The sequence below is a fragment of the Streptopelia decaocto genome, assembly GCF_964273445.1.
Source record: "Streptopelia decaocto genome assembly, chromosome: 2".
NCBI classification, from domain to species: Eukaryota; Metazoa; Chordata; class Aves; order Columbiformes; family Columbidae; genus Streptopelia; species Streptopelia decaocto.
Window position 1 is genome coordinate 158,882,836 of NC_138655.1, and position 144,179 is coordinate 159,027,014.

Here is a 144,179-nt window from a genome sequence, read left to right on the forward strand (position 1 = left end):
TACATCCCCTTTCTCCTCTCCTAAACCAGCCTTCCCAGATGGATTATGCTTCCCAAAGGTGCCTCTAATGCTGCTTCACGGGTTGCTTTGCACCTCACGCCTCCTGGAAGCAAAGCAGCAGCAGATCAGCGTCCTTCCTGGTCACTGGGAACTTGGACAACATTTGCTTTTGAAGATAAGTCCAGATGCCTTCATGCCAGAAAATTCCAGCTGCAAATGTGTACCTATGGAAATGGACAATGCCCTGCGGTCCCAGAGATGCTGGGGTGGTCAAGGGAAAGCAGCATCACCTCCTGATGGTGGTGATGGTGGCAGAGTACATGTCATGTTTGTCCAGAGGAGGGGTGTCCCCACTTACACCAGGGAAATATGAAGTGTGAACGATCCTGAAGAGGCTACACAGCCTGTGCCCAGCCACGTTTGGAGCCTGCAGACTCATAGAATCACAGAATAGTTTTGTTGGAAGGGACCTCCAAAGCTCATCCAGTGCCACCCCTGCCATGAGCAGGGACATCTTCACCAGCTCAGGGTGCTCAGAGCCCCATCCAGCCTGGCCTGGGATGTCTCCAGGGATGGTTCATCCACCACCTCTCTGGGCAACCTGTTCCATGCTGACAGAGTCTGGTGGCTGGATTTGTTGTTCAAAACCTCCACTAAAGGGAGTTCACAGCTCCTCCAAGTATCCTGCCGCAGATTTCAATAGAATAGAATAGAATATTTCCATTGGAAGTGACCTACTACAATAATCCAGTCCAACTGCATCATACGCTCTTCTAGTCAGGATGTAGCTGCATGGTAGTCCTAAAAAATTGCTGATTTTTTAAAAAATTGAATATTAATCTGTATTCTAGACATGACACAAATCTGACATCCTGCTTAAAACCAGGCATTTATGCTGGCGTGTGACCTTCTCTCCCAGCTTGAAGAACCTCACTATGTGTTGCGTTCCTAGGGGTCCCTCTATGGCTCTGCCAACCCACTTTATCTGTAATTTCTGTCTTTCAGCGCACTGACACTGACCACAGCTACGATTGACGTCTCCCTGGCATCCAGTAGAGCAGCAGCAATTATTTCCCAGCTTTTACATAACTCTCCTTTTGTATATATTCCTCGAATTATACTCTTTTTTTCCTTTTCCTTGGCAATGGTTTGTTTGTTAAGCTTGTGGCTATTTTTCCTCCAGAAGGATGGCATCAGTGAGCCAGATATATCATCATATATAAAACTGGATATATCATCATCATCATATATCTCTGCTCAAATCCCTTATTTTAATCACCACCAGAAAACTCACTTCTCCTCTTGAAGGCTTTTGAATTGCAGATCACTCCTCCATGGCTTCAGAGACCCACGACCGCTTCCCTGGTTTGGCTGGGAGACCATCAATCAGGTGTGGTTGTATCCAAAGTCCTACTGACAGCAACGTAATTTGGCATGGAGCTTCCTTAAAATAACAGTGCTTTTTAAAACAGTGTCTCTCTTTTATCTTCCTCTAGCACAATAATTTGATTTGGCCAAGGCAGTAACCAAAACCATGTGGGAAAGGGTTCTCCCTGGGGGAAACTGCATTAAGAAATGATCTTTGAAAAGCCTCACCAAGCCCACCGAGCTTAAGCAGATGACTTTGAGACAGGGGGTTTAGTTCTTTCCACGGGGCTTTGGGCATGACTAAAGCAATTTCTGCTCAGATTTCCTGTAAGCAATGAGCTTCGGATCAGGCTTGGGGAGCTGGACGATGAGAAAGCTGCGTTATGTACCTCTGGACATGCAACTGATGGAGACAAACATGGCCTGGAGCAGAAAACAGCAGAGAAAACACCGACCTCAAGAGGATACGACTCTTTGGCCATTGCCACCCGATGATTCGGGCTGACCCGTGATGAGGGACACTTCGCCCACAACCACTTTTTTCCCAGCAAAAAGCATCTGATGTTATTTTTCCTGCTCTGGTGCGATCACTCAGTCTTGTCGAAGTGCTTTGAAGCTGCTGCCTCTGTTGTAGATCTGAAGGCAGCTCCGGTACCTGAGAGCTTACACTTCCCATCCTCCCACCCACCGCAGCCTGATCAAATCATTCCCTTCTCCCCTCCTACCTTGCAACTCTGCATTTTTAAACAGAGCATCGGGATAAGCTCTAAACAGACGTTTAGGAAATTCGGACTGTGCCTTCCCCCAATTTACAGACTTGGATTGGGACCATTTAGAAATCAGCATCTCTTTCCACTTCTTTTCCTTGAATAGTGTTTTAGCCCAGCTGTAACTTAAAATTGAATGTTCGGAGGCCAAACAGGGCTCACTGGTACTGTAGCTGCCTTTGTTTCCCCATATCTGTGTTTCTTTCATTACAGTAGTGCAGCTTATTTATAGCAACCCTCAGACCAGCTCTCGAGGCTGTTAGCAGATAAAAGTAATTAATTAGGTTATAGTTGCTGCTCATTTAAGGAAAAAAAAAAAGGGGAAATAATAATCACAGAACAGTTTTGAACTTGGAAAATGCTATTAAAAAAATTCGTCATGTTTTCATTGCTCTGCAGGCAGCCATAAACGGGAGAGGTGAGCAAAAAGTCTGTAGGAATTGATAAGTTCACGCTTTGTTTCGATAAAAGCGGCATTGTCACGGAGGTACCCCGAGGTTAGTTTAAGGGACAACAGGGTCCAAAACAACTTTTATTAAACTGGTGAGAAACAGGGTTTTAGCACTCCAAAGTGACTTAAATACAGGTTCGGATATCAGTTGAGGAAAAGTATTAAGGGGCAGCAACTAATACAACAGGCAATCCACAGAGTGAATGCACGTGGCTGCACCAAAACAATGCTGGAGCCGTCCCTGAGTCCCGGAGAAGTACACACTTGCCTGAACATGGTGTGGGATTATTTTAAAGGGATACACGTACTTGTAGTGAGTACGGGAAGTGTGCACTCGTGATTGTGCGAGGGTAAATTTATAATACACTCGCAATCCTGCGAGGGTTAATTTACTTACATGTGCAAATGTGCATGGAATATTACACGTGCTTATGTGCAAGCACGGGAGGAAAATACACTCGCGATTGTGCGAGGAAATAATTTATACACATGCTCGTATTGAGCACGGAAAGTTATACGTGCAAATGTGCACGGAAAGTATAAATACACTCGCAATCCTGCGCGAAGTTTTACTCACACCCGTGTCGGCACGGCAAGCGGAGTCTCCATCACAGTATCACACTATCACAGTATGTTTGGGATTGGAAGGGACCTCAAAAGATCATCCAGTCCAATCCCCCTGCTGGAGCAGGAACACCTAGGTGAGGTCGCACAGGAACATGTCCAGGCGGGTTTTGAATGTCTGCAGAGAAGGAGACTCCACCACTTCCCTGGGCAGCCTGTTCCAGTGCTCTGTCACCCTCACTGAGAAGAAGTTTCTTCTCAAATTTAAGTGGAACCTCTTGTGTTCCAGCTTGATCCCATTACCCCTTGTCCTATCATTGTTTGCCACCGAGAAGAGCCTGGCTCCATCCCCATGGCACTCACCCTTTATATATTTATAAACATTAATAAGGTCCCCCCTTAGTCTCCTCTTCTCCAAACTAAAGAGACCCAGCTCCCTCAGCCTTTCTTCATAAGGGAGGTGCTCCACTCCCTTAATCATCTTGGTTGCCCTATGCTGGACCCTCTCCAGCAGTTCCCTGTCCTTCTTGAACTGAGGGGCCCAGAACTGGACACAATATTCCAGGTGTGGTCTCACCAGGGTGGAGTAGAGGGGAAGGAGGACCTCTCTCGATCTACTAACCACCCCCCTTCTAATACACCCCAGGATGCCATTGGCCTTCCTGGCCACAAGGGCACAGTGCTGGCTCATGGTCATCCTGTTGTCCACCAGGACCCCCGGGGGGGCTCTCGGTGGCAGCATCTTGCTCGTGCTCTGAGAGACCCGCGACAATGGGCAGAGTATCAATGAGAATCCCGTTTTTATCTTGGCTGATCAGATCTGACTGTAGGCATTCCAGAAGCTTCTCTGCACCCCCACCCTGGCTGTGGGTGCCCCTGAAGCCTCCAAACATCCCCCACAGTGGCCGCAGGTGCCCAGCGGCTCAGTGGCGCCTCGGCACTCCTTTCTCCTAATGGCCCTGGCCAGGGGGCTCTGGGGCCAAACAAAAGAAGCTGTCAGCCTCAGACAGCAGAGAGAGAGGGAGATGTGCCTACTCCTTCCATACTGAAGGAGGGAGGGGGAGAGAGGGGGGTTTGCATTCTGCCACAGGCATTTAAAAAAGCAGCTTTCACCCAGCTCTAATTGCCGTCATTACAGTAGAAGGAGCTTTCCAGAGCACCCAGTATGGTGGTGGGAGGACACAGCACAGAAAATCCCGCTCCGTGCCACTCCTGCCCTGGCAGGATTCCCCAGCTGTGCCACGGCAGGAGGGATTTCTTCTCCTAAAGTGAAACATCTGGCGTTGCATGATGAAGTCAGAAGTCTCTGGGATGAAACACTCACCCCCCAAACCCCACCAAAGTCATAGAATCATTTTGGTTGGAAGACATCCTCAAGATCATCGAGTCCAACCATAAATGACTCTCTGTTGCTCACCACGCACTTGTTAATCCTTTTGCAGGAGAGACAGGGCAAGATTCACCTTAACTATTGTATTGCATAGAGATAACTTTACAAGCTACAGCTGAGGCTCATCCACACCCTGGGTTTACTCCAGTTTTACACCTTCTGCTGAAAATAATTCATGAAGAGCAAGCACCTACCATGAGGCAAGAGATGGGAGGTTTGTGAGGTCTGGTGGACAGGCCAGCTCGAGGTGATGTGCTGTGTCTGGAGTTGATACCTGTGGGGAAACAGAGACGGGAGATGGTTTGTGGTTTTATACCAGGAGGCAAAGAATTTATTTCAATCAGTGAACCCAAGTTCTTCTAGCGCCTGAGTGTTAGGTGAGCACCGCCTGGGTGGTTCAGATCCAAACCAAAGCTGATGCAATGGCGGGATATAGAGACACAAGCAAGATTAGGCTTTAAGAATCCTCTTGAGTCCTTCAGCTTTACCAAGGCACAGGTCACTGCCCTGGATGTGGTTTCTCGTAGCCAGTCTGGCCCCTCACTACAGCAAATATCACAGGGGCCGGAGGGGTGATCTGGAGAGCCAGGAGGGTGATGCTCTCCTATGGACATGGAGAAGTGTTGCCTACAGCTGGGGGTGTCCTTCCTCCCCAGCCAGGGCTAGGAGCTTTGGCCTGCCAGCCTGTATGGACCTGTAAATCAAATATAGAATAGTTTGGGTTGGAAGGGACCTTCAAATCTCATCTAGTCCTGCCACGAGCAGGGACATCTTTACCAGCTCAGGTTGCTCAGGGCCCCGTCCAGCCTGGCCTGGGATGTCTCCAGGGATGGTTCATCCACTACCTCTCTGGGCACTCCAGTGTGTGCCTCAGTCCAGTAGACTGACAATACTAAATTACCAACAGCCCATGCAGCTGAGAGTACCTGGGTGGTGAGCGTGTGGGCTCATACGATGCTTGAGGAGGCAACATTGTGGGCCATGGAGTGAGACACAGGGGACCCAGAGCCCATGTCCAAGCTCTGCCACAGGTCACCTACATGATCTGGGGTGGTGTCTCCCCTTCCCTCCTACAGCTCCACTTTCCACCTGCAAAATGGGTACATTGCCCCTTGATGGAGCTGAGGAACATGGAACAGTAACCACCTTCTGCTGCTCTGAAGGCAGAGACCCATAAACCACTTTGATTGCTTGTCCCACCAACCATCTCGGCAGCGAACCTGTGTTTCACTTGCCTCTGGGTTACGTTTCATCAGGTCCTGAACCGCTTCATTTGCTGCTTCTGTGCATTTATCAAACCGCTTGTCTCACCGGAGGATGAGCTGCCGTTCTCTTTCATTACGGCGCTTCATAATGATCCCATTTCTGCTTCACTAATATCATGCAATGGTTCTTGGGGGGTATCTGCTCTAAAGCTGAAAAAGATATTAGGGAAGGGAACCGGCTATTATGACTAATTAGTCGCTTTGCTTCAACACTTCTATCTCCAGGATGAAGTTGATACCGATTTTAGTGGTGAGATCCCTAAAAAGCGGTGAGAGCATACGAAACCTGAGCCTGTCAGAAAGCACATCAAATTCATTATTTTAAAAAACATAGTGAGGAAGATCTGACCACCCATTTACAAAGAAGAAGTTAAAATAAGAACTTGATTTTCTGTGAAGCTGAAATGTATAAAATCTAAAGCAGCAGCAAAACTGGTTCCTTTGCTGGTGGCAGCTGACTCACTGCAGGCAGAGGAAAAGCGTTTATCCCCAGCTCCCAGAGCCTGGATTCGCAGCAGAGCCATGGTGGTGGGGAATCAAACCAGACCAGGCTGCAGCCTTTACAGAACATATAAGAAAATATAGTATTTGTGGATTTTTTTCACCCCTCAGCTGATGGGAACTGAGATAATTTCCTGAGAAGCACCTCAACTGTGCCCCAACAGCATCTGAGAAGCTGAAATTATTCGAGGAGAAACAGGATCTTGGAGCGATCAGAGGCACATTTAACACGAGTCATTAACTGGAGCTTGACCTTTTCCCTGGCATACAGTGTTCACCGTAAAGCTTGGGAGACGCCTCGTGAGGGATTTTTCTCCTTTTAATTTAAATTCTCCATATTGGCTGGGTTATGTTACTCCAGTTGCACCTTTGCGTTGCATCTCCCGGTGAATATGTATTTGCAGATAATGTGATTTTCGGAGCACAGAGAACATGTTTTGCTCACAGACAAGCAGGGGTCCCCATGCTCCAGCACCCTATGCTGCTGGAAGCTGGTGTGACAGGCAAAGGTGTCACCCCCAAAAGCCGGGAATGTGGCCCAGGCATGGATCCCAACCTGGGGTTTAAGTCAGATGAATCCTCACTGGCAACAGGAGCTGCAGAACTCCCCTCCTTCACCAGGAGGGGGAAGAAGACATGTAGGAATCATTCCTAGGTTGGAAAGGACCTTAAAAGATCTTCTTTTCCAACCTTTGATGGGAAGAGGCACCTAGATGAGGTTACCTGGCACCCTGTCCAGCTGCATCTTGAAAACCTCCAGCGATGGAGGTTCCACCACGTCCCTGAGGGGGTTGTTTCCGTGACTCACCATAAAAGAATTCTTGCTTATGTCGAGATAAAACCTCTCCTGGTGTAACTTGCACTCATTGCCTCTTGTCTTCTCCATGATGCCTTGTGAAGAAAGAGCCTCTGTCCTCTTGGTAGGCAACTTTTAAGTACTGGAATGCTGTGATGAGGTCCCCCCTGCACCTTCTCCAGGCAGAAGAGACAGAACTCCTTCAGTCTCTCCTCAGAGGGCAGTTTCTTCCAGGTGGGAAGGAGTAGCAACTGGAAACTCAAAGAGAGAGTTGGGGTGTTCAGCTAGAGGAGACAACCTCCAGGAGACCTTATTGCGGCCTTTCAGTGCTTAAAAGGGGCCTGTAAGAAAGATGAGGACAGACTTTTTAGCAAGGCCTGATGTGATAGGACAAGGGGTGAAACTAAATGAGGGGAGATTCAGAGGAGATTCAGGTTGGACATGAGAAGGAATTTTGTACACTGAGGGTGGTGAAACCCTGTCCCAGGTTGCCCAGAGAGCTGGTGGATGAACCATCCCTGGAGACATCCCAGGCCAGGCTGGACGGGGCTCTGAGCAACCTGAGCTGGTGAAGATGTCCCTGCTCATGGCAGGGGTGGCACTGGATGAGCTTTGAAGATCCCTTCAACACAAACTATTCTATGATTCTATGAACAGAAAGCCAGGGAGATGGGCGGCAAGGGGGTGTGGATTATGGGTTGTAAAACCACCTTTGTTGCAGCAAACGAGGGTGTTGGGCGCATGAAACCAGATGATGCCCCAACCAACAGGAGGATGCAGCCTTGCAAGTGTGGTCCACCCTCCGGCAGATGCTGCATTTCTGGCCTGGCCACAACCCCCCGGGCCTGGCCGTGTCCCCATCGCCCCTGCAGTGGCTCGGGGTGTCACCCACACTCAGCACTTGTCGGTGGGAAGCGGACAAGGCGCAGGGAGCGATGCCGTGTTACGTGCTGGTTTCTTCTTTTTCTTCTCCCCCTCCCTCCTGGACACTCAACACTCGTCCACAGTTCTCCTGATGTCCTTCAGCCAAACGCCAAACTATGTAAAATGATGCTGCTTGAGAAAGAAAGAAGTAGGTTAGCAGCAAAGCTTTGGGAGGAAAAAGGGTTTACTACACTAGGGACGGTGTAAGGACATAATTTTGAACTTAACTACTTGAGAAGTACTGATTTCCCTCTTTATTTTTCACGTGTTGAACACGTTCCAGTATTTTAATGGAAGGAAAATAATAACCAGTAACTAAAACGATCACGAATACTTACCTGCTCCGTATTCAGTTGTGGAGACACCTGTTCCTTTGCAAAGGAAACTCAGCGTTCTTCAGGCAAATGAAGAAATTGCCTCTGAAATACTAAGAGAGATTCAGATACTGAAGTTGGGGTGATGCTTTTACCTGATATAACGTCTCTTAAACTCCCATTACGACGCCTTTAAAAGCCAACGCTGCACAGCTGCACCATCTCGTGGTGGGACCAAGCCCTGCGTGGCCCAAACCTTTCAAACCTTCATTTTCATAAGATTTTGGTCATTGTTGTATAAAAGCCAAGTGTATCCACCACCAGACCACGTCACAGCTCGGCCCATCACAATCCAGTGCCGCAAAATCACCCCAGAGCTCCCGTCCCTTCCGCCGCCTCCTCCTCCTCTCCAAGTCCAACCATTTTCCAACCACAACCATCAACATCCCAAATATTTGTTCACAGTTAGTATTTTAACAGCTATTCAGCAGCTCAGAGATCAGGAGGGTGAACTATTATTCTGCTGAACCTGCCCTTAACTGAATTATTAAGACGTGCCAGAGAGGATTCAGATGAAATCAAAGCCCTGCTCGTTATTTAAAGAAAATACTAAACAGGAGATGAAGGGTCCCAGCACTCACACTTATAGTGTGATTTTCCTAAGAAAAACACACATGAGAATGTCAAGACTTTTGTATTTCTGTGGGCTGATCTGCTACCTTGTTTCCCTGAAAATAAGACAGGGTCTTATATTAATTTTTGCTCCAAAAGATGCTTCCTTTTTTACATGAATAGCTGCCTGGACACTATTTAAATTGACTTTATGAACTGTAACTAGGGCTTATTTTTGGAGTAGGGCTTATATTCCGAGCACCCTCAAAAATCCTGAAAAATCATGGTAGGGCTTATTTTCAGAGTAGGGCTTATTTTCAGGGAAACAGGGTAGCACGTGCTTAATTTCTACCACGCTTCTTCAGCGCAGTATTTCCTTACACGCTGCTGTCTGCAGAACCAACTCGAGGATGTGTCAGACAAAAAGCAGCGTCACATGTTCACCTTGAGCCAATTTGAGTTCCCCAGTTCCCTCCAGTCTGCTCAGGGTATAAATGTGTGACCACAGACTGGTTGTCACTGGTGAAGCCAAGAGCAGCATCAGGGCACCTGCTCAGAAGCACCACGAATGGATGAGCTCACAAGAGGCATCTCCGAGTGCTGCGGATGCCTCTGTAGCCTGGAAGAACATGCAGTGATGTGCCCCCCAGTCCAAAAATCAGCCCCTCGTACCTGTGCAAACCCAGGGCAGCGAGTGAGGGATCAACCTTCTCCTTCACAGGGTGCCCTGGAACGCGATATGAAGGATGCTGCACAGAAACCAAAACAGGGTTGGATGGGAAGCCCCACCAGCCTGCATCGTGTTTTCTCCCAGCACCTCAATTCTACCCCAAATCCAGGATCTTTCTCCTAGAATCAAAATGTCCTGAGCTGGAAGGGACCCACAAGGACCATCGAGTGCAACTCCTGTCCCCGCACAGGACAACCCCAAAATTCACACCATGTCCTTTCTCATCTCCAGCTTTGCTACAGGTTTCAGCGGCTTTGGAAGCTGCGCGATTGTTTAATTCATATCTCAGCAGGTTAACAAAACAAGGATGGGAACTGAACCTCCCTGCCAAATATGCTGTAGGGAAGAGCCCTTGATGCTGAGCAGCCAAGGCTTTAATCTTTAATAAAGCCCAGGAATGGAGCAAGCAGAACTTTCTGGCCTGATGCTATAAAGACTTTGGGTGAAATACTGTGGGGAAAAGCAAAGAGAACAGCATGTGGAGGGAGAGCAGGATTTCTGGGTCGGACCTCAACTGTACGCATTATCAGACATGGGTTCCACTTAAATTTGAGTAGAAACTTCTTCTCAGTGAGGGTGCCAGAGCCTGGCCCAGGCTGCCCAGGGAGGTTGTGGAGTCTCCTTCTCTGCAGACATTCCAACCCGCCTGGACACCTTCCTGTGTAACCTCATCTGGGTGTTCCTGCTCCATGGGGGGATTGCATTGGATGAGCTTTCCAGGTCCCTTCCAGCCCCTCACATTCTGGGATTCTGTGAGAGGATGAAAAAAAAACCAACACAGGTAATTGTCCAACTGAATCAAAGCATGAAAAAAAAAAAAAAATCCGTTACACCATAAAGAAATTTGGTTTTCATCACAAAAGCTCATTAAAATCTGACAAAGAAAACAACCCGTTGTTACTCCTCCAACAACCCTTTGACTGCAACATTTACCGAAACACTGGGAGCTCAGACGGGGTGTACGTTGCATTTGGATGGACAAACCCACCAGCACTCATTCCCGGGGAGGAAGGTGGTTCTCCAAGGGGGTGACACGGTTCTGGTTTCAGTGGTGACTCCTCTGGTCGCCTTCATGCGGCATCAGCCTCGTCCCATGTGACAGCTCAGGCTGGCGGGACCAGCTGCGTCTCGTTTCTTTGTCCAGTGTTTTCCTGCCATCTCCATCCCGACCAAATGCGTCCACATCGCTGAATTCAAAGGGTTGCAGAATTAAACGATGCCGGTCGCACAGAGCGGTGGGACGGACGGGGGCGGCACGGGGACACTGCTGAACCCACGCAGCCCTCACCGCCAAAATTCAGTTCGCTGCTGATTTAAATGATGACAAACTCCAACCTATTGAAATCGCTGTTTGGGAAGGTGCGTAACCGCAGATGCAGACCTACCGTAGCGAGTCAAATCAATCTCTAATAAGTCGGAGGTGCTTCAGAAACGCCGATTAACGAGGCACCGGGCAATTAACAGGACAAGCTGCTCCTCAGCACAGCTCGAGAAGCCTTGAAACAAAACACACCTGGAAGCTGTTCAAGTTGGGAGTGTGCCAACCTGTCCCAAGCAACCTATTACCCCAAAGATCGCTTGTTTTCCAGCAGAACCAGCCAGGAGAACTTTGCCGCGTCTCCTGTAGCACATCTGGATGGGGCGGACATCTGGATGGAGAAGGTCGCTCACCACATCTGCTGGAACAGCCCCGTCCCACCTCGCAGGGAATTCCAGAGCGGTTGCATTTCCTTCCGAGTCAGAACACAAGGAAAAAAGGGGGAAAAACAACTAGTGGAAGGCGCAGAGGTGCATTTATAGACTGTGGGTTTGCAAACGCTTTCAATCAGCTGGGATGGAACAACAGGGTCTTTCTCAGCGCTATAAATGAGCTGGTTTCGGAATTTCGAAACGCTTGTTTTACTGAAAGGCGTCTTTATGCTCAGGAGCTGCTAAGGAGATTGGTAAAATAATAATAATAATTTAAAAAAAATTAAAAAACCCCAAGCTACCAGTATAATATGAAGGCGGTCTGGTCATTCCAACATGTAACAGAAATAACTAACAATATTCTTCATTGCAACTAATGTGCTGTCTTGAGCCAGTTGCTTATTCTAGCAGGTTTTCTGCTCCTAATAATACACGGCTTTTGATAAAAAAGGAGGCTCTTCTTAAATCTTACTGAAAAAAGTCCTCCAAAATAGACTTTCTAAGCAAATAAAGTGTTTCATTCAGATATTCGTTGGGATACGGCAGTGACGTTAAGAACAGCCATTCAAGCCGCCCTTCGCAATGGAGTCACAGAGCTCTGAGACTCGAACAAACCATCGCATGATCTCATCGCAGGGATCTAAAGAGCCGGAACATCTGCCCCAGTCGCCGCCGATTTACGGAGCCGAGTTCAGCAGCAGTTCATCTGCTCTGTTTGCAAAGCAGGTGGGCAATAAGAACCCTATAAATGACTTGAACAAAGCGGAAAGTGCAAAAGAGATGGGTGGTTTTACTACATAACATCAACGGGAATAAAACCCCTGTCAAATTGTAACTAAAAGTGGAGAAGTGTGTAAATTAGTGGTTTTTTTTTTCCCAGAGAAGTATTACATGCACAAGTAACTATATTGTTAAAAGTTGGTTTTTATTTGTGACAGTAAAGAAACCATTCAATACCTGATTGACAACACTTCTCTCTCCTGAAAACACTCACATGGTATCGGCAGCGTTTCTCAAGTATCGCCGGATTGTTCATTGCATTAAAGTGTAAACAGCTCCATTAGAAAAAAGAAGAAGAAAAGACACATTTCCATTGCTTACTCCTCTGTAAAGTTCCCCATAGAGCTTTAACAAGAAAGAAAAAGTCAGCTGGAGTTTTACAATATAATGTGAAACAGCAAACGGACAGCTGCTCTTGCATAGTTAGCCCAGAGATTCTCAAGCAATTGCCCCCCCGGTCTCGCCTGCCCCCCCGCGCCCAAAATCATCACAGCACCTTGGAAATCAGAGGCACAAACTGGGTTCTGTTGTACAAATAGGGCTGTGCGGTACTGTGGTTTATTAGTTTAAAAAGAATCCGTCAAACATAGGATTACGTGTTTGTCAATTATAGAGCTACAAGTTATTATTTCTTCTCTTTTTTTTTTTTTTTTTTTACACTGAAATGTCAAAAGCTGCAACATCAGCACACGCCAGTGTCATTTCGATACTTTTATTGTCCCCAACCAGTCTAATCAAAATCACGCTGTGATCAAGTGATTGCACACACCGATAACCAAACCTCCTCAGGTGTCGAGTCGCTTCCATGTATAACTTTGCTGTCTAAAAAGGATTAAAAGGGCAAACCAAAGAGACAAATTCTTCTTTGCAAAGCTTCCTAAATTAACACAGCAACTACATTTGCTCCCGTCCTCCGTCCGGCCCCTGCCGCGATTCCTGGGGGTGAACAAATATTCTGCGCACAGCCCTAGTTTACAAATGGCAATTTAATCGGTAACACTTCAGTTGGATTTCAAAGAATCGGAGGCATTCTGCCTTACAGTTTAATTTAAAAATACCTATACAGGCAAAAAACCTTTGTTAACCCGACATATAAAGGACAACGGAACTTCAGGCCAGGCAGCGTTTCTGTAGCTGAACCCAATGACCAACTGGAAAAGACTTGTGTAATATGCAGAAATAGGACCCACAGGCATGAGCTGCACTTCAAAAGATGCAAGAGATTTAGGATAGAAGTAGTTTTTGTTTCCTCTGTTTTAATTCTTAAAAATCTCGTACTTAAAATACAATCTAATACCCGTATTGCGCATTTTCCAAACGTTCCGCTCGTTATCTGACGCCACGGACAGAGCTCTATTGCTTTGTTAAAATCCAGACACTCTATATATACAGCGTATGTATATCCACGCAAACCTAACACCTGAAATTTCAAGTACGATGGTAAGTATCAGAATAAACAACAGTTCGATCCCTTTGGCCAAATCTGAAGAGCCAGGGAAGGCCCAACCTGACTGGAGATCGTCCCAAGTTTGATATCAATGGGAATGAGTTAATAAAAAAAGAATCAGAAGTGATAAAAAAATACTCTTAAGACACTGGGAAAGATCAAAACTGTAAAGTTTCTCACCTTTGTATTGTCACCAAGTGTCATTTTAATGCTGTACTAAGTTAAAATAAGGGGTTTGGGTTGAAATCTGTGGAGTTCAGGAGTCAAAATAAATGGTCCAGGACAAGTTGTGCAGAACACCGTTCTTTCCAGAAGCTGGTGCAGAAGTTCAGTTGTCCATTCTATGTGGATTTTAGAACAATACAAGACACTTTAATAATCAACATTCATTCACAGACTTAAGGCAACTGGTTCATGAAATCGCTGCTTTCAGAAATGCAAACGAATGACACGGATCCTCTCACGTACAACGGGTCACAACCGGCAAATGACAACGTCTCGGCGGGGTTAATTATTGTCTAATTGGAAGATTGTTTGGTCTAACGCTAGCGAGAAAGTCTTTGAGTTTTCTTCAGCCATTCCCATCATACCTGCACGTCTAACTAGGACCTGAATTCTTCCCTGCAAACTGCGCTGGAGGCCTCGAAGCAACAACGCAGTTGAAAATACTGCTCAGAGAACAACTTTTTGGCAGCTTACAGTTTCATTACTCTCCAAGTCAAATACAAAATTAAACCATCTTCAGCTGAAAATAAACGTTAATGAACCCGAATCCATACGTCCTTTTTTTTTTTTACTTTTTTTTTTTTTTTTCATTTTTTTTGTTTTAAAGAACATAGGATTTTCTTCTTAATCTGACAGTTTTGTTGTGGCACAGAGTTATACAGTACTAAGGTTAATGCCAACCGGTAAGAAAACAGAGCGGCGATGCCACCGCCCCTGGGCGCCACAGCTGGCGCACAGCTGGGACACAGCTGGCCCGCCAGGGGACCAGCTTATACCGCACCCACGACAACCTACTCACTGCCTGCCCTTCTATGAACTGATTTGTTAAGCTGCTTCACCAAGGTTTTAGACGAGGTTGACGACCCAAGTCCATCGCAATGGTTTTTCTTTTCATTATTATTTCCGAGTCGTCGAGACTTTTCGAGAAAAATATAAAAGGCGAAGTGGATTTATTGGTTCGGAATTTGGCACCGGGGTAATTAGAAGCACCAACTACTCCATTTAGCCTTCTAATCGCATGGCTGTGATTTTTACGTTGGTAGATTTCTGGTGCGGGTAATAATTAAAAGGTGACACTGGAAAGGGAATGAAAAATAAATGTGCCTTGTGCTTTAAAGGCTTAAAAATTTAACAGTTATTACTTCACAAGGGTACCTGTGACACTACAGAAGATGCTAAGCAGGTTCTCAGATTGAGATGAGGCTTATTCAACTCCAAAGCCACAGGACCAATTTTAGGCCAGGCTTTTCACTTCTGCCCTTATAGCAAGACTTGATTAAGCTCCTGATCTGTACCTCATGCCTTGGGGAAGAAGAAATACGAATTAGAGAGGTGGGAAAAATACTTCTTGCATTGTTATATAGCAAAGAAAGGACTAATTTTCCTAATTAGAGAAACAAAATATTAACAAATCCTTTCCAGGTCACCTTTAACTGAGTTCTCTGCTCTATCAGATTCCATGGGGTTAATACCCAGGGGTGGGTTATGAAGCCTGCGTTTTATTTATTGCCCAAGTTTGCAGCTTACAGAGAATGTTTCATAGCACAGGCACAGTGGCAAAAACAGTATAACAGCCGATGGTCAACTCCATTTGGTGAGGATACAGTAGCAGCAATTAAAAGAAAGAAGTACTCCAAACAGCTCCATACAGATCCAGCTTACCCAGATGGGGTTTCTTTTTTTAAGAAAAGCATCTTAAACTAATAAATAGATCTCATTCTCCCAAGATAATGGTTTTCTGAAAACGAGAGGCATGGCAGTTGTGCGTAAGCGGAGACAATAGAACTTGATCTGTCTAGAAGAAAAGGTGCTTTAGATCTATTCGCCACCTGATTTTCTCAATTCCATCGTTCCCTAATACTCAACCAACTGCAGATATGTTCAAAACTGTGCCCAAAAAGAAAATCACATCAGTGAAACAACCGTGTAATTAACCCAAATCACCCCTCCCACAAACGCTTCAACCTTCTGAGCATGACAAAATGTAATTACAACTTAATGTCATTGTGGACACAGGAACCCAGCATCTTTGTTTTAACTTTTTCCTTTGTTATATATTACAGTGCTCTATAAAATTTTTTTTCCTTTTTCCTTTTAAAGCATTTAGACAATACAAGACTAAAAGATGTCTGGAAATACGTCTTATACAAAAATGAATTTTTATCTTAAAATAACATTCAAAAAGGCACTTCATTCGGTAAGAAAAAATTCAGAGTCAGGTCAACTGCTCTAAGCAGGGGGTAGAATTGTCTGCATAGTGGGAGGGGAAGAAAGGGAGAGAAATTCAACTGCTGAAATACAAGCTTCTTTTTTTTGGCATGTTTTAAGAAAAGCTGATCGAGTAAAAGATGTCCATTTATGAAATTCATTAAAAGAGTTCTGTTTAAAATAGCTTTTTTTTTTTTTGTTGGTTTTTTGTTTTCCTTTTAAAAAAGTAGTCTGAACACATGACCTTAGGAGTCAGGCTTCTGAAGGCTTAATAGCATCACTCGTGATTGTCCTTCGTGTCCAATGTAACGGGAAGATCAAGAGTAGCACTTCTGAGTGGGGTGACCTCCCCAAAGCTTAACATTTGAAAGGGCTGAAAAGGATGGAGATGCCTCGAGGAACTGTGAGCTGGCAGCAGACATCAGTCCAAGTTCAGGGCTACCTGTTGCAGAGTTTATGGAGCATACTGTAAACTTCTTCCTCTTTGCTTAGTCCTTCAAAGAAAGGAATAAGATCTAGCAGCTCTGTGTCTGTCATGTCATCAAACCAGGACTGCACAGGCACCTGAAACAAAGCAGCCAAGGGGTATTAAGGTGACTTTATGGAGGGAAGAACATGTGAGTTTTGCCTGTGTAGGTGGCCTGTAATTCTCACCGCCATCACAGTGAGGCAAATTACTGGTAATTAGCATTTTCTACAACTGCCCAAAAGGAGGTTGGAGCGTGGAGGGGGTTGGTGTCTTCTGAGTAACAAGCCATAGGACAAGAGGAAATGGCCTCAAGTCGCACCAGGGGAGGTTCAGATTGGATATTAGGAAAAAATTACTCATGGAACGGGCTGTCGGGCATTGGAACAGGCTGCCCAGGGCAGTGGTGGAGTCACCATCCCTGGAGGGGTTTAAAAGATGTACAGACAAGGGTCTTAGGGCCATGGTTTAGTGCTAGATTTAGGTTATGGTTGGTCGCGATGGACTTGAGGATCTCTTCCAACCAAAATGATTCTGTGGTTCATGTGGAGCAGGAGGTTCTAGTCCACATTTTCTAGTATGCAACACCAACCCCAAATCCAACTATAAAACAGCTGTCGTGACCTTCTACAAATCCACGTAACCTACACGGCCAACACTGGAGAGCTCAATTTGCTCTGCCTCGGTATTCAGAACAGACTGGAAGGAAGATACAAGTTATAGAATCACAGGATAGTTTGGGTTGGAAGGGACCTCCAAAGCTCATCCAGTGCCACCCCTGCCATGAGCAGGGACATCTTCACCAGCTCAGGTTGCTCAGAGCCCCGTCCAGCATGGCCTGGGATGTCTCCAGGGATGGTTCATCCACCACCTCTCTGGCCAACCTGGGACAGGGTTTCACCACCCTCAGTATCAAAAATTTCTTCATGTCCAGCCTGAATCTCCCCTCCTTTAGTTTAAAACATCACCCCTTGTCCTATAGCAACAGGCCCTGCTAAAAAGTCTGTCCCCATCTTTCCTACAGGCCCCTTTTAAGCACTGAAAGGCCACAACAAGGTCTCCCCGGAGCTTCTCTCCTCCAGCTGAACACCAACACTTTATTTACAGGCAGGTCTTTTTTTCCCCCGCTATTATCAGTGTGAGTCACTAAACACAGACATGCAGCAACAGCCCCTCCTGGCACGAGGCTGCGCAGGAAATATTTCAACAGTGAGTACAGCACAGTTCTCTGATTAGGGCGGGTTCAGAAAATAATGAATATATTAATGCTTCTTAAATATGTGGGCTGGATTTGGGGAAAGAGCTCTTGTATCTTCACTATGGAAGTACATTGAGGCCTTTTAAAGACCATCTTGGATCTTGTTACAAGCTCTGGTTTCTGCAGAGCCTCAAATATCAGTTCGCTAACAGCGCTTTTCTAGACATGATTAAACCGCTCTGACAAGGTTCCTAATTTCATCTCCCAAATTTCTACAGCTCATTATTTTCTTGGCACTGAATTCCGAGGTACCGAACGATGATCTGGATCAGGTTTTTAATTTTAACCGTGACCATAAATTAGTGCTGCAGATCCTGGTTATTACAAATAGCAACTTTAAACAATGTGCGGCACCAACCAGAAAAATGTTTTCACCAAACCATTGAAGGTATCAAAGTATTAGGATCTAAATTTAAAAGCTGATTGATGCAACATATGAAGCTCATGTTAAAAAAAACCCCACTATACAAACCAGTGTTTCTGATAAAAATTTCCTATGTTAATGTGAACAGTTCACAAAAAAGGCAGCCTAAAAACATCAAAGAAAGGGTTGCACAGCCTGGCTGGTTAAAAGTCGGTAGATCTAAGGCGAGTTCCAGCTTGCTGTGCTGGCAGCTACAGAACAGATGTGAACATCTGTACCGATGGCAGCAACGGATGGAGCACAGGCCGGAGCACTCACAGCTCTGGAGCTGATACGAGACACAGTCAAAATGCTCATTGCTCCTGATTGTTGTCCCTTGAGGTATCGTTGCCTGCCTTTTATTCTTAAAACGTGATGAACTTATTGACTAACATTTCTGAATATGAAGCAAGTTATCACAAAAATACATAAAAGCAGAAGTGTAACAACACAACAGGATCTTGATTTTTTTCTTCCCCTTCGCCACAACTACAGAACTCTAATAGTAACCAGTACAGCATTAATTATCTTGTCTAATAAAATATTTTCATTCAAACAACGAAAAAAGATGGAGTACCAAAAAAAGCAGTTTGAGTGAACATCCTTTTTGTAATTACCACGCCAAAGAAAATCTCTGATGGAGGGCAGCTTCACTTTTTAGAGCTCGGTTAGTTATTGGGGTTCTACACCACTTGGTGTTTCTCAAAACTGACGGAGCAGTGTAGGGAAAAGGGACCTGGGGGTCCTGGGGACAGCAGGATGACCATGAGCCAGCACTGGGCCCTTGTGGCCAGGAAGGCCAATGGTACCTGGGGTGGATTAGAAGGGGGTGGTCAGTAGGTCAGAGAGGTTCTCCTGCCCCTCTACTCTGCCCTGGGGAGACCACACCTGGAATTTTGTGTCCAGTTGTGGCCCCTCAGTTCCAGCAGGACAGGGAACTGCTGGAGAGAGTCCAGCGCAGGGCAACAAAGATGCTGAAGGGAGTGGAGCATCTCCCGTGTGAGGAAAGGCTGAGGGAGCTGGGGCTCTGGAGCTGGAGAAGAGGAGACTGAGGGGTGACCTCAGTAATGTTTACAGATATATAAAGGGTGAGTGTCAGGAGGATGGAGCCAGGCTCTTCTGACAACCAGTGATAGGACAAGGGGCAATGGGTTCAAACTGGAACACAAGAGGTTCCACTTAAATTTGAGAAGAAACTCCTTCCCAATGAGGGTGGCAGAGCCTGGCCCAGGCTGCCCAGGGGGGTTGTGGAGTCTCCTTCTCTGCAGACATTCAAACCCGCCTGGACACCTTCCTGTGTAACCTCATCTGGGTGTTCCTGCTCCATGGGGGGATTGCACTGGATGAGCTTTCGAGGTCCCTTCCAACTCCTGACATTCTGTGATTCTGTGACTTCACGCCAAACTCTAAAAGTAGATGAACAGTTATGCCTGTCAACATCAGTTTGCCCTTGTCCTTCACCATTCCACAGTGAATCTACCTGCAGTCTAAGAAAATGCATAAACTAACACAGTCACCACTCTGAAAAGCTATTTTCTGAATCAGAAAATCTGGTCAAGGACCAGAAAGATAAAGTTACGCTTGAGCACTAAGAATACTTACTGCATTTTCAGGATGGAAGATGTAAGATGCAGGAGAATTATCTACTATAATAACTTTACTCAGCTCACGTCCCAGTCGACTCAGATCCTTCACGTAATTTCCTCGGTGGAAAACACAGGATTCTCTAAAGAGTCTTGCCCTGAACACACCCCAGCGATCCAGCAAGTCGGCTACTGGGTCTGCATACTTAAAAATAGAAGTTAGGAACATGACGTTAGCAACGGGCAGATAAGGTGAATTCGCAGATCTATACACAGAAGGGACACAAAATAATTTCAGATCAAAATGCCCTTTCTTCGTTTTCTTCCCTGCTCCTTGTTAATTAACTCACACGCCTGCAAACCTGAGGTGATTAACAGACAGATAACTACGGAACGTTAACTTGCACTAATGTTTTCCGTGATTTGTCAATTAAGTTTTATGCTTAGGGCCAACTAATAATTACCCCAGGAGTTACCTAGAAGTTGATGGATCCAGAGATCTCACCTGACATTACCCTAAAACCAGCCAGCGCTAACAGAAAACCCATATGAAGCCACTTCCACAGCTGATTCATCTTCATATGCCTTTGAAGATAAACTGCACTGAGGGCACCTGCGGCTTTTTCAAACGATGCCCTTGGAGCGACTGGGTCAGGAAGAATCTTAAGGTTGCCAAATTGCATAATTGGGCCATAAAAGATCAAAGATGTACGTTATTAGGAAAAATACCAATGTGCAATACTGGGAGATTCTCATTTTATATAAGAAGATGATACTTTCAGTGAGACACAGCTTAGAATCCAGCAATTGAAATAAACTGTCCAAGGAAAAGTATCCAAATAAGCCATGAAATCACCATGAAAATGGTAGTTATAACTTATGTTTGAAGGATATATTTTATATATTTTTTAAACTGAAAAACAAAACTGATGTTGAAATCAATCATCTTTTGACTATGAAACCACTAGACATCGAACTACAGTCTGAAATTGCTCCATTATTTGGGATTTTCACACTGTGACTGAACAGAATATGGCCAACAGTGCATGGAAGAATCCTCTGAAGAGGCAGCTCTACAGATCTAAACATGGTCCTGTCCCCTTCCACCATCTCTACACTAGGTTGGAGTAAAAGTTGGCTACGCTAGAGCATTATTTAGAAATAATCAATACAGTTTTACAAACAAGACGCCACAAATACAAAACACTGATAAAAAACCCCAAAGAACTGAAGATGTCGACTACTGCAACGTCTACCACAAAACTACCTACGAGGTACTAGTGCTACTGGAGGGCACAAAATATTCCTGTTGATGTTTCAAGCTTTAGGAAACATCTGATTTTCTAACTTCAGATTCCACAAAAACCCACGTGTTCCAAATTTTGAGATGCAGTAAATTTCTGATAGGGATCAACGCAGGGTTATTTTATTTCATGCCCAGCTTTAATACACGGCTTTACTCGCAAGCTATTTGTTCTAATTTCTCACTATAACCATGGTAACTTGTCAGCCTTTCATATTGGCATTATGAGCAATGCATGGAGGCTACATTATGAGCCAAGCCCATATGTGATGGTGTTACCATGGAAACACTTACCCACACACTAGCAGACAAAAGTACACACTGTCAGACAAAGAAGCAGAAAAGAAGGGGAAAAAATTAAGATAGTACCAAGTGTGGAAATAATTATCCATAGAAAACCCAGCCAAAAGTCCAGTGACCAGCACCGTGAGGGGGTGAATGGAGGAACAAACCTTGGCTAGACTGGCTGTGAAGAGAACACATTCAAAGAGCTCTCCCATCCTTTGAAGAAACTCATCCACATGTGGTCGTTTCAACACATAAACCTGGAATGACAGTGACAATTTGGGTCAAACGGTGTTTAAAAAACACACAAAAAACTAACTTAAAACACCTCCTGTAACGCTAACACTGGAAGAGACAAAAGTTAGCGTGGAAAGAGTTCAGATGGAATGCTAAAAGGCAAAAAAAATAGCATATACGAGATAAAAGTAGACATCCAGTAATGAGAAATTTGAATGCACAGGCTGCCAAGCCCCACGCTGATTATGCTACAGCATCATCTGGAGTGATGCTGCTTGAAAAACCTCATTAAAGGCGAAGAGAGACAGTGGGGCTGCTCAAGAAGAGGATTCAGATGTCACAACCAGAGCGGTTTTGGTGCTGGGATCCTCAGTCCTGCCGAGCTCTACCGAAGGAATAAATCAATCTGATGCAACCTCCACGCTGACAGCAATTGCACAATAGGGAACTGTTTTCTTCCTGGGGCTAATTCTTTAATTTTTCCAATTCCAGGTGCGAAGCACCGTAGCTTGTTATGGATAATTATTAATTGTGTGGCTCTGGAGCAAGCTTTCACCAAAAATCTTCACGGAATGTGCAGCAAAAGCTGCTTTCTAAATGCGGTGGTGAGGTCTCCAGCGTATTTTACTGTGACCTTACCGTAAAGATGGGAAATACCCGGGATTTCTCCGGAGCAGCTTTGCTTTCTGCAACGTTATCTTGCCTTTTTGCACCGCCAACACGCAGCTCCTGTCAACAACCTGATTAATAAACGTTGGAGCCTCCTCGTTTCTCTTTTCAGAGCGAGCAAGATGATTTGCATGTGCAAAAAAACCCACCGAGATAAGAGAATTGCAGCTCGGGAAGCCGACAAGCAGCTCACAATACACCGGGAAGCCAAAGAGGGGAGTCTGCTTGAAAAAGTATTTATCTGTTTTGTTTGCGCTCAGATTAAAAGTCGGAGAGAAAACACTGGCGGCGTTTTATCTTCGGCGCTTGGCAAATAATCCTTAATGCTGGAAATTTCAAGGCTGAATACAGGGAGGAATGATGCAATTGCAGGAATTTCTGTCTTTGATATGTTGAGCTAGATTAATTGTATGTGTTTTAGGAGATTCAGATTAATAAAGAGGTAACAAACACGAGGCACCCAGAGAAAAAGCCTGAAGGAGAAATATATGGAAATAGCAGCTTGGACTGAAGTGTAACAAATAAAGCCTTTAGCAAAACAAGAACTAATAGGGACTTGAAATTGAAAACCTAAAGCTGAAAGCAAAGTTTTATTAAAAACATGTATGATGGGGCTGTACCTTAATGACTAAAGCAGAAATGTTAATTACTTTCCCACTTTATGCAGCGTAGAGCTCAGAGCATGAAGACCTGATCTGCTCTAAGCTATTTCTGTGAAGTTCAGCTAAACTATTTCTGGCCCCTCCAATTCAAGCAATACATTCAAACTTTGATACAGATACTAAATGATAAGCCAGGTTTACCTTTTATTTGTTTAAACAGCCACAGCAGCACTTCACCAATCAAATAAATGTGACAACTTGTGAATTAAAGACACTGCACAGATTTCCTTCAACACTCATCCTGTGTTTCGCTAAGCACAAACCAAGTCATTTCTTCTCCTATAATAATGCAATTAATTTTCCACTTAAATTTTACTACACAAAGTAGGGTTTCCTTCCCAAATTGTACCTTCATTTTTTTAAAGACACAAGTAGAAAGACACTTGCAAGGTACCCAGAAAGACATTGTTGGACTTGCCAGTGATAAGAGGAAAGATTGCAAGATGAGTAACGCCTTAACTCTACAGCTCATTACAAAGTTCTTAATTATTTAGAATTTTATTATGTGTTGACATTTAATTATATATTTGGGATATTAATTATATTCCCACGCTTATTCTTGAGGGACACCCCACAGTCTTGAAGTCATTCTTGGATAGTAAGTGCTGGAATTTAGTATTAATTTCCCTTTTAAAACCGAGTGTTTTCAGCCACAGCAAAACAAACCTCCTCTTCGCTTTCCACCTCTATCTCCTCCTCTGTCGGTGAAATATTTCCACGTGGAATGTAATTACAAACTCCAAGCCAAGGATATGAACTTTGCTGCTTGCAACATAACCCAACTGCTCCATCAAGAGAGCACCCAGTACATCAACGGAGTAAAACCAGAGCAAAAGCTCCTCAACCACAGGCCTGCGGACAGGAACGGGCTTAGAAAAACAAATATTTGCAATATGCGCTTTTTTAGCAATTTCTGGGTCTCCTAATACTGCAACTAGTCAGCATCAGCTGTAAGCACACAGTATTTTTAAGTCGTATTGTCTAATTTCTGCAGTTTAGAGCCCCTGATCCACCACAGCAGCCTCAACCTCCTCTACTTGAGTTTCTCCTTCTATTCGGCCTTAAATGTTTCCTGTTGGGCTCTGGCCAATACATTTGCTCCTCAGATTAAATGCCTTATTAATAATGAATGTGATCTCTTAGGATGAAGCCTCACCAAATTTTTCCCTTCATTCTCTCCCTCTCTAAAAAGCCCCAAGTCCTTCAGTTCCCCCTTGGTTTTATTTTATTCCATTTTATTTTTTCTTCCATTCCAAAATTCCATTCCAAAATTCCATTCCAAAACTCCATTCCAAAACTCCATTCCAAAACTCCATTCCAAAACTCCATTCCAAAACTCCATTCCATTCCATTCCAAAATTCCATTCCATTCCAAAATTCCATTCCATTCCAAAATTCCATTCCATTCCAAAATTCCATTCCATTCCAAAATTCTATTCCATTCCATTCCAAAATTCCATTCCATTCCATTCCAAAATTCTATTCCATTCCATTCTATTCCATTCCATTCCAAAATTCTATTCCATTCCATTCTATTCCATTCCATTCCAAAATTCTATTCTATTCCATTCCAAAATTCTATTCCATTCCAAAATTCTATTCCATTCCATTCCATTCCAAAATTCTATTCCATTCCAAAATTCCATTCCATTCCAAAATTCCATTCCATTCCAAAATTCTATTCCATTCCAAAATTCTATTCCATTCCATTCCAAAATTCCATTCCATTCCAAAATTCTATTCCATTCCATTCCAAAATTTCATTCCATTCCAAAATTCTATTCCATTCCATTCCATTCCAAAATTCCATTCCATTCCAAAATTCTATTCCATTCCAAAATTCTATTCCATTCCATTCCATTCCAAAATTCCATTCCATTCCAAAATTCCATTCCATTCCAAAATTCCATTCCATTCCATTCCAAAATTCCATTCCATTCCATTCCAAAATTCCATTCCATTCCATTCCAAAATTCTATTCCATTCCAAAATTCTATTCCATTCCAAAATTCTATTCCATTCCAAAATTCTATTCCATTCCATTCCAAAATTCTATTCCATTCCATTCCAAAATTCTATTCCATTCCATTCCAAAATTCTATTCTATTCCATCCCAAAATTCTATTCCATTCCATCCCAAAATTCTATTCCATTCCATCCCAAAATTCTATTCCATTCCATCCCAAAATTCTATTCCATTCCATTCCAAAATTCTATTCCATTCTACTCCATTCCATTCCATTCCATTCCAAAATTCTATTCTATTCCATCCCACCCCACTTCCATCCTATCCTATTCCCTCCTATTCCACTCCATTCTACTACATTCTATTCTACTCCACTCTATCCTATTCTACGCCACTCCATTCCACTCCATTCCATTCTTTTAAACAACCCTGGGTGTTTTTGCAGAGCAACATACCTTAACACTCCGCATGCTTATTCCCCCCCGAAGTTATTTTTTATTTCGAGAAGTCCTACTTAGATCCTGGAAGCGACTCCAAGCGCGCTGGTATCCTGGGCTACAAAATCTCTTTGGTTTCCTTCACATAAAAAGCTTTCTTCAGCTGACACTGCAGCTCTTTTCTCCTATTCCTCCTCATTTGGAATTTCCCCCCCCCTTTACTTTGGTAGCGGCTGGACTTGAATCTCAATGCCGCATGGTTATTTGTGGCTTGGATTTTTCCTCCCTCGCCTGACGTCTTCAGTTTTAGTCTCTAGACTAACTGGCTCCTGGCGTTTTTCTGAGATTTATATACTGTCCTCAGGGCATTAAAAAACAGTTTTTCTGTACTGTATGCTCACTGATTTCTTCCTTATCACAGTAAGAATTTAGAGGAATAGAGCCTTTTTTTAAATTGTTATTTAAAATGAAATGTTAAGGCACAAATGGAGCACTAGGCATGTTTTCACAGGACTCTCTACTTACAGCTGCTAATGGCAGAACACAAGTAATTATCTTTAATTGTTTCCAAGCATTTTGCATTTCCACATACATTTTCCATACCTCAAAGCAGCCTTCACCTAAAGAGATTCTATTTGTAAACCAAAAGAGAAACCAGCTCAATTTTAATCAATTAAACAGGACGCAAAGAACTGCCTTTCAAAAACCAACAGAATGTTCAAGTAACGACAAAGAAATCTGCCTGTGACAACTCGAGCTCCTGTAACCTCCTGTTTTGTGGGCTGGGTGCATCTTAACGTTGAGCAGAAAATAAAATGTGTTCTTGAGCTGCATTTCTCTGGAATATGAAGTTGTGGTTGCCTCCTAGTGCAAGTAACCAAGAATAGGCCAGCTCGGATGGATACAGCCTATCCTGGATTACTTGAACCAGGCCGCAGCCTTCTGGAAGAAAGTCAATTAATTCCGTCCCTTCTAGAAAGAAAGTTTGATATTTGAACAGCGTTTTCCCCCACCAAAAATAAACCTCACAACAGTCTGTACATTAGTTTCAAAGTATACATGATAAATGTTGCTTTAGTTTTTAACAACTAGTAATATACAACTGTGAATTGAATACAAAAAACCACTTAAAAACTAGTTTTACTCATTTAACAAACAAAGAATAAACTCCAAGTTATACCAAAGTTATACCAAAGGGTAGGAACCACCCCAGGTTCCAGTATAAGTTGGGGAATGACCTATTAGAGAGCAGGGTAGGGGAAAGGGACCTGGGGGTCCTGGGGACAGCAGGGTGACCATGAGCCAGCACTGGGCCCTTGTGGCCAGGAAGCCAATGGTACCTGGGGTGGATTAGAAGGGGGTGGTCAGTAGGTCAGAGAGGTTCTCCTGCCCCTCTGCTCTGCCCTGGGGAGACCACACCTGGAATCTTGTGTCCAGTTGTGGCCCCTCAGTTCCAGAAGGACAGGGAACTGCTGGAGAGAGTCCAGCGCAGGGCAACAAAGAGTCCAGCGCAGGGCAACAAAGATGCTGAAGGGAGTGGAGCATCTCCCGTGTGAGGAAAGGCTGAGGGAGCTGGGGCTCTGGAGCTGGAGAAGAGAAGACTGAGGGGTGACCTCAGTAATGTTTACAGATACATAAAGGGTGAGTGTCAGGAGGATGGAGCCAGGCTCTTCTCGGTGACAACCAATGACAGGACAAGGGGTAATGGGTACAAACTGGAACACAAGAGGTTCCACTTAAATTTGAGAAGAAACTTCTTCATGGTGAGGGTGGCAGAGCCTGGCCCAGGCTGCCCAGGGAGGTTGTGGAGTCTCCTTCTCTGCAGACATTCCAACCCGCCTGGACACCTTCCTGTGTAACCTCATCTGGGTGTTCCTGCTCCATGGGGGGATTGCACTGGATGAACTTTTGAGGTCCCTTCCAATGCCTGACATTCTGTGATTCTGTGATATGTTTCAAGCATTCAGCTCTGGTGAACATTACAGGTTTAACTACCCTGGATATTCAACTTTTCTACATAAAACAGGCACGGTATAGACACTGTCAAAGCAACTATCACTTTAAAACATGTTTCAGTCCACTGGCTGATGTTTAGTAATTATTTTAAGAGTGACAATGACATGGATGGTTTTTGTAACAGGAAATAAAACAAACTAGGAACTAACTTTATGAGCATCAATTTTTCCAGAATAAAAACACAAACATATTAGTCCAAGTAAAAACAATCCATATAAAAGACAACACTTCAGAATTTAAAGTATTTAAAATCTCCATTGAAATACATGCAGGGAGTATCTGCAACTCAATAACTGCATTATCTTTAACCTACAATAACCAACAGGAGACGTTGCAAACAATTTGCAAGATTCATATACCAGAAAGGCTCAGCTCCACATGAACCAGTAAAACCCGTTCCCAGCAAGAACTTTAATGTCTGTCTGAAGTACTGAAAATGTACTGTAATTTATTTCATTCAACATTTATAGAAATGACTACGGATTAAACACACCAAGCCAAGATACATGAAGGGGACTGGTTTTCAAATTACGCCTGTTTTGCATTTGCTGAAAACCATTTCACAGAGTCTTAAGTGAAGCTCTTAAAGAATAAGACATAAAAATTAGTCCCTTGCAATTTTGTGTGGACCTTTTAAAGATGCTCAAGTGTATAAAAAGTCCTATCAGTGGAACTTAAATTACTTACAGGAAGAAAAGGAGACAGAACTTGAACTCAGATTGCCACAAGAACTGAAGAAATGTCTGTTCTTCCTTAATACTTTTATAAAGTTTTGTCCCTATGAACTACCAACGGATTTTAAAGCCAATTTATGTCCTGATTGTCTGTGGAGAGAAATTAAGTATTCAAGTATTTTTTTTCCGGGCTTGGTTTGAAAACCCATCCTTAAAACACTTTCAAAGTGGAAATGATCTAAAATTGATAAAGAGTCAAGTATTGAAGTTCTGAGATATTGTAAACAACTGGAAAAGCTAAAATCTCCATTGAATCACATGCTTAGTAGTTAGAAAAAGCTTAGTAGTTAGAAACTACATACCTGATCAAACAGGGATGATACATCCCAGAGGACACAGATTTTGTATTTAGCAAAAGGACAAGTTATGGAGTTTACAAAAAGAGTGGAAACGCTCTGGGACATCGTCCCACGGCTTGAACAACGGCGCTTACCTGATGTATGGTGCCATCGATTTCAACAGGAACGATGAAATCTGCGTTGCTAATTGGCTAGAAAGAACGACAAGGACATAAATCAACATTAAAATATATTAGAGGGAAAATTTCAGAGGCATAAAAGAGAAGAGCACTCACTTCTCAATAAAAAGTTAATATATATTATTCTGTATTAACTCTGTGTGAGTTGTGTTCACCAGACACTGCACCTCCCTCTTTCCTTTTTAAATAACCCCCACTACCACTGAGTGTGTTCACCAGCATAAATACCTATTTGCACAACCCTTTCATCAAGTCTACGTGGATGATAGCAAAGGAACTCACCTATGTGCTCCCCATATTCTACTGTGGGTCATCAATTAGTAATTAATTGAAGTAATACCTAAAGCTTATATTTGAATCAGGAGCTGCAACAAGGGAAGACTTAAGTCGTATGGTTAAATAATTCTTAAGATGTGATACCCAAGAACATGCTATACGAATCAAATTAAACATATAAACCAAACCATTTTAATGCACAAGGGAAGAGCGGGCACACTCTGTCCAAGTCCTCAAATCCATTTTTCTAGCCTGCTGGATACGAGCTATTTCTTTAGACTTACTGTGAAAACCTGTTGGTCAAGGAAATTACTTTAGAAAGCTGGAAAATGTCCCTGTAGAGAGTTTAAGAGCCCCTGGTCTAATTTTGGCTGGGCAGCAGTGGTGGTTGGAGAACGCACGGATAAAAATGTTTACTGGTTCCAATGGACGTGGAACTGGGCAGGATCCTTTGGTGCGGCTCACGTTACGTCCACGATAAAAAAAGTCATGTAGACATGCCTGGCTGAAATTTGTAACTCACCTAACAATCTCCAGCTGGGAAATGGGTGAAACACTGAGTGGCCAAATACAGTTTGGATGATGAACAGACAATAAACTTCACATCTAACAGCCTAAAGTAAAGGTTGGGGGTTGTGTGGCTGGAAAACATCTTCACTTGGCTTTCTCAGACCTGCATGGACCTTCCCAGCTGGTCTTCTGGATCAGTCGATCTACTGATCTCAGGTACCACCACAGCGGTGCCCCTGAAGAACGTGCAAGACTAGAAACAGTCGTAAAATCCATTTGGGGGGGCAAGAAAGCAGAGAAGCAGCCAAGGAAAAGAGACTGAGAAGATCACACACTGGTGAGCCTGAAGAGGTGCTCTGTGAAAAATGGTAGGAAAGAAGAAACCTGCACTGTCAACCTGACGGCATCACTTTGATCCCACTCCGTGGAAGAACAACCTTCTAATGATACAGCTCAACAACCTTCATGTGAGGAGAGTAAAATGACCGTAAGAATTTATACAGACGGCAACACCCTCTCTCGGTAGCAAAGTACTAAGGAAGATGGTTTGAACCCATGTCAAGTGTTGTGTCATGAGAAGCTTTGCTGAATCCACTTGTCCTGACCAACCACTATTGGCAACCAAACCTCCGACGCTGGCAAACTCCATCCTGCCGATGACCACTGTGCCAATAAGATCTAGAGAATACCTCAAACACAATCTATTTTTTTAAGCCTGCATCAAGTGATTTCCAAGCTATATCCCTCTTTCTGCTTCTGAAAAGGACAGAGAGGGGTCTCCCCACTGATAAGTATATATATATATGTGTGTATATATATATATATATATATATATGACCAAACTTTCTCACCAGGAGCAACAGCGACCTGAGAAAACCAGAGTCTGTTTAGACAATTGAATTTTTACTAACAAATAAAAATCACCCTTAGACTTTGTCATGATAACCAAACTACTCGCAACTATGTATTTGCTTCCCCTGCTTGTACTTCAGATGGGAGAAGGGAAGGAGGGAGAAGGGAAGGAGGGAGAAGGGAAGGAGGGAGAAGGGAAGGAGGGAGAAGGGAAGGAGGGAGAAGGGAAGGAGGGAGAAGGGAAGGAGGGAGAAGGGAAGGAGGGAGAAGGGAAGGAGGGAGAAGGGAAGGAGGGAGATCTGCAAGAGTTTGCTGGGTAAAGGCTTCAGGGGTTGCAGACGTGGAGCAGTAGATGCCTCGAGTGGGACCCGCAGAGACAGTGTGAAAGAAGACAATGTATTTCCATAGAAAATCTTCAGCTAGAACTGTTTCTATTTAATGAAAAAAAAAAGCTTCAGAGTTTTAAATGTTCCCAAAAATTTTCACAGACAGTTTTGAATATGACTGCATTCCAGACTTGCATGTGGTTTAATTCATTTTATACAAAACCATGTTTACATCTCCTTGATTTAATAATTTATGATTTTTGCTTCTATTATTGTTTTATGATGGGAATGATAACTATAATGTCTATCTATTCCTTTTTTACTCTTGCCAAAGCACCCCGAACTTTATTCCTTTAATATGCACCTAACATGAAAGACTGGTACCTCCTTAAAGCTTCACACATACGCAAGGGCATAAAAAGGCAAGAATTACCCTCCTTCAGATGTTGCTGCTTTCATAAAAGTGCACTTTAAATAATCCGCCTCTCTGGTTGTGTTAAAAAAAATAACCTTCATTTGAAATATGAAGCCTATTTCATAACAGAATTAGGAATTCTAAACCATCATGTGTTTTAAATAAAGCCTTTTGTACTAAAAATCACAAATTTATGTGGGTTTTTAGAGCTTTTAAGCAGGGACCTGCCTGGTAGAGCTGACATAGGGAAGAAAAAAAGGCGTCTTAAAGAAATGGCACAAGTAACTTGATTTTGCAGGCAGAATAAGTGTTAAAATGACTTTATGAAATAAAGTCCGAACAGGAGCACTGGGCAGTACCAGCCACCACACAGCTAAGGCCATTTTCCTCCAACGCTCAGTTTTCTCACATGGTACCATAGGGCTTCACATTGAAATCAAACCATCACAGCCCTACGACTCCAATAGTGCAGAAATTCCAGCGTTTGCCCAACTCTATTTATTTCATGGAAAAAAAGGACCAGTTTTCTTCTCCTAATACAAAGCATTATTCAGTGTTCAAGACTAAGTAGAATAACCTTTTGATTTTTCTCAAATATCTATTCAACGTCATGTAAATGCCCTTTGAATAAATGGGATGATTAAAACGAGCCCACTAAGAAAGGACCTTGCAATAAAAGCAAAGCTCAGTCCTACAAGAAAGGATCCAACCATTAAAGGTGTATTTCTTGAAAACTGGAACTGAGGGGCCACAGCTGGACACAATATTCCAGGTGTGGTCTCCCCAGGGCAGAGTAGAGGGGCAGGAGAACCTCTCTGACCTACTGACCACCCCCCTTCTAATCCACCCCAGGTACCATTGGCCTTCCTGGCCACAAGGGCCCAGTGCTGGCTCATGGTCACCCTGCTGTCCCCAGGACCCCCAGGTCCCTTTCCCCTACACTGCTCTCCAACAGGTCATTCAGGTAACACTAAGCCTAATATTCCATTATTTGAATGTAAATTTAGACGTTTAAATTCAGCTATCCCTTACTATTTTTGAGTCTCTTTTAATTAGGAAGGCAGGACCTTCCCTCCCCAATCCAGCTGTATTTCTAGTCCCCTTAAAAAATTCTTCTGTACCAAGTCTGGGTAGAGAAGACAATGACCCGGCATTGAGGTTTAGAGGTTCCTGTTCGCCACCACAAACTCTTATAGACCACGAGGAACAGTAAGGAAAGAGAAGAACCTTAGTTTCAGTTTGAGGCACAGGAATATTTGTTCTAGTATCTCCTTATAAGGTCTTTTTTAAGTCAACAAAGACAGCCTGTTGCCAGATTCTAACCACAAGATGAATTAGGGTTTGCATATTTAAATGCAGGATTCAAACGCCGAGCTGATGCGAGCAGTGAAAAATGTTGTGCCACCAAAACTATAAAGTTGGTGGTAACTCTAGCTTGGAAATATACTCTTGATTCTTCAATATTCTCCAATATTGAAGTATAAAACTAACAAACGCTTTACCATTTCTGATATTTGTTAGTCAGAAATACTACCGGTACTCTGAGCCAGTTTATTTGTATTTCTGAAGTCTCCCCTTCTAACTTTAGCCCGACTTAAACAATAGAAAAATACCACGACTTCCACCACATGCTGAATTCTGAAGGGTTATAAAAATCACTTCTACGAGACGAGCGACTCATCAGCAACAGCTGAATGTTATTTGCTTTCCTGTTGTGAACGCTAAATACTTCAAAACACTCACTGCGATTGGGACAGCAGCCTGACATGGAAATCAGTCTCTGGCAACAGCACAGAAATCACTGGTTGAAGGTACACCTACCTAGGGTGAAGTTGTGTTGAGCTTCCATTCTTCTAGACTAACTACGGCATCATTTAAACACCAAAAATAAAACTGTATCTCCAGAGCAACAGGTTTGGTACCTGTTAAAACCCAGGAATAGTCACGGTTTAAAGCCACAAAGTCAATGACCACGCTGCAGTCGTTGTGACTTGCTCAGAATCAAAAAACCAGCGGCGTCTGTGTTACTCTGACAGCTTAAATTAGGATGAATAATCAGAGGAGAAACGATGAGAACTACCAGGAGAGCCGGTGAGACGAGTTAACGCGTTATGAGGCTCCTACCACATCCACGGACACGTTCAAGTCGCCAAGAAACTGCTTTGGGTTTTTTTTTTACTTACCTTAAATGAACTGTGCACTAAAGTCTCATCTAAATCAATGACCACACACTTCTTCCCATAGTCTGATGCTGTCAGTTCTGGCAGGAGGTATTTAGCTGGTGGCTAAAAACAAAAAAGGAAAACAACAACAGAAGAGTAAAACCTCTATGGAAGGGGCACTCCTGCCAACATTACTATTCTAGTCATTACTGGGAATTGAAATACACGACTCGAAGTTGCACGTTTTTCTGGCCTCATCTCAAGTACATGGATGGAAATTAATGGCTCATGCAATACCCATACAGGCTTCTACTTTTTTTTTAAACGAGAGACTTGTTTAGAATGATCTCCAAAGCACTGGAAATGTAGATCGTAAAACCACCACTAGCTAAACAAACAAAAAATAGAGAAAAATAGCACATTTGATACGATATCTTTTCCAGTGGCCCTTCTCCTAATGCCTTGGGTTTGGTTGCTGTTACCCTGCTCACGGTCAACACAATTTCCAGCCACACCATGCTGATGAACATTTAATATATTGTTATTTCCTATTGCTACGAACGATTCTCGAGTGGAGAAACCAATCCTGAAGGAAGCCAGCAGTACTAATTTTATCTTCCAGGGTGCTGACCATGAGCATTCACATGGGTTATGTTCCCAATCAAGGTATTAAGATGCAGTAACGAAAGCCCTTCCTCTTCTACAGTGTGCTGCCCTTACTAAAAAACAGTACCAATTATACGAATTGACCTTGTTTTCTGAAAGCAAAGCAGTCAAATATTCTTCTGATCGCTTATTCCCTGCGTTACCATCCCAATCTGCAACACGGTTGTGTTGTTTTAGACTTTGGTGCTGTATGCTTTCCCAAATATCAGAAATGGGAGAGAACGCTTCTGTTTGGAGCTGAAACACTTGCTGCTGCTTGCTTAAAGAGAGGGTTTTGATAGAGGAAAAGGACTGGCTTTATAGAAAAGTAACGATGGGGAGAAGCTCAAGATGGAGAAGTTAAATTAAGAGTTGGATACTTCATCCTTTGGCTCAACTTTGTGCCTGTTCAGACAATGTTAGAAATATAGAATCATAGAATCATTTCAGTTGGAAGACGCCCTCAAGATCATCGAGTCCAACTGTAACTTAATTCTAACACTAAACCACGGCCCTAAGAACCTTGTCTAAATGTCTTTTAAACCCCTCCAGGGATGGTGACTCCACCACTGCCCTGGGCAGCCTGTTCCAATGCCCAACAGCCCTTTCCATGAAGAATTTTTTCCCAATATCCAATCTAAACCTTCTCTGGGATAACCTGAGGCAATTTTCTCTTGTCCTATCACTTGCTATGTTGCTCTGGTAAAGATACATCTTGGTTTTTTTGCTCTTTAATAGCCTTTTATAGAGGTTTTTGCAGAGATTTGAGGCCACCCCTTTGCAGACAGAGGAGCCAGAGACCCTGAACCCCCAGCAGCAAGAACAGACTCTTCATTAACCACGGATGGAGTTCAGCCATCACCTTACATTAGTAAATACCGTCCAACGATGCCTAAGATGCTCTTTAAATGAACTAACTAACAAATGAGATTCTGGACTTAAATAAAAGTGTCTTTAGCTAAAGTAAAATCATTGGGGGATTTTTCAGAGTGGTCGCTAAACAGATTTAGTTCCTTACAGCTACTACCCACAAGTTTCTTCAATTAACACAACGGGAGCTGCCTTGCTTACAAGCCACTTGCCTTAATATATTTTTCTCTTGGCACACACCTAACAGTGACCTTCAGGAAAAGAAAGAAACCACCATTGCTTAATGGCTGTCAAGTACGTGTCCATCACCATCACCTACCCAGGCCTTTCTAGGTTACTGACAGTCCCATGTACACGTTCCTCCCACAACTGCTGGAGCTCTGCTTGTCCGCGACCAGGACCAGCCCTAAGGAATTTAGGGTTTCCCCTCCCATTTCCAAATCTAAAAGGTCCGCAGGCACCCCACCGCTATTTTTCATAGTAAGAAGGATCCAGACTCGCAACCTAAATAGACCAAGAAGCTTATAGACAGAAAAATCAAACCCATTTAAAGACAATAATCTTCACAACCCATCTCCTGATACTGACTTCTTGTCTTTAAAGAAGAAAAAAAGGTAAGAACACCCCAAGAAACCTTACGCGTCCTTTTCTTTACAGAATAGTTCAGTTCATTTTTGTGTTCTTAAGACTCGTAGTAGGTAGTTTGAATTTTTGACTAAGTTAATCTGCACACGCAGTTCAAATCCAGCAATTTCTTCTCCTGGGTGAATTTTTGCGAACTGAAAATACCTCTCTATATGGAAATAGATCTTCTTCTGTCATCAGGAAAAGGATGGACACACACCAAGGGTTATAAAATGCGAGAACCTTTGACTCTGAGAACCCAAATTCCTTGAGCACAGAAGGACAGAGACCCTGTCCCGTCCTCTCCCACCGCTCTCACTTTCCCCAAAGCGGCAGATGGGAGAAGAACAAGTTTATCTGCGGTATCTTCACCGAGATGCTGGTTACTGCTGGCGTTTCTCTCCCTTTTTAGTATTGCTTTGGGAGATACGGTGTAATCATTGACCTGACTTCATCTAACAAGACTGTACCTCGAGGTTTTTCTGGGGAAAGTCTCCCACGAGGATACACCAACCTTCCTACAAGCTTTGGCTTCAATCTGATCCTGTTTTCAAAGACACCTGGTCAACACCTTCCACATCCAAAGAGCAGAAAAAATACGTTCTCCATGGCAAAACCTGCATCTCTGCTACTCTCAACCCAGAAAACACATTTGCCGCCCGATGATCTAACAGGGATGAGGAGCCATTTGAAAACCAAAGCGCTATGAGTTGCGAGGCTGCAAAACAGCTCCTGTAGGACTTTGGAGCAAGGAGGACAATTCTGAGGCTTTTGGAACTTAAATGATTTGCACACAGGGTACTGGTCCATTTGTTTTGCTGTTCAAGCTTTCTGATCTAATGCAATTTCCATGTACTAAGAGCAGCAAAGCTTTTAGGCAGAAACAATCATTCAATATTGTATTTTAACTTCCTCGCTAATGGAGACATATCCAAGGAGGATCCACATTACTAGACTTCTATCACAGTTAATAGCAAATAGTTATGGATCTTTATTTCTTTTTATAAACATAGTAGATTTAAACATATCTAAGATGGTGAAGAGTATTTAATCGTGGCTAGCAGCAAGTCATATTTACTACACAACACTGCGAAATACTGCAGACTTCCACAGAACTCAGCAGATAAATAACACGCCGTCCTAGTTCGGTCTTCGATTCCAACAAGACATAAACTGTATACAAGTTAAAGCTTTTAAAACTAGTCACTGTTTGGGATTTATGCATTCCAGCCAGGTCTCAGGGCTGATCAGCTTAACAGACCTTGTAGTGAACCGACTGCTGCACTGCTTCAGTCCCGTGGAAATAGTATATTCCCTAAGAAGAAAAGAAAAAACAAAAGGGGGGTGGCGGTGGCAAGAAAACAGGACTTTTGGTTGAAGCATAAACAGCCGGTCAACGCGAACCTTTCAGAAAGTTACTGTATAAAGCAATTACAACTTTACTTCCCTGCAGGCCCCTGTTTCCCACAGAGATAAGTATGAGAATTAACGAGCCCTTTCTCTGTGTGCTGGAAATGTCGCCCAGCCCGAGTGCAGCGCATTGATTTGCTGTTGGCGTTCCCTTCCGTTCACACTTGGGGCTCCCGGCTTCTCCCAGCGCAGAAATCCCCTAATAGAAGATAAATTCTTCCCGCTTTGAAACACAGCTGCCAAAAGCCGCCAGCTCCGGGTTATGAAATGGGCAGCTCGCAGAATTTCTTCTAGAAAAAGTTGTAACAAGAAATTGGCTAAATGTAGGCGAGAATAAAATAAAATCCTGAATTTCTGCAGGAATTCTGAGGGCTGGTTTTGGTACTATCCCTTCATACTGGGAATTTTAATTGAACAAAACAAATGGTCCCCCCCAACTTATTGAAGGAGGTTTTGTATTTCCATCCACCTTTCCAATCAAAAGACTGAGAGCAAGTGCCCAAGTTGCTATGAATCAACTTTGATTCCTCTACCATATTCCTTTCCAAACAAAGCTGAAAAACACCCAGGAAAGCGTGGGCATTCTGAGCTGCGCTTAATGCATTTTTAAGCCAGGCCTATCCCAAAACTCCTCAGATGGGTCATCAGCTCAACTGTCAGCTGGTATCATTTTTTTTCTAGTTTATTCTATGTTTATATCAGAAATAATTTTGCAGAATTAGGAATAAGAAATTATTATATCTTTGTTTAGTCTCTGCCGTATCTGGAAACAGTTGCAGAATATGAGAGACAAACAGGATAAACTCATCTTTAAAAAAGCAAAGTCGCGCTGCTGTTTTTTGAAGAATCTCACTGAAGCTGAACGTTTCTTGCTTAGCAGTTATCTCAATATTACCAATAACCACGTGAAAATTCATATTAATTCACGTTTTTTAATTAAGTGCAATTAACATGAGAACATTCCGATTCGGCAGAATCGCTTCACTGATATTACATATAAAGCAACAGAAGTTTTCAAACAGGTGAGGCTGCCAAATTTTAACCGTGACCAACCTCACTCTGCGCCTGTTTGGATGTTTTTTCTCTTAGTATAGACAATACACACAAGTTTTAACAGACTATTTCTCACCCTGTGCAGTGAAGTATCAAGAATTTCTGTCTTAATGGGTCTTAATGACACTAAGTTGTCTCAGTGTGAACCTTTGGGCTTCAGTGCTTGGGAGAAACAGCAGGGAAAAGGAAGGGAAAAGGAAGGGAAAAGGAAGGGAAAAGGAAGGGAAAAGGAAGGGAAAAGGAAGGGAAAAGGAAGGGAAAAGGAAGGGAAAAGGAAGGGAAAAGGAAGGGAAAAGGAAGGGAAAAGGAAGGGAAAAGGAAGGGAAAAGGAAGGGAAAAGGAAGGGAAAAGGAAGGGAAAAGGAAGGGAAAAGGAAGGGAAAAGGAAGGGAAAAGGAAGGGAAAAGGAAGGGAAAAGGAAGGGAAAAGGAAGGGAAAAGGAAGGGAAAAGGAAGGGAAAAGGAAGGGAAAAGGAAGGGAAAAGGAAGGGAAAAGGAAGGGAAAAGGAAGGGAAAAGGAAGGGAAAAGGAAGGGAAAAGGAAGGGAAAAGGAAGGGAAAAGGAAGGGAAAAGGAAGGGAAAAGGAAGGGAAAAGGAAGGGAAAAGGAAGGGAAAAGGAAGGGAAAAGGAAGGGAAAAGGAAGGGAAAAGGAAGGGAAAAGGAAGGGAAAAGGAAGGGAAAAGGAAGGGAAAAGGAAGGGAAAAGGAAGGGAAAAGGAAGGGAAAAGGAAGGGAAAAGGAAGGGAAAAGGAAGGGAAAAGGAAGGGAAAAGGAAGGGAAAAGGAAGGGAAAAGGAAAAAAGAACAAGAATAAAGGAAAAAAAAGCAAAAAGAAAAAACAGAAAATAAAGCAAAAAGGAAAAAAGCAAAAAGAAAAAAAAAACAGGAAAAACACAACAAAAAAACCAGGAAAAAACAAGCAACAAAACAGGAAAAAAACAACAAAACAAAAATGAAAAAAAAAATAAAAAGAAAAAACTAAATAAAGTAGAGAGAAAATGAAGGAAAAAGAATGGGAAGAAATAAGAAAATTAAGAGGGAAAAAAGAAGCCTCCTCTTGAATCGTTATTTTTCCTCCCTCTACCCGAATTCCCAGCTTTACCACCAGGAAAACGTGTTCTGTGACAGCAAAGTGTCTCATTTCATTTTTCTACCTGACAAGGCTGGATCCAGTTGTTGTTTCGGAGCTGTGTTTGAATCCCTGTGTCACTGACACCTCCACTCACTCTGAGCTGAAATGTTACTCCGGGTCCCAGCGGCCAGAACACGTTTGACATCCCAATAACTCCTCACAGAGCAACTACAGACACCAAACTGAACCTGGCAGGTGTGTGAAGTCATGTAATAATCAGTATTTTCATAGAGCCGAAGTTTACTATTCCCAGACTTGCTTATATACAAGTTACACAAGAAGGAGGGAAAGAGGTAATAAAATAAAATGGTATTTTTGGGAATATTCAGGTCTTTAGGGCCTACCCAATACCTCAAGAAAGAGGCCGTGACAGTAACTCCACACACCAACGCTGATATATCCTGGAACTAATATCCTAATATCCTAATATCCTGCACTAATCAATTATTATAAACAGCAAGGGAGCTCAAAAATACTTAAAAAAAGCATTTCCAGTTAAAAAAAACCCCTAAGTCATCATCCACATAAAAAACAAGTAGAAAAAGAGCAGTTTTTGACCGTAAATGGTTAAACCTAATTAAATTCAAAGCTTCACTTTGAGGAATTTTTCCACCCCCCTTCCTTTTATTTAGTTTTGAAAAATAGTTCAGATGCCAAACAGCATTCCAAGGTTAATCCAGCGAGGATAAGGAGGAATATTAAGGCCTATAAAACAGCAGCTGATAGTGACAACATCATCCCAAATGAGTAATGCAGCTATAGTCGGTGTATTCTTTATTTTCCTACAGTTTTAAATGTGTATTTTAGACATATTATAACTCTTCTTTTCAAACTGAAATATAGGGAAAAATGGAGAAATTTAATTATAGCGACGAGTCGCCTTTTGTCTCTATTAAAATAAGGAATTTCAGGCTATTTCACGCATTTTCCAAAATGATAAAAATTCAGGGATGAATTTAACCGAGATGTGAGATGAAAAGCACATGAAACCCAAACTCTTCTTTTAGTCCCTGTGCGACACGCGCGGTTCAATTCATCCAACATTGCAGATAGAACAGCAAATCCTTTGGTTAACATGCAACAACACAACAGGCCTGTTAGACAGCAACGTAAGGTGAACCAAAGCAAAAAGTCATGAAAATTAGGAAAAGAAAAAGGGATCAAAATACATACACTTGGTATAGGCATGACCTGCATCTGGTCACCCTGGGGAAAAAAGAAAAACAAAAAATCACTGTAAGGGCAATGGCTTTTTCAAGGGTAGAACAAAGGTCTGAAGCAGTAAATGTAGCACTCAAATATTTTCAACCAAAAAAAATTCAAGGTATTTGAGAAACCAGGTTAAAAAAAAATTAAAAAATAAAACCAGGATTTTGCATTTTAGTCACTGAAATGATCAGTTAGTATATTGGTATTTACGATTTTTAGGAGACCGGGATTGGTAAAACCCATGCCGTGATTAATAAGAGATGATAATAAGGAAAGTACCTGTATTTACTGTAACTTTTTCAGCTTTAATATCTATGAATGGGTATATTCTGTTTTCACTGCAGCAACAAGAGGCTGAGCCAGACGTGCCCACTCCTTGGAGTCAATGGCACTTGAGACATTTGCCTGAGATAAAACAGCATCTTCACCTGGGCAACAGCAAAATGCCCAAGGTGGACATTATGACAAGAAACCAACCCGAAGAACCTCACTTTCTTCACCCAGATAGAGGCAAGAGTATTGTGTTCCTCCCATGGGATCACTCTTGTATTGTACTTGGGGAAGACAAAAGACTTTGGCCAACCTGACCATTCTCTTCTCATCCTGGGAACCAACGTACAGAGAACCAAGATATTTCCATTTACAGCTTCTCGATGGAGACAGGCTGGTCAGCGGGGCTGCCGACTCAATACTTTAAGATGTTTTGGGAAGAAGAGAGATTTTCTAGTCTTTCTAATGTGCCAAACCCAACTATTTGGAAAAATGGGCTGATTCCAATGGGATGAAGTTCAACAAGGCCAAGTGCCGGGTCCTGCACTTTGGCCACAACAACCCCCTGCAGCGCTCCAGGCTGGGCACAGAGTGGCTGGAGAGCAGTCAGGCAGAAAGGGACCTGGGGGACTAATGGACAGGAAGCTCAACATAAGCCACCAGTGTGCCCAGGTGGCCAAGAAGGCCAATGATATCCTGTCCTGTATCCAAAATAGCGTGGTCAGCAGGACAAGGGCAGTGATCCTTCCCCTGTGCTCTGCACTGGGAAGGCCACACTGGAGTATTGTGTTCAGTTCTGGGCCCCTCAGTTCAGGAAAGAGATTGAAGTGCTGGAGCGAGTCCAGAGAAGAGCAACAAGACTGAGGAAGGGACTTGATCACAAGCCCTATGGGGAGAGGCTGAGGGAGCTGGGCTTGTTTAGTCTGGAGAAGAGGAGGCTTAGAGGTGAGCTCAGCACTCTCTAGAACTACCTGAAGGGCAGTTCTAGCCAGGTGGGGATTGGTCTCTTCTCCCAGGCAGTCAGCAATAGGACAAGGGGCCATGGGCTTCAACTCTGCCAGGGGAAATTTAGGCTGGAGATTAGAAAGCAATTCTTTGCAGAGAGAGTGGTCAGGCATTGGAATGGCTGCCCAGGGAGGTGCTGGACTCACCGGCCCTGGAGGTTTTTAAACTGAGATTGGACATGGCACTTAGTGCCGTGATCTAGTCAATGGACTGGAGTTGGACCAAGGGTTGGACTTGATGATCTCTGATGTCTCTTCCAACCCAGTCGATTCTGTGATTCTGTGCGATTTGTTTGCTTGTGGGTGCTGCATCTTAAAAACCAAAATAAATAAAAGGAAGGTGACTCTTTTAGCACAGATGTTGCTTAAGAACCCTGTTTCCCCAAAAATATGACATGGTCGGTACTCAGTTTTGCTCCAAAACTTATTACTTTTTTACATGTATGGCTGCATGGCACTTAGTGCCATGATCTAGTAAACAGACTAGAGTTGGACCAAGGGTTGGACTCTATGATCTCTGAGGTCTTTTCCAACCCAGTCGATTCTGTGATTCTGTGTGACACTACTTAAATTGACTTTTGTTATTAACTGCAACTAGGGCTTATTTTTGGAGTAGGGCTTATATTTCGAGCAGCCACAAAAACACTGAAAAAAAAAATAAATCAAGCTAGGGTTTATTTTTGGGGTAGGTCTTATTTTCGGGGAAACAGGGTAGATGACTGTATTCTTTAATTACTTGGGCAAAACAGGTGCTGAGTGCCAGCAGTTTGCCCATGTATTGAAAGAGCTGTTTTCAACATCAGAACATCCTCTCCCAGCTGAAAAAGCTTTATGCTCGCTTGTTTTGGAGTCTAACATCGTGTTGACACATCACAAGGAGTTCAATATTATTTTTCAAGTCCTCTTTTTTATTGCTGTGACAGCAGAAATTTTCCCTAAAGTGGGAGGAAAATCTAGAGAAGCTGGTGAAGCAGCTCGAGAAGAGCAACCACCATGAACCATCAAGACGCTTGTTTAGTCAAAAGTTGTTGATTTCTATAAAAGCAAATGCACAGAAATATGGTAAGAATATAAATTTTCCTCAAAGGAACAGCTAAAAGAGAATTAAACATTACAATCTGGCATGTTAATGTGATAGTGGAAGATGCTCTGAATTTTGTGGGTCATTTGGGTCAAGAGCGTGTTTGAGTAGGTGCCAGTCGGATGAGCGGGTTGTTATCGAGGATACGGTTCCGCAGGCAGAACGTGGATTGCAAACCCGTGGTTTGTTTTGTTTGAAAGGCATTTTTTGCATCTCCTGGTAGAGAATAAAATACATCTGGAACTTCTGTCAACAGATGAAAATGGTGTACGAGGGGTAGAGGCACACCCACAGGTTTTCTTTATTGTGGATGCAAATGTAGCTGCATATCACAGAATCATTTTGGTTGGAAGAGACCGTCAGGATCATTGAGTCCAACCATAACCTGACTCTGGAACTAAACCATGTCCCCAAGAACCTCGTCTAAACGCCTTTTAAATCCCTCCAGGGATGGTGACTCCACCACTGCCCTGGGCAGCCTGTTCCGATGCCCGACAGCCCTTTTTGGGAAGAATTTTTTCCTAATATCCAATCTGAACCTTCCCTGGTGCAATTTGAGGCCGTTTCCTCTTGTCCTATTACTTGCTACCGCATGAGGTTTTCCCACAGACTTCCAGAGGCTTTCACCATGCCTAAATTCTTTATATTTTGGCAATTTCTTGAAGCCAAGCTGCACCACGGGGTATTACCGTTAAGCCTGACTTCCATGGGAATCCTGAATCTAAGTTGCTACAGGACCTGCATTCCTGTTGGCTTTTTCTCATGGAATCCCTTAAGTCAAAAAAACAAGGAAAACAAGCGAATTTTCCTAAGAGGAACCCTAAAAGTACCTTACGCAAAAATCAAAATGATAACGATGCCACCTGGAAAAACAGGCGGGAAGATAAACGCAAGAGTCTGTTGGTAAAGCCTAAGTGTTCAAAATGCTTTTTAAAAACAAGCCTGCTATGGGAAACTTTTGAACAAGTGTCCTGCCTCATTTCCTGATGCCTTGGAACAGGAAGGGAAGTCGGTCACGACGCTATCGCTTGAAAGAAATGACAGATGACGGCATTTGTTGAAGTCTTTCCACCAGCTCCTGCTGCCGTCAACGGGACAAAGCTGTTCCTAGAATGCCAAAATTCCCCCGCTGTATCACTCAGATAACCCAGGAACTGGTTTGTCCAGCCATTGAAATGAGGGGTTTTTTTTCATGGTACAATATATACAGATGAAACGATAAATCCGACTGTTTCCTTCAGCTACGTAATCTTAGTTGGAGAGACAACATTTTCAGTGCCGCGTCCATTCGTTAATGCTCTCCATCTATAATTGCATATGGAATCCATGAGTATCAAGTGACAGACCACACTATTTTGCTTTTTGGACTACTGAGCTTTGTATCTTAGTATAGATGACTTTTTGGGGAGGTGAAGAAGGTCAGAATGAGTGGGCAGAGACACAGGAACTAAACATAACTTTGCAGAGGGGTTTTTGATTTCTAACCAGATTCCCCACCTGCGTGCTGATGGTGACCAGAGAACCAAACACCAGGAATCTTCTTGCTCTGACCCAGCAAAGGTGAAAAAGGAGAAAGAGCACTGATTCGTATTAATTTCACTTATTTCCCCCACACTGGGCAATGAGGCTGGTTTGGAAAGTGTGCTGTTCATAGTCTCCCCATCAAATATATACAAAGGTCTCTTGCATGAAGGAGACACTCAAAAATGTGCTCCCTACAAGACGTTTTTCTCCCTCTGGTGAACCATATTAATGTAGGATAAAGATCCTTGCCCCTGGGTTATCAAAAGAGATCCCTGCAGCAGACAAGAGTGTTGGAGCCATGACAATAAGTCCCCAAAATGGTTTTCCAGCATCGCTGTGGACATGACAGCACCGTGCAGCAAAATGCATGGGGAGGAGGAGACTGAGCTCCTGTGGTGGTCTGGATGGGTTGGAGCTACAAAAATGCTGAGGGGTCTGGAGCATCTTTCTTATGGGGAGAGACCGAGAGAGCTGGGGCTGTTCAGCCTGGAGAAGAGAAGCTGAGAGGGGATCTCATCAGTGTTTATAAATATCTCCAGGGTGGGTGTCAAGAGGATGGACCAGACTCTGTTCAGTGGTGCCCAACGACAGGATGAGGGGCAACGGGCACAGACTGAAACACAGGAGGTTCCATCTGAATATGAGGAGAAACTTCTTTCCTTTGAGGTGCCAGAGCCTGGACCAGGCTGCCCAGAGAGGTTGTGGAGTCTCCTTCTCTGGAGACATTCAAACCCACCTGGACACCTTCCTGTGTGATCTGCTCTGGTGAACCTGCTTGAGCAGGTGGGTTGGACTGGATGATCTCCAGAGGTCCCTTCCCACCCCAACCAGCCTGTGATTCCGTGGGTGAGGTGGAAATTCAAGGACTTGACCTTTCTGGTTCCATTCCCATTGCAGGGAAAGCAGCTGCTGCCCCCAGAATAAACCTTCTTCTAATTCTGTCTCCTTCCCTGTTGAATGTGGACCAAGACCTTTTCATCTAATCCAACAAGTATAAAAACCTCTTTCCTCATTTCATCTTGTTGAACATGAGCCATCTGCCCAACCTGGATCGAACAGTGAAACCGAAGCAGAGAGGATTTTAGTGGAGGTGGGTTGTAAATGAAATGGCAAAGCGCCGATGGGCTGGTCGGAGCTCCCTCACCCACCATGAATGAAGAGATCCAGTTTACATCCAGCTTTTCTCACCTTTTCTCTATTTAGATCCCTCCTTGAAGCCTGCAGATGAAATCTGTATCCGCTAACACTTCAAAACTCAGGTAACAACCTTACCCAGACAATATAAAACTTACACCAAGAAGCACAACATAGAAATTCAGTTGCTAATTGAAGAAGAGAAATTGAGATCTGAATTTGTACAGGAGAAAACAAAAAGCACTTCCCTCTCCTGATATTCTGGCCCCTAAAAAAATTGGCTGGAAGGTCTTGGTGAGTTGCCTGATGCTGAGGAAGCAGGAAAGTATTAGTCAGGGTTTGATGAGGCTGAACATTGTGTGCGCCCGGTGACACATCTGGCTCAGCATCCCAGCTGCAGACAGGCTGATATACCCACTGTACGTCTCAAAATACATCTTTGCGTTGTGCTAAAACACTGTCACGTTTTAAGGAAAGCAAATATACAGCCGTTTCAGTAAATACAAGTTATTGTTGGAAAACGTCGCACTGAAACTTTAGAGACGGAACAGATGGTTCGTTACCAGTATTAGAGTCACACTTGGCCAAGCGGCTGCTCTCTGAGTAGAAGGTTTAAATGTGAACTCAATACTTGAAAGAAGTTTTTGGGTTTGTTCGGTTGGTTTTTGCCCCTAGTGGAGGAGCAGACAGTGCTGAAAACCCCTGGTTATTCAAAATCATGCTCAGTTTGGTGTTTCTTCTAATGCTATGAAGAACTTGACCCGCCAAGCACAATCAAGTCATATCATTTGGTAAAATGATAAATGAAGCACTGATTGCATTTGAAGCACCAATGTCACTTGAAGTGCCTATTTCATTTTTTCTAATACAGAAAAATAATAATAATCATCATCATCAACTACTCTGAACAAAATTTCAAAACTGTGTTTTCAATTACTTTATAAACCACTATTCCCCACTTTCCCTCCTTTACAACAGGTTCGTCTTGAAAGAATTGAGACTCCTAATCAGGACTAAGTTAGTTTGTCACATCAACCTCGAGAATACACCAGAAGCACCAGAGAAAAACCACTAAATTTCTGTGAAACCAGCAGAAATTTTCTCCGTTCCTTTCCTTCCTCTGACGTTTTTATCACCAGTTTTCACAGAACAACTCAACTAAACAGCAAAGACAGAAGGCAAGTTCATCCGAGCCACTTTATACTAGTTTCTAATAGTAACTATTGAACATTATTGTGTAATTTGCTTTTTCTGGTTTTGAAGGAAAAGGGGCTCAACACATGAACTGACTGGGCCTGGTCAGAGGCCTGTGATGTGATAAATAATTAATACAATAGAGTGACAGAAGGTATAAGGGACCGTTCCAATAGCACCTCAACAGGATTTTAACTATTCTTAACCTGCCAGGCAGATTAACGTGACAAAAACTATTTAAACAGCAGAGGAGTTTAAGCAGAATGTCGTCAGGCTTGCTTTTCTTTCCTAAACCAGGTCATTTTGCCATTCCTGGGTATTTAATTTCACCAATTTAGCAAATGAGGTCACTACTTTCCCCCAACTTCATCAGCACTTCTGAATCCACACAAGATGTTTGGTGTAAATTGGTCAAATCCAACCAGCTCTAAACCGCAGCTCTCCTGGTAAAAAACCCACTATCCTGACAGCAAAACAATATCCAAATACATCCAAAAGTCTTTCTTTCTTTAAAAGAATCTCCTACGTACATTAACCAAATTAAGAACAGCATATAAAAACACATAAGAAGCTTCCTAGTCTTCAATATCGCGTTTAAAATAGAAAGGTCACAAAGACTTATTTGCACTCACTACAGAGTTACCCAAAAGCTTGGCTGTCCATGATCTTTTTTGCTACTAAGATCTATACGCATCTCAGCGCTTTTCATCTTATTTGAAGAAAACACCCTCTTGAATAATTCTTTTTATCACATTCTTTGAACTTTTTTTGCTCTCTTAGTCTGGTAATTCTATGAATTCCGTGATTTGCGTCCTGGGCTCGACAACAACTCCAAAACCGCTTCACCAGGGCAGCGCAGAGTGAGGATGGGAACGCGTGTGAACATACACGCTGCGGTTCGCTCAGGGCATAAGGTGTATTTAGAAAGCAATTGTTTTACAAAACGCTATCCAAAAACTGAGTCCAGACCATTTGAGCTCATGTTTTCTATAGGAAAAAACCCCAAATTCTTGTTCCTGTTTGTATTTCTAATGAACTCCCGTTTTCTCCCGGCTGTGATTTTGCCCGTAGCTTCACTTCTGCGTCTTTTCCATCCGCTGGCACAGCGGGAAGGGAAATTTCTCCCCTTTCCTTTTGTTTCTCAGGTGAACGTGCACACACGCTACAGCTTCTCCCTTAGCACATCCAGACCAGATCTCCCTCATTTCAGTCAAAACCTACATTGGCCAGCAAGAGACGGCTAAAAATACACATGTAATTCCTCCTCTTGGCAGAGGAATTTTCAGTGTGTTTTACCTCTGTGTCTCAGTCACTTTATTTTCCTTTCCTTTCTCCATCAAATGGTTTCTTTGCTCTTTCAGAATTCAAACATAACCAGCAAAATTCCCAATAAAATGAACAGGACAATGTAGGTAAGAAATCAGCCACGTGGCTTATGAAAAATTAGGGTGAAGAGCAGAAGGCTGAAAAGACAGAAATGGCTTGATTTCTGCTATTATTCCCCACCATGGATACACTTATACTTGCAAAAATTAAAAATATTAAGAGTATAGCGCTAGTGGAGTCATCAGAATGCTGAAAAACAACATGGTGTGGAAAAGGTATCTCTGTGTTTTCTATATTGAAGGGAAATTCTTCAGTAACATAATGCAAATCCCTTCAGTGTTATCAGATTTAAAAAGAACATATAAAAGCATATTGTGATTTTGTGAATATGCCAAAGCTATGTAATTACCTGAATTCAACAAAAGTAACATTCTGCTCTTCCATATAATGAAGTGCTAAGAGTTTGTAGCGACTAATTTGACTTATTAGGCAAACATAACTTATTAACCACAAAAAGCGGCCAAACGCTGATACCTCTGGACTCGGTGTGCACTAAATGGAGGTGAATTCATTAGGAAAAAGGTCCAATTATGGTTTTCCCCCCTTTTGAACTGTTTTTCTGTCACTGGAAACAAAGCAGTTCCACTGTGCTCCAGTGGACAGGTTTTAACCTTCCTATAGTTGGGAAGAAGAACCAAAGCCAGAGACAACTCAGTATCTGGAATATTACAAGAAATCCACATTTTTTTAGTGTCTTACTCAGGTTTGAAATATTGTTTACTTATAGTGCCAATAATCTTCATGGCCAACTTAGCTTTAAATTGTAGCCAAACAGATATTTGCAATTCACCATCAAAACAGTAGGTTTTTTCTGTAACCATGTTCCCCATGAGGGAAACCTATTAAAGCAAACTTTAAGAAGCACAAAGTTAAACCTTGGTTGCAAAAGGCCTATAGGACAGTAAAATAAGATATAAGGCTGACCTTCTGAAGTCCTCCATTCTCCTCCACCAAAGGAGGAAGAGCACTGGTGCTGTTGGTAGATGGTGGCTCGACATTGTAGTCACGAAAGCAGCAGAATAAGGTGCTAAAGATACTTCGACTCCTCTGCTTCTTCAAGCTGATATTACATTGGGACACTAGGGAAAAAGAAAGAAAAGGCAGAAAAATCAATTAATGGAGCACAGAACTAGTTTTCCAGCCATGCAATGAGTCAATTTAAGATGTAAGGTTATTAACTATGAAAATATCACAGAAATTTTACGCCTTATTGAGATGCGTTTTGACGCATTTTGGCCTTGTCAGACTCGCACAACAACATCAGCCCATCATTAATCAGCCTGGATCTCTGCACAATCACAGCTCTTGCCATGCCAAGAGTTTTCCTAGAAGTATCCAAAGGAGATACTGTAAATCACATTAAATAACTTGCTGCTAAAATGTGTAGCAAGCAAACAGGACCCATCTAAAAAAGAAGAGACACAATAAATGCCTATGGATGCCTGGAGTATTATCTACACCATCAAGTGTGGGACATTGAAACTCCTACAAGGGTCACGAAAATAATGATAATGATAATAATAATAATAATATGATAGAATCGCAGAATGTTTCTGAGTTGCTGGAGGACAAAGGACACAACACAAGCAGGACCGTGAGCTGCAGCACTGGCTGCAGGAACGAGGTTGAAGAGGGTGTTACTAACTGAAAAGAAAGGTCAGGACCAGTGTTTAACTTGCTGAAAACATTAAAAAAACAAATCAAATTAAAGCCAGAACAGCCTCCACCCCCAAAAAGAAACAAAACCAGGTAAAAAATTACATGCAGCTCAGTAATAGCAAGAGTAGCATCTAGTGAGAGTGGTGGGTTGATTGTTGGACTTGATGATCCTGAGGGTCTTTTCCAACAAAACGAGTCAAGGATTCTACGAATTTGAAAGATTTGGAGATCCTAAGACTTTTAAACTCCAGATAAAAACAATGGTTTGCAGCATAGAAACGCACGTAAGGTATCTACTCATTTCCCCAAGACTCAGCCCGCCTGACAATTACAACTTGTTGGAAAAGGCTTTTAGAATATTACGTAAGAAGTGATTTGATCACCTTGTATTTTGATGATCTATTGTTAGCTACAAGTATTTGTTTCCTGCCTTTCTCGAAGCCCTTTTTCCTCAATGTTTATCTACACCATTGGTACCGAACCGTATGGATACTCAACTTGTTAACCTCATGTTGTAACACGATGAGACGCAACCACATCACGTTCACCCTCTAAGCAAAGGAATATCTTGAAGAGATTAACGCCTTTCTCTTCAGAGTCAACTAATGATTTCATTGAAAACACAGGCAAACAAGCTCCAACAAGTTATTTTTTAGTATTTCATTTTTTCCAGTTACGCAGCAGTAAAGTAACAAACTTTAAAAGGTGGATTACGCCGAGGAAAAAAGATGCTATGGAAGATGTAGCGGGTTAATAGGGATCTAGGATTTATTGACATTGTGCACTAGAAGGAACAAAACAGTTCCCGAAGGCCAAGTTGGAATCCTTATAAAATCCCATTACACAAATTAATATTATATATATATATTTTTACATGCGTAGCTTCCTGAACACTATTTAAATTGGCTTTTTTAAAATGAACTGTAACTAGGGCTTATTTTTGGAGTAGGGCTTATATGTCGAGCATCCTCAAAAAATCATGCTAGGGCTTATTTTCGGGGTAGGTCTTATTTTGGAGAAAATGGTAGAAATGGATCCCCCAGGAGCACTGTACCCATCACCCTTGAATGCTGAAGAGAATTTTAAGTTACCTTTTCCAATCCTATTTCACGCCTTTATCCCATCGTGTTCCGAACCTGTGACAACCTTTAGTGCCCAAAGTGTCCCGGGGTTGAGCCGTTTGTAACTCTGACCCACCGTGGTTCTTATCTTTGTATCTTCTCTAATTCTGATTTTTGAGCAGGGGAGATAGACTATATATGTATATGTGTATGTATGTATATATATATATATATATAAAATACAATTCCCCATCTTTTCTGTCCGAACTGCCACGTACCTTCCCCCTAATATTACAAATACATCAAGTGCAATCAAGGCAACTGGTAACATAAATACAAATAATAAAAAATACAAATAATACAGTTACTAGCAGAAAAAGAACATTTCAGTGGGAGAACAGTTGTGTATGAAATGGATCGAATCTCTCACGGAAAGACTTTGATAAGAAAACCTCATGGTGCAGAATTTGTGTGAAATTTCAAGTGCCTTCTCTGGAAGTAGAAACCAAAATATTCTGATTTAGAGGAGCTAAATGTCAATATTTCCTCCTCTCGAAGCACTTGCAAGGTGCCCAACAGTAATTTTCTGTCCTTCATATAGTATGAATTTCTATAGTTCCTGTATTTTTTCCACCTTAAGGGAGCGAGCGAAGCTCAGGTGCAGTTATTAATTGATAATAATAGGGAAGTGTATCGGTATCTAAATGGGTTTTATGAACTTCCAACATTTAAGAAGTGCTTGAATAACATCATAAAGTCAGAATTGTGCAGATCTGTGTGTTTACTGAAGCGTTTCGTTACTTTAAAGACACTTGTGAACTGAAAGCAACCCAATCACTGCAATTCAATGCTCCAGTTAAACAGAACACACACGGGAACTCTGCCCCTTGGTGATGGATGTTACGGTAAAAGGCTCATTCTCAAAACGTCACATTCCGTTTGCAACAAATCTGCAGGAACATGCCTGAAGAAATCCCCACGGGACACCTGAGCAGCTGGGAAGGACTTTCCCAAACACAAACGGCTTTGTTGCAATGTCATCCAGGCAAAGAAATCTCCTTAAATACCGAAAGACACCGAAATTCGAACAGGAAGGACAACGCCATGTGTTGGATTTTATGCGTAAAAATATAGTTGTCCCAAAGCCAGTGCTGCATCTTAAGATAAAGCCCAGTTTATATTCTAGGCTGAGATTGAGGGAGGTCTGCAAGCGGGATCCATTTCTACCATTTTCCCCAAAATAAGACCTACCCCGAAAATAAGCCCTAGCATGATTTTTCAGGATGCTCGAGATATAAGCCCTACTAATCCAGGCAAAGAAATCTCCTTTCTGACCTTAAATACCGAAAGACGCCGAAATTCGAATGTGAAGGACAATGCTGTGTGCTGGCTTTTATGCATAAAGATATAGTTGTCCCCAAGCCAATGCTGCATCTTAAGATAAAGCCCAGTTTATATTCTAGGCTGAGATTGAGGGAGGTCTGCAAGCGGGATCCATTTCTACCATTTTCCCCAAAATAAGACCTACCCCCAAAATAACCCCTAGCATGATTTTTTGAGGATGCTTGAGATATAAGCCCTACTCCAAAAATAAGCCCTAGTTACAGTTCATAAAAAAACCAGTCAATTTCAATAGTGTCCAGGCAGCTACACATGTAAAAAAGGGCGTCCTTTAAAGTAACAATTAATATAAGAACCTGTCTTAATTTTGGGGAAAGGGGGTATAAAGTTAATGAAGTAGTAGAGAGTGTTAAGCAAGAAAAACTAATTACCAAACGTTTGTGTAAGAAATGTTGCAGAGCACTTCTGAGCTTCATTTTTGGCTGCTTATTGAACACAAACAGCGCACGAGGCAAAAATTCACCTAAACCGCATCATGTTCGTCCCCAAAACCTCGGAACGCTAAAGATCAGACCATGGCAGTCAAGAAATAGTCTAAATAAACTCTAAATAAACTTCGACACAAGCTACTGATATTTCCAGATAATTTCGGAATTGATCTAATTATCCATTTCAAATGGCCGCTCGCGTTTGCTCAGTGAAATATTTGTTCTAGGGAAAACATTCCTTCACGTTGTTTTTAATCTTGGCAGTTTTGCCATTTGCAATACAGTGGCGTTCCAAATAGGTCTATTATTGTAAAGATTTTATTGTTAAATATTATGTTACAGAGGCTCTACTGTGACTTAGATAATAATTTTGGATGCAGTAATGAGCAGTTCTCAAGTGGTTTTATGTGGCTTTTATCACACACAGATAGAAAAGATTTGTACCAAATCACAATTGGAACAACTATGACAGTGTTGAGCATCACAGAAAAGTTTCTCCTTCCCTAGTTACACTGAACCAAACGCAGTAGATGTGCCATTTGCTACATCTGAAGATGTAAAGAGGCATCAATGTGGAAGCACTACCATAAATTTAGGTATTATGGATGCCGGTAAATTTTAAAGGGGAAAAAAAAAACCCGCAGAGGACAAAATCTGGCATTCCTTAAAAACCTACAGGCAGCAATGATCCTGGAGCGTTAAACTGGATTATCCAAACTCCACATCTGAGCAGCACCCAGCAGGTGGAACTGAGAGGGCTTCCCTCACCACCCCCATCTTTTGGGCCTTACAACTTTGATTTCTGGGCCCGATTTCCTCCAGCATCCCCAGGAGCGCTGTACCCATCACCCCTGAATGCTGAAGACAATTTTAAGTGATCTATTCCAATCCTATTTCACGCCTTTATCTCATCACATTCTGAACCTGTGACAACCTTTAGTGCCCAAAGCATCCTGGGGTTGAGCCATTTGTAACTCCGACCCTCCTTGGTTCTTATCTTTGTACCTTCTCTAATTCGGATTTTTGAGCGGGGGGAGATGGACTAGAACCACATACAATATCCAGGATAAAAGGAGAGAGTGCCATGTATTTATACAGCCACACATTGCTTTGTTCTCTTACTTTTCTCATAATTCCCAATGTCTTGTTTGTGCTTTTTGACATGCGAGCATTGGGCTAATGTGATTTTTCGGATGATCTTATTATAACACAAAGATCTCTTCATTAGCAGATATTTCGGCATCACTGCAAACACAAGACTTCGTATCTCTTCCCATGCAGGAGTGTATCAACATTTAATTCCATCTACTATTTTAGATTTGAAATCACGTTGCCTTCCTGCAACGCCACACAATTAAGTTCTAAATCTATATACAGATGCACAGATATACCCACACATTCATATAGGTGCACAAACAAACACCCCTTCCCCTTGCAATTTTTGTTGCCTTATTTCTTGATGCCCTTTTCCGATTTGAAAGTCCAAAGCCTGGTATAATTTCCATTCTCCCACTGACATAGTTCCAACAGCAGCACAATTTGCACAGGAAAAAGCTTCTTCCTCACTTACTGTATCCTAAAAACTTCAGTTCAAGGCTTCTCCCAACCAAATTTTGCTGTAGTTGCACGAAATTACAAAAACCATCGCATAGGAAACCTCTTATTGCTCCAAGAAGCCACCGTGGGATGAGCGGAAGGTCCTAATCCAGCCCATCCCTCAGCTAATTACTGCTGCATTTTTCCTAATTAAATGAAGGCAATAGCCAGGCTGCAATAATATAAACTGGGTAATGAAGAGACTTTCCGTGCGCTCACAGACCAAGTCGCTAAATGCAATAAAAGGAACATCTGTGTATCGTGAGCTCCCCGCTAACCAGTTTGTTTATGATACAGAGTGGAAAGATACAGGGCAGAATAAAGTGGTATTAAACAAGGCTTTTATCCAAACGGGAATCGTTTCGAAATCTATATATGATTAGAGACACGCAATTTTTCAACCTTCCCAAAAGGCTGGTTTTGATCTTACTAGAAAAATAATACTTTTTATCCTATATGACTTCAGCTAGAAACAATTAAGCAGCAAAAACCCATCAATTTTCCTTTAGACTTTAGTGATGTACTGACCAGGACAGGAATTATTTCGCAAAACCCGATGCCAAATCTGCACGTGACGCCCACATCGCTTTGGGTTTAAACTGCATTTTAACTAGTGATTGAAATGTTGAATCTCCCACATGAGCTTTGCAGAAAATGTGGCAATAACAGGACTGTCACATACCTGCAAAACCCACCCACGGCTGCTTTAACCTTCAAATATGTATAACCCGAGCAAAATGCTCTGGTTTTTTTATGTTCAGCGTGATATACCCCAGAATTATCTTCATTTCAGCTGAAACCAGCATCATCTCTCCTCCAAGAAATGTAATTAAATAAATGTAAAGGTTTGGGTTTTTCACTGAAATTATTTCTTTGAAGGGAGGGATCCTACACTAGTTTAATAGAAAGAAGAAAATCTTTCCAAAACATTGAATTATCCTCCTCCCAAACCTTTTCTGATATTACGAGTCTACTTGGGATGGATGGGGCAGATCGCAAGGCCAGGGGCCAAGAAATAAAAGCTTAAGCACGTAAGACAGATGGGAACACAGGGAAAAAGAACCAAGCGACTTTGGAGATAGTCTTTCTTATTTTAATCCATTTAAAGCAGGTCATGGCGCTTGGATCTGAAAAAGCATCAATATGATTGAGGAACGTTTGGGAATTTTAGGGAAAAAATTGCACGTTACTCTTTTATTAATCCATTCCACGAGCTTTTGGAAAACAGGCTCAGAAGTTGCATGTGTAGGCTCAGATCAAATGGTTCCGCAAGAACAGCTTATCTCATTCAAAGAGAAGTTATCTAGTGGATATCGGAACACTACGGTTTCCTTGCCATACCTGCCAAAGTCCTATAAATATACACAGTACCTAGGACAAAAGGAGAAAAATCATTGGGGCGAATATTAATCCAAGTTGTATGAAGCAAAAAGATCTCTACCTAAGCAAACAAAGCTTTGGAAATGACTCTGTTGTGGCAGCTTAATGCAAAAAACTTTTGCCTTACAAAGATTATTTATTACAGCCCTCGAATCCGGGCGGATTAAATACCCGCTCTTGTTGGATGCTCATTTTCTACGGATCAAACGGAGGGAAATTCTGAAGCCATTTATTTAACACAGGGCACTGCTGCCTCTGCTGTGACGCATCAGGAGACGCAGCTACTCAATCTTAAACCCAACAAGTGCGTGCAGAAGCCTCTTGGCTGACAAAGAGCAACAAGAAATCATGAAAAGGCTCAAAACGGCACAAAAAGCCGACGGATCCCAAGGCAAATCCCAAAAACCATAAAGCAGTCAGTACGCTTCGGTCTGCACACTGGTTGGTTGGATATACATATATATGATAATATAACACTCATGTATGTGTCAGCTTCCCATATAAGTCGTGATTTAAACACCCATCCTGTCTTGTAGCATTAAAAAAATAAGGAGGGAAATTCTATGTTAAAGGACATTTAGCTGTTGAAACTCAACTCCTTCCATTTAGCAGATCCACCACTTCAGGGGCATCTGCGTTTACTAACGAAGCTGAAAAGTTAAAAGAGTTTTAACAACCTAATTAACCTGCTGAACTCTGTTCTGAGCAAAATACCTTCACGTTCAAATGAACCAGCGCAGGTTTTGGCCGGGTCCTTCCCTGCTCCTGTGCTTGACAAGCTAAACGGGGCCGCTCCAGATTCCCATTTGGAGAAGCAGCACGTGGAGATCTGTATCTCCAAAGGACTCACAAGTTGGTCTCCTTGTGACCCAGGAAGGAACTAATTAACACTTGGCACTTATGCCTGTATTGGTCACCAATGGAACAGCCAGGGACAGAAGAGGGATGAGAGTATGGCAGAGAAATTAGGAGATGTTCACCTCCAGTAAGACGAGTCAGGGAGCTGCTGTGGCTTTGACAGCTGGATGGCATTTAAACAGGAGCCCAATGTGCCCATCCAGCCTTCCCTGGGTTCTCCCCGCTTCTCAGGGGAGGTTTAGATTGGATATTACAAAAAATTTCTTCATGGAAATGGTTGTTGGGCATTGGAACAGGCTGTGGTGGACTCACCAGCCCTGGAGAGGTTTAAAAGATGCAGAGATGAGGTTCTTCAGGACATGGATTAGAGGTGGACTTAGTGGCAGGTTAATAGTTGGACTTCATGATCTTAAAGGTCTTTTCCAACCAAAATGATTCTATAATTCTATGAGAAGGATAGTCCTGCACTGATATCCCTTTATCTGGTCAACCCGTGGCTCCTGCCATTGAACATCGAGGACCAAGGGCTGTACTGGTCTTCAACGCCAACCTGAGCAACGTCGCTTCCTTTTCACATCAGACTATGGAGCTGCTGAACACTCTACAATAGGTGCTACAAGGATCTACATTTTCAATGTGCATATACACGTATGCGTATACACACAGTTCACGGTCAAACCTTTTCCTAGTATTTGCTTTTTTTCTTGAAAAAAGCCACAGCACTTATGTGTTCCAGAGGAGCCTATGGACATAAATTCTCAAAACACATACCTGCTTAAAAGATAATTAGAAAATCAAATAACTAACTAGTCACACCCCACAGTGACTGTTCCATTGTAGTTTGAACTGGCAACAGAGCTGCCACATGTACAAAGGACCAGAACCACCTAAAATAAAGTTTAAAAAGTTAAAAGAAATATGCAATATACAATATACACCAGCCAGGCTGCAGCAGTTCAGTGTTTGTTAGCAGAAGCGATCAAACTCAAAAGCTGTTTTTCCTTTTGCTAAAACAAAATGTTTCACTTCCAAAGTAAAATTCATGCAAAGCAGAACAGTTTAAGGGAAAAATAAACTAGAACAAATAATGCAAAAGCAGCTCCGGTACCATTTTTATCTGGATGGAAAATGAAGCTGACTGAACTACACACAGGCAACATTATGGAGATGGATTAGGCTGCAAACTTTTTGTAGTGATATTATGGAGCCATAACTCTGTACCTATAGAGCTTCTGTAAGTTTAATGTTTTCTCTCAGCCCCGGTAGCCTCTAAATAGCGTAGAAACAACATGCATAGAATCCTATACATTGAAGCTGCAGCGTTTCTGGGTTGTGTGAGCGAGGCCTGAGCCGCTGGAGCTGGAGGTTTTCCCAGCGCCGAGGTTTGGAGGAGCAGTTGAACAGGAAATGCTGCGCGGTCTGTGCGTGCGTTACATTCCTGAACCGCCCCGAGCCAACAAACAGACCTTTCTTCTAGTAAAAGAGAGAAAAAAAGAAGGCAGACTGCACAAAGTTCAGCGGCAGATGCGGCCTACGAATCCAAACCGGCCTACGAATCCAAACAGGCCTTCTCCGCTGATAAAAAGAAACATCGCAGTGTTAATGTCGCAGTTTTGTGAAGACCTGGACGTTTGTAAATGCTCTGAATGTGCGAGGGTGCTCTAGGAAAGCAGCAATTGCATGCATGTCAGAGGATTTATTTTAAGAAGGTTTTGCCAAATATTATGACAATCAGGCCGCAACAGTCGAGCAGAACGGAGAGAACTTCGCCCGGCAAAAAAAGAACTATTCGCAATAACAGAGGGTTGTTTGATTTGTTTCCATTTCATTTCCATTTCTTCCACTGAAGAAAAAAGATCCGGCACTGAAGTTTCTCTTCAACCGTAAAGTAATAAGCAGAATTAGTAACCAGAGCGTACGTTCCGTGCGTCTCGACTCTTTCGAATTGCCCTCAGGTTGGCCTCTTAAATCCTGGGAGGTATTTAATAGTAATTTGTGGAATACTTGGGAGGGAAGGCAGAGGAGAAGCGAACAATTGGAAACATGAGAGTGCACGGGGCCAAAACGGCAATAGCTGGGGGTTTGTTAGTCAGGGCTGATACCCTCTGGCATCCAGAGAGGAGCAGAGCGGGGACGGCGAGGAAGCAAAATGTAAACAGGCATGTGTTTATAGAGCAAAAATATGTTCGGTATCCGATCCGCTCCGCCTTGGGTTGTGCTAACACGGAATGCGGTGGGAAAGGCAGAAAAGAGCAACTCGCCCAACGCCGAGGAGCTGAAACACCCCAAAAGATCCAGGGGAGCAGCACCCGGGCGCCGAGACCAAAGCAGGGGATGGCTTTCCTCAAACATTCATTTAATTCCAAATAAAACTGAAAACACAAAACCCACTGCTGGTTAAACCAAAGAAAAGAGTGGAAAAACAAGCTAAAGAAAAGCACTTTGGCGGAATATTTTCTTATCACACATAGTACGAACCTACGGACACTCGCAGGTGCCACGGACACACACGCAGGCTCGGCGACACCTTCCATAAGAACTTAGGCCACAAAATCACTACAAAGTTACTGAACAGCTATAAAATCCCCTTTTTTGTGCTCCACACCCACCGTGCAGCGTGTAAAATACCATTTTACCCACCTATTTTATCTAATCAATTAATTTTTCAGGTTGAAGCACAATGCAAACCTCAAGAATATTGCCTGTGATCGGCTCAGTTCCTTATCGAGTTTGTCCAGTTCAGTAAGATGATGTTTGGGTTTTGGTTTCTCTTCCCCTGCAATGACCAGATTCATAACGTGAGGTTTGGTTTAGCTCCAAAAATTAACCTGATTTTCCTCCTGCTGCCAACACATTGACTCAAACACAGGTACAGGTTTGGGTCCTTTTTTGGTTGTTTTTCACTTGAAAACCATGAGACAAGTGGTTCACCGATCCCAAATGTAGAAGAATTTCCACTCTCTTTCCCCTAAAAAATACAACTGTATCTCCAACCAAAGCCTTCCCAAAGCTTTGCTCAATCTGGGGAGAAACAGCTTAATTTGCTTTTCCTAATATAGCCCTAAGATGTTCCCATAGAGACATTCCCAACTGCAGCAAATACTTCAGTAAGGCATCAAATCTAAAGAATTAAGTCTATTTTTGCCAGCTTTCTCATCTCTTTCCTAGAAACAAGCTCTTCTCTAATGGATTTATCTTGCAAAAATGCTGTTAAAGGGTATTTAGTTTCTCCATTTTACTTTATGAAGTTTATGGTCACTCCATGGGGATATTTTGGGAATATCGCTCATCTAAAGTTTGCTCCCCAAAAACTACATCAGTAACAGTAAAAATCAAACTAGGCCTGTTTTTTTGTGGCTCCTCAGACACTTATTTCCAATTACCGCTTATTTCTCCCAATTTTTGCTATTTTGTGGCTATTCAGTGCAGTTCGCATAAAGCATCCATGCTGGTTCTGGTAAGGTGTTTTATAGAACTAAAACCATTGAAATCACATAATTTCTGGAAGAGGCCTCGTCTTAATGGAGTAAGGAACATGTGTGACTATGGAAAGGTTTTACCTTCCTTCTTTGGAATAAAAATATAAGTCCTGGTGGACAGCAGGATGACCATGAGCCAGCACTGGGCCCTTGTGGCCAGGAAGCCAATGGTACCTGGGGTGGGTTAGAAGGGGGTGGTCAGTAGGTCAGAGAGGTTCTCCTGCCCCTCTACTCTGCCCTGGGGAGACCACACCTGGAATATTGTGTCCAGTTGTGGCCCCTCAGTTCCAGCAGGACAGGGAACTGCTGGAGAGAGTCCAGCGCAGGGCAACAAAGATGCTGAAGGGAGTGGAGCATCTCCCGTGTGAGGAAAGGCTGAGGGAGCTGGGGCTCTGGAGCTGGAGAAGAGGAGACTGAGGGGTGACCTCAGTAATGTTTACAGATATATAAAGGGTGAATGTCAGGAGGATGGAGCCAGGCTCTTCTCAGTGACAACCAACGATAGGACAAGGGGTAGTGGGTTCAAACTGTAACACAAAAGGTTCCATTTAAATTTGAGAAGAAACTCCTTCTCAGTGAGGGTGCCAGAGCCTGGCCCAGGCTGCCCAGGAGGTTGTGGAGTCTCCTTCTGTGCAGACATTCCAACCCGCCTGGACACCTTCCTGTGTAACCTCATCTGGGTGTTCCTGCTCCATGGGGGGATTGCACTGGGTGGGCTTTCCAGATCCCTTCCAGCCCCTGACATTCTGTGATTCTGTGAAGTTGTGTAACTTCAAAAAGACAGTAATAGAAATGTCGCTATTCGGACCGATCAATGTTTTTTCCCCACGCACCTTCTCGTCCTCCACAAATTTCTCTATATTATGAAACCTGGATACACTCAGCTGGAACAAGGAATTTGTTCTAAATCACTGCACGATCTGTGCTTTGGTTATTAACACGATCCCAAAATTAAAACCACTCTCAAAATCAAGTTCCAGCCAGCGTACAACTCATATCACTTGGGCAGGTGATTCGAATCCAGCGCTTCCGGAAGCAAAATTACAACATCTGATTTTTATTATAAGCTCAATTGTGGCAAGTTTAGCTGCGGGGATTTTGCAAGGAGCAGTTTGTAAGACACTTAAACATATCGGCTTGGGCAGAATCTTACAGGCATTGTTGCCAAAATAATTTCTGCTTCCAGAGCAGGTTTTACCCAATCTTAGGTTACTCTGCATATTTTTTTCCCCAAATACTTGCAATATTTATGAATTCAAGTGCATATTTGCTTTTTCCTCCAAGCTATTGCATACGCCCTCACCAGTTGAGCTAGAAAGAATTGTGATGAATTTAAACTTTTCAGTAAGATCTCCATATACACAGTGACTGCATTAAACTGAAAGTAATGACAAGAAGTGTTTTTTCAGTTCTGTGGAACAGCAGCGCTGCCAGTATCTCTGATGATAACTTTAAGCTGTAGTTTGTCTCTTTGTAACAGAGCATCAATTATTATTCTCTTAAGTAAAGGGGTAAGTGGGGGAAAAAGCCAAAAAGGAAAAAAAAAGCTAAAAAATCAAATGAACAACAACAACAAACCCCACAACAACCAACCAGAATCAACCAACTAACACCAAACTGTATTGCAAATTCTCAGCAATAATTTGCAAAAATACCTCGTGTTGCTGATGAAACACAAGCCCCTTGCCTTTCAAACTCGTCTTCCCTGGGGTGAATTTAGAAAGGCCAGTATCACACAGAATCACACACAGAATTGACTGGGTTGGAAGAGACATCAGAGATCATGAAGTCCAACCCTTGGTCCAACTCCAGTCCATTGACTAGATCACGGCACTAAGTGCCATGTCCAATCTCAGTTTAAAAACCTCCAGGGCTGGTGAGTCCAGCACCTCCCTGGGCAGCCATTCCAATGCCTGACCACTCTCTCTGCACAGAATTGCTTTCTAATATCCAGCCTAAATTTCCCCTGTCAGAGTTGAAGCCCATGGCCCCTTGTCTTACTGCTGACTGTCTGGGAGAAGAGCCCAATCCCCACCTGGCTAGAACTGCCCTTCAGGTAGTTCTAGAGAGTGCTGAGCTCACCTCTAAGCCTCCTCTTCTCCAGACTAAACAAGCCCAGCTCCCTCAGCCTCTCCCCATAGGGCTTGTGATCAAGTCCCTTCCTCAGTCTTGTTGCTCTTCTCTGGACCCGCTCCAGCACTTCAATCTCTTTCCTGAACTGAGGGGCCCAGAACTGAACACAATACTCCAGGTGTGGCCTCCCCAGTGCAGAGCACAGGGGAAGGATCACTGCCCTTGTCCTGCTGACCACGCTATTTTGGATACAGGACAGGCTACCATTGGCCTTCTTGGCCACCTGGGCACACTGGTGGCTCATGTTGCGCTTCCTGTCCATTAGTCCCCCAGGTCCCTTTCTGTCTGACTGCTCTCCAGCCACTCTGTGCCCAGCCTGGAGCGCTGCAGGGGGTTGTTGTGGCCAAAGTGCAGCACCCGGCACTTGGCCTTGTTGAACTTCATCCCATTGGAATCAGCCCATTTTCCAGTCTATCCAGAGCCCTCCTGCCTTCCGGCAGGTTATACAGTATCACACACACTGCCATTTTTTGGAAGACGAGCATACTGTACTCACAATAAGCTTAAAACATTTAAATGTCTGTCTGAATTCTGATCAGCTCCCAGAAAAACAACCTCCAGCTGACTGCAGAGGAAGGAACGGCCAAAACCAAGACACATCTGACATGATTTAAAAACATTTAGGATGAGATTTTTTTATTTCCTGAAGAGTCCAAGACAGAGATTTTTATTTCCTTAGTGGCTGGGTGTGTATGTTGTACCAAAACACGAAGCTGAACTACATATCAAAACCGCCTTTAAGAAAATGTTCGACTTGCCTCATTCAGCAAGTCCATAATTTTTATATATATATACATATATATCTCAAAAGATAAACGCAATATTTCACATTAAGAATTAAAAAGCCTGAAATGATAACTATCAGTCTATAAGGTAATGCCAGCAACCATTGGAACTGCTTATTATTAAGCGTATTGTCAACTAAAATAAGTTAAAAAATATGAATTCCTAGCTCTCCTGACCATGTACTTTGGACTGAAGATTATTCCACGCATTCAGCATTCCCAGACCATTAAGAGCAGCACATTCCCACCTGGAAATATGATACTCAGAAAGCTAAAACTAGATTAAGACCAAAACAGGAAAAATACAGGAAACTGCAAGATGCATATGATAAAGTTACTACAGTTTTGACCAAAAATACAATAAAGGCAGCAAAACTTGCCCAACTTCCAGCAATTCCCTGCTAGAACAAAGCCACATTTTATTGCCTGTTTAGAAAGTCAGCTAATAAAAAACAATTTTTCTTATTCCTTTAAGCTTAACAGGAGGGGATTTCTAAAAAGCCTTTCGGTGCCTTTAACAAGTGCTCAGATGCCTCGACCGAGCTGACAGTTCAGCTGCAGGTTGGAACAGCTGCAGACACGTTTAATTGGCTTTGGTTTGTTGTTTTTTTTTCTTTCAAATACCCAGAACATCAAGTACTTTTGACCTATTTGAAATATCCTAAACTTTGTACTAAAAGGAATGCGCACAAATTTAACAGCCGGGCTTTAAGGTTGTAACGATCCCGTAAGCCGGAAAGCCGCTCATGTTCTATTTTACATGTAAGTCATGAGAAAGTACAAACTGACCGCTGTATACTAACTGAACATGTTGAATAACCAGCGTCTCTTGGACTATGTGTTTGAAGAAGATAAAAATAAACTGTTTCCTTAATTCTAGCAGGGAAACAAAATTCAAACCAGTAACTTTTTGTCATTTACTGAAGTAAAAACAACATCTGTAAGTACGTGGATACATTGTACAAACCCCATTCCTGTTATCCCCAAACAAAGGCCATATATTGACCTTATCAAAGGCAGAATAAAAGGAGGTCCTGCGTGCATCAACAAAACTAAACGTCTTTGCTAGTTTACTTACTCGAGATGTGCCTTTGTGCTAATTGGAAGAGATAACCAAGGCACGACACAACAGAAATCACTCTGATTGTACATCTCGCCCAGGTCCCAGTTGTTCTCAACCCACATTCTTGCCCAAGCTCTTTATACAGAACAGCTCCAGATCGGCCACTCTCTGCCCAATCTGGCAAAATAAAGCCATTTTCCTCCATCACGGATGCAGCAGCGAGGGCGAGCAGTTTATTTAGAACATAATGACGCAAGACTATTCCCACTGCTTTGCACCCTTTTCTTTCTTGGGATAACAGAGCCAAACTTTTACTGTCTACATTAAACACACCTTGCTGTCCTGTTGTTCTTGGCGCTAAAGAAAGCCAGGTCTTGCCGAGTACTTATTCTTCATCTTGTAGGGAGGTAAAATCCCTGTCTTATGAGCAGCAATTTAACAGCAGAGGTTCCAGCACAGCTCGGGGAAGAGAAGCAGCTGATGATCATAGAATTACGGAATGGTTTGGATTCGGAGGGAACTTCCGAGCTCATCCAGTGCCCCCCCTGCCATGAGCAGGGACATCTTCACCAGCTCAGGTTGCTCAGAGCCCCGTCCAGCCTGGCCTGGGATGTCTCCAGGGATGCTTCATCCACCACCTCTCTGGCCAACCTGGGACGGGCTCTCACCACCCTCAGTGTACAAAATTTCTTTCTCATGTCCAGCCTGAATCTCCCCTATTTCAGTTTAAAACCATCACCCCTTGTCCTATCACAACAGGCCCTGCTAAAAAGTCTGTCCCCATCTTTCTTATCAGCCCTTTTAAGCACTGAAAGGCCACAATAAGGTCTCCCTGGAGCTTCTCTTCTCCAGCTGAACACCCCAGCTCTCTCAGCCTGTCCTCCCAGCAGAGCTGTTCCAGCCTCGGATCATTCCTGTGGCTCCTCTGGCCCCTCTCCAGCAGGTCCATGTGTGTCCTGTGCTGAGGAACCAGAGCTAGATGCAGTTCTTGAGTTGGGTCTCACCAGATCTCACACAGGAGCCCAAACCAGAGGAGCGATCCAATACATTTACTGCACTTCGATGGAAAACCCTAAACATGTGGACCCATAAACATTAAATCATTAAGTCTATACCTTAGGTACATACCTCAAGCACTTAGAAGATTTGCCCCTTCTCCTCTTCCGAAAACAATAAGCTCCAGTCTCACAGAGGCTTAGTCAGGCCCAGTCGGCCCCACTCGGCATCGCTCCCTCCAGCCCTTTCTCGCTCCCTGTGCGGCTCTGACCAACCCGGGCTTTGCCGGTTCGCAGTTCAAACGCTCACACGGGCTCTGCGAGCAGGTGTTCACACAACAAACCCCCTGCCAGGTGGGTCGTAGCTCCAAACGAGACAGAGGAGGAGCAAAGCAACAGCCATTTCTAACCAAAGAGTGTACGGGTGCCTCTGGGACACCGGCAGCAGAACTTGAGCGGAGAAAAGCATCGCACCGGCCACAGCTGCTATTCTAATAGCTTTAAAACCCCCTTTTGGCCCAAATAATTATGTCTTGTACTATAACGTGACACAAGCGATTTTTAAAGCTTTCTTCCTGCTACTGATTGCGATCAGTTTGGGCAGAGCCTTCCCCTGCCCATTGAGCTCCCTCTGCATATTCAGTTTATTACTAAAATCTAAACAGACTCGTGCACTTGAATTAATCTCCCGAAGCTACACAGAGCTAAAGCAGAAAGGCACTGCATGCCTGCTGCAAAACAAGATAAATATCTGGCATCTCTCCCACTCCTACGTAACCAAAACGAGGAAGACAAACAGCTGCGTATCAGCTTCATTACTGCCCTTCTTACACGATCCTGTTTTTCTTGGGGACATAGGAAAACATTACAAGAGAAATGCATGACCAAGAAGGATTTTCCCAGAGCAGAACTGCACAAAGATCAACAGCACAAAGCTGGACATGAGTCTTGTAATACTCCTTGTAATACTCTCCTCCAGTAATTACTGTGTCCGCGGCCCCTCCCACGGACCCAGCACAGGCCAGGAACTCCAGCCCTACAAAATAAACAAAGCGAGGTCCGGTGTGGCTTCAAATCTGCCAAAAATCTCCTGCCAAGACCCAGAAAACCAGCGGTGAGAAGCTGCTGGGTGGTAACGAGTCTCCACATTGAACAATTATTATTATTAGTTGTTAATTCTATCGTATAGCTGTAGCTAAATTTCTATGGATATTCTCCTCAGCCTCCTGGTCTCTCAGTCATCGGCCCGGCAGCTTTCTCAAAGCCAAGCTGATAAGCACGTGTAAAACATAATTAATATGATTTTTCTATGCTACGACCCACCCTAAAAATGCCAATTTGTTGTTAATTCCCTCCACTGAGAGCCCCCGGATGAATAGCTCAGCTGTTTATATTGCAAACATTTACAGTTAGGGGAAAGATCGGCACCATCCCCCACATGGCTGCTTTTAGTCCTTCCTGTAAGTCAGCGGAGTTGGCCAAGACCAGAAACAATCCATCAAGTTTGCTTATCCTCAAAATGCTGCAAAATAACCCCTGCGATTTAATCCTTCTGCTCCTCGTATCAGCGCGACTATTTCCCAACCACCCTGGGCTGTTCGTCCGCGTATCCAAAATACAAATGGGAAATGTTGTTCATAGGAGAAACAAAATAAAAGGCAGGACTAAGGCTCAACGAGAGGTTCCAAAGCAAGGATGGACTGGACACCAACCTCCTGGGGCCACAATGGGCTGCTGGGGGTACCCCAGGTTTGGGGACTCCAGCAAGAAAAACAACACGGTGCAGAAAATCTGATCGTAGAATCGTTTGGTTGGAAGAGACCCTTAAGATCGAGTCCAACCATAATGTCAATCTAGCACTAAACCACGTTCCTAAGAGCCTCATCTTTGCAACACCCGATGCCAGAACATTTAATAGAAGATGATTTGCCCTGTACCAGCTCAAAGCCCACAAGATAATTCACAGGGGAAAGGGTTCACACAAACAGGGCAAAGCTTCTCGATGGGCTTTCTCCGCAGGTTTTTTCCTCCCTCCTTTCACCAAGAGGTCAAAGTGAAAATTTTCATACAGACGATGCCTTGGGCACATTATCCACAAAACTCTATTTTTCCCTCATTTGAGAAAACTCAACTGTTCAAAGACAATACTTAATCCGCTAGTGAACGTTTATCGGTGAGTTCAAGCGTTGAAGAGGTTGTTTCATCCCTTCCTTTAATGAAGGACGAGCACAATTTCCAAATACCTTCGACGAGCCGCAGGTTCAAACACGTTTCACCACCATCCGATAACAACGTGGGGTAATTATAACACTTGTGTAATGTTTGTGCCACAGGTTTAAAGTTTCCCACCACTACCTCAAGGCTTCTGTTCAACCCCAAAGATACGCGTATAACAGTAAGAAAAAGGCAAGTTGTACTAATCTGCGACATTCCTTCTGCTCTTCTGCTTATGGTACAAACATCTGTATCAGCTTGTGTTTTATGGCACTGGAAAAATCACAGCAAACGTTAAGGAATGTGGCTGGAAGTGAATATGTAACAAATAAGGGCTAGAAACACAGTTTTTCTTGCAACCGCAAGTTTTGGATCCTTCCATTAAAACAAAAGACAATACAAAAACCCAAGTGATGCCAGAAGGTACCAACTGCTCCAAGTGACAACCGGGGACATCGAATTGAGGTTGCCTTAAAACTTCGGATCGAGTGACAAAAGACAATACTGTATTGTACTTCTAACCGGGATCTATGCGCTGCGAAGCAAAGAGGAAAAGCCAACGCCGCCAATTAACACAAGTCTAACGAGAATTGGATTCACTTTTCTTCTCCAGTCTAAATTTCCTTTTTCCTTTGGATTAGTGGCTTCGTATGTTTTGTGCAAGGGTTCCTTGTCTATACAATAACTTCATAAACCCAGGGTAAAAAACACCTATGGAATATTTCCTGCTTCATTTTCATTTAGGTAAAGCACACACCGCCTGTCACCAGCAGCTTGGGGCTGAATATATATTAAAAATTGAAGAGTGCTTGTATAATTTAATAGGAAGGTCTAGAGGAATACTTAGCTTGTAATATCCTGACTTTATTCCCTTTCCACAAGTAGCAAAAATTCCTGCAGTGGTATCATAGACAGTTTTATCCAACATATTCTATATAGAAAATACTGCTAGATGTGGTCCTTAACTTTTAAGTAACAATTTAAGCTCGGCCTTCCACAAAATACAGTTGTGGCGTTTGGTGTTTGGTTCTGATTAATTACAGATATTTTTCTTATTAATGAACTAATTGTTGCATAAGTAAGGCAATGGAAAAACATCTTTGGAGGGCTCCTGTCTGAACACGCAACTCGGTAGTTTCTTTTTCCTTGAGTCACTTCAGGCAAGTAAACCAAACACGATCAAGGAATGTGAACAAGCATCGAACAGCACAAATGAAAAATATCATTAAAGGTGATGTCACTTGGCTTGTCCTCCTTGGTTATAGCGATAGGACGGTAAATATAACCGCAAACGTAAGTTTACACCAGGTTTCAAATGTTCCATATTGAAAGAATTTATTGTATTACATAATGCTAAACAGCTTGAAATGTTTTCCCAAATTCCATTTACATGCCGCGGACAGAAAAGCTCTCACGGATTATGCCTGCCTTAATAAACCAAAGGAATATACACATATATGCATGAATACATGACGTGCATATGCACACAGCTGGAAAAGCCAGCTTGAAAGCGGTACAAGTAACAAAACCACGTAGCCCAGCCCTGTATTCAAACCAGATAATAACAATAATACATCTCAGACACGGACTTTAAAGCAACTTCAAGAACCAGTCGCTCTGTCACTCCAGAAAGCAAATTCTAACTAGAATTACTCCGACTTTTTCCTGGTAGCATTATAAGCATTTTTAGTAGCATTATAAGCATTATTCCATGATCCTATCAGCTTATTTTTGACAAAATTCTGGTGCTTTTTCCCTAAAGAAATTCCAATGGTACTTGCATGCACCACTCCAGTACTGGCAAGAGATGAAGTCCCTTATATATATTTTTTTTTTTCTGTGCATATAATGTGTTCTTCAAGTTCATTTCCACCAAGGGGAGGAAAAAGCTCTCAGCTTTGCTTTCCTCATGAATTATACATTAAGAATTTAATATTAGAGAAAAAACACCTCCTTTTTAAGCCTCCACAAACAGTATTATATTTGCCCTATTACTTTGAAAAGACGCATGTGCACATTTAAATCAGGGTAAACCATTAGCTCCTGTTTTCCCATAATTAAGCTGTAAGAACATATTTCACCATTTATCAGCCCAATTCTAAAACCATGGTGTATGGCTTTATAAAGATAATAACTTACCGTACCCACAATAAGAATTATAACACATTTTGGTCCATAACTCAGGGTTATAATCCCAAGCGGAACAGATTTTCTCAGCCATTCATGAAAACTGATTTGTTTATGTGAAGGAGACAAGAGAATCCTGATTTCAAGTGGGCATCTCCAGTCCGCATCACTAATAGGCTCCGTAAATATAACCCAATCCCACAGGCAAAACCATTTGCAGAAGCAAAACAATCACGTAAGAGAGCAAAATAACCACCTATCAAAGGGATGAGAACTTCTAGGAAGAGAAGAGACCTTCTAAGAACAGCATCAATCTTGTGCTACTTGTCTTAAATCTTATTCTGCCGGCTCCCGCTACGGCCTCGGGGCTTCTTAGTCCTCCTCAGGCTTCAATAAAAATAAACCGACTGCGGAATACGAGCCCAGATGTTTCAGAAATCAGAAAGCAAGGAGTTCAATTATCCCGCTGCCATGGAAGTATTTGTGTTTGCGTCTGGCGCTATCGCCGAGCTCGCTGCCCTGGAGCCTTCAAGGGTCTTTTCCAGGAAGCCACCGGTGACTGAATGACACTTGAGGAACTGGACAAGGTGTCCTCTGAGAAAGGAACACGAACCGCATGATAAAGGACAAATGTAGCAAACAATCTTCCTTGTCTTCATTTTCCACGCGTTGGGAGGATCGGAGTGATATCAAGGGCAAAAGAGTCGTTTTTATTAAGGCGATGGAAGAAATGTTACAGACAGGGGGATTGGAGTAGATGGTCTTTTGAGGTCCCTTCCAATACTTAACATTCTGTGATTCTCTGACTCAACTGCAACAACAGGTTTAATTCAACTTTCAGCCCTATTATCCTTTAAATATATCTTTTAATTTCTCTAAGGTATCACATTCCACACAAGCGCGGGTACTTGGCTCGTCACCATAGAAAAGAGAGTAGGAAAAAAAGAGTTCTCCTTCACCTAACTTACTACAAACCCCTTTAATTTTAAGGTATTGGCATTCCAAGGTTTCGCTCTGGGGTTGGATTTCCAGGCGGCTCTACACAAAAAGAGAAACCCAAGGTGCCCGACACGGGAAACTGAGGCTCTCGAGTGCCTGATATGCAATGAACGAGCTTGGAAACCCCACCTGGCCCTTCCCAGATCAGAGATTGTGGAGCGAGCTGTAAACTTGAAAGAAAAAATAATCACATTTCTAAGTGAGCTTTCCAAGGGCACCGAGGTCCCCGCGAGGCTTTGGGAACAGCCCTCCCGTGTCACTGGGCTTTGGGGTGTTCAAACCTGCGGCTCTTCGGCTGCAGACCGGCCAATTCCTGCTGTTATTCTTTCTCCTGTTTTCCTGCTTCTCGGCATTTGCTTTCATCTCCAATAATAAAATTCATACAAGCAGCTCTTTTAACCTCAACCCTCCCAGAAAGAAAACCCTTTCCCGTTACTTTCTGAACTGTTAAAAATCACAAACCTCCCGCGTTCGGCTCAGCGAAAGGGCGAATTTGCTCTGACAGTGACTGTCCCCAATGTCCCTCGTGTCCCCCAGCAGCTGACAGGCAGCAAACCACAGTGTCTATGTTTGGCCATTACCCTTTTTTCCTTTTGGCCGGCGTCTCGGGTTCCTGAGCTCCTCTCCCCTTATACAGGAAACTGGGGCCTCAAGCTTAATCCTGCACATTCAGTTCTCTTCTCTTCCAGCTACCGCTACAAACATGTTATCCCAGGGCAAAAAAAAAAGCACTGGAAGCTCTCGCAATCAAATCTTCGCTAAATTTCTCCGCAGTGAGATTATTCCTCCCTATTTCTGGGAGAAAACTGAAGGAAAGAAAGATGAAGAAGATCCTGCAGCTGAGCAAACAAACAAAGTGTTACTCGTGGAGACAGAGGGCAGATAATCCAAATGTGAAGCAACAAAACCTGCAAGGCCACTGCAACCAGATAACCGCAAACGTCCCAGTATCTTTATTCATATGTTTTGGTATCAGGCTTCAGTCGCCTCATGTGAGTTTTATGCAGTTGTAGGTTCACTGGCTCCTGTGTCGGGTTGGGGAAGCAGCAACAACCACGGTTTTTCAGGAGATGAGGGGAAGATGTGGTTGCAAGTGGCGAAACTTGGTTACCTATGAACCCACAGCAGCAGGTCAAGAGGGCTGAAGGGAGGAAGGAGAAGCCTACAGCTCTAATTTATCCTCTTTTAGGCTGAAATAATGGGACTTTCTGTGCACTGAGGCACCCACCCCCACTCCTGCTCTCTGGACTCCAATATCACAGAATCACAGAATGGACTGGGTTGGAAAAGACCTCAGAGATCATCCAGTCCAACCCTTGGTCCAGCTCTAGTCCGTTTACTAGATCATGGCACTAAGTGCCATGTCCAATCTCAGTTTAAAAACCTCCAGGGACGACGAGTCCAGCACCTCCCTGGGCAGCCATTCCAATGCCTGACCACTCTCTCTGCACAGAATTGCTTTCTAATATCCAGCCTAAATTTCCCCTGGCAGAGTTGAAGCCCATGGCCCCTTGTCCTATTGCTGACTGCCTGGGAGAAGAGACCAATCCCCACCTGGCTAGAACTGCCCTTCAGGTAGTTCTAGAGAGTGCTGAGCTCAGCTCTAAGCCTCCTCTTCTCCAGACTAAACAAGCCCAGCTCCCTCAGCCTCTCCCCATAGGTCTATCAGCCCTTTCCACACCCAAAACATCTTGTTTCCTTCCCAGCCTAAAAGGGTGAATCTCCTTTTCCTCTCTCTTGCCCATTACAACTCTACTGGGACCACCCCAGCGTGTTTCAAGCGGAAGAAGAAAAAAAACCCAACCAAAACCATCCAATCTCTCCACCTTGCAAAGCAGCATTTTGTAACATTATTTGTGTTATTTGCAACCTCCCAGCAGCTTCCTCAGTTCCTTCTTCCTGAACCTCATGGCCTAAAATAGAGCAAAAAAACCCCTTCCTGTCATCTTTTCCAATTATTTTGGCACTTCCTCAATTACCAACTCTAGGTAAAACTACTATACTACACATAAACACATCTGCAATTTGCTTAATTGTACACATGGCACTTCAGAAGGGCAAGATCGCCCAGTTCCCAGACTCACTGGTTGCTAAGATCAGCAGCCAACTCCACTATGGTTTTTACTGAATTTATTTTAAATAATTTTATAGCATTGCAGACACAGACAGCACAGCAGCAACTTACTGTGGACTTACACACTGACTGTTGTATATCAAGAGCCTCATCGAAAGGAGCTGATGGATCTTCTGATGCCTGTGGTCTGAATGAAGCTGATACTTCTTAACACTCATCCCTGTATTTCACATTCAGAGACCCCACAGCCATGTTTGATAACGCAGTAGCAAGAAGAGGTGGGAAGAATGGAAAAGAAGTGACTATACATAAACTACACGCAGAACGAACCACATCAACACATCTTTTCTATATTAAAGAAACGTATGCTGATAGCAGCACTACTGTGATTTATGCTGGCAAACTACCTGTTGAAATGCAGTCACATCAGTCACAGAAACTACAGACAGATATAGAAAGAAATCAAATCAGGATCCAGTCTTTTAGTGTGGGTTGAGTTTTCTAGTCCGATTTCTTACCCCCTGCTCCTTGGAAAGCTCTCAAATCCAAACCCAGCGCTCAAGGCTTTACACAGCAGTTCAGACCGAGTCTTTCCAAACTAGGGTACAGCAAATCAGCTGTCACCTTGGAACGTCTGAACAGGCACAGAGAGTCAAATCTAACTGCTACAAAAATCTCAGGGTTTTCTACAGACCAGCGACACAACGGGCTGTCCCTCCCTCTCCGCTTTTGCAGTCCATTATTCCATAAACTTTTGGAATAGTCTGAACGAACAGCACGAAAATCACAGGATATACATTTAGCTCACCCAGCCCCTTTCTATATTTAGTGGAAACACCCAGTATGTCTTTTATTTCGGTACCTGAGGATTAAGTATATTCTCATTCAAGCCTGTCCTGCCGTGCCCCCTCCAAGGCCCTGAGTTATAGATACAAAAGCTTCTGCACCCATGTTATAGTTTATACGCAGAACACATTTTTTTCCTAGTTTAGGGCCTCAAAAGCTTCACTTCAGCTCATGGTAACCTACTAGTTTTCCCTCTCCTTGTTACCAGGTTACAGAAATAAGTTGAGTTTCTTGGGCGCGTTTTATTTCTTGAAAAAGAAAAATCTGCTGGATATCATCCGTTTCCTTGGTTTCTCGCAATATTCTTACGCTTCCATGTTCCTTTCTGAAAACTGAAATTAGACATTATGAATCAGGCAGCCTAAGTATTAAATCCATGTTTTAGAAGCTTACTTACTTATGTCAAAGGTAACAGCTCGGAGCTCTGAAGTTGTACAGTTTCACACCAGCCACTAAGCAACCAGCGACTGAATTTGCCATCTGCTCTCAATTAAAGCCTCAGCCAAGGACTGATACAAGGTTCCCTTCCCCCAGTTTAATACAATATTTTTGTGTCAGAAGTCGGTAACTTGCTTTTCCTGCAGAACAGCAAAGCAAATCCTTTGTCTTCCCTTCGTTACAAGACTCACCGATTCTTCGTATTCGCCACAGCCACTGCTGGGTGCATGTTCTGGCAAGTGCAAGTCGCAGAACATAAAAAACCCCTAATTTTAAAAAATTAAAAGCAATAATAAAAATATCAAAGAAGCAAAAATGTTGTTTTAGACGTATCCCTGCTCAAATTATCTCCATAGGAAACTAGGTCAGATTTTCTGCAGGCTTCCTTCCTTCTTGTGCTGGAGAAACTTCTCAAGTGAGTGAGTTACTCTATTTTCCATCCTTCATTTGAACTGGGACAGTCTGTGCTTGTCTCTGTAATAAAAAATGCCCTTAAACTGCCACCTCATCTTAAGTCCTCTTTATCTGCATCTGCGACAACTCTGAGTCACGTCTCCCACTTCTCCGAGCTTCTTGAGCTTTGCCATCTTGTAGCTCACTGATTTTCATGGTTTTGGGACTGAATTCCCTGATTAATGCCACCACCTCACACTCACCCTTTCCAGCCACCTTCCACTTCTGTGCTCTCCTGAGCAGGGTCACAGCTTTAAGGATTTCTCTCAGCTGCTCTTCCTACATCAAAGCCTGGTAGAACACCAGGATGTTGTGGATGTGTCCTGCTCTACTCCTTCCCCAAGTGTCTACTTGCAAAAATAAACCCACTTCACCCCCATCATGTGTGGTTTGAATCACTCTGAGTCTTATACAAGGCATGTGCTAATTGCAAGATGTAATCAGGTACTGGAGTGAAAGCACAGTAAGGATACATAGACGTCCAAGAAAAAACTACCTACCACGATGTGACTGTGCTGACATCAACACCAGCGCTCACACTGTCCCAGGTTGCCCAGAGAGGTGGTGGATGAACCGTCCCTGGAGACATCCCAGGCCAGGCTGGACGGGGCTCTGAGCAACCTGAGCTGGTGAAGATGTCCCTGCTCATGGCAGGGGTGACACTGGATGAGCTTTGAAGGTCCCTTACAACCAAAAATATTCTATGATTCTATGAACTGTCTTTCTTGATAACTCCATAAATGAAGCACAAACATTTAATTACTATGTCCTAAAGACCCACAGGAAGGCTGTTGGGTGCCTCACCACATAACAGAGCTGACATTGTCCCTCCACACAGCTACCAAGCGAGGACATTGCGCAAGGTACGGCCCTGCGATGTACCACACTACAGGGCAGCAGCCTCCAAACAGCAAATGCAAACATTATTTATGTGCTTTGTATCATCTTCACTGCTCCTGTTCATACAAGTACATCTTAGTCCACCCTAGGGTACATGCAGTGTGAATGCTGACCAGGATGTCTCCTCCTGCATCTTCCAGCATCTCTTAAGTGGACATTTGACTTAAAGAAATGTCATTGTCACAGCTGAAGGAGTTTACTCACACTGGAATTCCCTCCTCTCACAGCTCCTGTATCTTCTTAGATCTGGAGCTGTTCAGCTGGAGAAGAGAAGCTGAGAGGGCATCTCATCAATGTTTATAAATATCTCCAGGGTGGGTGTCAAGAGGATGGACCAGACTCTGTTCAGTGGTGCCCAATGACAGGATGAGGGGCAACGGGCACAGACTGAAACACAGGAGGTTCCATCTGAACATGAGGAGAAACTTCTTTCCTTTGAGGTACCAGAGCCTGGCCCAGGCTGCCCAGAGAGGCTGTGGAGTCTCCTTCTCTGGAGACATTCAAACCCACCTGGACACCTTCCTGTGTGATCTGCTCTGGTGACCCTGCTTGAGCAGGTGGGTTGGACTGGATGACCTCCAGAGGTCCCTTCCCACCCCAGCCACCCTGTGGTTCTGTGCCTGCCCCTTGCAGATACTCTCACAAAGGCAGCTTTTATCACCTCTGCCGCAATGTGTGCTTTGCACCGATGCTTTTTCACATATGCACAACCCATCTCTGATCTTTCTAAACAGATAATCACCCTAACGAATCTGCACACCTACATGAAATACAAAAGTTATAGTGAGAGAAGTGCATGTTGGTCCTAAAGGGATGAATCTTACCTTCTTACCAAGACAATTTCAGGTTGTATTTTCAGAGTCTAAGACGAGCCAGAGAGGCAGTGACACACAAAAGTGACCTGTAATTCTGCCCAAATCTCCATCAAAGCACCTCTTACAGGACACTCTTCTCCTTTCAATCAAATGAATACCTGACTACAGCTTTCTGCCTGTGTAGCAAAGCTGCCCCGTTCCCTTTAAGAAAGTTGTCACCGAGACCAGTGTTCCCACTCCGTGACCAACCCCGCTGAACTAAAAGTATTTTTGTTTGGTGGGGTTTTTTTAGTGCCTTTTTGTTTGTTTGTTTTAAGCTTTTTTCCTGAATTAATTCTGAACAGAAATGCCTTGGAGAGAGGATAAAAAAAAGCTTTGTGCAATTTTGCACTGTTTCTTAATTTGGTTTTGCAGACAGTGTGGAGAATTGGTAAAAACACAGGCCCACAGGCTCAGCAGCCAGTGAAACAACTCTGTATGTCCTCTGAGTTCTTCTTATAGAATATAAACTGACCACCAACATTTGGATCAGTATTAAGCATCCTTACGAGAACAGATAGAAATTATATTGTGGTTGTTGCAAGTTGATTTAAAAACAAAACAACCAACCAAACAACAGCAAAACACACTGATCAGTATTATCAGGGAGTCACAAAGTGTTTTGGGTTGGAAGGGACCTCCAAAGCTCATCCAGTGCCACCCCTGCCATGAGCAGGGACATCTTCACCAGCTCAGGTTGCTCAGAGCCCCATCCAGCCTGGCCTGGGATGTCTCCAGGGATGGTTCATCCACCACCTCTCTGGGCATCCTAGGCCACCGTTTCACCACCATCAGTGTCAAAAGTATCTACACCCAAATATTCAGTTTAATAGGAAGCTTATACATTAATAAATATGAAGAACTGCAGAATTCAAGGAGTCCAAATAAAGGAAACAGAATGGATGTTCAAGGCCGATGATGCTCACAGCTCAGATGGACACCAAGAGGTTCTCATCACGTCTCAAGCATCTGCACACAGAGGAGATTCCCCAAACTCACAATAATCTCTTGTAACAACCAACATTTCCACCACCATGCTGAATCTGTAACAATCATCTGACACCCAGTCACGCTTAAATCTGTTCGGCTTTCTGCATATATGTATATGTCAAGCAGATGAAGAGAATCACATTGGTAGCGATGAATGAAGTTACTACGGACACATTTGTGATGTTCCATGTCAACCTATCAGCTTTTCAACATGCGCAACCACTTTCCCATCGTGGCTTGCTAGAGACACCAGTAAAAGCCACCGCAACAATTCACAGTGTGTTTGGCACATTCATCTCTTCAGGTAACTCATGAAGTCAAAAAAAGTGGGAATTAAAGGACAAGACGTAAGGAAACCATTGTCATTCTTGAAGACAATGGTGAAAGGTCACACTCAACATATCTCCACCAAGTGCCCTGATGGTCCCTTTTTTTAAGAAATAATGCTGTGACCATGTTTTATAAAAAGCAGATGAGCATTAAGAACACAGTTCTTTAAGGACAGCAATGTAAGGAATAAATATTAACCAAACTCCAAACACAACCATTGGTTTTAGGAAACAAGAAGCCCATCAAACATCAGATGAACAACTACCGGCACCGAACTCCATGTCTTTGTGCCAAGGAGGCCTCATTTATTTCAAGAACTTTGGAAGCAACTTTCCTGAAATACTTCAGAGTCCAGTATTTCCAAACGCTTTACGTCAAACTTTACATGGAGCAGGGTTGGGAGATGCCCTGGAGTCCTATATTTTTGGGGATACGAGTCAAGATAATAATTGTAAAGAATACGCCATTGATGAAAGGCCAGAAGAGAAACAACCGTGATCTGTTCTACGTTAAATCTGATTTTAAAGGGAAAAGCTTATGAAGTGTATTTAAAACCAACTAAACTAAAAACCAAAACCAACCAAGCAAGACAAACCCAAACCACACACTGTTCTTCCACATAACACAACCCTTATTTAAGCTTATGTCCAGAACTGGGGCCAAACGCACACGAAGAAACACAGATGAGGCTGCAGCAACTTGTCAGATTGCGTTGGAAAGATCCTTAACTTTTTTAGATCAATCTATTTAAGTTAAGCGCTTAACTCCATGGATATAACACCCATTGATTAGCTGCTATTTTTGCTGAAAAGAGCCCCACAGCAAACCCTGAGAATAGCAGCAGGGCCAGGATTCCAAATGATTTTCAGTAACACGCCAAAAAAACGCGGTTAAAGATTAACTTCTTGCCTCCAAAAGCAAAGACACTATTTTAACTGTTAATCTACCAAACTGCGGTTACTAAAGAGACCTCTGGTTATCCATAAGGGAAACATATAGCACAATATAGGACAAAAACATACCAAATTATGCAGCAACTAGCAACACAGATTATTTTGGTGCTAACACTGTTTTGCAACATTTGGCAAAGATGGAAAAATAATCCACCCCCCCCGCTAACATGAGTTTTACTGTAAATGCTTCAGTTTTGGCCTTGCCATCCCATAGCAAAGAGCACCAAGGGATTGGCTAATCCACTTTCAGATAGATTTATTTCTATTTGTTTACCTCTCTTGAATTAATTGCAAAACTGTGCCCTGCCCTCCCCTGCCATTTCACTGCAGGAGAATAAAGGCTGTATCTCATTACACGGCTTAATGATAATCTTAATAATGCTGTCACCAAAACTAAATAAAAACCAGGCAGAAAATGTGCTATTGAGTGTGACAGTGTGCCCAAATAACGTGAGCAACCAAAGCAGTAATTAACACCAATTGGTTTACTTGACAGAATGAACAGAATATAAGCGACTTGCTATCATGATACAGTTTAAAGAAGGGGATGAGTTGGCTTCTCAGGGACTTGTTGGTGTTAGAGCAATAAAACAAAGAACATGATGAGAGGTAAAGCTGAAGCTAAAGAAACAATAAGGTCAGAATTCAATTAGCAGATAACAAGAGGATTTTTTGAAGATAGGATTGAGGGAGATTTTTCAAATGATGTACAGATTTTCTACAGGAATATCAACCTAAAATACAAATAAAAATACAAAGAACCCCCAGCACTAATACCACACAAAACTAATTCCTTCTTAGGCTCAGGAGTTGTTTTCTGTAACCTCAGAAGAGCCTTTTGCAAGGGGTAAATTCCCCTTTTTACAGGTCAGAAAGTCAGGGAAGCAAAGTATGAGAAGAGAGGACTTGTGTCAGCTGCAAATACTGGTTTATATCCATATATTTTGAATAAATAATAAATCCATATATTTTGAAGGATAAAAACTCCAGCCTGATGTTCACATTGTCTTTTGGGACCTGTAGAAGGGTTAAAATAGCACCTCAAACCACCCAAGTCTTCTATTACACGTTGCTGTTCTCTCAAAGCCCAACCTCCTTCCTCTCTACATGAAGCCCACACATATATCACTTTAATCCCAAATTCTATTTTAAGTCATTATGCATTTGGGAAAAAAATAACACAGAAAATAAATGTAAAAAGTTGTCAGTTGATGATTTATTTTTAAAGGTAATTTTAAAATGAACCTGTTATTTAAGCTTCTTGTTCGGGAACGCTGTTTATGGAACATCAGGTAACTTCTGGATAGGAACCATAACTACCCAGGTACCATTAAAGTCCTCAGATTAATATTCAATAGAGCGGTGACACTAGTGCCCAGAATTTCCTCATATTAATAATCTACTATATCAGAAATATCACAGTAACTACTACTGAGATCACATAGCTCAGATTCTGTGTGTTATACAGAAAATGTATCAAACTGCTGTGCAAAATTGTTGCAGGATTATTACGAAGTGCCAAGTCGGATGGTAAAGGCAAAGGATCGCATCTAAATTCTAAATCCAGACAAATTTAAGTCGTTTTCAAGGTTGAATGTGAATATACACTGAGTAACAACAGCAAACTACTCGGGAGTGAAACCACTGTGTAGTTAGGACCACATTTGTCAAGCAGGGAAAAATACAGGTAAAATAATAATAATAATAACAGCATCTCATTATTTCCTTTTCCACCTTTGAAAAGGTGAGTGACAGCACTATAATCTTCATATATACACACACTCAGAAAACACAGTTTGTCTCCAACCATAGTGAGCATCTCTAGGTATCCTGTAGGATGCTCTCAGAAAGAGTGGATAAAAATACCAATGAAACGTATTTTTTTTGGTTGGTTGTTTTAGTTGTTTGTTTCATGGGCTTTTTTTGTGTACGTGTGTTTCAGGATGTGTTTTTTCTTCATTTTGGGTCTTTTTTCCCCCCTCTTCCTTCCTTCATTTTGGCAAGTTTGGTTTGTTTTTGCAGAACGCACATCTTGTTGCACTATTTGAAACAGGAACGGATGCAGCATCTCTATTAACAGCACCTCCCGAGCTTACCCATTTCTAGTTTTCCAAACAGACTATTTTCTACCTGCTTTGGCTTTTCCTGTAATGAACAGATATAATCACTAACACCGTAAAATCACGCTCCCCATTTCCTTAGTTTTACATCGCAGCTATTACTCTAACACACAACAAGGCCAAGATGTAAAACCACAATTACACAATCTGCTAAAACTGGGAGAACTCTTGACCACTGAGCGCAGGTTCCCATCTTCCCTCTGTTGATAAAATTAACCCCCAAAAAAGGGGGGAATGAAAAGTTCATGGATTAATAGAATATGTTCACTGAAACACCTGAATCTGGTGCCTCAAGAAACACCGTGTCAAATCCTTAACAGGAGTGCTGCAAAGGAGGAATATCTCCTCCAAATGTACTCAGCTTCTATAGTGATTTAATGTTTTTTTTGACACATAGTGTTTGTTGAAAGTAGGATTTCATTGATTTCAAAAGCCACGCATGCACAACAGGATAAGGACCTTCAACAGAATCACAGAATGTCAGGGATTGGAAGGGACCTGGAAAGCTCATCCAGTGCAATCCCCCCATGGAGCAGGAACACCCAGGTGAGGTTACACAGGAAGGTGTCCAGGCGGGTTGGAATGTCTGCAGAGAAGGAGACTCCACAACCTCCCTGGGCAGCTTTTTCCAGTGTTCTGTTACCCTCACCGAGAAGAAGTTTCTTCTCAAATTTAAGTGGAACCTCTTGTGTTCCAGTTTGCACCCATTACCCCTTGTCCTATCATTGGTTGTCACCAAGAAGAGCCTGGCTCCATCCTCCTGACACTCACCCTTTACATATTTATAAACATGAATGAGGTCACCCCTCAGTCTCCTCTTGTCCAGCTCCAGAGCCCCATCTCCCTCAGCCTTTCCTCACACGGGAGATGCTCCACTCCCTTCAGCATCTTTGTTGCCCTGCGCTGGACTCTCTCCAGCAGTTCCCTGTCCTGCTGGAACTGAGGGGCCACAACTGGACAGAATACTCCAGATGTGGTCTCACCAGGGCAGAGCAGAGGGGCAGGAGAACCTCTCTGACCTACTGACCACCCCACTTCTAATCCACCCCAGGTACCATTGGCCTTCCTGGCCACAAGGGCCCAGTGCTGGCTCATGGTCATCCTGCTGTCCACCAGGACCCCCAGGTCCCTTTCCCCTACGCTGCTCTCTAACAGGTCATTCCCCAACTTACACTGGAACCTGGGGTTGTTCCTGCCCAGATACAAGACTCTACACTTGCCCTTGTTATATTTAATTAACTTTTTCCCACCCAACTCTCCAGCCTGTCCAGGTCTCTGGATGGCAGCACAGCTTCCAGTGTCAGCCACTCCTCCCAGCTCCATGCCATCAGCAAACTTGCTGACAGTCACTCTATTCCCTTGTCCAAATCGTTGATGAATATATTGAATAATATAGGCCCAGCACTGACCCCTGAGGCACTGCACTAGATACAGGCCTCCAACAGTACAAGAGGCAATGGATCCAAGTTGCAATTGGATAATTCCTCCTAAATCTTCAGAATTACAGTGATAAAGTGAAATCTCCATCCTTGAAGATCCTCCAGATTTGACCAGACGATGCTCAGATGTCTCTTCCCACCCGAATCACCGCACGGTGACACCACCTGCCACCATAACACACCCCAAGGGTGAACAACAGCCATTTATTTGTGTCCTGTGTACAGATGTGACAACTCCCAGTTATTTAAAGAATTACACACAAGTACATACGACCGCTAAAATGCCACTAACGGGTTAAAAAGATACTACCTTAAAAAAGAATCATTTTCTATCACTAGCCTGTCAGCCTTGTATGAACAATAAGCCTTTTCTTCTAAATTCTTTTATGTAGCAGAAAATTAAAGCTGAGTATTTTTACTTTGAAAAACGATATTGCCAAATAAGAGAACCTAGAAAGGGTTCCCGTGACATCTGAAAGGCGATTTTTTTTTTAAACTTGACATTTCCATCACACTGAATTCTTTAAAAGCTTTCCTGCATCTTTCCTCCAGTTCTCTGTTAGTTACCTCATTCTCCTTTTCCTCAGTTTTCCATTTACCCCAGAAATATCAGCTTATCTTCTTTTTCCAGATTCTTACTATTTAGCCATCCTCATTCCCTTTAATCTCTTCCTGGGACATTAACAGTAGAGGTAGAACAAAAATATCATAGCCTGGCAGTAGAAATAAACCGAAATAACACACCATCTCGCTAATCACTGATCACAGAAAAAGGGTGAGAAGCCTTAGCATCTCTCTAATTGCTAAATGCCTCGTAAATATTTACTAAATTGCAAACTTTCGCCATGAATCTTGCTGTGTCAAGATCCAGCATTGAGCTGAACTTTATCCTTAGTATCGCAGATCAGCGCCATTAAAGTCACACTGAGCATACAACTGAGCTTACGGAATGATTTAATCTGATCCTAAAGCAGAATTTCAGAACAGAAGTTTAAACTTGGCTGTAAATTCAAGCCCCACAACCCAAAACGCACAGCAAGTATCACAGAATCACAGAGTGTCAGGGATTGGAAGGGACCTGGAAAGCTCATCCAGTGCAATCCCCCCATGGAGCAGGAACACCCAGATGAGGTTACACAGGAAGGTGTCCAGGCGGGTTGGAATGTCTGCAGAGAAGGAGACTCCACAACCTCCCTGGGCAGCCTGGGCCAGGCTCTGCCACCCTCACCAGGAACAAGTTTCTTCTCAAATTTAAGTGGAACCTCTTGTATTCCAGTTTGAACCCATTACCCCTTGTCCTACTGTTGGTTGTCACTGAGAAGAGCCTGGCTCCATCCTCCTGACACTCACCCTTTATATATTGATCCCCATGAATGAGGTCACCCCTCAGTCTCCTCCAAGCTCCAGAGCCCCAGCTCCCTCAGCCTTTCCTCACACGGGAGATGCTCCACTCCCTTCAGCATCTTTGTTGCCCTGTGCTGGACTCTCTCCAGCAGTTCCCTGTCCTGCTGGAACTGAGGGGCCACAGCTGGACACAATATTCCAGGTGTGGTCTCACCAGGGCAGAGTAGAGGGGCAGGAGAACCTCTCTGACCTACTGACCACCCCCTTCTAACCCACCCCAGGTACCATTGGCCTTCCTGGCCACAAGGGCCCAGTGCTGGCTCATGGTCACCCTGCTGTCCACCAGGACCCCCAGGTCCCTTTCCCCTACACTGCTCTCCAACAGGTTGTTCCCCAACCTTCTGTGCAGCAGTAGGTACCTGTATTAAGATTACTCCCCTCGAGCTAGAACTTAAGCTCACACTAAGTCCTGCCCAGGTGCTAAGTACCTGTGGGATGAGACAAGATTCCAAAATATGACAGCTCTAAGTTCCCAAAAGAAGGAGGATGGGTGTGAGGAGGAGGGAAACCCCACGAGCAGAACTGGTCAGAACCCCCATCCCAGACACGGCCACACAGCTCTGAAAAGGGGTCTCACAGAACAACAGACTGGTTGGAGTTGGAAGGGACCTCTGGAGATCATCCAGTCCAACCCACCTGCTCAAGCAGGGTCACCAGAGCAGATCACACAGGAAGGTGTCCCTCTCTGGGCAGCCTGGTCCAGGCTCTGGCACCTCAAAGGAAAGAAGTTTCTCCTCATATTCAGATGGAACCTCCTGTGTTTCAGTCTGTGCCCGTTGCCCCTCATCCTGTCATTGGGCATCACTGAACAGAGTCTGGTCCATCCTCTTGACACCCACCCTGGAGATATTTATAAACATTGATGAGATTCCCCTCTCAGCTTCTCTTCTCCAGCTGAACAGCCCCAGCTCTCTCGGTCTCTCCTCATAAGAAAGATGCTCCAGACCCCTCAGTGTCTTCATAGCCCAAAGTGTCTCCATCACCACCATCCTTCCCTCCACTGCTGAGAGCAGCTGAAGCCAAGACCCAAATCACTGAAAGTCTAAGTCAAATGAAATTAATAGGAAAAAAAATATTTCTAAAGAGCTATAAATATTTCGTTTTGCTATGAGTGCAGAAAATTTACACTTCTCCTAAATATATATGTTAAAAGTATACCAATTCTTTTAATGGGATGCAAACTTTGGACTTCAGGATGCAAATTTTGGAGCTCTTTTTTTCCTTAGCCGTACCATAGACTATCAACAAGTTGAAGCCAGTCAAAATCCCACTTAAAACACTCACATATGTGCGATCTCTCCTTTCCTTCCACAACAGGACCCTGTTTCTTTCCACAGAGGCCTAGTGACCACCCAGATGAATCTTCTTCCCTTTCCGTATTGATTTCCCTTTGATGCTGCAAACTTCAGGGAAATAAAAGTTTCTAACAAAGCCTTTTCATGAATAACTATGCAAAGGACCATGATCTTGCAAATATACTTCTTTAATTAGAGCGTATTTTGTGGAAATGTTGAAGGGTAAGCATATAAAAGTGTCGGTGGCACTCACTCGGGAAGCCAGCTGGCAAAAATCCAGAGAAGGAATTACAAAAGGCGATACTTTATCAAATTCAGTCGCAGCATTTTCCAATGGGACATTTGTTAACATCCTATAGAAACTGCAAAAACCATCAGAGAGGCCCCGGGAATAATGCGGCCTTTCCATAACCCTCTATATTGTTCTCCCTGCTGCGCAACAGACACAAGAAGTTTCTCTACAGAAGCAAAACAACAAGGTCCTGCTGATGCTGAGATCGGGTTTGCCGCTGTGGAATAGAGTAATATAACTTCAGCGTGACACAAATCACAATTTAAATACATGGCCTGAAGTTTATCGGTGAGTGAACTTCGCAAGTCTTGCCTCAACAACCGATTAAATTCAGCCGGGTGTTTTGGCTTTGGAAGCTGCAGCAGGGATGGACTCGCCCGGCTGAAGCGGCACGTTACCTAACGCTGCTCAGAGGCTTTCAAGACCCAAAAGCCTGTTTTAACAACCACCCCCAACGCTGCTAAACTTAGAGAAGCAGAACACCACCAACAACTGCTGAATTTTTCTTTTTGCCAAGTTTTCCCTGTTCTTCTCCTCCTCTGGAGAAGAAAAGCTAACGCTAAACGGGGGGATTCTGCAAGGCCGTATCCCTGGTTACATCTCAGCACAGCCAAATGTCAGAGCTGTGTGACAGGATTGTCAGATTTGGATTTTGAACTCAATTCCACCTGTCAGAGGCTGGAACAGCTCTGCTATGGGGACAGGCTGGGCTTGTTCAGCTGGATAAGGCTCCAGGGAGACCTTATTGTGGCCTTTCAGTGCTTAAAAGGGGCCTGTAAGAAAGATGGGGACAGACTTTTTAGCAGGGCCTGTTGTGACAGGACAAGGGGTGATGGTTTTAAACTAAAGGAGGGAGATTCAGGCTGGACATGAAGAAGAAATGTGTTACAATGAGGGTGGTGAGAGCCTGTCCCAGGTTGCCCAGAGAGGTGGTGGATGAACCATCCCTGGAGACATCCCAGGCCAGGCTGGACGGGGCTCTGAGCAACCTGAGCTGGTGAAGATGTCCCTGCTCATGGCAGGGGTTGGACTGGATGACCCTTAAAGGTCCCTTCCAACCAAAAATATTCTATGATCTTTGCACACAGACAAGCACAAAGGTCAGAAGAAACTCTGCACGCTTCACTTGCTGTTACCAGAGTCAACAGGACACAATTCATGTCACGCTAAAGCAACAGTGCAGTCAACTGCATCCTACAAGAACCTGTGCTTCCTCCACCAGTTATTAAAACAAACCCACCTTATTTACATGCACAAATGACAAAACCACATTAATTTTTATTGAGTATCAGAGATTTTTTTTTTTTTTATAAAATAAAAGAAAAAATATTCAAACACACTGAACAAAATCGAAGGAAAATTCTCCCATTCCTGACCACCTGGCAACAAACAGCAACACTGCCATTTTTCAGATGTGAAAGCATTTCCAGCATTGCTTGCAACAGCTCAAGTGTTAGACTGAAAAAGTTATACCAGATAGTTAAGATCGGCATTATTTAGGACTCCTCCACGCAAGGCAAATGACTGTACTTAAAACCCCAGTGACGGCAGAACGTCCTGTTTCTAAGAGAAACAGCCTGAAAGATGAGCAGCGTCTCGAACAACAGGAACAACAGCACATCTGGCTCAGCTTCTCCTCCAAAAGGACCAAAATGCTGACAGCAATAGGCAGGTGGCACTTGTGAATAAACACAGAAAACAAATCAGTCAGCAATGTTCGCAATGGGCAGCGAGTGTGGGGGCACCTCCTGGCTCTACAAAATAACGATACGTGCCCCTCCCGGTGATCAAAAGTGCCATATTTGGCCACTTGGACCGAAAGGTGGGTGATGGTTTAGAAGCACATCGGTGTGGTTTCTTGTGACTGTTCCAAGGGCTGGATTTAACCTTTGGGAAGTGATACGGCATTCAAGACCTGCCTGGACACCTTCCTGTGTAACCTCATCTGGGTGTTCCTGCTCCATGGGGGGATTGCACTGGATGAGCTTTCCAGGTGCCTTCCAATCCCTGACATTCTGTGATACGAACAGACGTGATGCTCTCCCAAGGGACGGGTGCTGGTGCTCAGTTCTACCTACAAGTTGCCAAAGTATCTTCAGCTTAAGCATCCAAGTCCTCCATAATTTTCTCTCGAAGAATTAAAACCTGACTTCTCTAATAAATACTTGATGCTTCCTTTCACTGGAACACAAATCAAGAATTCAACGCGTTCACATTCAACTTTTTTGCTCATGTTTATGATTATTTCACATGCAAGACAACCGTTTATCAAGATGTTAACCCACGCAGACTTCACAAAGAAAACACTAGAATTTATAGGTGTTTTACAAATTAGTAAACTTGGGATTTACTAATAAAAAGTGTTTCTGAATACTGTGTCCAAACAGTAACCTTATCACGCTAGGAAGATATTCAGTGTTTATTTCGTTCCAGCACAAAATAAATGTTTGGGTGCTTTCTACAACAAAATAGAAAGCAAAACCAAAAGTGCTTTCAAAGACTTACTTACTGGACTTGGTGGTTATTTCCACAATTGCAACATTTTATCAGCTCTGTAACTGAACATATAAGATACGGATGCACATATGGTCTTAATTAAAGCAAGAAATCCTCTTTACTCCTGCAAAACGCTTTGTAACAGCCAGACCAGCACCTCAGCAGCCATTCAAAAGGTGAACACTGTGAACCTGTTTTCCAGCCCAAGTGATTATCAATTCAAAACTGTGTCATTATTGCCCAAAATTAAAATCTTTAGTGATCTTAATAGTGGAAAATAAAAACATTTGCTACTTGAAGGCCGCGATACAAACACCACTTACAGTGGGACTTAAGAAACCATACAAAACATTTGCAAAGGTTTTTTTAGCTAAAGAGCAGCATATATTGGGCTGACAGTCACTTAAAAATAGTTAAGAACAAAGCCATACATTATTGGTTTTGTTTTCCCACCTTGACTCCAACTGGTAATTTAAAGTGGCCATTACAAACATTTTACTTCAATCTTGCACCATTATAAAGGAAGAATAAAACAAACAAGCACTCTGGCAAGCAGAAGGTGCATTACTGTTTGCTGAAAAAATAATGATTTTTTAACCTACAGACTTAGCAAATTATGCAAAGTGAATTCCAACCCCCTCCTATCCACAACATTGAGAATAAAAACAGATATTAACCCTTCCACGTTGAATTCGGGACTATCTCAGCATATCCTGCGATGAGTCAGCCCAGCCGTATTTTCCTCGTATCTTCCTTCTGTACCCATGTCCAAAACAAAACCAGTGCTACATGTGTTTTAGTCCAAACACTACTCAAACAAATGCATCTCCCTGTAGGTTAAAGTCCCACTTTCTCAAGGGCTGGAGTGTGTTTTGTACCGACCGAGTGCCAGGTTATCTCGCTAGAAATCCTCCTGCCACCATCACACGGTTGTCCCCGAAGATTTTCATCACTAGTTTTCTTTTCACAGCTTATATCCCTGCTATTATTCCTACATTGGTTGGAAAAGACCCTCAAGGTTATCAGGTCCAACTATTAACCCAACCCTGGCACTAAACCATGTCCCTAATAACCTGATCTCTGCATCTTTTAAACCCCTCCAGGGCTGGTGACTCCAGCATTGCCCTGGGCAGCCTGTTCCAATGCCCGACAACCCTTTCTGAGAAGAAATCTCTCCTAATATCCAATTCTTTCTTTCTCTTTAGGACATCTGCTGAAAGGACACCTTGAACAGAAATTATGAAGCGAAACCTCCTCCTGATCTCATCTTTTCTGTTGTCACCAAGTGTCACTCTGCATCCCACGGAAACAGTCCCTCAGTGACAGATCCAGGGGCACCTGGTCCTTCAGAATCTACTGAAGTCGCTTCTTGCATCTGCAGGTTTTGTCTGAAAGCTCATTTTTCTCCTTTTAATAATGTTACAGTTCCATAACACGAGACAGTAACAGCATTTAGTTATTATGTTTAAGATAAGCAACTGCTTGATTTAAAGGTATTGAAAAGAATCCATCACTGGCAAAACAACTGATGTAGTGACATTTTTAAAACCACTCTGCTCTCGCAGCTCACTCGCCTGCCAGAATGATGCTAAACAGGTAATTTATAACAAAATGCAGCAGTAACAGTACAAGTAAATACAAGAATGAGACCTGGACACATTCCTGTTTCAAAACTGCCAAATTTGATTCCTCCTTTTTATTCCCCCCCCCCCCCCCCCCCCATTTTTATCCTTGTTCTGTCATGAGATGGTTACAAAAGTGGTGGCAACTGTTGGGCACCAACAAATCTGAAATCCTCATAGAAAGGAAAACCCACAACTATCATAATACTAACAGTGAATGTTCTTTGTAATATTAGTTTAAGTGGTGTGTCTAAGTTGTTAGTATCCTTTCTAACATGGACAGCAAGAATCTACTGAAGCGTTTCAGATTCCTTATGGAGCAGGAAAAACACGCATTTGTATTTCAGAGCACAGTTTGCATTAAACTGACAGTTTTATCATGATAATCTAAAGCCAGAAACAGTCGAGTATTCAATCCACTCTGACATTAATAAGAATATTTCTTGGGTTTTTTAGGTTTCACTTTCCTTCTCCATTACACTCCAGCACTGCCTTGACATCTTTAATCCCAACACAAGGCGGAATCTTCCAGAAACACACAAGATTATGAAACGTGAGGAAAAAGGAGTCCCATAACTACGTCCTCATGATAAACCTGATTAAACAAATCCACTTAGAATCTCATCCCACTGTGGGTACGCACAGACTTCGGCACAGATGCAAATTGTTTTACAGTTCTGTTGTAAACCACCCCCTTCTGGGACTGTTCAATTCACGTCAATGTGTAATTAGCAAATGAATTGCACTGTAGATTGCATTCATTATTCTTTTTTTTCCCTTTAATTCCCCAACTCCCACCCCCCACTTCCAAAACTCTCAAGTCATTTTCAACTTACTGATTCTCAACAAAATCAGCTTCATATCATTAAAAGTCATGAGATTGTAAAGATGTTTTCCCCTTCCTTCCCCTACTGATGGGTGACACACAATTCACACGCTGACATACGATCAGTGCCTTTATATTATGTTTCAGTACCTTCATAAGGTCACTTTTACTATAATAAATGTAAATTGCTGTCAGTTAACCCCCTTTAGAAATTCTCAGATTAACTATTTTGGCAACTGTACCTTCTCAAGGATTGCGCCAGGTCACCTGTAGGATAAATAAGTAAATTCCTCCTTTTACCTCAATAGGATGTTCTGCCTTTAATTCCGGAGCTGTGGAAACAGCCCTGGTGTACTTAGGCTATTTTATTTGTTATTTTTCATGCAGCTTCTCCCTTAAAATACAGCACAACATTCACTCAAAGGTTTTTAAGCATTTGTTATGAAGAAGAAATGAACATCTTGGGTTTATGAAGCAGAGCTGCTGTAGGGCAGCGGTGACCCTGTATCAGACACAAGATCCAGACCTTCCTAAATTCTAACAGGGACTTAAACATTTAGAATGTCTCTCCTGATCTTATGCTATTTTAGCCACTTGAGCAGGACTTAGTAAATTTTAGCTTTAGTTTACAAGAAGTCCCATAAGTCTCTTTTAATTTGCAATGCTTTTGTGAAGGTTTATTGATGCCGAGATCCCTTATAACCATAAAAGTTCCTTTCTCTCCAGGTGGTAAATATTGGATCTTTCAATGTGCTTGGCTGAAGTGAATATAAATGATTAAACATCTTCTAGGGAACGCATGAAATACTGACCACACTTTTCACAATAGATACTCCTATCTCCACCATTACTAGGAAATACCGTCAATCCACAGCTCAAGCAAACCTTAGACTGCAAAACACCTTCAAAACCTCTGCTCATTATTCTCAACTTCACCAAACCTTTCTGATAATTAGATCCCCAGTAATCACATATACGTGAATTCACAGGTATCTACTGATGGTATGTAAATATTCAAACGTATATACAAATCAGCTCTTCCAGACAAAAAGCATGCAGATTGTTAAATGCATGGTTGGAACAACTACGTATAAAATTAACACCTTCATAAATATTCTTTTAATATTACTTCAGAGAATATGTGTTGATTCGTCTACATGTCCACTGTAATATTGTTCATTGTGGCAGAATTTCTTTCTGACAAGTGTGAAGATGGAAAACTGGTCCATCTACCCCAAAAAGAGCTGGAGATACATCTTGACTCCCAAAGGCCGGGAGAGGACCAGGCTTTGCAAATCATCGATAAACAGGAAAGTTTAAAATGCCCCCGCTGGTTACAGCGGCCAAGGAAACAGAGAGATAAGTTTTATTGAGAATTCTGCTGGGAATCCCCAAGGACAAGTCAGGAAGCAAAAGTTGGGGGAGAGCACGGAGGGGAATAAAAATCAATAGATCACTTTCTACCAAGAAAATCCAGAGGTTCTGCAGCAATAGCAGAAAACAACGGGCAGGCCCAGCTGAGCTGTTATGAGAGATGACTTGACTTTAAACAAAACCATCAATATACAAACGGTAACCTCAGCTTGACATTCACGAAATATTTGTTTCCTACAAAACCGCCCTGAATTTTTGTAAACATTTTTAAAAGTTGCATACACAGTAGCTTTTGACAGATCAGACACCCTTCATTTGGGGTTGCTCTTCTATACAAAATACGGCCTGCAGGATCTTATTTGCCCATCTGTCAGGCTTTAAATATTCTAATAAAGGCTCAGAAGAGAGTAATAGTTCTTCCTTGCAAAAAGAAATCAGCAAAAAAAACCCTCATTTAAAAAAACACTGCATTCTTAGAATCAAAATCTACCATATATTTCTTCAGATTTAACTCCCAATAAATTTTCTAGATAATAGAATTCCAGTTTCTAGTACAGCCAATAATTTTTAATAATGGGGGTTTCTTTTTTTATAAATCACGCTTTATTATCTTGTACAAAGGAAAATAAGCTGCGGCACTTCCATGCAAGTGATCATTCTGATAACACACTGAATAAATCCTACAAATTTGGCCCAACACCATGCACAGAACTCTCTCTGCTCACTGGACTAAAGTTCTATTTTCACTGTTACCCACTATGTTACACAGTAGCAGCTGCTACTCAGAGCACTCCACCATATAGGACTCACTTTGGTGTTTCTGTCTTACAGCAAACATTCTAGAAACACAAAAAAGGTCAAAACTATACCGCAGTAGACCACGCGAGGCATATTTTTACTTGGATCTATTTAGATGCTACTTACACCATCTGCATTTGTCACATCTATGTCCATCTTACGACTTAACCTCTCCAAGTAAAAATAAAGCCAGATCCCGTCAAACTCTGGCAAAAGTAGAATTTACAGAAGAGTAATATTTGGTCTTTAAACACCTAACTAGGCTTGCTCATTAGGTCTCTCTTCCCTTCTCTTATTTCATCCTCGAAGATTCCTGCTCATTTCTGGATATACTTATGAACTGGGATATAGGAACACATACAACCACCCAACCAGGTGGACACAGACCCATCCACTTCATTATGAGAGCAAGAACTGCCCAGAAACAGGATGGAAAGTTCAGAGCAGGTTGGGAGTCCATAACAGACCCTAAATCTATTCCCCCTCCCACTATCAGTCCCCATATGGGCTCAGCAGCTCTCAAGCCAGGAGCTGGTACCCTCTGCTGTCCCTCAAACAGGCAGGAGCACTTGGGCACCAAAATTATCCGAGGGAGGACATGAGGACAGGCTGAGAGAGCTGGGGTGTTCAGCTGGAGAAGAGAAGCTCCAGGGAGACCTTATTGCGGCCTTTCAGTGCTTAAAAGAGGCCTGTAAGAAAGATGGGGATGGACTTTATAGCAGGGCCTGTTGTGACAGGACAAGGGGTGATGGTTTTAAACTAAAGGAGGGGAGATTCAGGCCGGACATGAGGAAGAAATGGTTTACACTGAGGGTGGTGAGAGCCTGTCCCAGGTTGCCCAGAGAGGTGGTGGATGAACCGTCCCTGGAGACATCCCAGGCCAGGCTGGACGGGGCTCTGAGCAACCTGATCTGGTGAAGATGTCCCTGCTCATGGCAGGGGTGGCACTGGGTGAGCTTTGGAGGTCCCTTCAACCCAAACTATTCCACGATTCTAGGATTCTTCTCCTTCCCAGCCCTACGTTCATCCACAAGACACGTCCCCTGGGCAGGGAGGAGGAGGAGGAGGAGGGATGAGCCACATCTTCCCCTCCTGATCCACACAGTGGGTAAAAACCTAAGGAAGAATGTTGAGAGTCAGGCCTATCTTTGCTTTTCCTATTTTTTCTTTTTTTAAAGGAAAATGTTAAATCTTGTGGACAGAAACACTTCACAAATAATTCGAAGTAATCCATCCGAAATTCTCCACTGGGTAGGGTTGAATAATGGACAAATTCTCTCCCCAAGTTCACATTTCCAAATCCAGGATTGCCTGAAACTGGATTCTTAATGGAAAAATACAATACTAAGCAACAACCATGGTGGTCACTGCCAATAGCTCTTCCAACTCAAAAGTTAGAGGAAAACAGAGGTGTACTTGCTGACACATCAAATATTTAAGATGCAACACACATACAAATTGCAGGCTAGAACTAATTTGCAACCATTTTCACGTTCGAATGATGACTTTTACAAGACAGTAAAACTCATAAATTAAGCCTTCTGTGACGGAAAAACAAGCTTCGCGCAGTTCAACCCATCTACCAGGCAAATGGGAACGACTTCACCCACCACTGCCGACCCAAGGAGGGAGTTGCATTCCTCTCAGCTTCCGCTTCCTCAGCATTTTAGTTCCATATCACTTTATGGAAACAAAGCACGGACCCGTTATCTGGAGCCTTATTTGCACCGTTGTGATTAAATTCTGAAAGACGACGTGTGGCGTCGATCACGCGGCATTTGCCCGATTATCTCAGAAAGTAGTATTTGCATTTCTGAATATGGAATTGACAAAATGTAGGTCGACTTCAGGGTTTTTTTTAAAAGGCATTTTAAACCTCTGAACATTTTATTTAAATCACTGCATTAAAGCAAATGTGAATTTGAGATGACACGTGCTATGAAGAAATGATAATTCTGCAGCTTATAGACATGGGACTGAATATTGGGTATTCATGAAAATTATCATTCATGTTACTGTCAACCCCGTTCAGTTTAACTGCTCCCCTAAATCAAACCTTGGGTTACTACAGGTTACTACAGCCTCCCTGGAACATAAAACCTACTGTCTGGTTCCTCTGGTTTCATGTAACAACTATGTCACTAGTTAATGATTTAAAATTTTACCCTCTGTGAGCAATTCACATTCCAATGTAGTGCTGAAGTGGTTTCCACATCCTTTTTTCCTTAATGCTGCTTGGAAGTTGAAATTCTGAAGTTAATATTTTAAAAATGTGTTGAGATAATGTCTCAGGAACATTAAAATATCATCCAGTGCTCTGAATCTTGATGATCTAATGGCAAATAATATTCTCAATATTTTCAAAATGCTTTTTATTGAAGACACACTTAAAGACATTTCTTTTGGCCTTTAACCTGAGATCTTAAGAACTTGTTAATTTAAACAATAACAAATACGGGTCTCATTGCTGCTTGTTTCTGATATTATTTGAAAGAAAACAAGGCAAAAAAGTTTGCAAAAACATCCTCAGGGAACCACACTGTTCATTAAAGAAATAGAATGGTTTAGGTTCCACTGTGAACCTTCTCCAAACAATCTATTGCAGAAGAAAATACTCTTCTGTAAGGGCACTAAAACGTTCAGTTACTCTAAAGAGCTGAAAATAGACACTCAAGCTGACAGATAAATTTTGTAGAAGTCAAGAAAGATGCATCTGAAGAGATAAAAACCAGCACCGCAACCTGAAGGATCCGGTACCTGGAGAAGGACTCGACTATTTTTACGCTACTGCTCAACCTGGCACATGGAAACAGCCAAGACTTTGCATCGGTTACGGGGATCGAATTAAAACACGCAGGTTAAAAATGGACATTCGCTTGTTTGGAAGTTACCCATCCACGATCACACCCTGCGCGTTTCGCTCCCTGCAGAGACCTGTCAGCACCGCACTGTTTTCTGTAGATTTAACTGTATAGATTTCACATTAGGGGTCACTGTTCTACTAATTAATAAGAATAAATGCCTTCGTTATAAAATAAACGGTTGATTTTATCGGCAGAACTGATAATACTGAAACTCAGATTTTCAGTTGGATAGTTTTTCTTTATGTGTTTTTCTCAGTCGCTCACATTTATCGCTGATACAACAAACCCCTTTTCACACACATAACTTGAAATTAACATGGTGGCTTAAAAGTCTTGTTAACGCTTCCAATTTCCAGAAGCACCAAATGACCACAACACAAAGTATTTCTGTGAAGAACTACTAGTTGCATGACTTTAAAAACTAACAGGATATTAAATCCTCCACTAATTCAGTGCTCAAAATATATTTAATCACCTACGTATCGCTTCCAATAGGGAGAACGCAAGTTTCTATTTCCCAGAACTAATTTAACGCCGCAGGTAGGGACCAAAATCCTCCAGGGGCACGAACACCGTGGGCATTTGGGAGCAAACACTATAATACCAATAAAATATGATTGTAGCAACTTTCCATGCTCAGCTTTCCTTCTGACAGACAAATACAGTGCACCACCGTGTGGCAACATATTAGGGAATGGTTCATGTACCAAGATCTGTTTTTTTCCACCTTCTGAATTTTTTCCTGTTAAAACTAAACGTTAACAATTCAGTCTTAGTGTTAATAAGCTTCTCTTTAACAAGTTGTGACAGCTTCCCCTATGCAAAAAGCTATTTTTTCATACATCTGGATTAGCAAGAAACTATTTGTGTGGTTTTATTTGTAAAACGCAGTTATTTAGCTAAAAACAGCGCTGCCCCGTGAGCAGAGAACAGCTCTGTTCCTGCCAAACGCGCTCCCTTGCACAAGAGAAATTGAGCATAAGCATATACTGTAAGGCAGACTCCTTTTAAAGCATAAATACACTTTAAAAAAACCCAAAACAAGCTAAATGCTGCATCACAGATGATTAAAAGCTTAAAAAAAATCTTGGAAAAAATAATAAAAATCAAACACTTCGAGGTATACACATGAATTATTGAGCAGTTGCTCAGCTACTGTAAAACTGCTTCTCTCGAGGTAAACAAGAAAAATATCTAATTTTTTTCCACGAGAAACACCACCAGAAGGTCCCAAAAACCCAGAGAAAACTCAGACTCCGAAGCCACTTAGTTCCCTGGAACATATTTCTGCAGCCAAACACTAAACTCGGAGAAAAAAAGGTAGTTTTCATTGCACTGGGCAGCCTTTGCTCACACAGTTCGGTGCTGTTGCAATTCCCTGTATTACAAAATTTCAGCAGCCGGGCTCCGGTGATTTCTGTGTTTGTTTAATAAAGAGTTAATTCATCAGGCCTTAATATATTTGTTAGCCATTTTGTACGAACCCGAATTTGCGGCAAAGACTCACTTTAAACATCAGTCTCGCAGCAAGAAGCTGATTGTATTCACCAGCTCGGCTTCGGGCTCTCTCGTAGCTCACCGGACCTAAAGCCTTTGCTAAAACTGTTAGGAAATCTAACAGAAAATGGGGTGATGTGATACGTGGCCACAAAGGAAGGCAGGGAGCACGAGGGGTTTTCACAAGCTCCGCACCTGGAGCTGTGGGAAAACCTGTAGTAGAGGAGGAAAGAGCGAGGAGCCCGCGACCGAAAAACCTGCAATTCCTTTTCTGCAAAAGTTGTGATTCGAGTCTCGCCGCAGAGCACATCGTCAATCCAAAGCATGCACTTTAACCACATTAAATACATTAATCCAGCTCCTACACTGAGGCCATGCTGAAGTTTCCTCCCATCTCCAACTCCAACCACTCTCCCTCCCCTCTCCCCCAGCCCACCCTTGCGAACACGCAGCCCGAAAAGCCCCCGCTGTGCAATTAAGACCCTCGTGATTTTCTGCCCAAGACAAACCAATGGCAAGAACACAATGCATATTATGCAAGTTACTGCATAGTTATGCAAGTTAAATGCACGGGGGTTTTTTTTGCTACGCGGCATCGCTCGCTGGACTCCGAAGACACTTGTTTGATGCGGATGCTCGCTCGCATTTTGAGCTGTCAAATTTCCCTCTACTTGTCTCAACTGTTTGTTATTTATTTTTTAACACTAAAACTACAACCACCTGCTAACAACATTAACAAAGTCCTTACCGAACATCCAACAATATAGGCTGCTAAGACCACAACAACATCTGAGCACGGTATCACGTACGTCCACTCCAAACCAGGAGGCATCGCAGCCAAAGCACCAGCACCTTGTTTATCGCCGATACCCCACGCTCGGCATTGCCAGAACGGAGCCAAGCATCAGAAATCTCTTGAGATAAACAAGGCCTCGCGGTGGAAGCATCACTTCACAAGTGATACGAATTAAAGAGGGCTACGTGAGCACTCCCGTACTGAGAAAAAAACTGCACAATTTTTCGTTCAAACACACCCCAACCTGATGGCTGTTTTTCTTATTAATCTACCTCCTTCTGCAACCAGCGTTGGTGAGATGAGGAGACAGAGATTTCCCTCACAGCCCTTCAGTCCAAAGTAACAGGGAGCAACTTCTCCAACGATACAGGACCCCTCGCTATTTACAAGCCAAGCCACACAAACATCAAAGCTTTCTGCATACTAAAAACATCAATTTTAGGGGGAGATACACCAACCTACCCTTTTTAGAAGACCACTCGATGTCTATTACCAGGCAACACCACCACACGCTCTACTTCTAATTTCTGTCCTTTCTCCCCTTTTTACCAGCACTGCCTGTACCAAAGCACGAACCCAACACCCAAATAACTTCCAAAATCCACACGCAGCTCCCCAGAACTGGAACCCCACCGCTCACCCCCCCTTTCCACTTACAGCCCAAAACTCCTCCGAGCTTCCAAAAGGAAACAAGGTTAAGGGCAACTGTCAACCTCTGGACTTCGGAGGAGAAAGCAGCTCCTTTGGCCAGGCCGGATTCATCTTATTTTAGAGGAAAACGCAATCCAAGCGTGACGCCTTGCGCAATCAACAACTATTTATCTACCAAGTAAATAGAGCCAGCTTTTCAAAGTAGCCCGTGTTTCTTTCCCAGGCGCACAAGTGTCCTCCAACAAACCTGAGAGCTCCCCAGATTCTTAAATGCAAAGCCGGGGGAAATAGAGGAAAACAAGGAGAAGTCACAATTATTATTATTTTTAGAAAATCTTTAAAGCTAAGACTTCAAAACCTCCTGACACATGCAGAACTGGTATCCTTGAAGCAGGGCACAAAGTGACAAGCTCACAAAGTCCTCAAGAGACAGGAGTATTTTAATTTAAATAACTGATTAAACCCGATATTTAAACACCGTAACAAGTTCCCAGCTGCATCCCAGCAAAGCAGCTCCAGAGAGCTTCATGCAAATATCTTCCCCCCACAAAAGAAACAACCAAAAAACCACCAACCCCAACAAGCCCTCCTCTGTTCCCAGATTATACAGTGGCTGAAGAACGCAAGTTGCTACTACGTGCATTTTTAAGAAGCGATTTGCAGAAATTTAAAAGAAAAATAAATAAAAGAGGAGAAAGAGGGAAGGCTGCTCACCTTTATCCTGAGTGCAGGACAGGATCTCCTCCTCTTTGGGGTTAGTCACCTGGGTGATAATGGACGGGTTGTCCATGGAAACAGAGTGAGATTTCACCTGGCTATTTCCCTCCCGGAGGCAGGCTTGTGTGCGGGGGGGTGGGGAGGGGGGTTGTTTGTTTGTTTAAAAATCAATATGCAGATTTGTAGTTAAAAAAAATAATAATAAAAAACTCCTCCAGGAGCGAAGCCAAGATGGGGTGTGGGGGGGGGGGGGCACCGCGCACAGGGGCCCCTCCGGTACCGCTGCCACCGCCGCCTCCAGGCGCCAATTCTCCACGGGGAGCGGGGGGGGGGAGGCGAATCAACCCCCCCCCTTAACAAAAAATAATAAATAAGGACTCCAATTCACCCTTCCGGGAAGCCCTGGCAGCGCTCCCCCCGAGACCCCGCCGGAGCCGCCGCCTCCCGAGGCGGGGGAAGTGCCCCCGGCCCCTCCGCGCCGCCTCCCCCCCGCCTCACACCGCCCCCCGCATCCACCTGAGCCGCCCCGCGGGGCCTCCCCCGAGCGCGTCCCCCGGCACAGCCCCGCGCTCCCTACATACCCCCCCGCCGCCGCCCTCCTCCTCCTCCGCGCTTATCTCATCCCCGCGCCCCCTCACACCTCCCTCCCTCCCTCCCCCCCACCCCCCTTCCCGCGGGCAGCGCTGCGGGCTCGGCGGAGCGACGCCCGGGCCGCCCCCTCCTCCTCTTCCTCCCCCCTTTCCCGGGTCGCCGCTGCCGCCGTGCGCGGAGGGAAGCGCGGTGCGGAGGGGAGGAAGGGAGGGGAAAGGGGCCGAGCCGCCGCTGCGCGCCCCGGCCGCGCTCCCCGCGCTGCGCCACAGCCCCGTCGCCGCCGCCGCCGCGCTCGCAGCCTGTCAGCCCGCCCGGCGCGGCCCGCGCCCCGCCCCGCCCCGCTCCGCCCCCGCGCCGCGGGACGCTCCAACATGGAGGCGGGGAGCGGGCAGCGCCCGGGGCCGCTGCGCGGTAAACAACGGGGCGGGGCCACGGCGGGGGCGGGGCCACATGGGGGCGGGCACACAAGGGGCGGGGCCAGGAGGCTATTGTCGTGGCGTACAAAAGGCTTTTCTCTCTGCCGCCGGGAGGGGGCGGGGCCGGGGGCGGGGCCACGGCCACGGGGAGGGGGCGTGTCCAGCGCTCCATGGCGGGCGAGCCGCCTGCGGGAGGCGGGAAAAGGCGTTAGCGCGTCACGTCCATGCTCGGCGCTGTCCCGCGTCAGCGCTGGGCTGGTTTCCTTCAGAAACGGGTATAAACTGCCTGAGAAGGAGCTGCGGTTAATGAGGAGTGAAATATTTTCACAGGTGGCCATGAAGTTTGTTGTTTTTTGTTTGTTTTTTTTCTTTTTTCAGAGGCGAGTGTGTCACTAGAAGGTACCGAGGGCAGCATAGCCAGCTTCTCTCAGAGAAAACACCCTTTTATTTTTTTTTTTAATTTTTTTTTTTTCCTAGAGCATCTTTGAAGGCTTCCCAGCAATTCCCAGCACTGCTGTTCAATGGCCACGTCAGGAGATGGATCCAGCTCCTCCTGCCCTTGCCCAGGGTCTGGGGCGCGATGGTGGGGAAGGAAAACCAGCTCCTCCGTGGGGCTGTCAGTTTAAAATTAAATTAAATTAAAAGGGCGAACCTTTAAGTAAGTGTGTTGGTGTTTTTCATGTAAATGAGGAATTGCAACCCCCTTTCCTAAAAAAAACATATATTTCTAATGTATATACAAGCCTCTATTGCAACCTTGCTACAGAAAGGACAGATATCATTTTAAATTCCATTAACCGAATTGAGGAAAATCCTTCCGTAGCTGGCATGGACCCAGGCAGTGTGAATTGTAGTAATATTGGTTTCAACTCTCTTATTTTCCCTGAAAGAGAAAGCCACTGCCTGTCTGCATTTTTAAAATGTATATATAAATATGTATGTGGCTCTGAGCGGTTTTACCTAACGTTAGCAAAAATCCAGCATTTCGACCGCCAAGCTAGGTTGCAGAAATGAGCATTTTGTTTAATTCCAGCGGCAGCTGTTCTCATTGCGGTGTTTTCCCTTAAAGGGAGCCCAGCAGTGAGGAGTTTCTAGTCTGCGGTGGTGCCACATCTACTTTCCGGGGAAAATTACTTGATTCTGGGGCTTTATTTCACTCTGGGTGAGTGTATTGCGATGGTCAACACATTGAAACAAGTTGAAATTGCTGCACTTGTTTGACGTGGAAAAAGTCTTTCAAAACCTGGCTGTGTCTTCTCTCACAAAACTAACACTCCCTAAGCAGCCGTACATGCAGAGATACCTGTATTGCAAGTTTCTGAGACTTGATTTTTAGGTTTGCCCGTCCTGCTCTTATGACAAACGCTTTGCACAGGGAATGAGCGCGATGCCACTGCTTGCATCGCATCCAGTTGTGCAAGTCCCGACCTGCTGTTCAGCTTTGGCATCTCAAGAGGAGAGTCTCGCAGCTGCAAACAGTCCCTCGCAGGTTAGATCGGGCACAGATGAACAGGAGTTTGTACATGTCGGCTGATGGAATCCGTCCTGCTACCCGCGCAGGTTGGTAGCTCCTGCTCCTAAGATGTTACGAGGCTTTATCAGAGCGCTGGCTGTGTTGTAATCCAGCAAGTGCTTGATCTTTTACCCGCCCAGGCACTGGAGGCATTTTTAATTATCTGTGGGTTGATTTGCATAGAAGCTTCTGCTGAAACAATAAATTCATACCTGTGTTATTATTGGGTATGAGTTTCTGTATCAACATTTGTATTTGGATAAACCGAAGGAGCTTCCTACTAGCGTTAAGACAAAGGGTTTGCTTCAGAGCAACTTTGAGAATCGTCCAGCTCCAAATACATCTTCAGTTCTGTGCAAGGAAAGGGCAATTATAACATGTGGTAGGAGAATCATAGAATCATTTTGGTTGGAGTAGACCTTCAAGATCATCAATTCCAGCCATAACCTAAATTTAGCACTAAACCATGTCCCTAAGAACCTCATCTATACGTCTTTTAAACACCTCCTGAGAGAATATGTGTTCTAATGCCTCTTTTCTATGCAGGGATGAGGAGATACAAACATCTTGTTTGATGAAAAGCTCAACAAATATGATACTCACCTTGAGCCAATGTGTTATGCCTGGTTTAAATCTTGGTAAGATTGTTTTTGCAATTTATGACGTAAAACTGTGGTCGAACAGCTCTCTGTTTATCACCTTATTGAGGAATTTTGTGCTTTAGTTTAGAGGGGGAACTGCTATTTATGGTGATACATAAAGTGGAAGAGGGGTGAAAAAACACACCGGGGGGGACATCTCTCCCTGGGCTTGTCTCTTTGCTGCTGTGACACCACCTCCCTCACCCCTCCAGTCGAAGGTGAGGAGCAGAAAAGCCAAATATCGACAGCACGCTGGGAGCTGGAGAAAGTCCATGGGTGGAGCAACGGGGAACAGGACGGAAGTTTAGGAAGTTCAGCTGAACTTGTACTCCCATTCCTGTACTGGCTACAAGACAGAATCGAGCAATCCATACTGTTTCCTCTCTGCTTTTACCTCAGAGACACTGAATTTTGCACACTGTCTTCTATCTATGTTTCTTTACATGCTACGTGAACTAAATCCTAAATAATCCCCTAGAACAAGTGAATGGTTTCATCTCCATGTTATGGAGAGGAGGTGGAGGTGCTGACAAAACAATACTTTGCAGGAAATTGCGGCACGATCTAGCAGGAGATCCAGGTTTTCATCATGACCCCTGACATCTCTCCTTGCCATTAAAACGTGTCCCCCTTTCAGTGCCATAGGATGTTTTATAATAGAGGGGGAAAACTGTTCTTTAGCAGAGCTGTTCTACATTAAAAGGAAGCATTTATTTTCATTGATATCAGCGCAGTGAAGGCTTGACCCTGGGCCCACAATGTGAGTTTTATCCTTGACTTTAATGGAAGAACAATCAAGGTCTCATGATATTACATCCTAAAGAAAGGAAAATACTGCAGTTTGTATCAATAAGATAAATGTCTCATAGCGTAAGCCGCTATATTCTTACGATAAGCAGTTTATTAGATTGATTAGATGTCTTCGCTTCAGCTATTAATCAGTTTTGGCAGCTGTTTATTGCTTTGTGTACTTCAACATAATGGAGATTATTCCTTAATTATCTCATTGCAGTTCATTCATTGTTTCCTAAATAGTGCCATTACAATGGTAAATTGCCACAGTAAAACAGTGTCAATGCAAAGTTATGGAGTTCCCGTTTTATGATGCATTCATAAAGTAAAACCAATCTACTTTAAAAAAGTGAGCACAATCTACTTAAAACGTAGCTGTGATTTCAGCGCAGTGACCTGTTTGATGTGGCATAAGAGATTTTTGACGAGAAAACAACAGCGCATTAAGTGTGCTGGGACTCTGCTTTTGCCAAAGTAAAACACAGCGTATTCCGTTGGGGTATATATGCATAGCAGAATTTATTAAACTAGTACTTCTCTGATCACTTTCATTTTCACCAAATGCTGTGAATTCCAAAGATTTTGTGCCTTTGAGTAAGATGTATTTATTTCTTTTTGCCTGTGCAGAAAGAAATGGGAAAAGTCCAAGCAATACTATAATTCAGAGGTTACTGTTGTCATTGCACAGAAGGACAGAAGAGTACCAAATCAAGCAGAAGATGATGGCTGCTTTCAGGATCATCTTCAGCACTGGCAGCAATGCAAAAATTAGCAGTTGCATAATAATTTCCACTTTAAGTCCCTTTTTCAGTCAACTGTAACTGTACCTAAGTTTAGCATTATGAGTCGCCTGTTTCAGGCTGAGTCGTTTGGGAGGAATCGGTATTACTGGCAAGTCGAGAGAGATTAACGAAACCCGCTTTCAAAAACTGTAACATCAATTGTCTCCCTTCTTGCTCCCCAATAAACGTTTTGTTGGGTAAAAATCAATGTTGGGTTCTCGTTTTTTTATTGTTGTTTGGTTTTTAATCTCCTTGACTTTTCACTGTGCATATCATAGTAGAAAATGTGTGTCCTTAGCCTGGGTTAAAGGTGAATGGGATTTTTATTAACAGGGACAATTTATGTTCAGCTCCACATTCCTACAGCCTCCTAAGCCAGAAATGTTCATTAAGGAACCCAACTAAGGTGAAGCCTGATTGTGCCAGATGCCAGACACCCACATGAGAAACGATGCCTGAAAAGCGCTCAACCCAACGTGACATGAACATGTAATTAAAATGCCTGGCTGTGATTTTGGTACCGGGTTGAATTCAACCGATGACCAAGAGGTGGAAGGCTCCGTAGAGCTCATCACCTGGTAACCTACAAGTGACATATCTGGTCCTCTCTAATTGCAGATGATGCATCTGAATGGTTTCATCTCCATGTTATGGAGAGGAGGTGGAGGTGCTGACAAAACAATACTTTGCAGGAAATTGCAGCACGATCTAGCAGGAGATCCAGGTTTTCATCATGACCCCTGACATCTCTCCTTGCCATTAAAACGTGTCCCCCTTTCAGTGCCATCTGCTAATTGCAGATGATGCAAGATAGACTGCTTTTTTATTTTTATTTTTGCAAGCAACCAAATCATATTGCAGCCTTTTCAAAGATTAGTGAAGTCTGCCTTTCACTGGGTGTATTAGTTGCATCTTCTGCTTCATATGGTCAAGTTTAAACAGTCTCCTACAGCTTCAAGGTGCTCAGCAACATCTTGGAGCTGAAGGTGAGCTGCCACCAGAAGAGATATCGGCAAGAAAGTTCCCACTTAGTCAAAACCAGCTGACTCAAGGCAACTATTTCAATTCTTTAGCCTAAATAATTTGGCCTAAACCACGTAGAGCTTACTCTGAATTTTTCAGACTGCAGAAGCAATAGCACGGGGCCAGAAACAAACATTTAGGAGGCACCAGCAACTTCAAGTACCATAATTGTTTGTCCATTTGCAGCCTTAGACTGTATCCACGCTATAACTTTTTACTGTTGGTGGGAGTTACTGAGAGGTGGGAGTCCTGTGTCGTCAAAGAACCGCAGTGGAGACATGACAGCAGTAGCAGGACTTTTCTGTTTCACTTGAGCACAGCGGTGGAATAGGATAAAACTTGTGGGTTTATGTCGTACCCATTGGAGCGCTCTCTTCCCCAGGATCCCGCCGTAGCATTCCAACTGATGCAGTTGCAGACGCTTGGTTTCCATTTCAGTTTTACTGGTTGTCAGATAGTTTATCTGTGAAACAGATATAATAACAGCTAATCTCGTGTTATGGTCCGTGGCTGTTTATAACTCCTATTAATAGCAACTGTGGAAAGCCCGGGAGCAGGTTTTATAGGGCACTGGGGTAACCAGTTACTGCACATTCCCCTGAGGCTACGTAGCATCAAGTGTAGCAGCTTGTCCTTTCCAGACTAGGTCATGATCACCTTAGCTCTGGCATTCTGTGTTTTGGGGACTTGACTTTGCACCCTGCGTGTTCTTCCTGAGATATGATTGGTAAGCAATTGGTTTTGGTTGGGGATTTGTACTGAGAAACATCCCAACTGATTTCCAAGAAGAGGTTCCATAACTAAGCTCCACCTTGTGCATCAGCTCAGGTGGGTGTCAGCGCGTAAAAGTGGTCTGAGTTGGCTGGATGTTCATTGGAGAAAAAGAGGATAGGTACACGATGTTTTGATAAGTCTTAGAGATTCACACTTTTAAATGCTTCTAAATGTTCTAAATGATTGCTTCAATTGCTGGTACCTGCTATTAAAAGTGTGTATTTTATCATCCAAATGTGGGAAATATTAATGTGAAGCCTGGTTCACTGAAGCGTTGACCAACACAACCGTTTTCGCGTATAAAACCTGCCTCTTTGAAACTGGACAGCAAATACCTTTCTTAATGATAGATACACGGTGGGATTGCTAAATTAATGAGAGCGACGGCAGATGCATGTGGCGTTAGTGATGCGGTTGTGCTTTCCCATGAAGCACAGTAAACATGGGAAGGTATTTGTCTACCAGTTCTGGGGGAACCAGCTGATGAGCCGTGAGAAAGTCCTGGCCTTGTGGATGATGAAACGGGATAAGAAAAGCCTGACAAAGGCTTGAAACAGCCCTCAGCAAGGACTTTGGGTCATCTTGGTACGCTGGAGTGGTAATTTATTCTAGGAGTCAATTCTGCAATCAACAGTGTGAGCTGTGAAATGAAGCTATAGTATGAATAAAGGCAATAGAATTTGGCCTAGTTGAGAAACAGAAGAGGAGCAGTGAGGAACATGAAAGGTCTTTAAGTGCAATATCCTGGCATCTCAGTAAACTGATAGTCATGGTAAGGAGCCATCTAATTGTTTTTAAAGGACTTCTCAGAAGAAAAACCTGCTGACTGTTGGAAAAATAAAGTCAAAACGGTTAAGAATTGCAATGAGAAATTCCAGTCAGTGCCTAATTTTATGCCATTCATTTCAAATTGCATAAACGGTAGCTTAGCTTTTGGCCTTGTGCCTAGAAGAGCACCTGAGAACACATCGTTGCATCATCGAGAGTCCATTGGCCTTCTTTTTTAATTATGGGCTGGCTTTTGAAAGTGAAGTGGCTTGATTGGTTAAGGCTGATACTAGACCTAACTAGCAGCGGATGACTACCACAAAAATGCTAGCACGAAAACCACAAATTCCCTTTGAAGTCTTTGAAGCTTTGCTTGCTTGCCACTCGGACCATTTGCTTGGTTGAAATTTTGTTCACACGGCTGCTGGTGGAACCTGAGAACGTCAAGAATGCGCAAGAGCTTCTCTCATCTGGCGGGGTGGTCCGTGTGGTTGGAAGTAGAGGAATCAGAGTCCAAGTGGGTAGGTTCGAGTGAGAAAAAGAGGAGAGAGTATCTGCAGATGTAACGAAAAGGAGCCTTAGGCATGTGTGAGTTCTATACGCGAGCCATGAGGGGGAAGGGTGCATGGAGGAAGTGGCAAGGCAGGGGGAAGGAAAATGAACCACAGAAAGGGTAGGAAATAGGAAGTCCTTGAAGAAAAGCTCCTACTAACTCTCAGCATTTCAATCCTGGTGGCTTTGCCCCGGAGAATTGCCTAGCAAGGCATTTACAAAGTGAGGTGACCGTCAGCAGCTGCTTGCTGGAGAGCTGCAAAGGATCCTGGTGGCACTTTTTGGGGAAAGCTGCTTTAGATATTGGAAAAGCAGAACTTATATGTGCTTGGGAATAGTACTGTTCTCTTCCCCAGTTGTTCCTTCTGCTGTAAACATAATGAAAATGCTCAGGCATTGGAATGGCTGCCCAGGGAGATGCTGGACTCACAGGCCCTGGAGGTTTTTAAACTGAGATTGGACATGGCACTTAGTGCCGTGATCTAGTGAATGGACTGGAGTTGGACCAAGGGTTGGACTTGATGATCTCTGAGGTCTTTTCCAACCCAGTCCATTCTGTGATTCTGTGAAAAGGAATCCAGTGGACCTCAGGAACTCCACATTACTTTCCTGCATATGCAAAGCTATGGAGGTGCTGCTTGACTGGTTCCCAGGGATTCCCAAAGCAGGAGACACTGGCCAGCCCCAAATAGTTTGGAATAATATCCTACACTTTTCACTGTAAAATCTGTATCCCAGTAGAAGGGCCATGAAACAAGTTCCCTGCTAAATATCTACCAATAATGGGAGGGTGCAAGCAGCAAGAAAGACGCGCTTACATAGGACAGCTAGGGTGAAATTGAGATTAATAAAAATATTTGATGGTGAGATCAAGAGAACTAAATAATATTGCCAAAATTAGTCTCATTGTGCTGGATTCTGTACAAAAAGTGGTAGGAAGTGACCCACGGCCTAAAGATTGGCAGTTTGAGTGTAAAAGAAAACTTAATTTTATGTGGAAACCGAAGCATAGAAAGAGTAATTAACTGAAATTACATATGTAATTTCTGGCAGGGTTGGGACTACCCAATCTACCTCTCCAATCTTAAATTGAAGCTATCCTTTAAATTCTTGAAAATCAATCTGCTAGAGATGCAGGAAGGAATATTAGTGTGATAGGTCGTGTACCAGCCCTGGAAGATCAAAGTCCATAATTCCTAGTCCCGTCACCCACCCATCAGAAACAGAAGCACCGAGTGAAAGTGTAACTGAGGCTGTGGGTCAGCAGAAAGTCTTCTGCTTATTTTTGGAGTCACCAGCCCAGTACGATACTGCTGAACTAAGATTCTCACATAAGCCATTCCCAACTTGAAGCTTGTCCCAAGCCACCAACTGACCGAGTGCCATTGCTGTCATTTCCAGCGAGCAAAGACGTGGCTGTAAATGGAAGCGAATAGACTGTAGCGCTATTAGCTGAAGATGTGTAGGCAGACCTGCCACAGAAACAGACTTCACACAGTTGCAAAGTGCTGAGTGCTCCGGAGACTGATATGCCATGTTAATTCAATTAATTGGTTCTTCAGCTTGGTTGAAAGATCAACCCATGAAATACAAATATCTCAAGACAAACCATTTCTTTCTTGTCTGCCGTGGGTAAAGTGTTCTGCACATGATTGTCTATCAAATAAATGTTCAGCTGTGGCGTGTGCATCTTGATAGAATCATAGACTAGTTTGGGTTCAAAGGGAGCTTCAAAGGTCCTCCAGTGCCACCCCTGCCATGAGCAGGGACATCTTCACCAGCTCAGGGTGCTCAGAGCCCCGTCCAGCCTGGCCTGGGATGTCTCCAGAGATGGTTCATCCACCACCTCTCTGGCCAACCTGGGACAGGCTCTCACCACCGTCGTTGTAAAAAAATTTCTTCCTCATGTCTGGCCTGAATCTCCCTCCTTTAGTTTAAAACCATCACCCCCTGTCCTGTTGCAACAGGCCCTGATAAAAAGTCTCTCCCCATATTTCTTATCTGCCCCTTTTAAGCACTGAAAGGCCAGAATAGGGTCTTCCTCAATGTTCTTAAGTGATTTTGTCCAAACTTCACTTGACAGCTATTCTACATTTCACTCTCCTTTGGGTCAGTAAGTGAAACATTTTCCTTGCATGCTTGCATTATTTTCAGTTGGGGAGATACATATGACTGGGCACAAGCCAAACTGGTGTTTAGAGACTGTGATAAAGCTGGAAAACGGCGTTGTGGTGTGTTGGTCCAAGCATCATTTGCAACGCTTTGCCCCTGGCTACTCATCCTGCTGCTCGGGGTAGCAGTAGCGGACTCTGCTCCATTTGCATGCAGGGAAGACTTTGAACTGCCTGGTGTTTTGTGTGAGATTTCCCTTTGGCTGAAAGCCCTGCGCAAGTTCCACGCACCATTTAAGTTCTTTATGCATTAGCTTTTACCAGAATAGTTAAATAATTAAGACAGTCTGTTGGCCAGTATATTGATGAATGGATTGCTTGGCTTCCATTGGTTGCTATTTATGTGATCGTGTGGGTTATTTTTTGCTTCAACTGCAAGTAGAAGCGCCCGGATCATGGAGTGATAGTGCTTTTTGGAAAAATTGGGATTTGACCTCGCAGGGAATGCCCCACCTCCCTCCCTAAGCTGGAATTTGTGGCTGAGGGTTTGGGTTGTATTTGCAGAGACAAAACCAACAAACAGCTCTCGGACACCTGCTCTGACCTGTATTGCTTTGATTTAGGGAAATTAAACTCTACCCCCTAGAGAAAGAGCTGAAATCCTGCTGCTTTGGGGAATGGGATTTCAATGTACTTGTTCAGTGAGTTGGCCTGGTAGTTTACAATTCCGAAAGCCCAGAGCATTTGTGAATTGTGAGGGAAGTACACTATTCATTATCGGCTGTCAGGCATTCATCATCCCCGTGTAAGCTTCAATCCTCTCATCAAGATGCAGAGCATTACTTATGACCAGTCACAGGCCGTGAATAATGGCTTAACGAAATGAACAGTTCTCCAACCATTCAGATTCAGGTTTGTTAATCAAAACTATTCAGAGCCAGATTCTGGCATGGCCTCACACATACTGAATAACACCTATCCCCAGTGCAATCTCTTTGGTTTTAATTGCATTTGTGGTTTAACAAACTCTTTTTATTTAAATCTAGCTGACCTCACCTAACTAGCTCGGGTAAATCTGGAGTTTTCCTCCACTAAAATAAGTAGTTCTTGTCTCATTCTGCATTAGTACTTGCCGTGCAAAACCACTTTGGCAGCGATGACAAATCTGCATGTCTTTTCAGATGGAATATCCACGCTGGTCAGCAGCTGAGCGCTGCCTAAAGCTAAGCAGTGATTTAAACATATATTTTATCCTTTATGTGGAAAAAGTAAGTCAAGCGACACATTCTTTATGGGACCTTATGCACAGCAATAAAATGGCCTGACCATATTCGTCCATGTGTAGGATTACGCACCGTTCTAGTCAACCTCCCAGCTGAGGTTTCACACCACCAGCAGTTCTCTCCTGTATATTGCCAAACATACTCCTGGAAAGTGGAATATATTGGTGTATTTATGACCTAGTCCCCAAGTATTCCTCTACAAACATTCAAAGCAGCTGGTAGTTCTAGCTCTCTTCCCCAGTCGTAGGAGGCTTCATTATTCTGAACTATGCCAAGGAAGCTGGTTCTGCATTTCCAGAAGCATGGATTGATTCAGTTGGAACATTCCATTTACAGAGAGCTTTCTGGGTAGTGATGGTAAGGTAAAGCCCTGGAAATACTCAGCTGAATCTTACATCTTCAATACTATCTTTGCATTGTAAAGCACAGCCTTGGCTGTCGTTACACATATTGGGCACGACCTCCAGCAGCGGTTCCCCAGCACTATTTTGGGGCACAGGACTCCTGACAGATATGGGGTGGTAGGATATATCCAGGATCCTGGGTGCATTCCTACTCCCTCTAGTACTCTTGAGCTGAGATTCCCCATGGAGACTCTCAGCGATGTAGTTACCACCTCCCATTGTGGTCAGACTCTTCTATGTGTTTGAACACAACTCTGCGTTTTATTTTACATATTCATTTGTAAAATCATTTTCAGTGCATAGTCTTCCATAACCAGTTCTTCTTCCTTGGGATCATATTTTGGGCGACAGTCACAGCAGTTTCACCCCTGGAATATATTTCCCCATATAATTGAATGTCGGTCCATTTGTAGGGGTGAATGAATGCTCAAAATGAGGAGGAAAAAACCCTTTAGATTGGTGTCAGAGGATCTCTGTATCGGCAACGGCTGGTGCAGGGGAGGCACAGCTTGCTCTGGTTGTTTTTTTCCAGCAGATTATGGTCTGAGGCAGTAGCTGCAATGAGTGGGAAGGGAGGAGCAGGAAAAGAGGGAGAAAAGAGAAAAGTCCTTCTTCTAGAGAGGAGCCAGGAGTGCTCATTTCTCCCTCCTCTGCCTTACATTCAATGCCACCAGCTCTTCATCATTTCTTTCTGCCTTCAGGGCTATAAATGTTGGCATCTGGTGGGGAATAACCTGCTATATGGTTTTGTCTCCTCGAGGAAGTTTTCAGCAAATTTTCATTTTGGTCACTTCTTTTCTTCAGGCTTTGTATGTTCTTTATTAGAGAAAAGAGGGGGAAAATGCAACCCAAACAACAATTCAGCTTCTCCAGCAAAGTTTCTATTTTAATGTATTGAAAACTTGTCCAAGCAGTTATTTATATTTTATCCGTGGAAGACTCAAAAAATTTCATCTGAAACAGATATTTCCATGGAAACGTCCATCTTTGATGAGATGTCGTTCCTCAGATGCTTCAGCTGAAGAATTTTGTCAGTTCTGGCCAGGGAAAAAGCAAAAGAGTGGGGGGCAGAACAAACAAAAGCCCAGGCTCACAGGAAAACATGCAATGCTTCAAGTTAATGGGCTGAAATGTCAGCTGGTGAACCGCCATAAAGCCGGAGAAGTCGACCAGTCAAGCCGAGTCAATGGAGCTATGCTGATTTACACAGAGGATCTGGCCTTAGGTTTTAATAGAACCAGCCTAGCAAGCTGTTTCTCCGCTTACCCATCCTCCTACCTTTTTAATAAGCTCTCAGTCATACTTGGCCTATCCTTTAATAATTCAGCCTTCTCTCTTCACCGTCCTTCTTCTTTCTCTGGAGATAATGGGATGGGATTTTCTGCTTGCAGCCCTCACAGAAATATTGTAGACAGTTTGAACTCTGCACAGCTGGCTACTGGCTTCTAACATATCCCTCGTGCCTCTTTCTGGACTCTAATATCCATCTTTTGTTTGGTCTTTACTTAGCCGGTGCCAACCGACTTCAATACTATTTGCTATATATTACGATATAGCATGTTGTGTTGTAATCTATAGATCCTGGGGTATTGAAGAATTAAGCTCACAGAGCAATCTTTAATGGGAATTGTGTGTGTCTGGCCACAATTCTGGAAAGCAGATCTATGAGATAACTCTAGGACACAATCCAACTTCTGGACCAAGAGACTGCTCTGCCGCACAAGTCACTATTTCTTTCTTGCTCAGGGCCAAATAGATATTTAAAACACAACTGGCAAGATGCACTTTATTGCACACTTTGTGTTGTTGTTGTTGTGTGTATCTGCAGTATGAATGACCGCGTGTTAACTGCTCAGTCCTTGCAGAGTTTCCAATCTAGTTACCCAAGGAAAAACAGGACTGGGATGGGAGAGAAGGATTCAGAGAAGCAAAGAACACATGGGGTGGCTGAATGGCAAAGAAGAGACCCAAATCTCACAAGACTTATGATGAACCCATATTAGAGCATGCTATATTTTCTGTCTTGACGGCATCCACCGCTCTGTTATATTTTCCACACTGAAACTCCAAACCATCGAGAATTTGGGAACAGGCACAAAGTTACCCAAATGAAGTATGCTGAGAAAACTGCTGTGGAAGAGCAGAATATTAGCTTCTCCTCTTCTGTCTTTCTATGATAAAATGCACCCCATTTCCATGTCTGAAACTGTTGCATCTTAATTCAAGAAAATTGAAAGTTTATTGAATCCCAACCAAATGCTATCTATGCCTGTTTTGGATAGTCTGCATTGCCCTGATCATCTGAGCCACCCCCCCTTTTTTTTTTAATATGGGAAGAGTAAATAGGATCAAAATATTCAACATTTGTTGCAGAAACTGTACATACTGGACAGTAGTAAATAACATCTTGTGGTTCGTGTGATAATTTAAATACATTTTTTTTTTCTCGGGATTAAGTTGAATTATTTCAATCCCCCAGACATGAAACACATAGCTGTATGAAACAAATATTTGATGATACCCAGTTCCAGAGCTGCAAGTTTCTTACCCCCTTCCCCTGAAGCCAACATCCAAAGTACTGACTTTGGTAAGACCCACCAGGCTACTTTTCTTAATCTAGTTCTAGTTGCTTGGTGACCAAGTCCTTCCCTCTCAGATACTTTGACTAAATGGAATAGGGAATAGTTGAACCTCCCTTAAAAGGCTTGTGCTTTTCTTTTTTTGAAGATCCTCATTGAAAAAGGAAAACACACCTGATTGTCTCCTGTAGAAGTAAATAGTTTTGAGTCCCCAAGGAATGTGAGCCCTTATCTTCAGTGATGTATTTCAAATGCTTCGGTTCATTGTACCTGATCTTGTTGATGTGGAAAAGTGAAGACACCATACAAAATCGGAGGTGTCTTCTCTGGTGGTTTCTCAGAAGCACAATGTGTGGAGCCCAGCTTTTGGACACCTTTTTCCAGAGTAGCTGAGACGCTGCTTGTTTGCCCCAGGTTTAGAGCTGGTAACTGCGTCTTCCAGAAAAATAACAAGTGTATGAATGGTTCCCTTACTGAAGCCCTGTGGAATTTGTATTGATTAAATCAACCTTTTGGAACAAGTATGATTGATGTCATTTGAATTTCAGCTCAGCATCTCGACTGGTGTTCTTGTTTAATGACTTTTCCTTATTTGTTAAATTTAATTGATGGTTGTTGCATTTATTTCTAAAGAACATTGCTTTAATTAAAAAAAAAAGTCTCAGCTCTATGGAAATTATTATTCACCATCTATATAGCACAAAAGGCTATGTGGTGAACATAGAGAATAATTAGTAGCTGTAGGAGGAGAACTCATGAGAAGATGATTATGAATATGTAATAGAGGAAATAGACTACGAGGAAATCAAACTAAGGAATTTATGAGTGAATAATTGACCTCAGAGTAAATACGAGCATTCTCTCAACAGCCACTTGACGTGTTGTTAACCACTCAGTATTTGAGAACATTAACCACCCTCTTAACTAACTAGTTCTTTGCTATTGGCAATGACTCGCTCCCTGGAGTTGCCTTCCTATTTTACAGGGTGATTGCTTACTGTGTGTATAATGCTACAAATACACATGGTGCCAAAGCTTTGGAGTAGGTGGGAGAAAGGTCATAATCTGTTACATATGTGTAAATCCACTCTTAGCCAAAGGAAATAGTTTTAGGGACTAAATAAATATACCTCCAGAATTACGCTGTTATAAATAAGAACAAAATTTTATCACTACTAGCAAAGGAATGTAGATCCATTTCTACCATGAAGGCATTGATCCAGAGCTGAGATTTTCAGAATTGATGGTGAAGTTTCTAAAGTTGATTTTCAAAGTTTTCAGAGTTTCCATTTTCCCTTAGATTTGGTGATAATGAATAATGGTGACATTAAAGACTGCAGGCTAGAGGTGCCAGCCTGTGCCCAAGAAAGCCCAATATCTTACAAGTGAGGGGCCTGAAAGATATGAGCAGATATCAGAAAAGCAAAGCTGATAGTGGTTATATCTGAGAGGTAGTTCCCAAGAAACGTAGAACATCTGTGAGTAAGGGCCAGGCCTTTAACCTGAATTGTATAATTAAGTGAGGTCATATCTCCCTGAAGGAAAACTAGGCTCATATTTTGAGGATTCAAAAATCATAATGATAAAAAATCAGATGGTGAAGTTTGTTCATTGGGAAACTTTGGTATTATGATGGTCCATGGAGTATGAGGTACAATGGTTGTATATTGAGGATAAATAATATGTTTTTGTTCCAGAGAGAACAGTTATTCCTGCTGATTATGGATCAAGCACATTGCTAAACTGCCAGTTTACACCCAGGAACATGATAAGAAAGGTATGATATCAGTGGAGCTTTGTCTTTTTCTCCTCCTTCCCTTTAAATGCTGTTTAGTGCACCAAACATTTTTTATATCATAGAATAGAAGGCAAGTGGTTATCTAGAAAATGTAATGATCAACTACAATATGTGACTGATTGAATCAGGTGAGTTGTGTGAAAGATGAGGTTCACTTGCTGGCCTTGGCATCTTTGTTTGGCAAAGAGAGATAAGAAGACAAAGCTCAGTTTTATCAGAAGTTAACAAATTACTAAGTAGATGAGAATCTCAGACCAGCTCTTTATTTCATTGTGATCCAAGTAATTAATGAAGTATGCTTGGAGATGGTGAAGGCCAAACATAATACCTTAGCCATCCCCAACTTTACCTCTGCTGGATCATAGGGTGGTGCTGTTGGGAGGTCCCTCTGTATGAGTGAAGACCAGGTAGAGCCTTTGGGTTTGAAGTGAGCTGGACACTTCATTCTTTAACCTCCTTGGAAAGTCCTAATCTACATAGCCATAGCCTACACGAGTCCATACTTGCAGTCCCAAGTCCCACCTTTGGCTATCTTGCTGAAAGTCAACAAGTTTGGGGAGCTAAGGTTATGAGTCACAGGAATTAAACCATAAGCTTATCCCAAAGGAAAGATGTGGATGTGCTCCACTTCAGCACAGTTTTTATCAGCAGTGAACGTTTTTCTTTCTTTCTGGGAAAAGGAGAACAACCCATAAGCTAAAAGTAAGGAGTCCAGAAAAAAATGATCCATCGTCTTTTTTTTTTGTGATGATGAGAATGTTTTAAAGGCTACATCTACAGTAGTGAAACGAATGGTACTGGCCCACTGGAATTTGCCTTCTATTGTTTGTCCAGTTATTAGAAAGATCTGTGAATTTTTGGCCCAGGCTACCTACCTCTGTCCCCAGAAGTCTTCAGCAACTGTTTGGAAGTTCACATGGACAAGGGACCTTTCCCTGTAGGCAGTTTTGGATGGGGTCACCATTTTGTGGAGGCTGAAGGACTTTGATAGTATGGACAGTCACTGTCTACATGGATAGTTGCTGTCTACAACTACTTGAAAGGAGGTTGGAGCCAGGGGGGGTTGGTCTCTTCTCCCAAGTAACAAGTGACAGGATGAGAGGAAATGGCCTCAAGTTGTGCCAGGGGAGGTTTAGATTGGATATTAGGAAAAAATTCTTCCTGGAAAGGGCTGTCGGGCATTGGAACAGGCTGCCCAGGGCAGTGGTGGAGTCACCATCCCTGGAGGGGTTTAAAAGGCATTTAGACAAGGTTCTTAGGGACATGGTTTAGTGCTGGAGTTAGGTTATGGATCACTGGATTCAATGATCTTGAGGGTGTCTTCCAACTGGAACGATTCTATGATTCTATGATACAGCTAGACTGTGGCTGTTGGCCTCTTGACTATAAAATGCTCCCTGGCACAATATAGTCCACTAGAAGAGGTGTAGCTGAAACTTGTAAGGCTGTATTAGACATTCAGGGGAGACCCTTCTTCAGTTACCCCTTTAGGTAAGAAAACCTGGGATAAGCTTTAAAAGGAAGAGGGAATGTGTGAGATCTTTTACACTAATCATCTACGTGAAAAATGACAAGACTGTTCGGAAGATCTGACCCCACTTGAATTGCAGTTTGGTACTTTCTGGAGCATTCTGCTTTCTTTTTGAGGTTTTCAGTGTCTGTGGAAAATAGAGAGCATGATAGAGAATTTGAATGCAAAAATGAGGGTATATTTTAGCCCCTATGGCTGTGCCCCATTTCAAAAGCAACAGCAGCAAATACATGAAGGCCAAATTCAAACTGGGGTCTAAGACTAAGATGCAAAAGGAGGGAGCAACAGTGCAGACTCCAAGAACGCATCCTTATGTATGTCTTCTTATAGGCAGTTACGTATTGGTCTGAATAGGTGAACATGGGCTTATGTGCTTTCCAGAGATGAGGACAGGATCGTGCAGAACTCGAAGATGCTGCATGAGTTTGATTCTGAAGTTCCTGAGAAGGGGCTTCTGGGGAGGTGGAATTAGCTGTATGGGCAGGGAAGTTAGAAACTAGGTGGTTACAGAAATCAAAAGGTGCAAAATCAGGGTGAACATTTTCTGAGTGTTTAGATACTGTCTTAGATGTTCTGCATTCTGAAGCAGTGTTAAACATAGCGGGCCCATTTCATTTTTGCTGGCACAAATGAGAAACAAACCTCTCCACCACTTGAGATTCTGTTGCATGCGAGATCAAAATCAGAGCCAGAGGCATTTGGAGTTTGAAAGAAATGGTTTTGGTTTTGATGTCTATTTTTGCTGCCTCTATTTAGAGCAAACATAGCCAGGGCTGGAAGTGAATACAGTGTCTCTGAAGAGGTGAATTATTCCCAGCCAATCTGTAGCGGCAGAAGTGTGGTACCTTATGGGCTTGAAATACACCATCCTCATTAACAAGATGTTGGGCCAAACTCCATTAATTTCTACAGCCCCTCAGGGCTGAATTTCGCCCATTATAACAAAGTGATAATATCGTTGGAAGCTATTTTTGTGCCCTGTGCTGTAAGTTGGATACTACGATACAGCATGAACTAGGTGAAGATATTTTAGACTTTTTGGCATTAAGTAGTTTCTCGGTATTTGTCCATGGTCTTCTCAAGAGTTCCCAACAGGACTAATTAGTCCCCAGCATGGCCCGCCTAGGGCTGTTGAATTGCATGTTGACTCATGTAGATATCCACTTCTGGTCTAGGTTATGTGGAGACCTCTCAGGCTTTGCTGGTGTTGAGACAGCTGTGTGATGGGACCAGACTCTTTCCAGTGGTGCCCAATGACAGGATGAGGGGCAATGGTCACAGACTGAAACACAGGAGGTTCCTTCTAAACAAGGGGAGAAACTTCTTTACTTTGAGGGTCCCAGAGTCATGGAACAGGCTGCCCAGAGAGGCTGTGGAGTCTCCCTCTCTGGAGACCTTCAAAACCCATCTGGACACATGCAATCTGCTGTGGTGACCCTGCTTTAGCAGGTGGGTTGGACTAGATGATCTTCAGAGGTTCCTTCCAGCCCCAACCAGTCTGTGATTTAGACTTTCAGTTCAGGAAGAGTGGAGGTGGCAAGATTGCTCAGGCAAACCTCATGACTCTATCCTGACACTAAAACAGGTGTCCCTTCCAACAGGGGACTGCGGGAAGCTAAGAAGCAGTTGACATACCTGGTCTATGTGCTACTTCTTAAGCCCTCTCCTCAATTTGTCTTTCCATTGGTTACTTGTCTTGTGGCTTTTGGCCATCTTAAGATTCTGGTATGTCTCATGAGCTCAGGAGTATCAGTCTCTGCTGGGGTTTAGCAGCACAAATAGGACTCATCGAGTTCATATGAAAGCTTTTCCCAAATGCACAGAGTTTCCCCAAATCACAGTCCCCTTCTCCAGCTGAGGCGAAGCGGGTGAAGGTGGGTGCCCTGCTGACACGTGACAGTTTGCTGTGACGTTATGTGGTGCTCTTCTCCTCCGTTGTTATTCCCATGGCAACAACAACAATCATTTGACACATCACCCTGCCTGACGCATGCCTGAGCTGCGCCGTACTGGCATTAGCCGGCTTTACACCTGCTGAATAATTGCGCTCTCGCGAGCTTCAAGATCAGGCATGTGAGCTTCAGCCATTTCGAGAACAGCTTCGCTGGAGCAAAAAAATCTAGTTAAAGAGAGAAACACAGCAGGCAGCGAGCTGTTGGGTCATGGCACAGCCCTCCTCGGATAGCCTTACACCAAGGCAGAGGATCAAAGGTGGGGTGACCTTGTTCATGGGAGGTGAGGCAAAGTCCTCTGCACGGGCTGGAATGTGCATTAGCTCTGGAATGCAGACAGGCAAACATTGCCTCTATTAGCAGCCGTAGGCACGGGGCTAAGATCATCTGCGTCTAAGGGGAAAAAGCTCCGCATATGTCCAAAACCCAGAGAAGTCAGTGGAAAGACTCCCATCAACTGTGAATCAGGTGCTTGGAGGGTGTACTCTTAGATCTATTCTTCTGACAAGGATTACAATTAGTCTGGGTGATTATTAGTTTTGGTCTGCTCTGTTCTGAAGCTGGCTGAAGCTTCTGGAAAGCCTAGAAACCTCTCTTTAATTTGCTAAATAGGAAACTTGCATTCATCCTGTAATTTCACAATTCTCATTATAATCTCCAAAGAAAGATTAAAATGCGGTCTTGTTTTAAAGATTACTATTTCTCATCCCATCTCCCACCCACTCTTTATTTCAGTGGTCTAAATACCAAGATTGTTATTTCTGGGTATGTGTGAATCAGTGCTTCTGTACTTACTGCTTTCTATACCACCTTCTGGCCTGGCTAATTAAACTAAGCCACCTTTTGATTGCTTTTAGAGGAACTGTCTGGCCAGGCCTGTTTCACTGGCTTGTCATACGGATCCAAAGCAACAAAGAGCCCAGTGGTGGTTACCAGATCTCCTCTGTTGCTTGAAAGGTGTAGGGCAGAGAACACAGAGGTGTTGGTCAAGATGAAAGCATGACTCTTGCTTTCTCTTTAGATCCCTTGTCCTGTTTTGGGCTCACAGGTGCTGCTACAAGGTACAGTCAGGTAGGATTCATCTCTCCTAACTTGAGACGTCTGCAATGTCAACATTTACTTCTGAGTACTCATCCTGGACCCACTTTACAGTCCAATAATTTTCCTCATCCTAAAGCAGACATTGGCAAGACTTGCCCCATTGGGTTATGCCCTGAAGGACTGTGGTTGTCTTCATGTACCCTAGTGAGGTCCAGCAAAGAAGATCAAAGATAGACATCTACAGCTGAGGTGTCCAGATCTGGTTGGAGAGCCTCAAGTTTACAGTCTAGTTTTCCTTGGATCTCAAGGTATTAAAATCAAACCTCTGTTCAGTCTATTTTCACTTCCATCAGTCATCTCTGGAGACAGATTTGCCCTCTTTCCAAAATATGGTGTGAATTTGGTCCCTAAATCATCTGCACCTTTGCACAAATCATGCTTTCATGAGTTTCTTCCCCTGGGCCATATCTCTTTTTCAAACCACTCTCTAGGAAGTATTTTGTAATGGGGAATCTGAATGGGATAGTTGTGCTTTTTTCCATTACTACTTGGGAAACCATCACCGACCAGAACACCCAGGAGCAAAAAAGCCACCAAGGCAGAAATCCCAGGTGTGCTCTCCATGGACAAAGCCCATAATAATGTCCTCATTGAGCCTTCCTACTTGCAGAACAGGAGAGGTGCATGTGCATCCTGCCTTATAACACGCCGTGGAATCCTCAGGGTGAAAATATCTATATAAACTTAAAAAATCTCTATTGATTATAAATGACAGCTAAAAGGAAATACACAATTTAAAGCAGTGCCAGCTCTGGTCTAATACCAGATAAAGAGCACTGAAGCTGTTGGTCAGATAATGCCATCCACTCTACACCACTCAAGTTCAGGCGAACTGCGGGGGAAGGATACTTTCTTCTATCGACACCACAAAGATCTGCATGTTCCTGTATGTCTTTCCTACAGAGATAAAGACATGGACACTGCTGACATGTTATATTCCCCTTATCTGGAGTGATTGTGTAATGCCACTGGTGTAAATCTCCTGTTTCCTAGTGTGATGCAAGCAAACTCCACTACTGTAAAGAGGGAGGTTTGGCACGGTGCTGCCCCCCAAAGCAAGAGGTGTGACTTGTCAGCACGAAAATCACAGATGTGATTATACAGAAGGTGACAAAAGGTTGGAAATCAGTGCAGGAACCTTCCAAGAAAGCCCCATACAGTCTCCACGGCAATTCCTCCTCTCGCCATGTGTCTTATGTAAGGTAACAAGAGACTGACTTGGCTGGGTAACCTCCCAAAAATCTGGGCAGGACTGTCACACTGCAGGCTGCCGTTACGTGATCCGTCTTGGGAAATACGGCCCCATCAGGAGCTCTTCCAAAGGATGCGTTTCCAAGTCCTGCCGTCCCGAGGACTCTGGGAATGTTTGTCATCTCGCGCAACTTCAGGGGAATGAATCAGGCATCAAGTGCCACTTTAGATGCCCTGTGTTATCAGAAACACCTGCACGAGGCTGGTGGATAGGAGGTAGGACCTCTGTGAGACCCGTGTCCTTGAGGGGCAATGAGAAGCCAAGTGAGGAACACCAGGACATCTCAAAGGGCATGAGATGCCTGTACTTAGGCACCTGCGTTCCTTCCTACATATTTACACCCTCAATGTCTCCATCAGAGCTGCTCACTCTGAGCTGTTTTTTGCAGTCAGTGTAGAGACATCAGTATTTTCAAGGTGTGCTTTAGCTGGACTGTTTTAGACACCTATTTCAGGGGGAGGTGCGTTGTTCCCCAGACGCCGCTGACTGTCATAACTAGATTTCTGTGATCACAAAAGGAGCTCAAATATAGACATTTGTATTCAATCAGATGAACCTCATCCCAGATCTGTTCTGTCTCAGGTTGACATCAGCTTCATACCAAGAAAACAGCAATCTACCGACCTGATTTTGCTTGTAATTACAGTACTGTTGATGAGATTAGATTCAGAACCACTATTTGGCAGTTTTGTCCCCCGAAGTAAGCACTGATAGATATTCATTACGGTAGTGTTTTCATGGCTCCTTTTGTAAAAACAAGCATTTCAGTTAAGAGTTATTTGTTTGGATTCAAGCCAATTGCAAACGGCTTCAATTTTAACGGGGTGTCCCACGACGCTTTCAATTACAATGAGGTGAGTAAGAGATGTTTTGGTTTGCTGGTAATGCTGAAAGATAATTACACACATCTATATTGTTCCTGATCTAATAAAAAAGTTTCGCTCAATCCCAGAGAAAACATTTCAGTTCGCTTTCAAGCATTTTTCACGTTAAGAAGAAAAACAGAGTGAAAGGAAATCTCTGAACAAAGAGGCATTTCATAGTGAAATCCATCTCAAGCAACTTATGTTTTTTAATTCTACGTGAATTCATTTGGCAAAAAGGACAGAAATTCACAGTGTTGCTGGGTTTTTTCACCACAAAGAGCATTAAGCCCCCCCAAAATATCCCCATCCTGTTGCAGCTCCAGCATTCAGAAAGTCACAGGGCTTTGGACCTTTGCTGGCAGGGTTGGGGGGACCTGGGATGGTCCCTACAGGTTGGTGACAGCACGTTAACAAAGGGCCCTTGGAAAACTTCCCTCCACGATATTTCCACAAGGTAAATGTTCCTGGTATTATTTACAGCGCGGTCATATGTCACAGCAAATGCCAGGTACAATAAGACCCAGACAGCAAAACTGAGTATAAATAGATGAGGGAATTCCTGGCATTAGTTCTGGAGAAGTTTGGGACTGGAACAAATGAAAAATATGATTTCTCTAAAAGGGAAGTTTCCTGTAAGTAAAAGAAAATTTCCACCATTTCTCTCCCATTTCTTTCCCCGGTTTCCAGTTTTTCGGTAAGGACAATCCAACTGTTCCAAGCCAGTTCAACTAGGATTTCATTTTACTGAAGTGGCCTGATTTAGGATGCCGGCTGACCTCTGAAATGCTGACATTTCCCATAGGAGCTGAAATTTACTGAATTTTGCTTATCTCTAGTTACTCCTTGCACAGAAATAGCTCAAAGCAAACAAACAGCCACTTTTGTAATGTGGATTTGGAGAGCCACCTGGTAAATAGGTTAATTTGGATGGGGTTCCCTGGTGGCAGCTCCTCTTCCTCTCTTGTGCCCGGGGAAACCTGTGCAGCCATCAGCTCTGCAGACAGGGCAGTGACAACCTTCCCTTTGAGGGGAAAATTAACTCACGCATATATAAATTCAGAGATCTTTTCCTACAGGAGTCATTGACACCCCAGGGCAGAAACTTCTTCTCAGTGAGGGTGGCAGAGGCTGGCCCAGGCTGCCCAGGGAGGTTGTGGAGTCTCCTTCTCTGCAGACATTCCAACCCGCCTGGACACCTTCCTGTGTAACCTCATCTGGGTGTTCCTGCTCCATGGGGGGATTGCACTGGATGAGCTTTCGAGGTCCCTTCCAATCCCTGACATTCTGTGATTCTGTGATTCTGGTGTGGCCTGATGCAGCTCCACTGACCTCAACAGAGCACCTCAGCGAGAGGATCACCTCCTTCTCTATGTGAGAATATTCAATTTCCCCGCAAACCTGAAGCCCTAAAGGATTTTTTGATAGGCTCCACAAAGCAGCTGATAGCCCAAGTGGGGCTTCATATCTGTGGCTGGATGCTGAGAGGCTCCCAGATGGTCATGTGTCCCCGTTGGAGAGGTGTCAGCATGTTATCGGTGAGGGTGGGCAAATGTGCCAAAGCTGGGTGCCTGAAGGGCTGAGAGATGGTTGCATGTGAGTGGCACTGGATGGAGGCAGCTGGTTCCTTTTCATTGCCTCTGTCCCCACGACACAACTGCAAGGAGACAGCAGCTTTCAGAGCTGGTGAAAGCCTGGGGCAGGGCAGCCTTGGTGCAGCTCCTGGGGGGAGCTGGACCCCCGGCTGCAGAGCGCTGCGTGTTTTCTTTGCTGGAAAGTTGCTCTCCATATCCCTCACTACAAGACAGACATTGAGGTGCTGGGGCAAGTTCAGAGAGAGACAACAAAGCTGGTGAGGGTCTGGAGCACAAGTGTGATGGGAGCAGCTGAGGGACCTGGGGGGTTCAGCTGGAGAACAGGAGCTGAGGGGAGACCTTCTGATCTCTGAACTGCCTGAAAGGAGCTTGGAGCATGGAGGGGGTTGGTCTCTTCTCCTAAGCAACAAGTAATAAGATGGGAGGAAATGACCTCAAATTGCACCAGAGGAGGTTTAGATTGGACATGAGGAAAAATTTCTTCTCGTTGTCAGGCATTGGAACAGGCTGCCCAGGGCAGTGCTGGAGTCACCATCCCTGGAGGGGTTTAAAAGACGCGTAGATGAGGTTCTTGGGGACATGGTTTAGTGCCAGTGTTGGGTTAGCAGTTGGACTCCATGATCTTGAGGGTCTCTTCCAACCAAAATGATTCTGTGATTCTATGTAATGTAGGGTAGAGCAGTTTTGCCTGCTTGCAGCAAGGACAGATGTGAGCGCTGCAGTCTCGGTCCTAAAGTATTCATGGCTTTCCATGCTGAGCTTCAGCTCTGCTATAGTAACAGGCTTTTACTTCTCATCCGAGGACGGCAAAGTGCCCTGCAAACAATTAAGTCTCGCAATCCCCCAGCGAGCTGGGAGAGAATTATCTCCTCATTTTTAACTGTCTCAAAAATGACATAGAAATTAATTGACTTCTTCAAGGTCACTCAAAGAGGCAGTGGGAGATTTAAAAATGGGACCCAGGAGTCCTGACTGCTGGTCCTTTCTAATCACTAGATACCTAACAGCAATTGCTAAAGAACCGGCTCTTAGGCTTTACAGTTTTGATTAAATATTGGAGCTTTAAAGGAAAAAAAAAAAAAGAATCCCCTACAAGTTTTCAAGCAGTGCGTGACTGGGCACAGCTCCTTTGGGAATACAAGCGCTATTTAAGAAGAGCTGAGCTGCTCTACACTCTGCATACGCATGAGCTCTTTGGCTTGATGCCAACTGAGATGGGCAGCAGGTCTGTTCCTGCCATCAGGGACAGCTCAGGTAGCTGGCAGGGATTTGCATGTCCATGTCCAGAAGATGAGGTCCTGAACTAAAGAAGTAGCAAGCTGTGCGTTTACACCTTACACTGGACTTCTGTTGCATTATATGTTCAAAAGCAGCTGCTAAATACCAGCAGCCTGGGCTTTGAGAATAACACATGGAGTTTAGTGGATGCATCTCCTGCTCTGTGTGCAGAAGCAGAGCGCTAAGTTGGCTCCTTGCCTGAAATCATCCTGTGGCTGCCAGGAAACACCTTCCACCGGGTTCCTCACAAAGCTCAGCGACCTGTTTCTGTTGCCACCTCATTTCTTCTCCCACCGGTGCACAAGCACACTTGTGGGGAGGATCTGGAGCATCTCACATAGCAAAAGGTGCCAATGCTTAGAGAACTGAGTCCCCTGACCAAAGGAATCACTCTCCAAGGACAGACTTTTGAGCAGGGCCTGTTGTGATAGGACAAGGAGTGATGGTTTTAAACTAAAGGAGGGGAGATTCAGGCCAGACATGAGGAAGAAATTTTTGACAATGAGAGTGGTAAAACACTGGCCCATTTTGCCCAGAGAGGTGGTGGAGGGGAGATTCAGGCCAGATAGGAGGAAGAATTGTTGCCCCTGAGGGTGATGAGAGCCTGGCCCAGGTTGCCCAGAGAGGTGGTGGATGAACCATCCCTGGAGACATCCCAGGCCAGGCTGGACGGGGCTCTGAGCAACCTGAGCTGGTGAAGATGTCCCCCGCGGCCCCAGCACAGGGACTCTTGTCCCATCACACTCCCAGCATGCAGCCCAGTCCCACGAGTGCCCCATAGCAAGGGCGGTGATGGCAGCACAACCTGCCCCTTCATTTATTCTTCCCTGCTCTTACCCTCAGGGATCACCACTCCCAGCCCCTCCATCTCCATCAGCAAGACCTGTCCCAGCCATGTGGCTCCAGCATCCTGACTCACTGTTACCCTCTAGTGCTGGACCAGGCGCTGCAGGCAGCGCTGGGTTGTCCTCTCCACTCCCATTCACGCCAAATTCAAGTCCTGGCCCCAGCAACTTACCGGAGGGTGCTGAATTTCAGTCCCTGGGTGGTTTGCTGAGCCACTCACTCTGTCATCTGGCTGTCAGGTAGCACAGACAAGCATTTTGGTTTGCTTGATTATGCTCCTGCTGCATTTTATTTTTTCTTCCTTTCTTCCTTTTTATTTAAGGCTCTCCCTGTCATCTTGAGTTTTGTTCTCCAAACCTCATTTGCTGTGGTTTTAGTGGAGGGACCGGTAGCTGGTTTGCCTATGGGGAGGCTGATGGTGAAATGCCTGCCAGGAACAATTAGAGAAAACTTGGTCTGTTGGAAACTCCTATTTTTATAGGGAAAGCGCTTCTGGAAAGTGGGGCCAGAGTTTGCTCCCAGTCTGCACCAGTAAGGGCTTGGACACAGGAAGATGAAGAAAATGCTGAAGCCCTCTTCTGCTTTCCCCCAATCACTGAGAATATGATGAAATCTAACAAGGGAAAGTGTAGAGTCCTGCATCTGGGCAGGAACAACCTCAGGTTCCAGTATAGGTTGGGAAATTACATATTAGAGAGCAGTGCAGGGGAAAGGGACCTGGGGATCCTGGTGGACAACAGGATGACCATGAACCAGCACTGGGCCCTTGTGGCCAGGAAGGCCAATGGTACCTGGGGTGTATTACAAGGGGGGTGGTTAGTAGATCGAGAGAGGTCCTCCTTCCCCTCTGCTCCGCCCTGGTGAGACCACATCTGGAATATTGTGTCCAGTTGTGGCCCCTCAGTTCCAGCAGGACAGGGAACTGCTGGAGAGGGTCCAGCGCAGGGCAACAAAGATGCTGAAGGGAGTGGAGCATCTCCCGTGTGAGGAAAGGCTGAGGGAGCTGGGGCTCTGGAGCTGGAGAAGAGGAGACTGAGGGGTGACCTTGTTAATGTTCATAAATATATAATGGGTGAGTGCCACGAGGATGGAGCCAGGCTCTTCTCGGTGGCAAACAATGATAGGACAAGGGGTGATGGGATCAAGCTGGAACACAAGAGGTTCCACTTAAATTTGAGAAAAAACTTCTTCTCAGTGAGGGTGACAGACACTGGAACAGGCTGCCCAGGGGGGTTGTGGAGTCTCCTTCTCTGGAGACATTCAAAACCCGCCTGGACATGTTCCTGTGCGACCTCACCTAGGTGTTCCTGCTCCAGCAGGGGGATTGGACTAGATGATCTTTTGAGGTCCCTTCCAATCCCAAACATACTGTGATACTGTGAATATTGCCATTGGTTTCCAAACAGCCAGGATTTTCCCTCTCTGCTGGGAAATGAAGGGCTGAGCATCTTAAGAGCAGCCTTTATGAGTGAGGCTCAAGACTTCAGAGTGCTGGGATTTGGCTGGGGTGGAGCAGGAAGCTTGAAGGGGGGGTGGATTTCCTGGGGAGGGTGGAGAAAGGGCAGCAGCTGAGCTCTGACCCTCCTTCCCACCCTCCTTCCAGGGGAAGAGGTTTGGCATTTGTCCCTAGTAGGATTCAGCATGCTGGGCACCCAAATTAGATGCCTTCTCGCCCCATCCTGGCCACAGCCCTGAATGCCAGTGATTCAACACTGGAAACACTAGTAAAGCTACTTTCTTTTTAATCTTTTTCTTTTATTTCTTAATAAGTTCTGCCAATTCCTTATTTCCTTATAACTTGTTCATCTGAGAGGACTCTCATAGTCACATTGGCTATGGACTCAAAGCTGTGTAATCAAGAGCTCGCTGTGGCCCCCTTACACATTTGCACCTGTTTTTCTGATCAGCTTAGCTTGTTTATAGACATGTGTGAAATGCAGCTTGTGGTTTTCTGTCCTAGTGCATCTTGTTTGACTGTATTTTAACTTCACCAAGTGTACCCATTGATAAAATAAACATCACTATCCATATAAATCATTCACACTTCGAGATCCTGTGATAAAGCACGGTAAAAGTGTCTTGCCTACACCGCTGACCTGAGCAAAGCAAACATCCTGTGAGATAGGTAAGGAGCACTTAGAAACTTTATGGCCAGAAACACCATTTGATCTTTGAGTCTGAGCACTTGTATACACAGGCCATAAAAATTCACCCACGTATTTCTGCGTTGTTTCCAGCAATGAATTTTTTGAGTGATGTGTCTGGAAAACATACAGGGCATTTTTAAGTTGCCTAAATTGAGGTGTATGGGTTTTTTTTGAGATGCTGTGGGCATGTGATGCACCTGCACAGGTCTGGTAGGACATGATGAGGCTCCCTCCCTTTTGGAGCAGCTGCTGGAAGTAGGGCAGGACACCTCCAAAACCCTCAAGAGGTGTGAGATATCTGTGTGTTGTCAACACAGCTGAGCTCTGTGCATCGTATGAAGGGTAGGGTTGAGCTCACAAACCGAGACAGCTACATTCAAATGCCTGCAGACTGGTGTCCACATGAGCATGGAGTGTCTCAGTTACTGTCAGTGGAGATTTTGTCCATCCAGTCACAGAATCATAGACTTACCGAATCACAGAATAGTTTGAGTTGGAAGGGACCTCCAAAGCCCATCCAGTGCCACCCCTGCCATGAGCAGGGACATCTTCACCAGCTCAGGTTGCTCAGAGCCCCGTCCAGCCTGGCCTGGAATGTCTCCAGGGATGGTTCATCCACCACCTCTCTGGGCAACCTGGGCCAGGCTCTCATCACCCTCAGGGGCAACAATTCTTCCTCCTATCTGGCCTGAATCTCCTCTCCTTTAGTTTTAAACCATCACCCCTTGTCCTATCACAACAGGCCCTGCTCAAAAGTCTGTCCCTGGAGAGTGATTCATTTGGTCAGGCGACTCAGTTCTCTAAGCATTGGCACCTTTTGCTATGTGAGATGCTCCAGATGCTCCCACACAGCTGATGCTGAGGATACCTATGGAATCTGAAGTGTCAGACTTGACAAAGGACTTAAAGAAGACACAGATCTGGATGACACCAAATGTCAGAGAGGTGTGGGCCTCCACAGAGCTTTTATCATATCTGCCAGCAGATATGTGCGCAGATACCTGACATATCCCAAAGAGCATTTGACACCTCTGGAAACTGAGCTGAGTTCTTTCCTAACTAGATGTTCATAATTTAGATACTTATATCTAATGTGGCCACTCGTGGCTCCCTTTACCATAGGTGGTAGGAAATGTGCATTCCCAGGGCATGATTCGTCTGCCTGGCTTTCAATGTCTTTTCTTTTTTAGGAAGACAAGAAAAACTGTTTCTTCTGACAACACAGACAAGATCTTGACGGGGTTGAAAAGGTGCATAGCAAGATGTTGGCTTTTTGCTGTAGATACAGTCATTTAATCAGAAGAGTTGCATCTTCAGGAGGTAGAAAGTTCACCAATTGCTTTGATAGATTTTGCCTGTGACTTGCAGTTGTCTCATCTGAATTTGTCTGGTTTGGACTTCTGGCTTCAGTTTTATGTCCTGCTTCTCTTCATGAGGCTGAAGGACCCTTTAGCACCGCAGTGAGTCATATATTCTGATCATCCCATTGATAAAATAAACAACTGGAGCCACTCAAGGCCTTGCGAGATTGCTTAAAATTCTTAGGAACTGAGATAACACGTGGTGAATACATTGTTTCCATCAATGAGGACAAACAGAACAAATTATTAAGTAATTCTATGTTACAAGATAACTGACTTAATAACATCATTGCAAAGCTACGTGCAAGCTACATATGGATGGGAGAGTTTAACTGTATATCAAAGTCTGTCTGTCCATTTAAGAGACTCAGAAAGACCAGAGAACTGGAGAGAGAATATCCAGGGAACATAGTCAGAGGAACATTGTCAGCATTTGCTGAGAAAATGGAGAGAAAGAAACCGATAATACATTTTACTGTCACCTCTTGAGTTATCTGGAAAATGGATAGGAGCTGTAACCTCAAGAAGCAGTTTTCAGTTCTTTTCCGCTATTTCTAGGAGACAAAATAGGGCTTTATTGATGAATGAGATTGCGCTGCAGAGATCTTGATCCTACAATAATTTCTCTTGGTGGAAGCAACTCTGAACTTAGACAAGTGCTTCAGCGTAACCCAGAACAGATGCCTTTCTTGAAGCATTCTGTTTTCGTCAGAATACCCTCTTTCATCCCAGATTTTGGAACGGCATGTTGGGTCTTCTTTGTTTCCCTGTTTGAAACAGCACAACAGCTTAGAAGAGGGAGGTTCAGAGGGCGGAAGGCTGAAAGTCATCGCATGGCTAGCAGGTGGACTCATCTCCTTCAGAATGGGTTCCGACACCATGACAGACTTCACTGGTCATGATCTTGGCCTCATATCCCATATGTGAGAGATGCTAAGAAGATAGGCACATAGGATACCTGAAGTCAGTAGGATTTGAGGCTGAGTGGGAGAAGAAGTCCCTTGATGCTGGGTATTGACCATCAAGCAAGGCAACAGGTTGAAGAACAACCCAGAACATAGTGCTAAGGCACCTCCAGTGCCTCTTCTGTGCGTGGCTGTAATTTGTTTCATCACTCTCATGGCAGGCAGTGTGGAAGAGGAGGTGGATGCCATTCCAGATGATGTGGACAAGGTGATCAGATCTGTTTTCTGACATCTTGTTGTGACCGTGTGCGCTGGAAAGGCACATGGAATCACTGTGCCTCAGTTTCTCCATCTGCATAGTGGAGCTCGTAGGACGAATCCACTGAGTATCTCCTGAGCTGCATTAACTCTAGGTTGTCTAACTTAGTTAGTTAGCTGGTATAAATCAGTTCCCTTGGTGCTTGCTGACAGGGAGTCTGGCCTGGAGCTTGTGAAGCAGCCAGAAGTGCAGATGCAATTTGCAACTCCCATCCCTGGGGCAAACCCCACTGCCAAATCTGGGAGCCCGAGAGGGATTTCCTTGTGAGAAACATCACATTGTTATGCTGGGGAGTGAAAAAGGAAAGAGGACCCCATGCTGTCCTCTTTCTAGGCAGAGTTGAGCTGAATTTTCAACAGCCTCACACAAACCTCCCCGCCATGGTAGCAGATATCACTTATAACGTATGTAATTTGCGCCTGCAGGCTTGTGTCACCCAGGTCACATGCAGGTGTGTACTCCCTGCTGTTTCCTTCTCTGCTTTGGAAGGACTCGCTTTTGGCATCATGTGGCATCCCAATGAGGTGCCTGCAGAGCTGGGGTCTCACCGTAGCATGCACGGGCTGGTGGGTCTTGGGGAGGTACAAATGTCCCCCTTGCTGTGGTGGCCACCTCTGTGCATGGCTCCGGCTCAGGGCACTGCTGGCACTGGGTGTCTGCACCATCCCCATTGCCAGAGAGGCCGTGAGTCTGCAGGGTCTGCTGGGGGAGAGATTTCCTGCTTCTTCTTGGGCAGATATCCCTGATTTTGGCCTTGAACTCGCATTCTTCCTGGCTGACAGACCACTTCTCGCTCCCTTGGCAACACTGCGTTCACAAGACAGATGGTGCTCACTGCACCCTGCTTTTCCAGCCTGACCTTATAGAATCACAGAATAGCTGGGTTTGGAAGGGACCTTCAAAGCTCATCTAGTCCAACCCCCTGCAAGGAGCAGGGACATCTTCAACTAGACCAGGCTGCTCGGACCCCCATCCACTGTGGCAATCTCTTTAAAGTTGACACTGCTGGTTGTTCTGTGTCCCACAAAGCCAATCCATGCTGGAACGGAGCTGCAAGACCCTTCAGAAGCCCTTGCCACATCCATGTTGTGACCTATTACGGGAGATCCTTTGCAGGTCTTCAAGGCTGTGTTGGCCACATGATGATGGGCTCAGGGTGGGTGGCTGCGATGCTCACTGTTCTGTGCAGTCTTATGCTTGCCCCGATTCACCTCAACGTTAGGCAAGTGCTTCTTCTATTGGAGTTATATATGCTTAAATACCAAAACCAATTCCTGATAATACTAGACCTCAACTATTTTGTCTTTTCTCATAGTGAGACCTTGGCAGGATTAAGTAACTTCATAGCATCATCCAGCAAAATGAGTGCTAAATAAGTGCTTCATCATTTTGGGAAGTGAAACTTGAGCTCTCCAGCATGCCAGCCCAGTAGATGCCTTCTAAAGCTTGTTTGTCAGCTACATGGGCACATGGCTCTCCTGGAGGTCAGGGAGATATATCTGTGAAAGTGCTCTGATGAACGAGAGTAATGAACCACCAGTAGCTCTCAGCTCCCTGGATGATTCCATGAGGCAATTCAGTTACTTACCGTATTTCAAAGATAACAGGGGTTGAAAGGCACTGTGGTTATCTCTAGACACTCCTGCCATGGTTAAGGCACCATTTAACAATCAAGAATACTGAGATTTTACACCTTTTAGAAAGCACTTCAAGATCTGCTTGTGATAAGTGCCTTAGAGAAGCCAAATATTGCTATTATTATTTATTCCAGTGTCATAAATGTGTCCAGGCCTAGTAATGGATGCCACCGTAGAAACTTTGAAACCCCATCAGAGAAATGATGGCGTATCCATGTCTCCATAGCTGTACAATGCGCATGTGAGGGAGGTTTAGTGACTCACTCAAGGCTGCACAGCAATATGTGGTGGAGGTGGGACTGATTTTGGTGACACATTACTTGGGGCTGCACCTTCAGTAACCATCAGGTTAGGGGAGCAAAGCAGTCCTTACAGAGAAGGGTCCTGGTCCCTCCTGGTCGCATGGTTGTGCTGGGCAGTGAGCCTGTGGTGAGTGAGCTTCCTTCTGTCTTACTCATAGGAATATTTTGTTGCTTCTTCAACCCACTCATAAACACAGTTATTGAATCCCTACTGAGACTCAACACATCAATGTAAATACATGGGTCATAAAGTTTCCCCTACAGTGTTTTTTGGGTCTGAAAACTAGGTTCTTCTACACCTTCATCTTTTAGGTGAAATGTGCGCTTTGAACTTCTGTTGGAAAAGAGAGAAAACATTTCAGTCTGAAAGCCTGAAACTAGGTGAGGGACATTGGACTTACTTGCCCGGCCAGTGTGTGAACAGAACAAGAACTGAGTCCCCATCAGATCTAACACCTGTTCTTAATTAGACACGCTTTAATCTGTGGTGATTAAGTAAATTAGAGTTCAGTGGGAACAGATGTGCTCAGCGCTGTGGTGAGTCACCTCCTTGGTGGCTTCGCTGTCAGTCCCAGCCCAAGGTTGGAAAGAGCAGATGCTCTTGTGTTCAGTCCTCAGAGGCAGGACTGAGCTGAGCCGGTGGAGCAGTCTGGAAAAGCTTGTCTTGTCAAGGGTTTGGTCAGACATCAAGAGAGGACCTCAGTTTTCAGACACATCTACTTCATGCTTTCTATGAAGGGCAAGGAGAAGAAGTTTCATGTCCCAGGACTGTGCTCTGTGATCTCTTCACTGACCTCAGGGTCACCAAACCCTGCAAATTCCCCGATGGGTCTGCTCCTGCTCCCACTGAAGACCTTTGACATCAGCTCAACTGAGAACACACCTGGATTTGCAAAGAGAAACCAAGTTGATGTTTTTTGTTTGGTTGTTGTTGTTGGTTTGTTTTCTTGTTTGGTTTTGGGTTTGTTTTGTTGTTTATTTTTTGTTTGGCTGGTTGGTTGTTTTTTTTTTGGGGGGGGAAAGTATTTTTTCTAGATATTTTTGTCCCAGGTAATTTGCATTTTCTTATTGCATTGCTGAGGCCCTTCTTTAAAAACAGACCCATGAGCTAAACAGGGATCTGCTTTGCAATGCTTTTCTCTATTCCTCTTTTACCCCACTTGGTGCCACAGAACTGCTCCTCGATGGGTGCCATTAATAGATAAATGCTTCCTTTGTCTCTTCCTCCTTCGAGCCAACCCAAGAGAATGAGATAACACTTTCACAAGTCATTTTTAAAGTAATGGTAAATATAAACCCTTGATGGAGAGCTGTGGTGTAGGAACAGATTGCCCAATTTTCTTAGAGTGATGGAGATGTGCATGTCATTAATAAAACATCTTGTTATATGGTTTTTAATTATTTTTCTCATCTCAGTTGTTACCTCTGCTTACATGAGAAAGCAGATAACTTGATGAAGGTTCATGTAATAAGCATTGTTGGAGCCATCATCTGCCAGAGTATCTTGGTAATTAATGGTTTGTTTAAATTCCAGTGCATCATTTTCTTTGCACTCTCGACTGACTGTTGCTTAGATTCTAGTGGGACATTTGTAGAGAAAACAGGAGGGCAGCAGGACTTTAATTCATCACAAATGCTCATCAGCCAGGTGTGCTTCGGTGGTGTCACGTCCTGGTGGTGCCACTCTGGGAATAGCTGTCATCATACAAGAAAACAACGTCTCTTTGCTGGGCATCTGGGCTGGTATTTTCTAGCAACTGACAGTTCCTAACGCTGACACGTGGATTTATGAATGGGACTAAATACCTTATGAGTGAAGTTCAGTGGGATTTTTTTTCTGTTGGCTCCTGTGAGCCCTGAGCACCATTTTGTGTGGTGGCACAAGGTGTCTGTACAGGAATGACCAGGAGATCTGGTACTACTAAACCTTTTCTGGACTAACTGAGCAGCATAGGGGAAAGGGACCTGGGGGTCCTGGGAACAGCAGGATGACCATGAGCCAGCACTGGGCCCTTGTGGCCAGGAAGGCCAATGGTACCTGGGGTGGATTAGAAGGGGGTGGTCAGTAGGTCAGAGGTTCTCCTGCCCCTCTGCTCTGCCCTGGTGAGACCACACCTGGAATATTGTGTCCAGTTGTGGCCCCTCAGTTCCAGCAGGACAGGGAACTGCTGGAGAGAGTCCAGCACAGGGCAACAAAGATGCTGAAGGGAGTGGAGCATCTCCCGTGTGAGGAAAGGCTGAGGGAGCTGGGGCTCTGGAGCTGGAGAAGAGGAGACTGAGGCGTGACCTCATTCATGTTTATAAATACATAAAGGGTGAGTGTCAGGAGGATGGAGCCAGGCTCTTCTCAGTGACAATCAATGATAGGACAAGGATAGAAACTGAAACACAGGAGGTTCCATTTAAATTTGAGAAGAAACTTCTTCTCAGTGAGGGTGGCAGAGCCTGGCCCAGGCTGCCCAGGGGGTTGTGGAGTCTCCTTCTCTGCAGACATTCCAACCCGCCTGGACACCTTCCTGTGTAACCTCATCTGGGTGTTCCTGCTCCATGGGGGGATTGCACTGGATGAGCTTTTGAGGTCCCTTCCAACCCCTGACATTCTGTGATTCTGTAACTGGCATCTTACCTTTCCATCTCTCATTCCATCCAGGTCTGGGTCACAAACCAGTGCACTCATTGGGATTTTTTTTCCCCTCTACAGAGTGGCATGAGAAGTCCTTTCTCCCTGTCCTTGCTGCAGCCCTGCAGCTTATTTGTGCTGCTGTCTCACCCGATTTTATTGTGAGACCTGAGATACCTGGTCCTTGTGCTTTCTACTCCAGTATCACTGCTGACTCCGAGATTCAGTGAAATAAATAAATGCAGACAGAAAAAAAGGGTTTCCAAGCCTTGTAAACATGGAAGAAATTTTGAAAACACGATCCGGATGCAGCTCTGAAATTCTCAGAAAACAGAAAATATGAAAAATAAGTATCCTGTCAAAAAACAAAACCAAAAATTATTGTGACATATACCTCAGTAGATGCAATCCTGAGGAGATGAAGGGACCAAGGGGTCTGCTCACAGTGCTTCAAAGCCGATGGGTCACAGCATTAGCTTCATTGGGGCTGTCACTTTATGAACAGCGAAGCATTTAGTTAAATTGCAGTTTGACAAATCCTGAAGTGCACAGCTAATTTCGGTCAATGACATCCCTCTAAGACTGGTAGATGGGTGCACATCCTCACTGAAGAGGTTAACGCTGTCAGAGCCCGTCAGTGGAACGAGGAATGAAAACATCACTGGAAATATCGACCCCTCCATGCCTTGAGAATAAACAGCGAGAAATTCCCTTTTGGAGGGTGTCTGTCTGTGCCATGGGAGGCAATGACTAAAGCCAAGGTCTCAAACAGTCAATAGAGGTTTTTATACCTCAATGACTTTATGACCCATAATATAATTTGTGGTTCTCTGCTCTAATCAGATCTCATGTTTTGGGACAGAAAGCATCCTGCCATCGGGAAGGCGTCTGTCCTCCACGCAGCACAGATGCCCACAGATGACTGGTGACAAGGTGCATCATATGAACCTGTAAATCTGAAATATCCGCTATCAATGCCCGCTGGTACCATTTTTCAGCCAACGTGTCGAGTAGACACTAATTACAAGATGATAAGTGAGCAAGTCATAATTGTGTTGTTGATTACTTTTGGGAGGCCCCCCATTACTGTGGTGACAGCCTAAAAGGAGAGAGTGTGCAGTTTTGTGTCTTTGGGAACTTTAATTTTTGGAAACCTGGTGTGCTTCCCCTGGCATCAGCTGGAAGAGCTGCTGCCTTCCAGCTGCAGCATTGGCCAAGTGGAGCAGCACAAAATGGTTACAAATGGTGACAGGGACAAAGGAGAGCAGTCCCCTGGGCCTGGCTGACTGATGGTGACCATGGGTGAACATCTCACCTGTCAGGGTGGAGATTTGCAAAATATCCAACTCATCTGAGTTGCATTAACCAGCTTGTGGATATTCCCAGGGAAACGAGCTTCAGACATGTTGGGAAGGTGGGAACCCAGAGTGTGGGAGGTCCGCTCTTCCCAAGGTCTTGCCCTTTGATGGGTCATCAAGCAAGAATCCCTTTGCAAGTTACTATGGGTAGGAGTCAGCTTGCAGAGTAAGGTCTAAATTTAACTGCTTTAGTGGAGATGTCTTCATTTGAGCCAGGTGCCTAGGCCTCCACCTACAGGAGGAACTAATTTACCTGGACTCAGCTACCTCCTGGTTCCTATAATTTCTTCATAGAAAGGGTTGGGCATTGGAACAGGCTGCCCAGGGCAGTGGTGGGATCACCATCCCTGGAGGGGTTTAAAAGACGCAGAGATGAGGTTCTTAGGGACACGATTTAGTGCCAGATTTAGGTTATGGCTGGACTTGATCTTGAGGGTCTTTTCCAATGAAAATTATTCTATGATGGGTCTTGAACTTTTAGCTTGGACTAGAAGGTCTGAAGAGCAGGGAAGGACACTTAGTGCAAGGCTTGTTTCTGCTAAAGCGGTGAGAAACAGCAGCATCTCTCCCTCCCTCTCCCTTTCAAGCACCCACGGCTTTTCTCTTGTGTTAACTGTCATCCTCCTCCTGTTTCTGCAAATGCTGTAATTCGAAAATAGAAAAAGCAGAAGAATGAAACAAAACAACTGCTTTAAATCCCTGTAAAAAAAAAAAAGGGGAACCTAAGATATAATTATGCCTCTTGGACGATATTTTCCCCTGATAATACTGGAAAAATACTAAACATGTTCATGTGATGTTCTAGTGTGCAAGTATCTGTAGCACGTCTTCCTCCTGCTCGCTGCCTCCCTCCCTCTCTCTCTTGCTCTCTGTTTCAGGAACTGCCAGCATTTAAATGTAGATATTCCTAGAGACAGCTCAGATGCGAACCTGCAGCACTGCTGTGCTCTGATTTAAGGATCAGTCCGTAAAACCTGCAGAACACACAACCACAGCGTTTGGCCTCAGAACAAAGCTGCATTTTGAACCCTCTTTCCACCATTATTTGTGTCTCAGGCTCATTTTTGGGTACCTTAGAAAGAACATGAGAATTAAAGGGAAAAGTGGTGTTGGACCCTCATGCTCACATCACAGCCCCTTTTCCCCGTGAGAGCAGGGGAGGGCCAGGAGCGAGGTGGGAGCAGTGGATGATGCAAGCGGTAGCAGCGATATGACAAACAGGAGTTTAATTTGGGGGACAGGGCAATGAGGATGCTAAAACACTGGCCCAGGTTGCCCAGAGAGGTGTTGGATGCCCCATCCCTGGAGACATTCCAGGCCAGGCTGGACGGGGCTCTGAGCAACCTGAGCTGGTGAAGATGTCCCTGCTCATGGCAGGGGTGGCACTGGATGAGCTTTGGAGGTTCCTTCAACCCAAACTATTCTATGATTCTCATGGAATATAAGCACTAGAGGCTTATGCAGCTCAGCAGCACGTGAACAAACAGGCCAACCCCTCCCAGCTCCATTCCCTCCTGCTCCATCAAGCCCCACTGCTAATTGCGCTGTCAAAGCTCTGCAGGAAATTCCTGCTGCCTTCGTACAGAGGCTTCTCCTTACACACTCCTGGGGTGAGAGGATCCTGGGCTTAATTTATTCACTGTTTTCAGGGTCAGGTCCAAATAAGGACCTGTGCTTTCCCTTTCCCCTCTCCCCTGAGGTTTGCAGCAGCTGAAATCCAAGCCCTGCAGCAGATCACCATGTTTTGCGCTAATTTAACATGAAGCTTCAGGTACTTAAACATTTCTGCGGTCTTTGAGCACAAAAGTGGCCTTTTCATTTTTTTTTCCCTTTGCCTCCATCCTCTCTGTTATTCAAACACTGTTCCAAAAAATTTGAGGAATGAGCCATGTTGCTTGTTTCTTTCTGGCACATTTTGTGTTTTTAAAAGCAGTTTTTTCCACCATTTTGCTGGAGGGCTCACTGCTGGGCATGGTCCTCAGCAGGTTCTTGAAAACCCAGGTGGATTTAATACCAGTGAGAAAACCTAAAAGCAGATCTGAGTCCCTAAGCTCATAGTTTGTGTCAGATGTTTGCACATCTCAGCACTGGGGACCCGATCCCAGATTCAATGATGCCCTGTGGAGTGAGATCTCAGCAAAGTGGGCTCCAGCCCTGCGTGTGGGGTAGACGACCACTTAAGCATATAGCACGTGTATTTAAAGCTTTATTTGGACATGGCACTTAGTGCCATGATCTAGTAAATGGACTGGAGTTGGACCAAGGGTTGGACTTGATGATCTCTGAGGTCTTTTCCAACCCAGTCGATTCTGTGATTCTGTTAAAAACTGAAGACTCAGATCTATCAGCATACTTCTTAGAGGGCGTTTTCTTTTGGATCATTCTTAACTTGTCAGAAAAAGAGATGAAGAGTGAGCAGACCTTCTACCAAATAGGGTGTAGTTCAGTGAAAACTTAGACCTGATAAAAAAGTGGAGATGCCAATAAAAAATCAGAAAGGGAATGCTGTAGTCTTTTTAAAATCATTTTTGTTTGATCTGTTGTTTCGAAAAGGTGCTTAAAATCAACCAAAGAGTCTTCTTTGCAGCTGCAAAGGTGTCATCCTAAATTCAGCCTCCCATGAAAACTCAAGCTGCCTCGTCCTCATCGGGGTTTTAAATTGAATTAGTTAACTGAATTAGGAATGCTTTTTGCTTTTCTGTATTTGGTAGTGACTGATAAGCCCGCAGCTGCAGAGGAGCACGGGTTTGAATCAAGCTGCCGCCTGGACCTGCGCTTGGAATCAGTGAACCATGCGCAGGGGAGCTTTCCTGAGCCAGGCCCATATTTCCTGCATAAATGATACTTGTGACAAATACCTGGTGTCATTGATATTCCATTACTTTCCTTCACTGAAAGATCAGACAGCTTTAAAAAGCCAATAAATTCCCACAGATTGTCTCCGAAAGGGAGAAAATAAAAGATTCCTTGGCAGGCCACACACCATTAAGCCCGAGGAGCGAGCAAGTGTTTTATGGTTAGCAGAGCTGAGGTCACTGCTTTTGGAAAGGTGCAATTAAAATGCACTGAAGCTACGAAAACCCCACTGCTTCTGCAGGTGCTGGGGTGAAGACACCTTGTTCAGACAGCAACAGCCTCCGCTTGGAGGAGTGACTTTCCTCACCAGTGCTATGCTGGTCTTGGAGGCATATCCCTGTGTTTAGAGATAAAAAACCCATGGATCCCACCCAAAAAATAAAGAAAATAAGGTTTATGAAGATCCAAGGAAATGTCTTTGAAGCCAGAGCATCTACTTGCCGTGTAGACTAAGGGCCATCTGCATTAACCCCTTTTTAAAAGGGATTTTGGAGTGACGTTAAGGTTCTACAGCTAAGATGCCCGCCTTGTTGTCACCGCATCTCTGTCACTCAAGAGAATCTGTCACTCAAGAGAATGTCTCAAGCCACGCGTCTTTCTTTTTCATTTGAGTGTGCAGACGATGGGTATTCATGGCATGAAATCGCAGCAGCTTCCCCATTTCCCGGCGTGCTCAGGAAGTCTGGATACTGTCAGTTTTTGGGTGCCATTTCCTGAGGTTCGGGTGCCCTTACATCCATCTATCTGTTGCAATGATTTCCCCAGAGCTCGCTCCAGCTGTAATCCTTCGACAAGTCCTTTATTCCCACTGTTCTCCTTATGGCTGAAAATATATGTTATTCAGGCCGAGGTATATCTTTCAGCCATTTGCAGCCCGATTTTGAATTTCAATAAGCTGCAGCTTTTTGGTGTGTGTTTTCCTTCCTCCTATCGTTTGGTACAGCTAAACCAGATCTTTTTAGCTAAACACAAGAATAAATGGATATGCAGATTGTATTTTTTTTCCCTTTTCTGAAGATCTCAAGCACAAACGCTTGCTTTGATGAATGACTCATTCCCTTTGTTATAGTAGCATTGTTGAAGCTCTGGTGTTTTCAGGCGATGAGCAAGGCAAGGTTGGGAGGAGGAGTTATTGTCTTTTATTAGACTAGATGATACAGTTGGAAAAAATCAGTCAAGATTTCAGGCATGTGATCCTTTTCTTCAGGTTTGGAGCTGCTTTTGCTGCCTTCAAGCTGACTACAAGTTAAGAACAGCCATTGCACTATTTGACTGAGTTTAGTCAAAGTCAGTGCAGTCGTCTTCAGATTTTCCTTCTGACCAGGATCTCTCTGCCAGCACCACCCCAAATTCAACCTCATACTAAAGCTCCTGATTATTTCATCCATTAAATGATAGCAGGCCCTTTGGACATACTTGTCCACATGTCTGTTTAGTTTCCCATTGCTCTTTTATATAGTTGATAAACAAAGCAATTGGAGAGAATTAAAGGCATTTTTGCCTTGTTCCTCATGATGTTTAGACGAAATTTCCACATTCAGGTAATTCCAGTCCCATGCAACAATTGCACAGTAGGAAAAGGAAGGAGGGGGGGAGGCAACTGGTGTAATTTAAAACTTCTGTCCAAAATAACTGGGGAAAAAAAAAAGTCCCCAAATTGACATGCCTCTGAATACATTTATTGGGGAGGTTCCATTTCCAAGCAGACCCTGGGACCAGAAAACCTTTCCATGTGCTCCAGCCCCAACATGAGGCAGGAGCTGGGGCAGGGAGGGTACGGCGAATGGGGACCCCCAGCTCAGGGTGGCTTGGGGACACACCGTGCATGGGCAGTGTGAAAATGACCAGTTTGCACATCACTGCCTGTGAGGAGGAAAATGTCCAGCACCCATTGTGATACCCTCATCATGATATCCCAATCGTGATACCCTCATCAGGATATCCCAATCGTGATACCCTCCCTCATCATGATACCCCAACCTTGATACCCTCATCATGATAACCCCGCTGATGCAAGGCCATGAGCGATGCTGCCTCCAGGCTGGGGCATGTGTAAGGTACTGCCCATGGTGGATTTGGGGGCTGATGACCAAACAGACCCCCAAGTCCCTAAGGGTTTGCATGGGCATTGTGTTTTTCAGGCAAGATTTCTGCTCTTGGCCAAGGCAAGGCACACTTTCCAGCCTGTTTATCCCAGCCTAGCTGGGTGCGGGAAATCTTTCCTCCTCCTCTCCCGCTGCGTCTGACTCAGAAGCACATTTGAAAATCCCAGGTTTCTGCCATCTCCTGCCTCTCCCCCTCTGGGTAACGGGAGGCTGAAGGAGAAGCAAACAAAGGCGTCCTTATGCTCGGGAGAGCTGGCGGGTCGCGGAGCGGCGACTCCTCCTCTCCTCCCGCTGCCCTCCCGAGGATTCGGCCTCCCCATTGTCTGCAGCAGCTCCAGGCGAGTTACAGCCTTCCTTGGCGTGGCTTTCACATCCAGGCGAGAGCTGGGGCTGATAGGGGGGCTGTTGATATTCATTATCTGAGCTGTGGTATGCACTTGAGTCCTTTGCTGCACTTGCAGTCCATTGTGTTTGCTGCTGTGCATTCATCGACACGGAGGTTATGAAACCTGGGGAAAAGACATATCAGGTATTTTGTTACCCTGTTCATCTACATCGGTGTGCTTTCTCCTGCCTTAAAATTATCTCGCAAGTTTGTTGGAGCCAGAGTTTCCCTTATGTTCGTGCAGCGGTGAGCACCGCAGGATCCAACTCCATGCCCAGGTTGCATCATTTTAACTGAAACGGTGCCATTTTACAGCTGCGAATCCCAGGGAGAGGGGATGGCAGCGGTTTGTTGCCAAAGCCTGTTGGAAAAGCAGGGACCAGGCCTGGACAGCTGAAGTCTGGATCAACCACGCTGGCTGTGGCCCTCAGCCTTGTGCAATCACCCATCGAAGGGGAGGACACTGTCCTGCAAGCTGCAGCCAAGATGTTCTCCAGCTGGATGAGGTTTTATTTAAATAAAGAGAAGGACAACTGAGGCTCTGCGCAAGGTAGAGCAAATATGGGACTCCTTTTATCTGCCTCTTAGGACTCCTATCTGCAAGCAGGGGTTAACTCCGTGTTATTTTGTATTATTTTATTAAATGATGGCTTGGATGCATGCAGAAGCACATCGGAGCTCCTGCTGTAGCACTGGGGTGGCATAAGGACACAGGAATAAAAAAACCCAACAAACCACAGAGTCTCTAGGTAGAGTTGCTGTGCATGTTCAGGTTGGCACCTGGGTGACATGAGGAGTAGCATTTCCAAGAGACCCGCTTGTGGGTTTCTGAAAGCGTTTTCAAGCCTGTGACCTTGTCAGTTGAGCTTCCAAATCCTGTGATGGCCAACAAACCTTCATCCCTGTGTGGTGTCCTCACCTTCTTTATATAAACTCAAGCCCCAGGCAAGGGCAGTCGGCCAAGCAAATATACACAAATTCCTTCCTCCCCTCCTTCCACCCTCTGCTCTGCTCAATGCACAGGCCCAACATGGGGCCTTGGAGAGAAAGGTCAGGACCATTTGGTGTCCTCTTACTTTGGCTAGTGACAGGGCATCTCTGGCTGTGCGGCCTTCTAAAAATAACCCGTGCTTGCAGAGCGGCTTAGCTCTCTGCCACGTACAGGAATAAGAGGATGGGAAAGGTCTCCAGCGAGGGAGATGTCCAAAAGTGGTGCCACACAGCACACTGCTTCTCTAGCAAAACCACCCTGCCAGTCTCTGCGGTGTGGACGTGCAGCAGGCAGAGAACTGGCACACAGAGAGGGGCTTCAGGTGGCCGTGGTTTGGGGGGGACTGTGCCTCCTGTGAGAGGACCATGGGCTGCTCAGAGTGATATGGCTGGAACACCTCTTTTATAAGGACAGGTTGAGAGAGTTGGGGTGTTCAGCCTGGAGAACAGAAGCCTCCGGGGAGAGGTTATTGCGGCCTTTCTGTGTTTAAAAGGGACCTATAAGAAAGGTGGGGACAGACTTTTTAGAAGGGCCTGTTGATATAGGATAAGGGGTGATGGTTTTAAACTGAAGGAAGGGAGATTCAGGCCAGATGTGAAGAAGAAATGTTTTACACTGAGGGTGGTAAGAGCCTGTCCCATGTTGCCCAGAGAGAGGTGGTGGATGAACCATCCCTGGAGACATCCCAGGCCAGGCTGGACGGGGCTCTGAGCAACCTGATCTGGTGAAGATGTCCCTGCTCATGGCAGGGGTGGCACTGGATGAGCTTTGGAGGTCCCTTCCAACCCAAAATATTCTGTGATTCTGTGACCCATTTGCCCCAGGGTCCCTTTATGATCACTGAAGGAAAACAGACACTTTTAGGAGGAGGTTTGTCTGCCTTAAATTGGATGGTGGATTTAAGAGAAGAAATTCACCCTGGGTTTGCTGGCTGTGGAGGCAGCCCAGGGTGAACAATCTTGGTGGAGACACCAGCATTTGGCTGGGTGACCCCTGCTCATAACACTGATATCTTGGGCCCTATCCAAGCTTGTTCCTGAACAGAAATGCCCATGCTCAGCTTTGCTGGCATGACAACTCACACTGAGCTCAGTGGGGATCATATCTGTGATTCTGTGATTCTATGAGAGCTCCTGTGCTGCAGAGCTGCTGGGTTATGAGCACTGCTTGGGGCAAGGGGTGAAGATGTGGGAGATAATCCTTTGGGAGCAGGTCTACCTGCTAGAGTCAGCCTCTAGGAGAAGACACCGAGGGAGATTTTAGGGCTTTATTTAGCTACTTCAGGTCTCTGATGAGTCCAGCAGCACAGAGCGGGTTGCAGAGGTAGCCTTAGCATCAATATTTCAGTCTTTGGTGGGGATCTCCCATCAGAATCAGTGAGTATGAACCAGCTCATTTAAATGTTCACCCTCATCTCTTTTTTTCTTTGGTTTACTGAGCAAATATGTTCTGTCACAGCACTTCTGTGATTTTGAATACTGAATCTAGCTTGATGTTCTATGAAAAATGTTTCTCACTTGACTTTTCCCAGGCAATCCTATATCGACCAATTAATTCCTCATCTAAGCACGTTCACAAAGTGTGACAAAGTCAGCAAGAGACAGCAGAAAAATGTGCCAGGAAAACCTGGAGTTACCCTGGATTTCAAAATCAGGGGAGTGTTTCTGTCATGGTTATGGAGAGCTTGGAAGATTTCATCCGAAATGCTGCATGCAGGTCCCTGGGGTACGATGAGTAGGATTTCAACTCAAAGTAGTGTGCTGAAGGGATCTGTGAGGAAGGTCAGAGGAATGGACAGTCATCTGTAGGAGAAGGGACTAAATCCTCCTGCTGTTTTAGATGGATTTCAGTCATTATATGAGCAGTGTTATATTTTATGGCAGCCTAAAACAGCTGATTGTGGGATTTGAGAAATCTCTGGCCATATATTCTGTGCTGTAATCAGGAATTAATCTGTCCGATTGCCTGTAGCTCTGTGATTGCACGTCTCCAAAAAGACAGCAGGGCCTTGTATTTCTTGACTGAGGTCTTGGGGAGGAGGCAAATACTGGGAACAGTCATCAATCTCTGACAAGGTAAAACAAGTGATGGCAACGATAAATAAAGTGGAGGTCAATCTGATTTCCTTTAATGGGACATTTGTGGGAAGGAGAGAGTATGTGTATGTGTGAACCACCTGGAATTGTCCAGGCAACCATTATATTAACCATTGTCTCCTCTTTCAACAGGTAAGAGTGTAACACATGCCCAGGGCCCTTCCACACCCAACAGGGATTTTGCATCCCAAATGAAAGCCAAGAAATGTGCAGGAGCTGTGGAAGTGGATGTCAGGAATCATAGACTCATAGAATAGTTTGAGTCAGAAGGGGCCTTCAAAGGTCATCGAGTCCAACCCCTGCAGTAAGCAGGGACATCTTCACCCAGATCAGGTTCCTCAGAGCCCCATCCAGCCTGGCCTGGGATGTCTCCAGGGATGGGGCATCCACCACCTCTCTGGGCAACCTGGGACAGTGTTTCACCACACTTATTGTAAAGAATTTCTTGAGGGCAGAGCTTGTGCTTGTGTCCCTCATGGCAATGGCTCTCTGGATGTGTGTACACTAAAGCCTGAGGAAGAGTTCTTTATGGGAGAGGAAACTACAAGCTCTTAGCTCAGTTACTCCAACAGAAAACCCTGGGCAATTGCTGTGTTGTAGATCAAAGCTGTGTGAAAGCAAAACGACAGAGACAGTTCTGGTGCTTACACTGGAGGGCAATTCATCCAGCTTGGCTGAGTTGAAAAATAATAAAAAATAAAAGTCTTGGTGGTAACCTAGGAAGGCTGTTGTTTCTCCAGAAGAAAAGATTCACTTAAAATCCTTCTTGTCTTCCTGTTTCCTACATAAATCACAGGGAAAGGCACCGTGCTGGGAGTCAGCATTTCAGCACTGGTCCCAGCTC

At 43.9% G+C, this 144,179-nt stretch overlaps 1 protein-coding gene and 1 long non-coding RNA gene across 6 annotated transcripts in view; both read right to left on the bottom strand.

Moving 5' to 3' along the window:
- The window catches only part of LOC309436713, an 8,176-nt gene extending 2,227 nt beyond the window's left edge, over window positions 1–5,949 (bottom strand). The window contains exons 1-2 of the long non-coding RNA XR_014183394.1: window positions 5,776–5,949; window positions 4,735–4,814 (exon numbers count right to left, since the gene is read on the bottom strand). This is a non-coding gene — a long non-coding RNA (uncharacterized lncRNA). The remainder of the gene's footprint in view (window positions 1–4,734; window positions 4,815–5,775) is intronic.
- A 6,326-nt stretch (window positions 5,950–12,275) lies between these two features.
- Window positions 12,276–98,306, bottom strand: CTDSPL (CTD small phosphatase like). Of its 5 annotated transcripts, XM_082044789.1 has the most exons (9): window positions 97,806–98,306; window positions 48,526–48,680; window positions 39,973–40,005; window positions 36,470–36,523; window positions 33,091–33,192; window positions 28,484–28,540; window positions 21,497–21,589; window positions 19,761–19,946; window positions 12,276–16,595 (listed from the first exon to the last, which is right to left on the bottom strand). In XM_082044789.1, the coding sequence occupies exons 1-9, from the start codon at window positions 97,879–97,881 to the stop codon at window positions 16,470–16,472; spliced, it is 882 nt and encodes a 293-aa protein (XP_081900915.1). In that variant the 5' UTR covers window positions 97,882–98,306; the 3' UTR covers window positions 12,276–16,469. The 5 variants fall into 5 exon arrangements, with proteins under 5 accessions (XP_081900915.1, XP_081900916.1, XP_081900917.1 ...); XM_082044790.1 differs by lacking the exon at window positions 39,973–40,005 and having other exon boundaries at window positions 97,806–98,305; XM_082044791.1 differs by lacking the exon at window positions 36,470–36,523 and having other exon boundaries at window positions 97,806–98,304.
- Window positions 98,307–144,179: the final 45,873 nt, after the last annotated feature.

Bases quoted from the DNA above. Each gene is read 5' to 3' on its own strand.
- CTDSPL (XM_082044789.1), bottom strand. From the start codon at position 97,881: ATGGACAACCCGTCCATTATCACCCAGGTGACTAACCCCAAAGAGGAG. The intron at 36,524-39,972 runs GTATGTATTTTG...TTTTCTTCTTAG, and splicing joins AGGTCATGCCTATACCAAGT to GGAATATACTATTTCCACGG. The intron at 33,193-36,469 runs GTCTGTTAAGCT...TTTTGTTTTTAG, and splicing joins AGCAGTCGGTTCACTACAAG to CCACCAGCTAAATACCTCCT.